The 141439-nt window shown below is 46.0% G+C and overlaps 12 protein-coding genes, 1 non-coding gene and 6 pseudogenes across 13 annotated transcripts; 9 read left to right on the forward strand and 10 right to left on the reverse strand.

Moving 5' to 3' along the window:
- Positions 1 to 7775: 7775 nt before the first annotated feature.
- On the forward strand, positions 7776 to 12312 carry LOC117189350 (SAM50-like protein CG7639). Its single transcript, XM_033394488.1, has 4 exons — positions 7776 to 7937; positions 10386 to 10936; positions 11008 to 11119; positions 11177 to 12312. Exons 2-4 carry the CDS (start codon positions 10422 to 10424, stop codon positions 11903 to 11905), a joined length of 1356 nt encoding a protein of 451 aa, XP_033250379.1. The 5' UTR covers positions 7776 to 7937; positions 10386 to 10421; the 3' UTR covers positions 11906 to 12312.
- Positions 8707 to 10332, reverse strand: LOC117190399 (annotated as a pseudogene).
- A 5789-nt stretch (positions 12313 to 18101) lies between the features above and the next one.
- LOC117190400 (SH3 domain-binding protein 5 homolog) lies at positions 18102 to 23116 on the reverse strand. Its single transcript, XM_033395475.1, has 5 exons — positions 23088 to 23116; positions 21966 to 22011; positions 19851 to 19913; positions 19613 to 19790; positions 18102 to 19543 (listed from the first exon to the last, which is right to left on the reverse strand). The coding sequence occupies exons 1-5, from the start codon at positions 23114 to 23116 to the stop codon at positions 18411 to 18413; spliced, it is 1449 nt and encodes a 482-aa protein (XP_033251366.1). The 3' UTR covers positions 18102 to 18410.
- Positions 19947 to 21666, forward strand: LOC117190071 (SAM50-like protein CG7639). Its single transcript, XM_033395151.1, has 4 exons — positions 19947 to 19960; positions 19995 to 20462; positions 20534 to 20645; positions 20703 to 21666. The coding sequence occupies exons 1-4, from the start codon at positions 19947 to 19949 to the stop codon at positions 21429 to 21431; spliced, it is 1323 nt and encodes a 440-aa protein (XP_033251042.1). The 3' UTR covers positions 21432 to 21666.
- Positions 23117 to 26915: 3799 nt separating the features above from the next.
- On the reverse strand, positions 26916 to 40277 carry LOC117189349 (SH3 domain-binding protein 5 homolog). The gene is made up of 4 exons (XM_033394487.1): positions 39653 to 40277; positions 28665 to 28727; positions 28427 to 28604; positions 26916 to 28357 (listed from the first exon to the last, which is right to left on the reverse strand). The coding sequence occupies exons 1-4, from the start codon at positions 39692 to 39694 to the stop codon at positions 27225 to 27227; spliced, it is 1416 nt and encodes a 471-aa protein (XP_033250378.1). The 5' UTR covers positions 39695 to 40277; the 3' UTR covers positions 26916 to 27224.
- LOC117190073 (SAM50-like protein CG7639) lies at positions 28786 to 30695 on the forward strand (the record flags this gene model as incomplete). The annotated part of the gene is made up of 4 exons (XM_033395154.1): positions 28786 to 29276; positions 29348 to 29459; positions 29517 to 30075; positions 30136 to 30695. Coding segments are annotated over 4 exons (1314 nt in total), but the record flags the coding sequence as incomplete, so codon positions are not given.
- On the forward strand, positions 35764 to 35845 carry Trnal-aag. The gene has a single exon. It is a non-coding gene; the product is annotated as a tRNA-Leu (tRNA).
- Positions 40278 to 40739: 462 nt separating the features above from the next.
- LOC117189351 lies at positions 40740 to 42723 on the forward strand (annotated as a pseudogene).
- LOC117190401 (zinc carboxypeptidase-like) lies at positions 42668 to 50070 on the reverse strand. The gene is made up of 4 exons (XM_033395476.1): positions 50057 to 50070; positions 44548 to 44566; positions 43854 to 44414; positions 42668 to 43785 (listed from the first exon to the last, which is right to left on the reverse strand). The coding sequence occupies exons 1-4, from the start codon at positions 50068 to 50070 to the stop codon at positions 42793 to 42795; spliced, it is 1587 nt and encodes a 528-aa protein (XP_033251367.1). The 3' UTR covers positions 42668 to 42792.
- On the reverse strand, positions 50059 to 51316 carry LOC117191405 (annotated as a pseudogene).
- A 300-nt stretch (positions 51317 to 51616) lies between these two features.
- Positions 51617 to 55160, forward strand: LOC117191863 (RNA-binding protein spenito-like). Its single transcript, XM_033396629.1, has 4 exons — positions 51617 to 51730; positions 51957 to 52595; positions 52665 to 54847; positions 54910 to 55160. The coding sequence occupies exons 2-3, from the start codon at positions 52024 to 52026 to the stop codon at positions 54490 to 54492; spliced, it is 2400 nt and encodes a 799-aa protein (XP_033252520.1). The 5' UTR covers positions 51617 to 51730; positions 51957 to 52023; the 3' UTR covers positions 54493 to 54847; positions 54910 to 55160.
- Positions 55161 to 55529: 369 nt separating this feature from the next.
- Positions 55530 to 57728, reverse strand: LOC117191865 (tctex1 domain-containing protein 2-like). Its single transcript, XM_033396631.1, has 4 exons — positions 57470 to 57728; positions 56824 to 56904; positions 56564 to 56763; positions 55530 to 56499 (listed from the first exon to the last, which is right to left on the reverse strand). The coding sequence occupies exons 1-4, from the start codon at positions 57632 to 57634 to the stop codon at positions 56334 to 56336; spliced, it is 612 nt and encodes a 203-aa protein (XP_033252522.1). The 5' UTR covers positions 57635 to 57728; the 3' UTR covers positions 55530 to 56333.
- A 398-nt stretch (positions 57729 to 58126) lies between these two features.
- Positions 58127 to 62233, reverse strand: LOC117191864 (PX domain-containing protein kinase-like protein). Its single transcript, XM_033396630.1, has 8 exons — positions 61906 to 62233; positions 61484 to 61769; positions 61015 to 61420; positions 60769 to 60950; positions 60130 to 60369; positions 59764 to 60077; positions 59452 to 59650; positions 58127 to 59354 (listed from the first exon to the last, which is right to left on the reverse strand). Exons 1-8 carry the CDS (start codon positions 62005 to 62007, stop codon positions 59101 to 59103), a joined length of 1983 nt encoding a protein of 660 aa, XP_033252521.1. The 5' UTR covers positions 62008 to 62233; the 3' UTR covers positions 58127 to 59100.
- A 92-nt stretch (positions 62234 to 62325) lies between these two features.
- Positions 62326 to 63874, forward strand: LOC108158196 (COP9 signalosome complex subunit 4). Its single transcript, XM_017290415.2, has 2 exons — positions 62326 to 62962; positions 63036 to 63874. The coding sequence occupies exons 1-2, from the start codon at positions 62402 to 62404 to the stop codon at positions 63684 to 63686; spliced, it is 1212 nt and encodes a 403-aa protein (XP_017145904.2). The 5' UTR covers positions 62326 to 62401; the 3' UTR covers positions 63687 to 63874.
- Positions 63823 to 82056, reverse strand: LOC117191862 (acetyl-CoA carboxylase-like). Its single transcript, XM_033396628.1, is given in 14 exon segments — positions 63823 to 64376; positions 64456 to 64590; positions 64658 to 65005; positions 65076 to 65945; positions 66002 to 66430; positions 66495 to 66665; positions 66730 to 67032; positions 67105 to 70838; positions 70901 to 71189; positions 72317 to 72453; positions 72456 to 72682; positions 73983 to 74104; positions 74180 to 74517; positions 82020 to 82056. Coding segments are annotated over 14 exon segments (7260 nt in total). The 5' UTR covers positions 82042 to 82056; the 3' UTR covers positions 63823 to 64241.
- Positions 80575 to 81970, forward strand: LOC108158197 (nucleoporin seh1). Its single transcript, XM_017290416.2, has 4 exons — positions 80575 to 80783; positions 80841 to 81278; positions 81332 to 81540; positions 81604 to 81970. The coding sequence occupies exons 1-4, from the start codon at positions 80673 to 80675 to the stop codon at positions 81908 to 81910; spliced, it is 1065 nt and encodes a 354-aa protein (XP_017145905.2). The 5' UTR covers positions 80575 to 80672; the 3' UTR covers positions 81911 to 81970.
- Positions 82057 to 110480: 28424 nt separating the features above from the next.
- LOC117190897 lies at positions 110481 to 113067 on the reverse strand (annotated as a pseudogene).
- Positions 113068 to 115286: 2219 nt separating this feature from the next.
- Positions 115287 to 116663, reverse strand: LOC117190402 (annotated as a pseudogene).
- A 1722-nt stretch (positions 116664 to 118385) lies between these two features.
- Positions 118386 to 119750, forward strand: LOC117192007 (annotated as a pseudogene).
- Positions 119751 to 141439: the final 21689 nt, after the last annotated feature.

A 141439-nucleotide genomic window follows, 5' to 3' on the forward strand; every position in this document is an offset into this window, starting at 1 on the left:
TCCGTCTGTCCGTCTGTCCGTCCCCTTCAGCGCCTAGTGCTCAAAGACTATAAGAGCTAGAGCAACGATGTTTGGGATCCAGACTTCTGTAATATGTCACTGCTACAAAAATATTTCAAAACTTCGCCCCGCCCACTTCCGCCCCCACAAAGGACGAAAATCTGTGGCATCCACAAATTTGAAGATATGAGAAAACCAAAAACGTTGAATTGTAGAGAATGACCATATCTTCAAGACTGCGGAATCTGAATTGGATCGTATAATTATTATGGCCAGCATCAAGAAAAGAATTTCATTTTTTCTCGCCCTGTCTCTCTCTAACACACACGTAGCATAGGCGGCTTTGCTTAGAGTAAAACATTAGCGCCTAGATCTCAGAGACTACAAAAGCTAGAGCAACCAAATTTGGTATCCACACTCCTAATATATCGGACCGAAACGAGTTTGTTTCAAAATTTCGAAACACACCCCCTTCCGCCCCCGCAAAGGATGAAAATCTGGGGATATTCAAAAATCTCAGAGACTATTAAGGCTAGAGTAACCAAATTTGGTATCCGTACTCCTGTTAGATCTTTCTATAAAACGTGTATCTCAAAATTTCGCCCCACCCCCTTCCGCCCACACAAAGGACGAAAATCTGTTGCATCCACAATATTGCACATTGTGTGTTGCTGCGGACACCGCAACTCTACGGTTATACCCGATACTAAGTCAGTATGGCTCTCCTCCGGCAGACGCCGCTAATATTAAACGACACGACAAAGAGTGCGTGCGAGAGAGACAGAAAATCAGTCTGAGCGTGACGTCGGGCGCTGCGTAGCCACTGCAAATTGATTTGTTCCTATTGGCAATAAAAATGATCTGATCTGATCCAGATTCAGCAATCTGATAGATATGGTCATTATCTATGATTCTGCGTTTTTAGTTTTCTCGAATGTGCAATATTGTGGATTCAACAGATTTTCGTCCTTTGTGTGGGCGGAAGGGGGTGGGGCGAAATTTTGAGATACACGTTTTATAGTAAGATCTAACAGGAGTGCGGATACCAAATTTGGTTACTCTAGCCTTAATAGTCTCTGAGATTTTTAAATATCCCCAGATTTTCGTCCTTTGCGGGGGCGGAAGGGGGTGTGGCGAAATTTTGAAACAAACTCGTCTCGGTCCGATATACTAGGAGTGTGGATACCAAATTTGGTTGCTCTAGCTTTTGTAGTCTCTGAGATCTAGGCGCTAATGTTTTACTCTAAGCAAAGCCGCCTATGCTACGTGTGTGCTAGAGAGAGACAGGGCGAGAAAAAATGAAATTCTTTTCTTGATGCTGGCTATAATAATAATACGATCCAATTCAGATTCCGCAGTCTTAAAGATATGGTCATTCTCTACAATTCTATTCTTTTGGTTTTCTCATATCTTTAAAATTGTGGATGCCACAGATTTTCGTCCTTTGTGGGGGCGGAAGTGGGCGGGGCGAAGTTTTGAAATATTTTTGTAGCAGTGACATATCACAGAAGTCTGGATCCAAAACATCGTTGCTCTAGCTCTTATAGTCTTTGAGCACTAGGCGCTGAAGGGGACGGACAGACGGACGGACGGACAGACGGACAGACTGACAGACTGACAGACAGACATGGCTCAATCGACTCGGCTATTGATGCTGATCAAGAATATATATACTTCATGGGGTCGGAAACGATTCCTTCTGGACGTTACACACATCCACTTTTACCAGGACCATCAGGACCATCATCTTTCTAATGTTCCCGATTCTAATTGCAAACGGACAAAACATCGAAATAAACCCCATCAAAGACACAAACGGATACCTCATATCAAAGACTATACAATACCAAGATGTTGCATGAGGAACAAATGCTTTTTATACCCGATACTCAAAATGAGTATTGGGGTATATTAGATTTGTGGTAAAAGTGGATGTGTGTAACGTCCAGAAGGAATCGTTTCCGACCCCATAAAGTATATATATTCTTGATCGGCATCAGCATCAATAGCCGAGTCGATTGAGCCCTGTCTGTCTGTCCGTCTGTCCGTCTGTCCGTCCGTCCGTCCGTCCGTCCGTCCCCTTCAGCGCCTAGTGCTCAAAGACTATAAGAGCTAGAGCAACGATGTTTTGGATCCAGACATCTGTGATATGTCACTGCTACAAAAATATTTCAAAACTTTGCCCCGCCCACTTCCACCCCCACAAAGGACGAAAATCTGTGGCATCCACATTTTTAAAGATACGATAAAACCAAAAACGCAGAATCGTAGAAGAGGACTATATGTTCTAGAGTGTAAAATCTCAACCAGATCGTATAATTATTATAGCCAGAATCAAGAAAACAATTTCATTCTTTCTCGCTCTGTCTCTCTCTAACACACAGGTTTCATGGTCGGCTTTGCCAATTGCAAAATATGAGTTCAAGGATCTCAGAACCTATAAGAGCCAGAGCAACCAAATTTGGTATCCACACTACTGTGATATCGGACCTTGACCGTTTCGTGCCCAAATTTCGACACACCCCCTTCCGCCCCCGCAAAGAACGAAAATCTGGGGCATCCACAAATCTCCGAGACTATTAAAGCTAGAGTAACCAAATTTGGTATCCGCACTTCTGTTAGATCTCACTATAAAACGTATATCTCAGAATTTCGCCCCACCCCCTTCCGCCCCCACAAAGAACGAAAATCTGTTGCATCCACAATATTGCACATTCGAGAAAACTAAAAACGCAGAATCATAAATAATGACTATATCTATCAGATTGCTGAATCTGGATCAGATCGGATCATTTTTGTAGCCAAAAGCAAGAAATCAATTTGCAGTGGCCACGCAGCGCCCGACGTCACGCTCAGACTGATTTTCTGTCTCTCTCGCACGCACTCTTTGTCGTGTGGTTCAATATTAGCGGCGTCTGCCGCAGGAGAGCCATACTGACTTAGTATCGGGTATACCTGTAGAGTTGCGGTGTACGCAGCAACTCACAACGTTTCCCCTCGTTATACCCGATACTCAAAATGAGTATTGGGGTATATTAGATTTTTGGTAAAAGTGGATGTGTGTAACGTCCAGAAGGAATCGTTTCCGACCCCATAAAGTATATATATTCTTGATCAGCATCAATAGCCGAGTCGATTGAGCCCTGTCTGTCTGTCCGTCTGTCCGTCCGTCCGTCCGTCCGTCCGTCCGTCCCCTTCAGCGCCTAGTGCTCAAAGACTATAAGAGCTAGAGCAACGATGTTTTGGATCCAGACATCTGTGATATGTCACTGCTACAAAAATATTTCAAAACTTTGCCCCGCCCACTTCCGCCCCCACAAAAGACGAAAATCTGTGGCATCCACATTTTTAAAGATACGATAAAACCAAAAACGCAGAATCGTAGAGGATGACTATATGTTCTAGAGTGTAAAGTCTCAACCAGATCGTATAATTATTATAGCCAGAATCAAGAAACAATTTCATTCTTTCTCGCTCTGTCTCTCTCTAACACACAGGTTTCATGGTCGGCTTTGCCAATTGCAAAATATGAGTTCAAGGATCTCAGAACCTATCAGATCCAGAGCAACCAAATTTGGTATCCACACTCCTGTGATATCGGACCTTGACCGTTTCGTGTCCAAATTTCGCCACACCCCCTTCCTCCCCCGCAAAGGACGAAAATCTGGGGCATCCACAAATCTCAGAGACTATTAAGGCTAGAGTAACCAAATTTGGTATCCGCACTTCTGTTAGATCTCACTATAAGACGTATATCTCAGAATTTCGCTCCACCCCCTTCCGCCCCCACAAAGGACGAAAATCTGTTGCATCCACAATATTGCACATTCGAGAAAACTAAAAACGCAGAATCATAGATAATGACTATATCTATCAGATTGCTGAATCTGGATCAGTTCTGATCATTTTTGTAGCCAAAAGAAAGAAATCAATTTGCAGTGGCCACGAAGCGCCCGACGTCACGGTCAGACTGAGAGCCATACTGACTTAGTATCGGGTATAACTGTAGAGTTGCGGTGTACGCAGCAACTCACAACGTTCCCCCTCGTTTTTGTATTGTATTCCCTGACTTTGACTTATCGTTCTCAGGTGGCAAACGGAACTGAATCGTGTCGGCATCTTCTTTCGTCTTGGATTGTATGAGGTGATTATAGAGTATGGGAATCAGTTGTTTATTCTAGTGCGAAACTGATTCTCGATTGTCGAGTGATTCCAGAGTGCGGGAATCAATGTTTTATCCTAATTTAAGCGATTCTTGAATGTGGGGTTATTGTTGATTGGAGTCATTTGCTTTTAAGAGTCGGGGAACGTGTTTCTTATAGTTAGGTGGGAATTATGGATATGTCACTATGTCGCTGGTTATTGGACTGAATGTCGTTTTTAAGCACGCTTTTCCGTTTATTGATTTGCTTGATGGATGATTTTTGGAAATTGATTAATGTTAGCTCTTTGAAAACTTGGCAAAGATTTGAGGCTCCTTCGGTAGTGAATCACATGCGAAGTTTGAAAGAGGAAAGCCTCAAATTTAATAGGTTAATCAAAGACATGACTCAACACAATTTGTGTTCTCCAGAGTCCGGACTCAGCAATCACTTATATCTCCCCCAAAAGGCCTAAGCCAAGTCCCAATACATTAAAAATGTATTACAAACTCAATTCTAAAAGCAGACATATTATTTTAGCGTTATGGTCGTCCATAAACGTATTTTATAAACAGTTTTACGAGGGCCAATAAAAGAGTCGAACCCACAAGAACAAGGAGCTTTGACGCCATAAATCCGAATGTTTCGGGTTTTTACGGGTTGTATGTCGACACCTCCAACGGACAACCAAATTCACACACACAATACGTGACCTGGAGGCGCTTTTAATTAACAATTACGTACAACAAGAGAGGCAAGCGTGTCCCGGACAGTGTTTGTGTGTACGGAAGGGTGGAGCGTATCTGAAATAAAGATAATAACTAGAAAATTACAAAGAACACTCACTGGGGACCCAGAACAACTAAGGCCCCAATCGAAATCAAAAAGTATGGGAACCATTCCGGGGGAACCCCTAGAGCACACCCATCGGGGCTACAAAATCCACAACAGCAACAAACAAGACTTCGGGCGCACCCCTGGCGCATGACGCAGTCTGAAGCCATCTTTTCAAACTGAAAACCAACGACATGCATTTTAATTACGTTGTTTTTTGCACCTTAACGTGTTGAAATACCATAAAAGGCAACACCAATACCAACAAAAACACATATTGGTCAAAAAGGAACAACAGCAGAGGCAGGAAAAGCTTCTCAAAAGCAAACTGAAAACAGGTCACAGGCAGAGGAAAGACCAAAGAAACGTTGATGCCCTTTCAAGAAATTCAAGACTTCTATCGAATTTTCTAGACTCATTTTTGTAGCCTGAAAGTATTCTTAAGTATGGATCGTGATGATCTGGACTGAGTATTCATTGGAGTCCTTTTCGGAAGAAGACTCTCTCGATCACAAGATCACCCCCAGATCGTTCGAAAAATAATTGATATAATTATAGCAAGGGAAACATTCTAATTTAGAGTACACTTTTGGTAGAATTAGTTCAATTATAGTTTTTGCAAGAGCATTCCATGCCGGACTTTGGTAAACTACCCAAAGTCATGTGCAGCAATTAAGAGTAGCAGCTATTCGGCTCAAATTCCTGGGGCTAAAGGTGTGGAAAAGCCAACGCCAGCACCTGCTCCCGTCCCCGTGTGTGTGTGGGTGCGTGTTCATTTTCCCTCTTCTGTTTGTCTAGTTCCGGGTGGCCGCGGTGTTGGGTCAACTTTGGTCAGTGAAATACAGCGAGACGATAATTTGGCGTGGGTGGCAGTAAAGTGAGCATTGACATGCAAATTTCCATTTAGAGGAAAAGCTTTTTGACTGAACGAAGTGCCCAAACAGGGAATGGATGGACTCACATTAGGTAGTTGAAGAACATATGTAGACCAGGCCATGTGAAGGCCAGAGTTCAGTTGTGTGCGCACCTGATGCAGCTGAAGTTTATTCCCAGTTGAAAGCAACTCAATTACATTGTGTTTCGGGGCTTAGGGGCGTTGGCTGGTGGCTCCAGGCCACAGCCCAGCGTGTGGAGTGTCCCTGATGAAACTCCGTGGTGGTAACGTTGGTAATCTGACGTTCCTTCAGGTAGTCCATGATCTTGGCACGCTCGCCTTAACACCCAGCATGCTGGTGAAGATGCTGCAAATGTCAAAGTAAATTAAATTTAAGCCACTTAGCTCTAATCAAGATTGACTCACAGCACGCGGTGCTTGTTATGTTGCGCGGATGCATGGCATACTTGTTCTTTTTATACCCGATACTCAAAATGAGTATTGGGGTATATTAGATTTGTGGTGAAAATGGATGTGTGTAACGTCCAGAAGGAATCGTTTCCGACCCCATAAAGTATATAAATTCTTGATCAGTATCAATAGCCGAGTCGATTGAGCCATGTCTGTCTGTCCGTCCTTCCGTCTGTCCGTCCCCTTCATCGCCTAGTGCTCAAAGACTATAAGAGCTAGAGCAACGATGTTTTGGATCCAGACTTCTGTGATATGTCACTGCTACAAAAATATTTCAAAACTTCGCCACGCCCACTTCCGCCCCCACAAAGGACGAAAATCTGTGGCATCCACAATTTTAAAGATATGAGAAAACCAAAAACGTAGAGTTGTAGAGAATGACCATATCTTTAAGACTGCGGAATCTGAATTGGATCGTATTATTATTATAGCCAGCATCAAGAAAACAATTTCATTTTTTCTCGCCCTGTCTCTCTCTAACACACACGTAGCATAGGCGGCTTTGCTTAGAGTAAAACATTAGCGCCTAGATCTCAGAGACTACAAAAGCTAGAGCAACCAAATTTTGTATCCACACTCCTAATATATCGGACCGAGACGAGTTTGTTTCAAAATTTCGCCACACCCCCTTCCGCCCCCGCAAAGGACGAAAATCTGGGGATATTCAAAAATCTCAGAGACTATTAAGGCTAGAGTAACCAAATTTGGTATCCGCACTCCTGTTAGATCTTACTATAAAACGTGTATCTCAAAATTTCGCCCCACCCCCTTCCGCCCACACAAAGGACGAAAATCTGTTGCATCCACAATATTGCACATTCGAGAAAACTAAAAACGCAGAATCATAGATAATGACCATATCTATCAGATTGTAGCCAAAAGCAAGAAATCAATTTGCAGTGGCCGCGCAGCGCCCGACGTCACGCTCAGACTGATTTTCTGTCTCTCTCGCACGCACTCTTTGTCGTGTCGCTTAATATTAGCGGCGTCTGCCGGAGAGGAGACATACTGACTTAGTATCGGGTATAACTGTAGAGTTGCGGTGTCCGCAGCAACTCACAACGTTCCCCCTCGTTTTGGTTTGTTAATTTGTGAAATGCCGCGAAGTTGAACAGATGATTAGCTCAAAAGTCTGGCAGCGCTCTGCTGGAATCAGTTTCAATTGCTTATCGTACTGATTCGCTCTATCGAATAGATGATTATCGATATCGAACTTGAACCCAAGCCATGCACAATGTTGCGAACAACATTCATTTGTAAACCGTGTTTAAGTCAAAATACAATACATACGAGTACTTAAAAGTAGTTCATCTAGTAGGAAATTTTTTCAATAGGGTAAAATAATGTGGGCAAAGCTGAGAGTATTTTTACGGTATATTTGGAAAATGAGACGGTATATTTTGGTATATTTCTGAGGGTCGGACGGTATATTATATCGTTAAATCCGCATCCCTAGCATTGTTGATTTTTTGCCGAAACACGCTTCAATCGGGAAAAATTACCCTTACGTAGTTTTAATTAATAAATTATAACGATTAATACCTACAACTCCTAATACCAGTCAACGTTAAGTACGATTTCCGCGCGTGCTCATCTACACAGGCAACAACCCACAGGTAAGTTAGCTGATGGATTACATTTGGAGACAATTCGCAATTGGGCCGGAACTTTTGTTTTCTCCCGTTAGAATTCGCATGCAATTGTCACAATGACATCATTGTTCGATTTTTAGAGCCCCTCACACTATGCACACTTGTGAATTTTCGGTTGCACTATTTCGGTTGTCAATTGCATCAGCTTTGGGGGAATGAAATCGTAAATGCCACTGCACCATCGACATGCCAGCAGATTAGTGGGCAGCAGCAGAAACACCGGCCAGAAACACAACAGTTCGCTTTTAAATTAGAATTTATGTTTTATTATTCAGTTTAGGATATCATTATCATGAATCTTACTACACATGTTAGAAATACTTTCATTTGTGGATTAGACGGACTACATCTCTATAGATCTAGATCTCTTCGTTCCCTTTGAGAATTCCACTTACGAGTAATTACCTAATTGAATTGGTTATATTTCGAAAATGGCTTCTATTCCTTTTATTTTTTCTGTGTTATTTTTAGGCAAAACTATTTAGTGCAGGTGCCCCATTCGTTTTAAATTAGTGATTTTTTCCCTTTGTATTCATGTTAAAGTTAACTTAAAGCTGCTTATTGTTTGCAGAGCTCCTGCTCCTCATCTTCTCTGTTTTTTTACGCATTTCAATCACAATCAATCACATCAATCACATTTACATATTCATAGTATTAACAGTGAGAAACAAATACAGAGACATTAGATCAGAATTTGCTCAACATTTATACGAAAATATATACATATCATGTTATCATATCGTTGAGAGTGTACTTAAATGCGGCATTTATCTTTTACAATTATTCATTTAATATAAACAAATCTCCTGTTCCCTGCTGCTTCCCCTCTTCCTCCGCCTTTTCCTTTCCTATTCCACGGAGCGCCTGCGTAGCTGACGACGCACTCCGACAATGGCAGCATTTCTGCGGTCCAGGAGCTCGTTTGAGAGACGCGCCAGCAGCGGCAGCTCCCGCATGGACACATTTACCTAGGGCAAGGGGGCCAGCTGCTGTTGCAGCTTCTTGACGGGCGTCGGCGGCTCCTGCTGGTGATGCTGGGGTGTGACTGGCAAGCTGGTTGTGTTTGTGATCTTCACCACAACATCGCAGTGGCGTTCAAGGGCCTCGGCTCCAAGGGAGTCGAGCCTATGCTCGGTTGATTTCAACCTTTCGGTTTGCTGCCGCTTGGCTGACTACTTGAGCATCATTAGATGATCCAGTTTATCCACCGGGGCCTTCAATTCGTGCTCCCAGACATCGTTCTGCTGCTGACCATCCCCGCCCTCGATGGGGCGCACTGCGAGGATTTTCACCTTCTGACGCAGGGCCTCCAGATCGCCTTCGTCGACCGCGCCTCGAAATTCTCTAGCCCCCGTCTCATCGTAGTCGCAGGCATCCTCCTCGTCCTCAGTTTCCGCTGTGTTGGCTGGCTGTTTTACCGCCAATGACATTTGACTGCCGGCTATAGAGGGATAGTCGCATTTCTCCAGCTCCATGTGAAAGTCCGGCAGCGAAGGCAACGCACTGGACGTGGGCGAGTTCAGCTCGGCACCGACTCCCGGCTCGCGGGGTCCTGGCGGGGTGGGATAATCCCCGCGCTGCCTATGTATATCCTCGCTAATCCTCTCCAGATTACGCAAAGCCGTGGAATAAGTGCTCTTTGCCCCAGCCACCTGCTGTTGCACCTCTTGAATTCGATTCTTTTGGGTCTGGAGTTGATCCTGGCACACTTGCTTCTCCTCGAAGTAGGGTCGCGACTTGTTGATGCTCCTCCTGAAGCGGTCCTCCAGCTGCTGCAACTTCTGCTCGGCAGTGTGGAAGAGACGCGTCCGTCTCTGGTGCTCGGCATGGCAGTCGGCCTTTTGGGTCTCGGCATCCATCACCTTTTGGGTGGCATGGTTCAGCATCTCCTGCCAGGCGTTGTCGAACTGCCATTCGTGTGAGTTGGACATGAAACGTTACTCGGCCAGCGCCACCGTTTCCTTGGCCGCGGCATGAATTTCTTGAATGGGGAAAATCGAGAGTTTATGGGTTACTCGGATAATTCGACGTGTTTTGGCTCCATTGGCTCACCATTGGCTCGTTGGAATTTAAATGCAGCCTGCTGGCATTCGATTTGTGCCTCGCGTGCCTTCTCTAGAGCTTCATGGTAGGGACGGGCCTTCTCGATGCAGCTGCCCAGCTTCTTGGATGAAAGCTTCAGGCGCCGTGTGGACTCGTTCAACAGAACCCGAAAGGTGGAATTGGCCTCCTGTGGGCGGCAAAACATGAGTAAAAGCAGCTTCAAGCCATTTAGCCCGTCTCCACTTACCTCCAACTCGATCTCCAGCTTGTTTATCTCATCCGTAGCACTATTGAGATTCTCCAATTCAATCTGTGGAGAGAACAGAAAATGTACATTTAATGAATGCCTTTTTTTTCGTTAATTTCCAGTAATTGCTAATCTCCTGCCCTTGGACCACCTCAAAGATGCCTCAATCGAAACAACGCGGCGGGGCCGCGTCCTCCAAGGATTCTAAATACGATCTGGGTAAAATTTCCGCTCGCGTTGATCGCGTTCATGTCAGCGGGTTGCTGCGGACCCACAACGACTATGTGATGAGGGCGGCGGACGCACTCTTCAAGGCGGACAACTTCCAGGACGTCATGCTGGAGGCCATGTCGACCAAGGCGTACCTGCACGAGCTGGGCATCTTCAAGGATGTAAGCGTGCACCTCGATGTCAGTCGCGGGGCAGATGCCTCGCGCCAGGGCTATGAGGTCACCTTCAAGGGCAACGAGTACTCCCGCCTGATGGGCTCCGCCGGAACGGAGGTGGGCCAGAACGAGGGCTCCCTACGCACAGAGCTGACCGTCCCGAACATCCTGGGCCGGGGCGAGAGCATCTCCCTGCAGGGCAGCTACAGCAACACCAGGGCCAATGATCTGCAACTCAAGTTCTGGAAGCCCTTCTTTTACACCCGCTTTCGCGAGAATCGACCCGAGTAAGGACCTGACCCGACAAAGTCTCCTCTTGGGCAGTAAATTTACTAAGAAATCCTTTCAATCTTTACAGATTCTCGTTCAGCATATTCAGGCAAACGGATCGCTTCGACATTAGCTCATTTCAATCCACAAATCTGGGCTACTTGATTGACTTCTCGGCCCACAGCAGCCTGGGAGTGGATGTAAGCGCGAAAAGAACTCTCTCGAGTGCCAACTTAACTATCTGTGTATTTCCCTAGCTAACTCACTCGCTGCAGTACGAGAACTCGATCAGAAACGTGGGTTTGCTGAACAAATCCGTGCCATTTAGCATTCGGGAGCATTGTGGGCCCAAACTGGCCTCACTGGTGCGCTACTCCGTGGTCTTTGACAATCGGGATGCCAATGTCTTTGCCACGCGGGGCATTCTACTGAAGTCCACCAACGAGTACTGCGGTCTGGGTGGCAACGTCGCCTACACCAGCAGCACAGCCCACGGAGAGGTGAATGTGCCGCTCTTCTCTGGATTTGTGGCGCAGTTCTGTGGACGCGTGGGCATCGTCAAGGAGACCAAACAGACCACCTTGTTGCCCATTAGCTCGCTCTTCTATTGCGGCGGACCCATGACATTGCGAGGATTCAAATACGGCGGAGCTGGACCCGTGGTAGATGGCACACCGATTGGGGCGCAGACCTACTGGTGCACGGGGGCGCATCTGTGGACGCCGCTGCCTTTTGCCGGCGTCTTCAAGAGCCTGGCCAGCAACTTTAGAATTCATTTCTTCTACAACATTGGAAACACCATTACTTTTAGTCTTTTCACGTCTTCGTTCGCAGAGAATATGCGTAGCGCCTTTGGCATGGGTCTGGCCTTCAAGTTCTCCGATCGGGCACGCATCGAAGTCAACTACTGCATCCCAGTGCGTCGCCAGTCCACCGACAAGGTACTTAATGGCTTCCAGTTTAGCATCGGCTACGAGTTCATCTAGAAAATGTGTGTTCCTTTGACAAATCCATTGACTGAATGTAGTGTCCCCCCCCCCCCCCCCCCCCCGCAACAGCAGAGGGCCCATGAGAATCCCACAAAATGTAGCTTGTCTTGTCTTTCGAGAAGATTTATCCTGTTCTGTATTTTTTGTCAATGCATTTTTCCTCCTAAAACAAATTTATTTGTAGTCCAGCAAACATTTAAGTAGTTCCTAAGGCGCGTGTGTACATACTTAAAAGCGAAACGAGAAACGAAGAATATACAAAACTGTTTCAAGATTTTGGAAAAGCAACAAAATTTTGTGAATGTGGGTTGGTTTGATTTGTCTGTGGAGTGAAGAAGACGCTAGGACTTTGAAGTGAACGCATCTTCTCCGTGGAGTGGAACCGAACTGAGGTAATGCTATAGCCCCATGAGAGAAAATAGAATTGCATTTTGAGCAGACAATTTCCTAAAAAAATCTAGGGGGCAAAAATCCAATCCCTCCCGGCCCAAAGGTCACAAACAACAAAAACACCACTACTGTGTCTGTCCCCTCCTTTCTGTACGAAAAATCACTCTTTTCTTGACGGTTCTGAGCAGGAATTGAACACCGGAGCTCGAAACCACCAAAGCAAGCCCCGAGAGCGACGCTCAACGCTCTTCGCCACGCGAACATCGAAGGAAGGCGCATATAAAAATGGATGATGACGAGAGAGAGAGGGGCAAAGTAATGGAATCAGTGCTGGCAATTTAGCTTATTTTCTCGTAGCTTTTCACAAAAGATTTTAGTCGGATTCAATAACAAATAACTTTTCTCTTAACGAAAATTTGAGTGAGGGGAAAAAGTCATTTAAAAATTCCGATTATTTATAAATAGTGAAGTAAGGAATTCATTTAAACGATATCTTTAAAGATGTATCTGGTTATATTGAATAAAAAATTATGTAGGAAAATGTGCCAATTATCTTTTGAGAGCACTTGAAGACACGAATGTGTATTTTTTAAATGAATTAAGTTCTTGAAATCTAAATTTTTTTTAAAGTAAGTTTTTTGAAAAGTAAGCTTAAATACATATATTTATTAATAGCTTGAAAACATTGTAGATTTATAAGTTAAATGTTTTTCTTATACATTAATAATACTACGAATTTACATATACAGTAAAGTCCGGTTATAACGACTCTGCTTATAGCGTCCGTCCGTTCATAGCGACGAAAATTCGATGACTTGGTTGGTCCCCATACAAACTTACATATATAAAAGGGCCTTCGCTTAGTACGTCTCCGTACGACAAACCGCTTATACCGACGATATTTTTCACAATTCAACCGGCTATTACGACTCGCCGAAAAAAAAATACAGCTAAATAATGCTGTGCTTGTTGCTTGTTATATTATGTAAACGAGTTTTTATGAAAAAAAAACATGTTATTGAATTAAATTTGTTACATTCCCCTCGTTTGAGGGGAACTTTAAGAAATTATGACGTTCATGAAGAGAAAGAACATATCCATTGTTGAAAACATGCGTTGCTTAAGTTTAGTGCACGTTTCACAATTTTACAGAATTCCTAGCTCTTCCATATGGCTAAAATCTACATTCACAGGCAGAGGCAGGGGCAGAGGCAGGGGCAGGGCATGGATGGGGAAGCGGACATGTTCACACACAGCGGACCCACACAAACATTTCGTGGTCGAGAAAACGGGTTTTAATAATAATATTTTTGGTTTGTAGGTTTGCCTCTTTTTACGGCTGCTCTTTGTTGGGCTTGTCCGAGTTTGATTTTAATCGTGTCCGTTGACCATTTCTCCACATCCCGGACATAAACATGAGCCGCTGAGAGGCCAGCGAGAGGGCAGGTCTTCTCAACGAGTCGCTCGAGTTGGCCCTGTCTCGTAATCGTGATTGATTCAAGAGCCGAGACAAGGCGTAGGGTGCCTCCAAACGGGTTTTTGTGCCTGTAAACAAACGAAACCAGTTTGGGGCATCCGATTCGCCGCAGATGAAAGGCAGCTTGAAGCTTGAACTTTCCTGTAATTTCTGGCTTCACCAGAAGCGAGGAGGGACTCACGAGTGAGCCAGCATTTTTGGTCTGGCATATTCCTCGGAAGATGTAGTTTTTGGCTAATTAAAAGTTTACTTTCTCCCATTTCCACATGCAGCAACATGCAATTGAAAATGTTGAGGCAAAGACCTGGAAAACAAAACAAAACAAAACAAAAACCCCACAAAACAAAGCTCAATAATTAATGCTGTCGTATGTAGCGGAGGGAGGAGGCCTAGACCTAAGCGAATACATCCTCTCTGGGGACCTCCTCCACTCCCCCTCTGAAGCCAATGAGGGGTAAAAACATTTATTACGCTGCAAATTCAATTGTAAATTTTACCAGCCAAGGTAGCCCGGCTGTGTATGCATTGTGGCAGAAAGAAATATTTGAGTATCCACAAAAAATACAAAATAAATATTAAATGCTAAAATGACGCTGGAAAAAATGTGTACAAATATTTTCGCAACTTTATCGTCAAACGAGGGGGAACGTTGTGAGTTGCTGCGGACACCGCAACTCTACGGTTATACCCGATACTAAGTCAGTATGGCTCTCCTCCGGCAGACGCCGCTAATATTAAACGACACGACAAAGAGTGCGTGCGAGAGAGACAGAAAATCAGTCTGAGCGTGACGTCGGGCGCTGCGTAGCCACTGCAAATTGATTTGTTCCTATTGGCTATAAAAATGATCTGATCTGATCCAGATTCAGCAATCTGATAGATATGGTCATTATCTATGATTCTGCGTTTTTAGTTTTCTCGAATGTGCAATATTGTGGATGCAACAGATTTTCGTCCTTTGTGTGGGCGGAAGGGGGTGGGGCGAAATTTTGAGATACACGTTTTATAGTAAGATCTAACAGGAGTACGGATACCAAATTTGGTTACTCTAGCCTTAATAGTCTCTGAGATTTTTGAATATCCCCAGATTTTCGTCCTTTGCGGGGGCGGAAGGGGGTGTGGCGAAATTTTGAAACAAACTCGTCTCGGTCCGATATATTAGGAGTGTGGATACCAAATTTGGTTGCTCTAGCTTTTGTAGTCTCTGAGATCTAGGCGCTAATGTTTTACTCTAAGCAAAGCCGCCTATGCTACGTGTGTGTTAGAGAGAGACAGTGCGAAAAAAAATGAAATTGTTTTCTTGATGCTGGCTATAATAATGATACGATCCAATTCAGATTCCGCAGTCTTAAAGATATGGTCATTCTCTACAATTCTACGTTTTTGGTTTTCTCATATCTTTAAAATTTTGGATGCCACAGATTTTCGTCCTTTGTGGGGGCGGAAGTGGGCGGGGCGAAGTTTTGAAATATTTTTGTAGCAGTGACATATCACAGAAGTCTGGATCCAAAACATCGTTGCTCTAGCTCTTATAGTCTTTGAGCACTAGGCGCTGAAGGGGACGAACAGACGGACAGACGGACGGACGGACAGACAGACAGGGCTCAATCGACTCGGCTATTGATGCTGATCAAGAATATATATACTTTATGGGGTCGGAAACGATTCCTTCTGGACGTTACACACATCCACTTTTACCACAAATCTAATATACCCCAATACTCATTTTGAGTATCGGGTATAAAAAGCATTTGTTCCTTATGCAACATCTTGGTATTGTATAGTCTTTGATATGAGGTATCCGTTTGTGTCTTTGATGGGGTTTATTTCGATGTTTTGTCCGTTTGCAATTAGAATCGGGAACATTAACAAGATGATGGTCCTGATTACGTTACGGTTTATTTTCTCGCATCGTTTTCTGCGGGTTCTCTGGAACTATTATATTTGCTAAAGTTAGTCTCTTTCTTTTTTGGTTCAAGTGGAGTTCACTGAGCGAGGATGCTGGTAATGCCATTTTGTTAATTTATTTTTCACTGCTTCGGTTTCCTGTTTTACAGCTTCAGTTTTTCTGTTTTACTTAAGTAAATGGTTTTTTTTATACCCGATACTCAAAATGAGTATTGGGGGATATTAGATTTGTGGTAAAAGTGGATGTGTGTAACGTCCAAAAGGAATCGTTTCAGATCCCATAAAGTATATGTATTCTTGATCAGCATCAATAGCCGAGTCGATTGAGCCATGTCTGTCTGTCCGTCTGTCCGTCCGTCAGTCTGTCCGTCTGTCCGTCCCCTTCAGCGCCTAGTGCTCAAAGACTATAAGAGCGGGAGCAACGATGTTTTGGATCCAGACTTCTGTGATATGTCACTGCTACAAAAATATTTCAAAACTTTGCGCCGCCCACTTCCGCCCCCACAAAGGGCGAAAATCTGTGGCATCCACAATTAAGACGATACGAGAAAACTAAAAACGCAGAATCGTAAAAGATGACTATATCTTCTAGAGTGCAAAATCTGAACCAGATCGTATAATTATTATAGCCAGCATCAAGAAAACAATTTCATTTTTTCTCGCCCTGTCTCTCTCTAACACACACGTAGCATAGGCGGCTTTGCTTAGAGTAAAACATTAGCGCCTAGATCTCAGAGACTACAAAAGCTAGAGCAACCAAATTTGGTATCCACACTCCTAATATATCGGACCGAGACGAGTTTGTTTCAAAATTTCGCCACACCCCCTTCCGACCCCGCAAAGGACGAAAATCTGGGGATATTCAAAAATCTCAGAGACTATTAAGGCTAGAGTAACCAAATTTGGTATCCGCACTCCTGTTAGATCTCACTATAAAACGTGTATCTCAAAATTTCGCCCCACCCCCTTCCGCCCACACAAAGGACGAAAATCTGTTGCATCCACAATATTGCACATTCGAGAAAACTAAAAACGCAGAATCATAGATAATGACCATATCTATCAGATTGCTGAATCTGGATCAGATCGGATCATTTTTGTAGCCAAAAGCAAGAAATCAATTTGCAGTGGCCGCGCGGCGCCCGACGTCACGCTCAGACTGATTTTCTGTCTCTCTCGCACGCACTCTTTGTCGTGTCGCTTAATATTAGCGGCGTCTGCCGGAGAGGAGACATACTGACTTAGTATCGGGTATAACTGTAGAGTTGCGGTGTCCGCAGCAACTCACAACGTTCCCCCTCGTTTTGGTTTGTTAATTTGTGAAATGCCGCGAAGTTGAACAGATGATTAGCTCAAAAGTCTGGCAGCGCTCTGCTGGAATCAGTTTCAATTGCTTATCGTACTGATTCGCTCTATCGAATAGATGATTATCGATATCGAACTTGAACCCAAGCCATGCACAATGTTGCGAACAACATTCATTTGTAAACCGTGTTTAAGTCAAAATACAATACATACGAGTACTTAAAAGTAGTTCATCTAGTAGGAAATTTTTTCAATAGGGTAAAATAATGTGGGCAAAGCTGAGAGTATTTTTACGGTATATTTGGAAAATGAGACGGTATATTTTGGTATATTTCAGAGGGTCGGACGGTATAATATATCGTTAAATCCGCATCCCTAGCATTGTTGATTTTTTGCCGAAACACGCTTCAATCGGGAAAAATTACCCTTACGTAGTTTTAATTAATAAATTATAACGATTAATACCTACAACTCCTAATACCAGTCAACGTTAAGTACGATTTCCGCGCGTGCTCATCTACACAGGCAACAACCCACAGGTAAGTTAGCTGATGGATTACATTTGGAGACAATTCGCTTACATAATTTTGGGCCGGAACTTTTGTTTTCTCCCGTTAGAATTCGCATGCAATTGTCACAATGACATCATTGTTCGATTTTTAGAGCCCCTCACACTATGCACACTTGTGAATTTTCGGTTGCACTATTTCGGTTGTCAATTGCATCAGCTTTGGGGGAATGAAATCGTAAATGCCACTGCACCATCGACATGCCAGCAGATTAGTGGGCAGCAGCAGAAACACCGGCCAGAAACACAACAGTTCGCTTTTAAATTAGAATTTATGTTTTATTATTCAGTTTAGGATATCATTATCATGAATCTTACTACACATGTTAGAAATACTTTCATTTGTGGATTAGACGGACTACATCTCTATAGATCTAGATCTCTTCGTTCCCTTTGAGAATTCCACTTACGAGTAATTACCTAATTGAATTGGTTATATTTCGAAAATGGCTTCCATTCCTTTTATTTTTTTCTGTGTTATTTTTAGGCAAAACTATTTAGTGCAGGTGCCCCATTCGTTTTAAATTAGTGATTTTTTCCCTTTGTATTCATGTTAAAGTTAACTTAAAGCTGCTTATTGTTTGCAGAGCTCCTGCTCCTCATCTTCTCTGTTTTTTTACGCATTTCAATCACAAAACATTTACATATTCATAGTATTAACAGTGAGAAACAAATACAGAGACATTAGATCAGAAATTGCTCAACATTTATACGAAAATATATATCATGTAGGTGTGTAGACTTATCGTTGAGAGTGTACTTAAATGCGGCATTTATCTTTTACAATTATTCATTTAATATAAACAAATCTCCTGTTCCCTGCTGCTTCCCCTCTTCCTCCGCCTTTTCCTTTCCTATTCCACGGAGCGCCTGCGTAGCTGACGACGCACTCCGACAATGGCAGCATTTCTGCGGTCCAGGAGCTCGTTTGAGAGACGCGCCAGCAGCGGCAGCTCCCGCATGGACACATTTACCGAGGGCAAGGGGGCCAGCTGCTGTTGCAGCTTCTTGATGGGCGTCGGCGGCTCCTGCTGGTGATGCTGGGGTGTGACTGGCAAGCTGGTTGTGTTTGTGATCTTCACCACAACATCGCAGTGGCGTTCAAGGGCCTCGGCTCCAAGGGATTCGAGCCTCTGCTCGGTTGATTTCAACCTTTCGGTTTGCTGCCGCTTGGCTGACTCCTTGAGCATCATTAGATGATCCAGTTTATCCACCGTGGCCTTCAATTCGTGCTCCCAGACATCGTTCTGCTGCTGACCATCCCCGCCCTCGATGGGGCGCACTGCGAGGATTTTCACCTTCTGACGCAGGGCCTCCAGATCGCCTTCGTCGACCGCGCCTCGAAATTCTCTAGCCCCCGTCTCATCGTAGTCGCAGGCATCCTCCTCGTCCTCAGTTTCCGCTGTGTTGGTTGGCTGTTTTACCGCCAATGACATTTGACTGCCGGCTATAGAGGGATAGTCGCATTTCTCCAGCTCCATGTGAAAGTCCGGCAGCGAAGGCAACGCACTGGACGTGGGCGAGTTCAGCTCGGCACCGACTCCCGGCTCGCGGGGTCCTGGCGGTGTGGGATAATCCCCGCGCTGCCTATGTATATCCTCGCTAATCCTCTCCAGATTACGCAAAGCCGTGGAATAAGTGCTCTTTGCCCCAGCCACCTGCTGTTGCACCTCTTGAATTCGATTCTTTTGGGTCTGGAGTTGATCCTGGCACACTTGCTTCTCCTCGAAGTAGGGTCGCGACTTGTTGATGCTCCTCCTGAAGCGGTCCTCCAGCTGCTGCAACTTCTGCTCGGCAGTGTGGAAGAGACGCGTCCGTCTCTGGTGCTCGGCATGGCAGTCGGCCTTTTGGGTCTCGGCATCCATCACCTTTTGGGTGGCATGGTTCAGCATCTCCTGCCAGGCGTTGTCGAACTGCCATTCGTGTGAGTTGGACATGAAACGTTGCTCGGCCAGCGCCACCGTTTCCTTGGCCGCGGCATGAATTTCTTGAATGGGGAAAATCGAGTTTATGGGTTACTCGGATAATTCGACGTGTTTTGGCTCCATTGGCTCACCATTGGCTCGTTGGAATTTAACCGCAGCCTGCTGGCATTCGATTTGTGCCTCGCGTGCCTTCTCTAGAGCTTCATGGTAGGGACGGGCCTTCTCGATGCAGCTGCCCAGCTTCTTGGATGAAAGCTTCAGGCGCCGTGTGGACTCGTTCAACAGAATCCGAAAGGTGGAATTGGCCTCCTGTGGGCGGCAAAACATGAGTAAAAGCAGCTTCAAGCCATTTAGCCCGTCTCCACTTACCTCCAACTCGATCTCCAGCTTGTTTATCTCATCCGTAGCACTATTGAGATTCTCCAATTCAATCTGTGGAGAGAACAGAAAATGTACATTTAATGAATGCCTTTTTTTTCGTTAATTTCCAGTAATTGCTAATCTCCTTGCCAGATCCTGCGATCTGGGTAAAATTTCCGCTCGCGTTGATCGCGTTCATTTAAGCGGGTTGCTGCGGACCCACAACGACTATGTGATGAGGGCGGCGGACGGACTCTTCAAGGCGGACAACTTCCAGGACGTCATGCTGGAGGCCATGTCGACCAAGGCGTACCTGCACGAGCTGGGCATCTTCAAGGATGTAAGCGTGCACCTCGATGTCAGTCGCGGGGCAGATGCCTCGCCCCAGGGCTATGAGGTCACCTTCAAGGGCAACGAGTACTCCCGCCTGATGGGCTCCGCCGGAACGGAGGTGGGCCAGAACGAGGGCTCCCTACGCACAGAGCTGACCGTCCCGAACATCCTGGGCCGGGGCGAGAGCATCTCCCTGCAGGGCAGCTACAGCAACACCAGGGCCAATGATCTGCAACTCAAGTTCTGGAAGCCCTTCTTTCACACCCGCTTTCGCGAGAATCGACCCGAGTAAGGACCTGACCCGACAAAGTCTCCTCTTGGGCAGTAAATTTACTAAGAAATCCTTTCAATCTTTACAGATTCTCGTTCAGCATATTCAGGCAAACGGATCGCTTCGACATTAGCTCATTTCAATCCACAAATCTGGGCTACTTGATTGACTTCTCGGCCCACAGCAGCCTGGGAGTGGATGTAAGCGCGAAAAGAACTCTCTCGAGTGCCAACTTAACTATCTGTGTATTTCCCTAGCTAACTCACTCGCTGCAGTACGAGAACTCGATCAGAAACGTGGGTTTGCTGAACAAATCCGTGCCATTTAGCATTCGGGAGCATTGTGGGCCCAAACTGGCCTCACTGGTGCGCTACTCCGTGGTCTTTGACAATCGGGATGCCAATGTCTTTGCCACGCGGGGCATTCTACTGAAGTCCACCAACGAGTACTGCGGTCTGGGTGGCAACGTCGCCTACACCAGCAGCACAGCCCACGGAGAGGTGAATGTGCCGCTCTTCTCTGGATTTGTGGCGCAGTTCTGTGGACGCGTGGGCATCGTCAAGGAGACCAAACAGACCACCTTGTTGCCCATTAGCTCGCTCTTCTATTGCGGCGGACCCATGACATTGCGAGGATTCAAATACGGCGGAGCTGGACCCGTGGTAGATGGCACACCGATTGGGGCGCAGACCTACTGGTGCACGGGGGCGCATCTGTGGGCGCCGCTGCCTTTTGCCGGCGTCTTCAAGAGCCTGGCCAGCAACTTTAGAATTCATTTCTTCTACAACATTGGAAACACCATTACTTTTAGTCTTTTCACGTCTTCGTTCGCAGAGAATATGCGTAGCGCCTTTGGCATGGGTCTGGCCTTCAAGTTCGCCGATCGGGCACGCATCGAAATCAACTACTGCATCCCAGTGCGTCGCCAGTCCACCGACAAGGTACTTAATGGCTTCCAGTTTAGCATCGGCTACGAGTTCATCTAGAAAATGTGTGTTCCTTTGACAAATCCATTGACTGAATGTAGTGTCTCGTAGCTTTTCACAAAAGATTTTAGTCGGATTCAATAACAAATAACTTTTCTCTTAACGAAAATTTGAGTGAGGGGAAAAAGTCATTTAAAAATTCCGATTATTTATAAATAGTGAAGTAAGGAATTCATTTAAACGATATCTTTAAAGATGTATCTGGTTATATTGAATAAAAAATTATGTAGGAAAATGTGCCAATTATCTTTTGAGAGCATTTTAAGACACGAATGTGTATTTTTTAAATGAATTAAGTTCTTGAAATCTAAATTTTTTTTAAAGTAAGTTTTTTGAAAAGTAAGCTTAAATACATATATTTATTAATAGCTTGAAAACATTGTAGATTTATAAGTTAAATGTTTTTCTTATACATTAATAATACTACGAATTTACATATACAGTAAAGTCCGGTTATAACGACTCTGCTTATAGCGTCCGTCCGTTCATAGCGACGAAAATTCGATGACTTGGTTGGTCCCCATACAAACTTACATATATAAAAGGGCCTTCGCTTAGTACGTCTCCGTACGACAAACCGCTTATACCGACGATATTTTTCACAATTCAACCGGCTATTACGACTCGCCGAAAAAAAAATACAGCTAAATAATGCTGTGCTTGTTGCTTGTTATATTATGTATACGAGTTTTTATGAAAAAAAAACATGTTATTGAATTAAATTTGTTACATTCCCCTCGTTTGAGGGGAACTTTAAGAAATTATGACGTTCAGGAAGAGAAAGAACATATCCATTGTTGAAAACATGCGTTGCTTAAGTTTAGTGCACGTTTCACAATTTTACAGAATTCCTAGCTCTTCCATATGGCTAAAATCTACATTCACAGGCAGAGGCAGGGGCAGGGCATGGATGGGGAAGCGGACATGTTCACACACAGCGGACCCACACAAACATTTCGTGGTCGAGAAAACGGGTTTTAATAATAATATTTTTGGTTTGTAGGTTTGCCTCTTTTTACGGCTGCTCTTTGTTGGGCTTGTCCGAGTTTGATTTTAATCGTGTCCGTTGACCATTTCTCCACATCCCGGACATAAACATGAGCCGCTGAGAGGCCAGCGAGAGGGCAGGTCTTCTCAACGAGTCGCTCGAGTTGGCCCTGTCTCGTAATCGTGATTGATTCAAGAGCCGAGACAAGGCGTAGGGTGCCTCCAAACGGGTTTTTGTGCCTGTAAACAAACGAAACCAGTTTGGGGCATCCGATTCGCCGCAGATGAAAGGCAGCTTGAAGCTTGAACTTTCCTGGAATTTCTGGCTTCACCAGAAGCGAGGAGGGACTCACGAGTGAGCCAGCATTTTTGGTCTGGCATTTCCCTCGGAAGATGTAGTTTTTGGCTAATTAAAAGTTTACTTTCTCACATTTCCACATGCAGCAACATGCAATTGAAAATGTTGAGGCAAAGACCTGGAAAACAAAACAAAACAAAACAAAAACCCCACAAAACAAAGCTCAATAATTAATGCTGTCGTATGCAGCGGAGGGAGGAGGCCTAGACCTAAGCGAATACATCCTCTCTGGGGACCTCCTCAACTACCCCTCTGAAGCCAATGAGGGGTAAAAACATTTATTACGCTGCAAATTCAATTGTAAATTTTACCAGCCAAGGTAGCCCGGCTGTGTATGCATTGTGGCAGAAAGAAATATTTGAGTATCCACAAAAAATACAAAATAAATATTAAATGCTAAAATGACGCTGGAAAAAATGTGTACAAATATTTTCGCAACTTTATCGTCAAACGAGGGGGAACGTTGTGAGTTGCTGCGGACACCGCAACTCTACGGTTATACCCGATACTAAGTCAGTATGGCTCTCCTCCGGCAGACGCCGCTAATATTAAACGACACGACAAAGAGTGCGTGCGAGAGAGACAGAAAATCAGTCTGAGCGTGACGTCGGGCGCTGCGTAGCCACTGCAAATTGATTTGTTCCTATTGGCTATAAAAATGATCTGATCTGATCCAGATTCAGCAATCTGATAGATATGGTCATTATCTATGATTCTGCGTTTTTAGTTTTCTCGAATGTGCAATATTGTGGATGCAACAGATTTTCGTCCTTTGTGTGGGCGGAAGGGGGTGGGGCGAAATTTTGAGATACACGTTTTATAGTAAGATCTAACAGGAGTACGGATACCAAATTTGGTTACTCTAGCCTTAATAGTCGCTGAGATTTTCGAATATCCCCAGATTTTCGTCCTTTGCGGGGGCGGAAGGGGGTGTGGCGAAATTTTGAAACAAACTCGTCTCGGTCCGATATATTAGGAGTGTGGATACCAAATTTGGTTGCTCTAGCTTTTGTAGTCTCTGAGATCTAGGCGCTAATGTTTTACTCTAAGCAAAGCCGCCTATGCTACGTGTAAGTTAGAGAGAGACAGTGCGAAAAAAAAAGAAATTGTTTTCTTGATGCTGGCTATAATAATGATACGATCCAATTCAGATTCCGCAGTCTTAAAGATATGGTCATTCTCTACAATTCTACGTTTTTGGTTTTCTCATATCTTTAAAATTTTGGATGCCACAGATTTTCGTCCTTTGTGGGGGCGGAAGTGGGCGGGGCGAAGTTTTGAAATATTTTTGTAGCAGTGACATATCACAGAAGTCTGGATCCAAAACATCGTTGCTCTAGCTCTTATAGTCTTTGAGCACTAGGCGCTGAAGGGGACGAACAGACGGACAGACGGACGGACGGACAGACAGACAGGGCTCAATCGACTCGGCTATTGATGCTGATCAAGAATATATATACTTTATGGGGTCGGAAACGATTCCTTCTGGACGTTACACACATCCACTTTTACCACAAATCTAATATACCCCAATACTCATTTTGAGTATCGGGTATAAAAAGCATTTGTTCCTTATGCAACATCTTGGTATTGTATAGTCTTTGATATGAGGTATCCGTTTGTGTCTTTGATGGGGTTTATTTCGATGTTTTGTCCGTTTGCAATTAGAATCGGGAACATTAGAAAGATGATGGTCCTGATTACGTTACGGTTTATTTTCTCGCATCGTTTTCTGCGGGTTCTCTGGAACTATTATATTTGCTAAAGTTAGTCTCTTTCTTTTTTGGTTCAAGTGGAGTTCACTGAGCGAGGATGCTGGTAATGCCATTTTGTTAATTTATTTTTCACTGCTTCGGTTTCCTGTTTTACAGCTTCAGTTTTTCTGTTTTACTTAAGTAAATGGTTTTTTTTATACCCGATACTCAAAATGAGTATTGGGGTATATTAGATTTGTGGTAAAAGTGGATGTGTGTAACGTCCAAAAGGAATCGTTTCAGATCCCATAAAGTATATGTATTCTTGATCAGCATCAATAGCCGAGTCGATTGAGCCATGTCTGTCTGTCCGTCTGTCCGTCCGTCAGTCTGTCCGTGTGTCCGTCCCCTTCAGCGCCTAGTGCTCAAAGACTATAAGAGCGGGAGCAACGATGTTTTGGATCCAGACTTCTGTGATATGTCACTGCTACAAAAATATTTCAAAACTTTGCGCCGCTCACTTCCGCCCCCACAAAGGGCGAAAATCTGTGGCATCCACAATTAAGACGATACGAGAAAACTAAAAACGCAGAATCGTAAAAGATGACTATATCTTCTAGAGTGCAAAATCTGAACCAGATCGTATAATTATTATAGCCAGCATCAAGAAAACAATTTCATTTTTTCTCGCCCTGTCTCTCTCTAACACACACGTAGCATAGGCGGCTTTGCTTAGAGTAAAACATTAGCGCCTAGATCTCAGAGACTACAAAAGCTAGAGCAACCAAATTTGGTATCCACACTCCTAATATATCGGACCGAGACGAGTTTGTTTCAAAATTTCGCCACCCCCCCTTCCGACCCCGCAAAGGACGAAAATCTGGGGATATTCAAAAATCTCAGAGACTATTAGGGCTAGAGTAACCAAATTTGGTATCCGCACTCCTGTTAGATCTCACTATAAAACTTGTATCTCAAAATTTCGCCCCACCCCCTTCCGCCCACACAAAGGACGAAAATCTGTTGCATCCACAATATTGCACATTCGAGAAAACTAAAAACGCAGAATCATAGATAATGACCATATCTATCAGATTGCTGAATCTGGATCAGATCGGATCATTTTTGTAGCCAAAAGCAAGAAATCAATTTGCAGTGGCCGCGCAGCGCCCGACGTCACGCTCAGACTGATTTTCTGTCTCTCTCGCACGCACTCTTTGTCGTGTCGCTTAATATTAGCGGCGTCTGCCGGAGAGGAGACATACTGACTTAGTATCGGGTATAACTGTAGAGTTGCGGTGTCCGCAGCAACTCACAACGTTCCCCCTCGTTTTGGTTTGTTAATTTGTGAAATGCCGCGAAGTTGAACAGATGATTAGCTCAAAAGTCTGGCAGCGCTCTGCTGGAATCAGTTTCAATTGCTTATCGTACTGATTCGCTCTATCGAATAGATGATTATCGATATCGAACTTGAACCCAAGCCATGCACAATGTTGCGAACAACATTCATTTGTAAACCGTGTTTAAGTCAAAATACAATACATACGAGTACTTAAAAGTAGTTCATCTAGTAGGAAATTTTTTCAATAGGGTAAAATAATGTGGGCAAAGCTGAGAGTATTTTTACGTTATACTTGGACAATGAGACGGTATATTTTGGTATATTTCTGAGGGTCGGACGGTATAATATATCGTTAAATCCGCATCCCTAGCATTGTTGATTTTTTACCGAAACACGCTTCAATCGGGAAAAATTACCCTTACGTAGTTTTAATTAATAAATTATAACGATTAATACCTACAACTCCTAATACCAGTCAACGTTAAGTACGATTTCCGCGCGTGCTCATCTACACAGGCAACAACCCACAGGTAAGTTAGCTGATGGATTACATTTGGAGACAATTCGCTTACATAATTTTGGGCCGGAACTTTTGTTTTCTCCCGTTAGAATTCGCATGCAATTGTCACAATGACATCATTGTTCGATTTTTAGAGCCCCTCACACTATGCACACTTGTGAATTTTCGGTTGCACTATTTCGGTTGTCAATTGCATCAGCTTTGGGGAATGAAATCGTAAATGCCACTGCACCATCGACATGCCAGCAGATTAGTGGGCAGCAGCAGAAACACCGGCCAGAAACACAACAGTTCGCTTTTAAATTAGAATTTATGTTTTATTATTCAGTTTAGGATATCATTATCATGAATCTTACTACACATGTTAGAAATACTTTCATTTGTGGATTAGACGGACTACATCTCTATAGATCTAGATCTCTTCGTTCCCTTTGAGAATTCCACTTACGAGTAATTACCTAATTGAATTGGTTATATTTCGAAAATGGCTTCCATTCCTTTTATTTTTTTCTGTGTTATTTTTAGGCAAAACTATTTAGTGCAGGTGCCCCATTCGTTTTAAATTAGTGATTTTTTCCCTTTGTATTCATGTTAAAGTTAACTTAAAGCTGCTTATTGTTTGCAGAGCTCCTGCTCCTCATCTTCTCTGTTTTTTTACGCATTTCAATCACAAAACATTTACATATTCATAGTATTAACAGTGAGAAACAAATACAGAGACATTAGATCAGAAATTGCTCAACATTTATACGAAAATATATATCATGTAGGTGTGTAGACTTATCGTTGAGAGCGTACTTAAATGCGGCATTTATCTTTTACAATTATTCATTTAATATAAACAAATCTCCTGTTCCCTGCTGCTTCCCCTCTTCCTCCGCCTTTTCCTTTCCTATTCCACGGAGCGCCTGCGTAGCTGACGACGCACTCCGACAATGGCAGCATTTCTGCGGTCCAGGAGCTCGTTTGAGAGACGCGCCAGCAGCGGCAGCTCCCGCATGGACACATTTACCGAGGGCAAGGGGGCCAGCTGCTGTTGCAGCTTCTTGATGGGCGTCGGCGGCTCCTGCTGGTGATGCTGGGGTGTGACTGGCAAGCTGGTTGTGTTTGTGATCTTCACCACAACATCGCAGTGGCGTTCAAGGGCCTCGGCTCCAAGGGATTCGAGCCTCTGCTCGGTTGATTTCAACCTTTCGGTTTGCTGCCGCTTGGCTGACTCCTTGAGCATCATTAGATGATCCAGTTTATCCACCGTGGCCTTCAATTCGTGCTCCCAGACATCGTTCTGCTGCTGACCATCCCCGCCCTCGATGGGGCGCACTGCGAGGATTTTCACCTTCTGACGCAGGGCCTCCAGATCGCCTTCGTCGACCGCGCCTCGAAATTCTCTAGCCCCCGTCTCATCGTAGTCGCAGGCATCCTCCTCGTCCTCAGTTTCCGCTGTGTTGGTTGGCTGTTTTACCGCCAATGACATTTGACTGCCGGCTATAGAGGGATAGTCGCATTTCTCCAGCTCCATGTGAAAGTCCGGCAGCGAAGGCAACGCACTGGACGTGGGCGAGTTCAGCTCGGCACCGACTCCCGGCTCGCGGGGTCCTGGCGGTGTGGGATAATCCCCGCGCTGCCTATGTATATCCTCGCTAATCCTCTCCAGATTACGCAAAGCCGTGGAATAAGTGCTCTTTGCCCCAGCCACCTGCTGTTGCACCTCTTGAATTCGATTCTTTTGGGTCTGGAGTTGATCCTGGCACACTTGCTTCTCCTCGAAGTAGGGTCGCGACTTGTTGATGCTCCTCCTGAAGCGGTCCTCCAGCTGCTGCAACTTCTGCTCGGCAGTGTGGAAGAGACGCGTCCGTCTCTGGTGCTCGGCATGGCAGTCGGCCTTTTGGGTCTCGGCATCCATCACCTTTTGGGTGGCATGGTTCAGCATCTCCTGCCAGGCGTTGTCGAACTGCCATTCGTGTGAGTTGGACATGAAACGTTGCTCGGCCAGCGCCACCGTTTCCTTGGCCGCGGCATGAATTTCTTGAATGGGGAAAATCGAGTTTATGGGTTACTCGGATAATTCGACGTGTTTTGGCTCCATTGGCTCACCATTGGCTCGTTGGAATTTAACCGCAGCCTGCTGGCATTCGATTTGTGCCTCGCGTGCCTTCTCTAGAGCTTCATGGTAGGGACGGGCCTTCTCGATGCAGCTGCCCAGCTTCTTGGATGAAAGCTTCAGGCGCCGTGTGGACTCGTTCAACAGAATCCGAAAGGTGGAATTGGCCTCCTGTGGGCGGCAAAACATGAGTAAAAGCAGCTTCAAGCCATTTAGCCCGTCTCCACTTACCTCCAACTCGATCTCCAGCTTGTTTATCTCATCCGTAGCACTATTGAGATTCTCCAATTCAATCTGTGGAGAGAACAGAAAATGTACATTTAATGAATGCCTTTTTTTTCGTTAATTTCCAGTAATTGCTAATCTCCTTGCCAGATCCTGCGATCTGGGTAAAATTTCCGCTCGCGTTGATCGCGTTCATGTCAGCGGTTTGCTGCGGACCCACAACGACTATGTGATGAGGGCGGCGGACGGACTCTTCAAGGCGGACAACTTCCAGGACGTCATGCTGGAGGCCATGTCGACCAAGGCGTACCTGCACGAGCTGGGCATCTTCAAGGATGTAAGCGTGCACCTCGATGTCAGTCGCGGGGCAGATGCCTCGCCCCAGGGCTATGAGGTCACCTTCAAGGGCAACGAGTACTCCCGCCTGATGGGCTCCGCCGGAACGGAGGTGGGCCAGAACGAGGGCTCCCTACGCACAGAGCTGACCGTCCCGAACATCCTGGGCCGGGGCGAGAGCATCTCCCTGCAGGGCAGCTACAGCAACACCAGGGCCAATGATCTGCAACTCAAGTTCTGGAAGCCCTTCTTTCACACCCGCTTTCGCGAGAATCGACCCGAGTAAGGACCTGACCCGACAAAGTCTCCTCTTGGGCAGTAAATTTACTAAGAAATCCTTTCAATCTTTACAGATTCTCGTTCAGCATATTCAGGCAAACGGATCGCTTCGACATTAGCTCATTTCAATCCACAAATCTGGGCTACTTGATTGACTTCTCGGCCCACAGCAGCCTGGGAGTGGATGTAAGCGCGAAAAGAACTCTCTCGAGTGCCAACTTAACTATCTGTGTATTTCCCTAGCTAACTCACTCGCTGCAGTACGAGAACTCGATCAGAAACGTGGGTTTGCTGAACAAATCCGTGCCATTTAGCATTCGGGAGCATTGTGGGCCCAAACTGGCCTCACTGGTGCGCTACTCCGTGGTCTTTGACAATCGGGATGCCAATGTCTTTGCCACGCGGGGCATTCTACTGAAGTCCACCAACGAGTACTGCGGTCTGGGTGGCAACGTCGCCTACACCAGCAGCACAGCCCACGGAGAGGTGAATGTGCCGCTCTTCTCTGGATTTGTGGCGCAGTTCTGTGGACGCGTGGGCATCGTCAAGGACACCAAACAGACCACCTTGTTGCCCATTAGCTCGCTCTTCTATTGCGGCGGACCCATGACATTGCGAGGATTCAAATACGGCGGAGCTGGACCCGTGGTAGATGGCACACCGATTGGGGCGCAGACCTACTGGTGCACGGGGGCGCATCTGTGGGCGCCGCTGCCTTTTGCCGGCGTCTTCAAGAGCCTGGCCAGCAACTTTAGAATTCATTTCTTCTACAACATTGGAAACACCATTACTTTTAGCATAGGTAAGCAAAGCCAGCCCGGCTGATCCGGTCTCCCATCTTTTCACGTCTTTCCATTCGCAGAGAATATGCGTAGCGCCTTTGGCATGGGTCTGGCCTTCAAGTTCGCCGATCGGGCACGCATCGAAATCAACTACTGCATCCCAGTGCGTCGCCAGTCCACCGACAAGGTACTTAATGGCTTCCAGTTTAGCATCGGCTACGAGTTCATCTAGAAAATGTGTGTTCCTTTGACAAATCCATTGACTGAATGTAGTGTCCCCCCCCCCCCCCCCCCCCCCGCAACAGCAGAGGGCCCATGAGAATCCCACAAAATGTAGCTTGTCTTGTCTTTCGAGAAGATTTATCCTGTTCTGTATTTTTTGTCAATGCATTTTTCCTCCTAAAACAAATTTATTTGTAGTCCAGCAAACATTTAAGTAGTTCCTAAGGCGCGTGTGTACATACTTAAAAGCGAAACGAGAAACGAAGAATATACAAAACTGTTTCAAGATTTTGGAAAAGCAACAAAATTTTGTGAATGTGGGTTGGTTTGATTTGTCTGTGGAGTGAAGAAGACGCTAGGACTTTGAAGTGAACGCATCTTCTCCGTGGAGTGGAACCGAACTGAGGTAATGCTATAGCCCCATGAGAGAAAATAGAATTGCATTTTGAGCAGACAATTTCCTCAACAAATCTAGGGGGCGAAAATCCAATCCCTCCCGGCCCAAAGGTCACAAACAACAAAAACACCACTACTGTGTCTGTCCCCTCCTTTCTGTACGAAAAATCCCTCTTTTCTTGACGGTTCTGAGCAGGAATTGAACACCGGAGCTCGAAACCACCAAAGCAAGCCCCGAGAGCGACGCTCAACGCTCTTCGCCACGCGAACATCGAAGGAAGGCGCATATAAAAATGGATGATGACGAGAGAGAGAGGGGCAAAGTAATGGAATCAGTGCTGGCAATTTAGCTTATTTTCTCGTAGCTATTTACAAAAGCTTTTAGTCGGATTCAATAACAAATAACTTTTCTCTTAACGAAAATTTGAGTGAGGGGAAAAAGTCATTTAAAAATTCCGATTATTTATAAATAGTGAAGTAAGGAATTCATTTAAACGATATCTTTAAAGATGTATCTGGTTATATTGAATAAAAAATTATGTAGGAAAATGTGCCAATTATCTTTTGAGAGCACTTGAAGACACGAATGTGACTTTTTTAAATGAATTAAGTTCTTGAAATCTAAATTTTTTTTAAAGTAAGTTTTTTGAAAAGTAAGCTTAAATACATATATTTATTAATAGCTTGAAAACATTGTAGATTTATAAGTTAAATGTTTTTCTTATACATTAATAATACTACGAATTTACATATACAGTAAAGTCCGGTTATAACGACTCTGCTTATAGCGTCCGTCCGTTCATAGCGACGAAAATTCGATGACTTGGTTGGTCCCCATACAAACTTACATATATAAAAGGGCCTTCGCTTAGTACGTCTCCGTACGACAAACCGCTTATACCGACGATATTTTTCACAATTCAACCGGCTATTACGACTCGCCGAAAAAAAAATACAGCTAAATAATGCTGTGCTTGTTGCTTGTTATATTATGTATACGAGTTTTTATGAAAAAAAAACATGTTATTGAATTAAATTTGTTACATTCCCCTCGTTTGAGGGGAACTTTAAGAAATTATGACGTTCAGGAAGAGAAAGAACATATCCATTGTTGAAAACATGCGTTGCTTAAGTTTAGTGCACGTTTCACAATTTTACAGAATTCCTAGCTCTTCCATATGGCTAAAATCTACATTCACAGGCAGAGGCAGGGGCAGGGCATGGATGGGGAAGCGGACATGTTCACACACAGCGGACCCACACAAACATTTCGTGGTCGAGAAAACGGGTTTTAATAATAATATTTTTGGTTTGTAGGTTTGCCTCTTTTTACGGCTGCTCTTTGTTGGGCTTGTCCGAGTTTGATTTTAATCGTGTCCGTTGACCATTTCTCCACATCCCGGACATAAACATGAGCCGCTGAGAGGCCAGCGAGAGGGCAGGTCTTCTCAACGAGTCGCTCGAGTTGGCCCTGTCTCGTAATCGTGATTGATTCAAGAGCCGAGACAAGGCGTAGGGTGCCTCCAAACGGGTTTTTGTGCCTGTAAACAAACGAAACCAGTTTGGGGCATCCGATTCGCCGCAGATGAAAGGCAGCTTGAAGCTTGAACTTTCCTGGAATTTCTGGCTTCACCAGAAGCGAGGAGGGACTCACGAGTGAGCCAGCATTTTTGGTCTGGCATTTCCCTCGGAAGATGTAGTTTTTGGCTAATTAAAAGTTTACTTTCTCACATTTCCACATGCAGCAACATGCAATTGAAAATGTTGAGGCAAAGACCTGGAAAACAAAACAAAACAAAACAAAAACCCCACAAAACAAAGCTCAATAATTAATGCTGTCGTATGCAGCGGAGGGAGGAGGCCTAGACCTAAGCGAATACATCCTCTCTGGGGACCTCCTCCACTCCCCCTCTGAAGCCAATGAGGGGTAAAAACATTTATTACGCTGCAAATTCAATTGTAAATTTTACCAGCCAAGGTAGCCCGGCTGTGTATGCATTGTGGCAGAAAGAAATATTTGAGTATCCACAAAAAATACAAAATAAATATTAAATGCTAAAATGACGCTGGAAAAAATGTGTACAAATATTTTCGCAACTTTATCGTCAAACGAGGGGGAACGTTGTGAGTTGCTGCGGACACCGCAACTCTACGGTTATACCCGATACTAAGTCAGTATGGCTCTCCTCCGGCAGACGCCGCTAATATTAAACGACACGACAAAGAGTGCGTGCGAGAGAGACAGAAAATCAGTCTGAGCGTGACGTCGGGCGCTGCGTAGCCACTGCAAATTTATTTGTTCCTATTGGCTATAAAAATGATCTGATCTGATCCAGATTCAGCAATCTGATAGATATGGTCATTATCTATGATTCTGCGTTTTTAGTTTTCTCGAATGTGCAATATTGTGGATGCAACAGATTTTCGTCCTTTGTGTGGGCGGAAGGGGGTGGGGCGAAATTTTGAGATACACGTTTTATAGTAAGATCTAACAGGAGTGCGGATACCAAATTTGGTTACTCTAGCCTTAATAGTCTCTGAGATTTTTGAATATCCCCAGATTTTCGTCCTTTGCGGGGCGGAAGGGGGTGTGGCGAAATTTTGAAACAAACTCGTCTCGGTCCGATATATTAGGAGTGTGGATACAAAATTTGGTTGCTCTAGCTTTTGTAGTCTCTGAGATCTAGGCGCTAATGTTTTACTCTAAGCAAAGCCGCCTATGCTACGTGTGTGTTAGAGAGAGACAGGGCGAGAAAAAATGAAATTGTTTTCTTGATGCTGGCTATAATAATAATACGATCCAATTCAGATTCCGCAGTCTTAAAGATATGGTCATTCTCTACAACTCTACGTTTTTGGTTTTCTCATATCTTTAAAATTGTGGATGCCACAGATTTTCGTCCTTTGTGGGGGCGGAAGTGGGCGTGGCGAAGTTTTGAAATATTTTTGTAGCAGTGACATATCACAGAAGTCTGGATCCAAAACATCGTTGCTCTAGCTCTTATAGTCTTTGAGCACTAGGCGCTGAAGGGGACGGACAGACGGACGGACAGACAGACAGGGCTCAATCGACTCGGCTATTGATGCTGATCAAGAATATATATACTTTATGGGGTCGGAAACGATTCCTTCTGGACGTTACACACATCCACTTTTACCACAAATCTAATATACCCCAATACTCATTTTGAGTATCGGGTATAAAAATAAACATCCAAAATGGCAAATGGGGGAACTGGACTCAATAAATATCAATAGTATTTTCAAAAAGCTCAATTCTAGAGCATATGGCAAATATTCCTGGAATATTGCAAGCCCCTGAATACATGTTTCAGAGAATTGTTCTTTAACTATTGATTTGTATCATTTTACACATCTGAAGCAAAACAAAGCCGTAGTCATGTGGAACAAGGTATATTCTGGTCTGGGCCCGAAACATTACCAAATCACGCGATGTGCCGACGTTTTTCTTGCCTTTCGTTGTGCAATCTCGCCGGAGTGGCGTTGCCAAAGGGCAGCCCGAGCCAAAGACCGGCTTGAGTCACAGACTGAAGCGAATCATCAAATGCAAAAGGTTACAGCCAGGTTACAGAGCGCGTCTCTTGGCCAGAATCGGTAGATGACGTGAGTGCGGCTGGTTAGGATCTCAAACAATTTCGTCAGACAAGAAGGCGCCGGCCGCCCCCGCCTCATTGTTTAGACAACAGACAGTCGGCCCTGAGATGAGTGAAGTGTAATGACTATATTTAGGATATTTGCAAGCAGACAGACAGAAAGCAATAAATAAAATGGAAGTGCGGCCACACCCATCTAGGAAATGGATAGGACTTCTCCCTCGAGGACTGTGCAAAAACAGCCTCCCCTATCCCATCCTTTCCCTTCGTTTATTAGCAATATCCTATGCAAACAGCACCCCGGCATATCGTATGATTATTATACATTAGCTTATCCCTTACAGTACCAGTTCCACTTTCCCTTTTCCATTGCCGGCACTCCCCTCCCTGCTCCGCTCGACAGCTGCCTTTTTAGTGGCGTGATGCCGACGTCGGGGCTGACCTGACCTGACCTACATTCATCTGCACTCTCTCTCTCTGTCTCTCTTGCCCTATTGGTGCGACAACATTGCCAAAATGGCAATAGGAGCGTACTGTAATGGAAACCCATAAAAAATTATACATATCTACAATCCATACGACTTGCGCAGGCGACACAAAGGACAATCAACCCGTAGAAAGTACTCGAAACCAAACTGGAACAGCACTTGGCTAAGAAAGTGGCTCTGCAAGACGCGGAGAGGTCAAAGAGTTGGTTATATAAAGAGGTGGGGTGGGGGGCTAACGGCACAGCATTGCGTGAACTCGAAAGCCAAGCCAATTGTTGTGTTTTATATTTAGTTCAAGCTCTAGTACCCCCACCGTTCGCTCTCCAAGCGTTATGTCAACTTTCGTGGGGGAACTTTCAGAACGCTGAAGAGGTTGGGGACTTTGCATGGAACCTAAAATGTTTATACAAATTAATGTCAATTGCCGAAACGATCTGGTCTCTCTTCAAAGTTCAAATGCAATCGGAGTGCAATTGTGAAATATTCATTTATGAGACTTGTTGACTGATAAGATACGCCAGCGGCATGCCCCCATTGCTGATTCGATAACACAGGAAATGGCCATTTGACTGCATAATAATAGTTGTTACATACAAATGGCATTAACAATTCCAATTCAAAGACAACGAGCCACAAACGAAACAAATCAAAATGTAAATGAATTCATTAAGCCTCAAAATCAGAGGAGCCACTCTTTTTCCATCTCTCTCTCTCTCTCAGTTATGCATCATTGATGATAATTATTATGACGATGATGATGAAGGTAAAGGCCACCCCTCAGAGACACTGCACTGCTTTCATTTAAAAGTTCAACAAACAGTGGGCGAGAGGAGAGGGTATAGCATATTTATGCAAGTGCTTTTTTATTTCAATAAACTTCCTACAGTTGTTTCGCTATACAGTTTTTCACACTATAAATAAACCCAAGCGACGATCGTCCCGTTTCGTCCGACGATGAGAACCGACTCTGACCGCTGGCTCTAGCAAGGGTAGCGTGGCCGAGCGGTCTAAGGCGCTGGTTTAAGGCACCAGTCTCCTCGGAGGCGTGGGTTCGAATCCCACCGCTGCCACATAGAGAATGATCTTTATTCTTTCATTTTTTTTCACAGAGAATTCATTTACTTTATGCATTTTCAGTTTTTAGGAGAGTTTAGATTTTATACGAGTACTTTTTCAGTTCTTAAGTTCATTAAGAAGTTTTCTAAGTGAATTATTTCCATCTAAAATTGAGTCGACATAACATTTAATTAAAGCCACGTTAATGACGCATGGTTTAGTGATTCATATTATATAAAATCGTGCTCTCCAAATCGTGAGAAAATCAATTACTAAACTAAAGGTATAGAGGTTTTTATACCCGATACTCAAAATGAGTATTGGGGTATATTAAAATTGTGGTAAAAGTGGATGTGTGTAACGTCCAGAAGGAATCGTTTCCGACCCCATAAAGTATATATATTCTTGATCAGCATCAATAGCCGAGTCGATTGAGCCATGTCTGTCTGTCCGTCTGTCCGTCCCTATTAGCGCCTAGTGCTCAAAGACTATAAGAGCTAGAGCAACGATGTTTTGGATCCAGACTTCTGTGATATGTCACTGCTACAAAAATATTTCAATACTTCGCCCCGCCCACTTCCGCCCCCACAAAGGACGAAAATCTGTGGCATCCACATTTTTAAAGATACGATAAAACCAAAAACGCAGAATCGTAGAGGATGACTATATGTTTTAGAATGTAAGATCTCAACCAGATCGTATAATTATTATAGCCAGAATCAAGAAAACAATTTCATTCTTTCTCGCTCTGTCTCTCTCTAACACACAGGTTTCATGGTCGGTTTTGCCAATTGCAAAATATGAGTTCAAGGATCTCAGAACCTATAAGAGCCAGAGCAACCAAATTTGGTATCCACACTCCTGTGATATCGGACCTTGACCGTTTCGTGTCCAAATTTCGCCACACCCCCTTCCGCCCCGGCAAAGGACGAAAATCTGGGGCATCCACAAATCTCAGAGACTATTAAGGCTAGAGTAACCAAATTTGGTATCCGCACTTCTGTTAGATCTCACTATAAAACGTATATCTCAGAATTTCACCCCACCCCCTTCCGCCCACACAAAGGACGAAAATCTGTTGCATCCACAATATTGCACATTCGAGAAAACTAAAAACGCAGAATCATAGATAACAACCATATCTATCAGATTGCTGAATCTGGACCAGATCAGATAATTTTTATAGCCAAAAGGAACAAATCAATTTGCACTGGCTACGCAGCGCCCGATGTCACGCTCAGACTGATTTTCTGTCTCTCTCGCACGCACTCTTTGTCGCGTCGTTCAATATTAGCGGCGTCTGCCGGAGGAGAGTCACACTGACTTAGTATCGGGTATAACTGTAGAGTTGCGGTGTCCGCTGCAACTCACAACGTTCCCCCTCGTTTAATTAAAGATTGCGTAAATCTTTATGGTATTATGGAGTGGATCGTTTAAGAAAACTACATTTTTGGAGTCCAATTATTAAAGTCTATATATTTCGCCGCTGACTCACTTATCGGACCCGCTTTTCTGATTCATTGTCCCCCCACCTCAGTGGTGTTCTCTAATTCCCTAGCAAAAGCCCCCTAGAAACTTATGTACTCTCACCTTTCTTGCGTAACTGACACCTATCCAAATCCAAGTATTTGTTAGTCATTTAGGCATTGAACTTTATCAGTTTGAGCATTGGAATGGATAAAGTTTCCTTTGCTAATCAAATTACCAGCATTGTCTACTGGGACTAGGCTGTGCGATAATTATTATTTATAATTTTCTTCAAAGTTTTTCCCACCAGTTTTCTCTCCAACATAGAGACAAATAACTCGCCTTCCCTCCCCACCATTTGTCTGTGAAAACAATTATCGTATAATCGATAAGTGCCAGATAATTATACGACCCATGACGAAGAAAGTTTTGGGCAAAGAAAACGAGTAGAAAAACTCCCCCGGCACGCAAATGATAATGCTTTCAAGAGACGTGACGCGTGTGGGATTTTGTACAGAAATAAAAACAAACGCAAATACTCGGTGTTTTGTCAGAAAACACACAAAGAAACAGCTGTCGAGGCGCACGAATTGAAGTTAAATAGACTTTGGGCCATCGCCGCCCTAATCTTTTCCTTGTCTATTCCATTTGTCGTCACCAAGTTTCCTCTGATAAAAGAATCTGCACGCGCAAAGATCTAGCGAACAAAACCCACCTTTTCCATTGATAAATCATTGACAATAGAGAACGGCGAAGAACAGAGAAAGGAAACAACAACATCAACAAAGCTTGTCTAAAGAGGAAGTCGCGCATAAAACATTGAAAAATCGGCTAAATAGAATACATAGCAAAAAGCAAGATGTTTTTGCGTATTTGGTAATATATTTTGTATAGATGAGAGAGCTCACACTAACCGGTTTGGCATTCCATTCGGTATGCCAGAGCAAAACAAATTTTGTTTAGAGTAGAACCTTATCTCTTTCTCTCTTTCTCTGTGTGATTCTCCCATTCGAATTGTATATTTTCGCACACACCATATTTATAGACATTATCGAGTGTTTCAATCAAGTCACATGGCCAGAATCAATGGTAATGTTTTTCCGCCGCGTGTGACGTCTCCCGCTAGGTTTTCGGCTCCAAATATAGACAAACGAAGGTCTAGTGCGGATCCAATTTGATCCAAACGGGGAATATTCTCCGGCACATTCATCGCCTCCTTTAATGCCCATTAATGCCCAGCGACTAGAAATTTGCAAATTATTTCGCGCTGTTGAACAAGTAACAAAAAAAATCTTAAATTATGCAAAATGCGCCGGGGGCGATACGAAGCACCGAACCAGAGACGCGACGCAGACACTTTGTATTGTGTTATGTCGTCTCTTTTCTCGAATTGCCTCACAACGAAATGAACCCGAAACCAGAGATGTTTCGACTGTAAAACACCCAGTAACAACGAATTCATTTGAGCTGTTTGAACGTAGAAGCTGCATTTACAGCTCTCCTACTCGGATGTACCAAACAGAGCTCAAACATCATAGGCCTTTCTTCTTTACGAGCACAGGGTGTACAGTGCTTGCGTGTGCGCTTCGGTATTTCCATTTATTAAATTTTGCATGCAGCCACCAGGCCTCTCCCGAAAATCACCAAGAGCGATATAGAGGGAGCGAGAGGGCAATAACTGCACTTGAATCTGTTTTAGGTACCCCGAACGGAGAGGAAATTTCCGAAATTACGCAGGAAAGAACAAAATATAATCCCATTACCAGGAAGTGAGTGTGAGTCGAAGAGGGAGAAATTAAGGATAAAGAAACAAACACTTGACCCTGGGGCACTTTATGAGTGTGTGTGCGTGTGATGGAGAGTTACAATTCCTGAAGCATTTTTCACAATGAATATTAGTTTTTCGATGGGAAAGGAAACTTGCAATTTGTTAAAGCGCTTGGGAAATTGATTTCTGCTGTGTGAGTGTGGCTTAAAGTCAGCAAAGCGTAAAAAAGGTTGCACGTAATAAAAAGAGCCAACGAAATGGAATGCAAAACATAACGGCGCTTTCCTGTAAAGAGTCTGTCAAAGCCAATTAAAAGAGAGCAGAGAGACACAAAGAAAGAGGGGGAGAGAACTAACAAATAGTAGGAACAACAATTGCAGCAACACACAAAAAAAAAAAACGTGCCAAGGCAGCGTTTTCTATATGTACTTAGGTACATTTGTACATACATATGTACATACATATTACATATGTATATATGAATGTATATTTGAGTGAAACGTCTGACACTGCCTGGTACGGGGCACGTGCATATTTGAGGGCCACAAGGGGTTCGCAGAGAGATGGAAGGGGCTTTACCACTCACCTGAATTTGCGGGTCCAGCTCGCTCTCTTCAGTATTCGACATATCTGCTTTTCTTTGTGCCTGCAGCCGATCCAATCCCAGGAGAATGTCAATTGAGTTAGTTTTCACTTTTTTGTCCGGCACTTTTCAATTTAAATCCAGTTGCATTTGCATTTTCACTTGCATTTCGCTCAACTTGATCTTGTTGTTTGCTCCTCACACTCTCCTTCGTCAAGCAAATTGTTAATTTTCCTCAAAGCGCTCGAGTCTGCATGGGTGTGTGTGTGCTGGTGATTTGTTGTCAATATTATGTAAATAGGCCTGCGGCTGGCTCTATTGCTGTTTAACTCGGCAATTTTGTTATAAGAAAAAAATATTAAAGCATTTTCTCTGCCGTCTTTGACGCCACCAACGAAAAAAGGCACAGGGGACGCGCGGGGCTTCTATCAACTTTTGACTACTTTAAACATGGATAAATTACACGCAAACATAAATCAAACTGCTGGTGCACCGATTGTTTTCCCCGAATATAATATATTTATATAGTTATTTTTAAATACTAATCTACCCTAGTAGGAGGAAGTGAGACGAGACGCGTCCGATTGCGGCGGTACAAATTATAACAATACAATATTTACAAAAACAGCAGAACTACACGGTAACTACACATTGGCTACACAATGGGAGGAAAAAGAGGGTATGGGCAACAGGCAAAACGTCTCGAAAAGCCAACGCTTGCAAGGTAAATTCCACCCCTTTTGCTAAAAATCGAGTTTTTGTCTTCAAGGTATATTTTCTTCACACGCGAGGTGAGGTTCGTACGAACCTTGCAATTTACCTTGGCTGTTTTTGCCTGTTGTCCATACCCCTTATATAGGCTTTTCAAAACTACGACTCATTTTTTCGTTGCATTGTTAACAGTTGTATCGATAGCCGCGATTTTCGATTCTACTTATGGTCGAATGACATTAAACACTATCGACCTATATAAATTAATTTTATTAATTTTTAATGCGATAAAATGATGTTGATTGCGGTGCTTTCTAGGTGAATTGTTGGCCTCCAGCGTTACATGGCCCTCAAAAAATACATGCCTTCTTTCTTTCATACAAAATTTGAATATTTATCTGATTTGATTTGTTAACAAACAACACTGTACCTGGTCACACTGTGGACAACGACCACACAGAAAACCAAACGCTCGCAAATAATAGCATATAAGAAACGCTCGCAATTGGATAGATATATGATACTTGTGTCGTTCAGGTTTTTACAGTGAAAGTATAATATATGATAGCTCGCAAACGGATCTATTGCGAGCCTTGTGCGATATCTTTTGCGAGACTGTTGCTCGCTTGCGAGAGTTTTACGGACTTTTCGCGAAAGTCACGTTTGTTTGTTTGCTGGGTATGTACATCATGCTTTGGTATTAATTCATCACCGGCTCCAAAGACGTTAACAAAACAAAAACTGCGATCCTCTTTGGAGTTGCTGAAACGGTACGAATGGCTTTTGAACTCCTAGGTTATGGTAAGTGAATTGTTTGAGTCCTATTCACTATTAATTGAGTCGCCTCCCGTAGGTCTTTTATGTGGATGACCATTGGAACAAACTGCCGGATAGTTGGCAACATCACCTGGAAAGCATTCCTGTAGAAAGAATTGAAGCGCTGCTCTACATTAGTGACAGTAAAGCTGCTCCCAACACTACGAGCATAGTATGGCCGCTGGAGTTGTTGGCGTTGCGAGGAGCGCTTCGTAATCTCTGCATTGCACGGACAGAAGAGAATCAACCCAAAGTTGGTAAACTCTAGCCCCAGCCTGAAGAGGAAGAGGGTCATGGTTCTAATCGTCTTTTCGCATGCAGGAATCGTTTCCTTGTCCGTTGCTGCATCATCACAAGCTGAAGCACCTGTTCATGAAACGTGTCAAGCCAAAGAAGCAACATGAAATCACCCGAATTGCTGAAATTTGTGCTCTCAGCTGCCGGACGACACCAGTGGATTTCGTTGTTGATTTCGGAGCAGGCGTTGGCCACCTGGCACGCATTCTGGGCTATGGATTTGGCATACAAGTCTGCTGTTTCGAGATGCAGGCCGAGCTAAATCAGCAAGCAGCTGGAATCGATTGCAGCAAAGCTCACAGAGGCCAGCGGCTACAAGCGACCTGTACATCTCACTCAGCGTCTGGAGAGTAACACGCAACCGGCGCAATTCATCGCCGGGATCCGGGATACCTTGCAACTGGCAAGCGATGACTTTCGATTTGGAATAGGCCTGCATCCGTGTGGGAATCTGGGGGCGACCCTGATGCGAATGTTCCTTGGGTGCTCGCAAGGCTATGCGGAGGTGCATGGCTATTCGTTGAGTTCGTTCCTGCAGAGCAAACCGGATACAGATACTCACCTCAGCTACGAGGCCAGGGAGATCTCTTGCCATGCTATGGAGGTGTACCGTGACCGCCTACAGGCTGGTCAATATGACCATCTGAAAATACACTCGTTTAGGGCCGCCGCCGAACGCATTATTGTCCAGCAGTTTCCACATCTGCGGCATGTCGTTCGACGAGTAAGTGTTGCACCACACTCCTTGTTATCCTGATAATTCGATATCCAGATGGTCTCGTCTATAGTTATTTCCAGAAAGCCGTGCAGGGGACTCGATTTGAAATGCTAGAATGACAGGTTCTGAGTATTAGGCAATGCGATGCAGATGTACAGCACTGGAAACGGCTCGTTATCTTCTACACGCTTCGCCTAATGCTTGCGCCGCTTGTGGAAAGCATTATCCTCTACGATCGTGCTCTCTTTCTATTTGAGAATGGTATTCTTCTGATCCTCTTGATTTATATGATATTCCTTTACAAGCAATCCCTTACTTGCAGATTGTCAGGTGGAGGTTCAAGCGATCTTCAATCCCCGCCTATCGCCGAGAAACCACATCACCAGGGCTGTGAAAACCAGACGCTGCCTCAGTAATAATCTGCGTCAGTAATAAACCGCAGACCTCAGACCTCAAGTGGCTTAAGTGGCTCAAGATTTAAAGTTGTTTTTTATACGGGTTTATTAAAACAAAGATAAAGATATTATCATAAGTCAGATACACTAAGTACTTAAAGTCTGTATAGATCGTTGATAGAAGTTGCTCCTCAGGACCTTCCTTCCTAGTCGTAGTAGCCCTTCTCGTCGGCTGCCTCCACAATGGTGCGAATGGCGGTGAAGGCCTCGCTGGCTGTTGGCTGTATCTCCACGGCGGGTAGAATGAAGAGGTCCTGGCTGTCGGGCGGTCCGCGCAGCTCGAATGTGTAAGCACTCGGAATGCCCGCCTCTTCATGGGCCCAGTCCATGCTGCCACCGCTCGAGGGATAGATGGTCTCGTAGAGACTCCCGCTGACATAGTCGCGTCCACTCTCCGCCTTGATGGCGGCAGCCGCCTTCTTGCCAAACTCTTGCAGATCGTCGTAGTTGGACACACGCTCCTTGGTGTATCCGTACGGGAACATGAGCATCTGCGAGTACGAATGCAATGCGATGTATGTTTTGATCTGCTCCTTCTGGACGTTGCTGCGTATGAACTGGAGGAGGCACTGGGTCTCCAGCTCGCTTCCGGCAGAGGGGCCGGCAAAGTCATAGCGCGTCGGGTCACTGCTGGAGCCGGTGGAGTTCCAGTGATCGGGATAGTTTCGGTTCAGGTCTACGCCGCGGCAGGTGCCGAACAATTGACGATTCTTGCGCCACATGCGGTCATGCTCGAAGGTGTACTTGTAACCGTCGGGATTCACGCAGGGAAATATGATCCAATTGAAGTTGTTGGCCAGCTTCTGCACGCCAGCGTCCTGCGAAGTCAGCAGCTCATTGATAATGTACGTCGCTGTGGCCGGCGCAATCCATTCGCGGGCATGTATGCCGCTCGCAATGAAGATGGCCTTGTTGTCCGGTTTGCTGGCCAGCTTGATGCCCTTAATGGCGTGGCCCTGGGTGCTTTTGCCCATGTCGAGCACGGTCCACAGATCGGGGTACATCTTCGCCATTACATCCATCCAACCGTAGATGGTCTTCAGGTGGAAGAAATGCTGCCAGTCGTACTGTGTGGCATCAATGCTCTCGGGCAGCACCTCGCCCATATTGCGATCGATCTTTTCCTGAAAGTTGTACGTCTGCAAAGAGGGCAAATGTTAGAGGTCAAATCAACGTATAATGAAGAGATTCAACCGCATTGCAATACCAGAACACGATGCTTCAGCTTGTAGGTCTTCAGCAGATCGGCAAAGTCTGACACTCGATGAGCCGCCACCAGAATGGACAACTTCTGGCCAATCTCGCGGGCATGGCCGATGAATGTGAGGCTGTCGCTCTGGTCCTCTAGTTTCTGGAACAACTCGATCTGCTCCTGATTGTCAAATTGTACATTGTAGATGCGATAATGGTCGTACCGGGCCTGATCCGGCGGGGGCGGGGACCCAGCGTCAATCAGGCAAATTCCGTCGCCACATTCCAGTTTAATACCACTCGCTGCCATCGTCAGAATCGTAATGACTAACAACCGCGCGCCGACTTGCGATGTTAGCATATTTATAATATTATTTCTGTCCCCGTTCCCCCTTCTCAGGCCGTAGACTAGTTCGCCGAAGAGCGTATGTATATGCAGGCAAGAGCGAGCGAGAGGCTCGAGGCCCAGAGTATTTGTTATCAACACTTTGCAGCGGGCGGGCAGGAAACATATGTACGTATGTTTGCGATTGAGAGGGTGCGGGTGCGGGCAAACCAGATCCGTCACAGCTGTGGACTAATCCGGAAAATCAAGAGAGAAAGAGAGTCTCAGACATGTTTCGCGGGTCTGTTGTTTTATTGTTTCATGGAAAATGTGACATGCTTAATCCTAGGTACTGCAAATGGTTTTACAGTAGTTTTATTCCCACGGCCGTCAGCCGTCGGGTGCTACAGGGGGATAAACGGATGTCGGGTCGGCTCGTCACAACTGTAGACTCGGAACGGGGCACAGGCGCCTCGGGTTCATGGCTTGCCCTGGATCCAAGGCGACTGTGCTCCGCGTCATAGGATACAGGTGGGCACGAGCGAACCGGCATCCGCCGTAACTGTACACACCGGCGGAAGTGCGACTATACTGTCCCCGTGAGGGCGGCTGGAAACAGGTCCTGGTACGGTCATGTCTCTGCCAGGATGCTGGCTAATTGTAGTCGGGCGGAGAGAAGAAAACTCTCAGTGAAATAACCCCAATCCAAGTTGACACTGTCATATGCCGAGGGATGCATGGCCGAGGGGGTGCTCGGTCGCTTATATGCGGACTCTGGATACCTGCCGACCTCCAGTTTTAATAAGGCTTCCCGGGGCACGCGGGCTATGCCCCGGGTGACTAACCCCTTCCCGCCTACTCGTGGGATCAAATATGCCAAATTTAAATCTAAAAACAAAAAACACCGCAAAGGAGCACGGCACTCCTCCTAAAGTGCCGGAGGGAAAAGACCATCCCTCTACAAACGCATCTGGGAAACCAGTGCCCAAAAAGACGGGGAAGGAGACTAAGTCGGTCCACCGTCTCGAGGCAGCAGGCGCTGTGAGGAGAGGACCGAAAAGCCAATCGGGCCAATCCACGTCGGGGGGCCCCAAGGGCGACCCGGTTACCGGGGGGGCGACCATGCAGAGCGATATCGCGGCTGGCGGACCCCTTGGGACCGAGAACCCCTTGACAACCCCGGCAGGCGGCGCCTCTGCCTTGAAAGATAGGCCCAAGTTCCAGGACAAAAGACGTGTGGCCTTCATCCTGGGCAACGACGACCCGGTGTTCCTGGCGTCTGCCCAGGGAATCGAATCGCGGCGATGGGCCAAGACAGTCCTGCCCGACTACCAGCCAGCCAAAGCTGGCAAGGCCACAGCCAAGGCCCCAAGCAAGCGGCAACGCTCGGCGGAGGACACCGCCACACAAGTGCAACAGGCCAAGAGGACGAAGACACTGAGCAACCGCTCGTTTGCCGAGGTGGCGAGGGGAAAAACCCTGATTGGAGTCCTAGACAGGGGCTCTAAAGACGGGCAGATCCCTAGGGACAAGTGGCACCTCGTGGAAAACGAGCTCCAAGACTGTTTCCTCCAGGAGTTGGAGGAGAATGGAGCACCACCGCCCAAGTGTGAGGACGCCGGGTGGCACCAAGGCAGGGTGAAAGCCATCGCCTGCCAAGATGCTCGCTCGGCGGCCCTCTACGCGAAGGCGGTAGCGTCGCTCAAGGAGGTCTACCCAGGAGCCCAGCTGGAGGTCGTGAAGTGGGAGGACATCCCCAGCAAGCCGAGGGCCAGAGCGTGGGTCTCGGCAAAGCCTGCAGAGCCGGATAAGATTCTCCGGATTCTGCAGGTCTGCAACCCCCACCTTCCCACAGCCGATTGGAAGGTGGCCAAGGTAGAGGAGAGCAACGGGCAGAGGTGCCAAATCATCCTCGTCCTGAACGAGGAGTCGGTCAGACTTCTCCACGACACGGAGGGCGCTGTGGACTACGGCTACAAGAAGGTAGTCGTAGTACCGTACAAGTCCGACTCCAAAGGCATGCAACCGACGGTCGAGCCAGACCTGGAGCCCCCGGAGATCCCTAGTATGGAGATCAAGCCTGCGGTGTCAGACGTGGCATCAGTGGTGTCGGATGACATCCTAGATGGTTACGTGTCAGACGTGAGCGATCTCACTAGGGATCTCAAGCACATCGGGGTCGCGGAGGAGCTGGACTCTTCGGAGAGCGACCACGACAGGACAATGGTGGAGGTGAACCTCAGGAATGTCACTGATACTCCTGCAGATAAACCTCCATTGTAAGGCAGCATGCGCTGCTCTCCTGCTCCACCTAGCCAAGGGGGGAGCCGACATAGTCCTCATTCAGGAGCCCTGGATCCTCGGAAACAGGGTCTCTGGTCTGAGGACTCCTGACTATAAGCTATACGTAGCTGACTCCGCAGGTAAAACTCGCAACTGCATCCTTGCAAAAAGAGATTTGCACTTATTTTTGCTCCCAAATTTCAGCAATGAAGACCAAACAGCAGTGAGCCTCGAAGACCAGGGGTGCTCACTGAGAATCTGCTCCACGTACATGGGTCACGACCAACCAGACCCCCCTCCACAGGCACTCAGGGCGCTAATCACAGACTGCGAGGCCAAGGACACCGGCCTAATCGTAGGGTGCGACGCCAATGCACACCACTGCCAGTGGGGAAGCACTGACACCAACGAAAGGGGAGAGTACCTTTTCAACTATTTACTGACCACTCAGATGGTCCTTTTAAATAGGGGGAGTGATCCCACCTTCATTATTAAAAACCGCAAGGAGGTCCTGGACCTCACACTTGCCTCTCATGAGTTACACGGGAACATCGTATCCTGGAGGGTCCTGGAAGAGCACTCCTTCTCGGACCACAGGTACGTGGAAACCGTATTCTCTTTTTCACTACCGAGACCAGCTCAATTTCGGAACCTTAGGCGGACAAACTGGGCTCGGTACTCAGACCACCTCTGTCGTGTTCTCCCTGAGACTCCACCTGAGGAGGAGATCTCCAGGGAAGCCACGACTCATCTTGTTAAACTATTTACCGACGCCTGCAATGAGGCGCTCGATAAATCCTGCCCCTCTAGCAAGAGCAGAGGCCGGAAGAAACCTGAATGGTGGAATCCGAAACTGAGGGAACTCCGGAAAGCCTCCCGAAGACTCTTCAATAAAGCTAAGGCTGAAAACGCTGAGCAGAACTGGGCCGATTACAAGGCCAGTCTGTCAGTTTACGCCTCATGGCGTAAGTTCTGTAGCGACATTGAGAATAACTCGGAAGCCTCGCGCTTGCGCAAAGTTCTCTCGAAGACTACACCCACTCTGGGCTACCTGAAGAACGCCGACCAATCATGGACAACGTCCAGCAATGAGTCGGTAAATCTTCTCCTTAACACCCACTTTCCCGGCTGCGATGAAAACAGACCACACTACATCGCGGCTCCCTCCGTTGCCTCAAGTGTTATCATGAACCTGCTAAGCCAGGAGAACATTTCCTGGGCAATAAAAAGCTTCAAACCATACAAATCCGCGGGACCAGATGGCATCATCCCTGCCCAACTGATTCACGCTGGACAAAAAGCCACTAATTGGCTCAAAAGGATATACGAGGGAATGGGAATCTTCTCCCATGGATATATCCCGGAAACCTGGCAAGCCCTCGCACACTGCCCCCAAAGATTTCAGACCCATAAGTCTATCGTCCTTCCTTCTGAAGACGATGGAACGGCTTTTGGGGATGCATCTCACGGTAAATATTCCGCCTAGTCTATTCTCAGACTCCCAGCATGCCTATCGGAAAGGAAGATCCACCGAAACGGCCCTACACACGATCACATCGATCATAGAAGCGTCCCTCAACTGTAAGGAGTACACCCTGGTAGCCTTCCTCGACATAGAAGGCGCCTTTAATAACATCCTCCCGACGGCCATCACGGGTGCACTGACGGACCTGGGGGTTGACTCCCGGACGGTGAGCCTGATCGATCAGATGCTACAATGCAGGACGGTTGAGGCATCACTGGGGACGTCAACGTCCACCAGATTTGTCTGTAGAGGCACCCCGCAGGGCGGAGTCCTCTCGCCCCTCCTATGGAACGTGGCAGTGAACGAACTGCTGCGGGAGATAGAGGGGGGTGGCTGCCGCGTGGTGGCGTATGCGGACGATGTTGCTATAGCATTCTCGGGTAAATTCCCGCAGACGCTGTGTGAGTGCCTGACAAGCACTCTCATGAAGATGTCAAAATGGGCAGACAAATGCGGTCTAGGCGTCAACCCGTCTAAAACGGAACTGGTGCTCTTCACTAGGAAGTACAAAGTTCCGGCACTGACTCCCCCAAGACTATGTGGGGAAGCGCTAATCTTCAGCAACAACGCCAAGTATCTTGGTCTAATCCTCGATAGAAAGCTCGATTGGAAATTGAGCATAGAGGATAGAGTAAAGAAGGCCACAGTAGCCCTCTATACTTGCAGGAAAGCCATCGGACTAAGATGGGGAATGACCCCCTATATAGTTCGGTGGCTTTACACCACCATCATACGACCGATCATGCTCTATGGAGCGGTAGTATGGTGGCCAGCCTTAGACAAAAGGACATTCCTCAATAAACTCAGCAGAGTTCAACGCATGGCAGAGCTATGCATAACTGGCGGGCTACGCACTACTCCAGGGGAAGCCCTGGATACTGTGCTGGACCCTCCTCCCCATAGATCCCATGGGAAAGAAAGTGGCAACACTTTCCGCACTCAGAATGAGAGAAGCCAGACTGTGGAAAGCGTCCGCGGTTGGGCACTCGGGAATCCTGACGAGACACCCGCAATTACCAGAGAGGACAGATTATTGTGTCCCTAGTGATCCAGGTATCAATCCCACTTAGGGCGAACCAGGACCCGCAAATGCGGTTCACTTCTACACTGATGGCTCAAAGTTAGACGGCCGCGTGGGAGGCGGAGTCTACTGCAGCGAACTGAACATCAGTCATTGCTTCAGGCTCCCGGACCACTGCAGTGTGTTCCAAGCGGAGGTTGTAGCCATCAAGGAGGCCATTTCCATCGTCTCCAAACTACTTCTAGACACGCACTTAGTGTGCGTTTTCTCGGACAGCCAAGCAGCTATTAAAGCTCTAGGCTCAATATCGTCGAACTCAGCGACTGTAAATGACTGCCGCAGGTCTCTGCACGAGATCGCAGATCAGTTAGACCTTTTCCTTATATGGGTCCCAGGCCACAGGGACATCGAGGGGAACGACGCCGCCGACGAGCTAGCAAGGCAGGGTACTACAATTCCTCTCCTTATGGAGAGGGAGCAGGTAGCGATGCCTCTGGCTACGTGCAGGCTCCTCACGCACGAATTGTTCGAGCAAAATGCCAATAGGAGATGGCAGCAAACCGTTTCCTGTAAAATCTCAAGATTGATATGGCCATATCGATCGAAGAAGCGCTCAGCCGAGCTGTATAGGCTCAGCAGAGCACAGTGCTCTGCAGTTACTCGAGCCATTACGGGACACTGGCAGATTGGCACTCATGCCTCTAGACTGTCAATCCCTCATAACGACTTCTGCAGGAGTTGTCGCGACGAGGAAGAGGAGGAATCGGTCCCCCACTTCTTCTGCCACTGCCCGGCCCTTGGAAATCGTCGTCTTCGTATTCTCGGGGCCGCTTTCCTCACAGACATTTCGGACCTGTCCGAAATCAAACCGGCGACCTTGTCCAGATTCATCCAAGCCTCCGGATGGGACTGCCCTTAATTTGCAACAGCCTGTTTCTCCACGGTTTTTTAGGCACTGGGAAGGGGCACACGCCCATGCGGCACCACAACGGACCTTCTACAGGTCCAAGTGAGCTTGGGAGGGTTTCATCACTCCCCCAGGCTACCGCCTGAACCTAACCTAACCTATTCCCCCTCATGTAATGTGACCTACTTCTTCTTTCCGCGGCCCAGGGTCAGCGTCGATAGGTGGCTGCTGCCATTGGAAAACTGGTGCTTGCGGCGCTGCAGTTCTTGGCACTCCTCCTCGAGCAGGCGACGGGTCTCCTCCAGTCTGGCCTTCTCCTCCAGATGCACCCTCTTGAGGCACTCGAATTTGGTGTGCAGCTCCTTCTCGCTTTCCTTGAGCTCGTTCTCCTTCTGCTTAACGCGCTGCACAAACATTTGACGCATTTCCTCCTCCTTGTCCTGCAGACAGGCCAAGTGATTGATGCGCTTCGTCTCGAATGTCTGCTGGAAGGAAACCGGCTTGTTGTTGCAATCCACATCAACAAAGCCCATCTGCTGCAGACGTCGCTGGCGGAAGAGCTCGTAGTGGCGCGTGTGAGTCAGCTCCCGCAGATCCTCCATGTTGGTGCGAATGAGCATCTCGCGAAGCTTCACAAAGTCACAGTGAACTTCGTTCTCGATCTGCACCGTTCCCCAGGGATACTGGCGGGCGCGTACCATCTTGCTGCCGATCTTCACAAACTCTGTGCTGCCGACGACAGCGAAGGGAACATGGCTGTTCATGGACTCGTTCGTCTCGGACACCGTCTCGTCGTCGGTGGGAAACTCATAGATGTTAACTTTGTTCTCGCGTAGCTCGGCGAGAATCCTCGCCTTGAAGCCAGCCAGCTCCGACTTTGATATGGTGTCGGCCTTGGCAATGACCGGTATAATGTTGACCTTGGTGTCCAACTGCTTCATGCACACCAGATCCATCGACTTTAGGCCATGTCCGGTTGGGCAGATGAAGTAGAGACAGACGTGGACGCGCCCGCAGCACGCTCCTCCTGCAAGTAAGACTCAAACTGTGAGTCCACATATTCGACGAGCGCCTTGTACGAGTCCTCCTTATTAACCTGGTCGCCGTAGCCAATCGTGTCGCAAATTGTTAGCTTCAACCGAACGCTCTCCGAACGCTTGTTAGCTCTCCTGCAGTTCGTAGGTGTGGGCCTTCAACTTGACATTGGGCAGGTTGTGGGTGCTGGGCGCCGACCCAGGTTGACTTTCCCAACGCCGTTTCGCCAATACACATGATGTTGAAGCTGAAGCCATTCTGCACGCTTTTATTGACCAATTGGTCGGGGAGAGTGTCGAAGCCCACATGGCCCCCCAGTTGGAGTTGTCGTGGAACCGCCACCGATGCCTTTTCCGTTGCTACATGTACCATTTCGTCTATTCTTCGGAACTGTGAGTCTCAAGATCTTTGCCGGTTTCCTTTTATATGATTAGATAGACAATTTTCAAGAACACCGACACGTCAGACTAGTCATCGGGATTCCCAGCATCTGCTGCGATAATGAGAGTTTAATTACCTAAATACGAAGGCTTCCTTACCTGTTTTCAGTTTACCTGCGTTACTTTGAATTCGTATTTTAAAAGCACAGAGATTTTCCCTCCATAATGGTTATGTCGAGTAGAGTTGCATTGCCGATATCGGGGACATCGATGCTCCGACTCGCTATTCAACGCCGAAAGTCCACCTCTAGCGCATACAGAATTTGCAACGCCGCAGAAAAAACCCGTTTCGTGGTCTATTTTACCGACGAATTGTCTAAAGTTAATATATATTTTAGTTTCGAAGTGAAAAAAGTGGTAAGGACTTAATTGGCAAACCGAATTTCTTTTCATTGGGCTCCCTACATACACTTAAAGAGTTTTTTCTTTGTCAGTGGCGGCCGCCATTTTTTTTCTTCCATGTTCGGTGTCGCCTTTTCTCTTTTTTCACCAAGGGGCACTTTTACGGTGCAACGGTTACGGTTATTCGGGTCGCATTTCATCACTTAGTTTTCAATTCACTCTGTTCTTGGCCATCTTGCAGACATACATAGTCACGAGAAAAGCTTCTCAGGCAGCCCCATAATTGCAAGAGCATAACCCACCCGCTCATGAGTAGTCATAGAGACGGACCCGGACCTGAATTCGATCGCATCACAGTCAAAATCCACAACATGAAGCGAAGCGCCTCGCGCTCCCCAGGCCCTGGTCCAGGCAGAGGACCCTTGCCTCCCAGGAACTCCAGGAGCATAGGACGCGGCTACGACAATGTCAGCGGAGTGCCAGGCGACTCGCCCGAGCGCGTCTCCCCGGAGCGCATGCGACGCCGCTTGGATAGGTCACCGAGTCCACGTGGCCGCTACGGATCGCCGCATAGGGAGCAGTACATGCGTGGGCCGCCGTCTGCGGAACGCCCTACCGCCTACAAGGTTTTGTGTGTGAGTGCACTGCCCCCAAAGGCACCGGACGAGTTCGTCGAGGAGACGCTTTACCGCGAGTACAAGAGATTCGGTGACTTTAGTGTTCGCATCGCGCACGACCTCGACGAGCGGGTGGCTTATGTATGCTTCCGCACACCCGACGATGCTCGAGAGGCGAAGCACCACAAGCCGCGCCTGATCATCTACGACAAAATGGTGATGGTGGAGCCAGTGTACAAATCGATCCCCCGTCCTGACTACAGGTATGATTCGTTAGCTCTGAGCTGTAGTTGTTTCCTACGAGCAATTACCGATACCTGAACTATTCACAGACCTCGCGGGCACTCTATATCGCCGCCGGACTACGAACGTTACCACTACTCGCGCTCGCCCATGGGACCAGGTGGGCCCATCGACCACCGTCGACCTCCGATTGATCCGTACGATCGTTACGGATCGTTACCGCATATGCATCCGCATGCAGTGCATCCACGCGAGTACCGTCCCATGCACCACGAGTATCCTCATCCACCACGTGGTCCCCCGATGCACCGTGGTCATCCGCATCATCTGCACGGAGGTCATCCTCCGCCCTATCAGTATCCCCCCATGAGGCCCATGGCCCCGCGGACACCGCATGTTCCGTATGAAAAGCCCGAGAGCAAAAAGGACAAGTTTCCCAACTATCTGCACCACGTGCAGCCCGAGGATGATCCGCTCGCGACGCGCACTCTCTTCGCCGGCAACCTGGAGGTGACCATAGCCGACGATGAGCTGCGTCGCATATTTAGCAAGTACGGCGTGGTCGACGACATCGATATAAAGCGGCCGTCGCCTGGCACCGGAAACGCATTCGCCTTTGTGCGCTACCAGAATCTTGACATGGCTCATCGGGCCAAAATCGAACTCTCCGGACAGTACATTGGCAAGTTCCAGTGTAAGATTGGCTACGGAAAAGTGACGCCAGCTACACGCATGTGGATCGGCGGACTGGGTGCTTGGACCTCGGTGACACAGCTGGAGCGAGAATTCGACCGCTTTGGGGCCATCAAGAAGATGGAGTATCAAAAGGGAGAGCCCTACGCGTACATACAATACGAGACGGTGGAGGCAGCCACAGCAGCGGTCAAGGAGATGCGAGGCTTCCCCCTGGGCGGTCCGGAGCGAAGACTGCGCACTGATTTTGCAGAGCTGCCGGGAGCCACACCAGCGGCCTCCTCGTTAAAGACCTCCAAGCCGCCGTACGATGAGAGTGCACTGGAGTATCGACGTCCGGAGTACGATCCCTACTACGAAGAGGCACCTGTATATGCCCCCCGGGGCGGCTATTCCCCCTATCCGCCGCGTGGCGGCTACCGCGGTCGCGGACGTGGTCGCGGCATGTATCACTATCACAATGATGTACACAGGCCTTCACACCCTGGGGCGCTGTGCGGAGGGCGCTCTTCGGTGCCGCCACCGGGCGGAGTGGATGATGAGTGGCGTCGGCCACCGGGCGAGTCCTACGATCGGGCAGCGCGTTCCATTTCACGCGAACCTGGCGTTGAGCGTTCCCGTTCTCGTTCGCCCCTCAAGCGCGGCCGTTCTCCAGGCTCCGACTTGGACACCTCGACTCGACGCAACGATGCACTCGGCACGGCCACCACAGTACCAGAAGTGGCGCGCAAGTGCGGCACGGTGTGGACTGGAGCTCTGATCCTCAAGAGCTCCCTCTTCCCAGCCAAGTTCCATTTGACGGACGGTGACACGGACATCGTGGAGTCTCTGATGCGGGACGAGGAGGGCAAGCATAACCTACGCATAACCCAGAGACTGCGCCTAGATCCCCCAAAGCTAGATGATGTGCAGAAGCGCATCGCCTCCTCCTCGGCGCATGCCATCTTCATGGGTCTGGCCGGATCCACGGTGGACACCAATTGCGATGACACAAGCGTTCAGACGCGTCCACTGCGCAACCTTGTGTCCTACCTAAAGCAAAAGGAGGCGGCTGGTGTGATCTCCTTGCTGAACAAGGAGACCGAGGCGACGGGAGTTCTGTATGCCTTCCCCCCCTGTGACTTTTCTACAGAGCTGCTGAAGCGCACGTGCGTCAGCCTCACCGAGGAAGCCCTCAAGGAGGATCATCTCGTCATTGTTGTGGTGCGCGGTGGATCGGCCTAACTTGGGCCGGGGAAGGGGAGTGGCAGTGTTGGGCGGAGGAGAGCTAAAGTGCTGGACAAACTGCGAGGTAAAAAGCTATCCACAGCGCTCGTTGGAAAGCACACTCCCCGCCACAACGTAACTATTAAGTAGAGAACCTAATGTATCTAAGAGTCCCCTATCCAGAGGAGACGTGAAATACACGCAAGGGTCGTGTATATGGTGGACACCAGACATCCAGACATCCTTGACATCCTAGACATCACACATCCCCATACACAAAAACACATTCGATTCACTTAGCCATAGAAATATCTACACACCCATGCACTCCCTTAGAGAAGAGCAGGAGAATCGAGCAGACATCCCATAACCAGTAACAGAACCAGTACTACCCCATAATCCATTGTAATTAATCAATTATTGTTCTTTTTGCAGTTCTTTGAGAGGCAGTCTGATCCTTATGGTTTCTTGAAAGTTCTCCCGATGTGTTAGTGACAGTGTACAGTTGTGCTTAAAAAGTTGTGGAATGAAACCCACAAGAAAAGTTTTTTTTTAATTGCTATCTAAACTACACAAGTATTTTTTTTAATTTGTAATTATATATGATAAAGTGTCCAATTTCCGAATGAAATGCAAGATATCTCCCTTACGAAACAATTCAGAAAACATTCAACGAGTGCAAAAAAGAGTTTTGTGTTATTTTGAAATTTATCCTTATTTCGAGTTGTGTTATTTTCAATACCCTGTTTATGCAAAGTTTTAGTTTAAGACCGTAAAACAGTGCAACAAGTGCACCCCCAGTTTGATTGTCGACATTACATGCGACCAAACACCAGAACTCGTTTCTCAAGCAGATGAGCAGTTAAGCAGTGCCCTCCGAGTTGATTTCGTTGCTTGGTGCTTGACGCTTGGTGCATGGTGCAGTGCAGCAGTTTCCCCCTGTGCAAAAGTGTGTTAACTAAACAATGATTTGAATTGTTCCATTGGTGGCCTGATGATGCCTTCAGCTTCACTCGAATTCCCTCGTGGCTTGGCGCTTGCTGTGGTGAGTGAGGTGTGGTGTGGTGAATCTGTGCTGTATTCGGTCCTTCTGGACCTGGACCCTGTTCTCGATCCGTTGCGATACGTTCACCTTCCATCCGAATAGAGAACGTCGTGTAGCATTCGCTCCAAAATGTTTTCGCTGTTTGAATGGGTTTGGCGATTGTTACATTGGTTCTCTTGTGGTTGCTCTCAACAACAAAGTGGTGTGGTGTTTCGATTATAATTTTACAAATACATATATGATTTTCCGTTTCTGTGTGTTCAAGTGTCCATTCTGGAACAATATCAATACTATATAGCTATAGATGATAATAGCTACCTATCCCAGAAAAGAAAGTGCATGTGTATGTGTATGCGTGCGTTGTCAAATCACAAATATCGAGAGAGATACGTACATATTTATTGAAAATTCGAAAATTCTGTTTAATCGAGCCTAATAGATCCTGAATCTGTACCCTCAGAGATAGTTGTACCGAAAAAAAGTTAAATAATTCAAGTTGAAAGCAAAGCATATATACCTATACCAAAAGGATAAAGATAACCATGAAAATATTCCATGCTATGCTTCAAAAAATATTACAAACAATTGTCTATTATACTGATACTTAAATAAAATATAATCATCAACAATCTATCCCAATTACAATGTCAATGTCAATGTGTTCAAAGTTTCGCTGTGAAAAAAGCGAGTTCTAGTGCCCGTCGTAATGCAGTGCAACGATCCAATCCGATCTCAGATGGAGGAAGGTAAAATAATCCGCGCCATGGATATGTACAACGTAAACACTTATGTTTGATTTAATAGCAATCCAAGTTCAATCGTAATATATATAAAAGGTTGTGCAGATGGCATAATATGAAGGTTGCTCCACCTTATATGTGACGAATCCATCCTTTTCAGCATCCCACAAGAAGTTAACCATCGAATAGAGGCCCTGCATCAGGCACTCGCCCACAGTGACGAGCACTATGTAACGATATCTGCGGGAGAACAGATTATATAGACTGGGGATTAGGTAGAACTCCACATGGGGATGGGGATTACCTATCATAGTTCATTAATTTAATGCGATTTTTGATCTCCTCGCTGATCTGGGCTGCCATGTGCAGCGAGTGCTTTGGATGAAACATGTACTCATCGTTGTAGTGCTTGTTCATAACCGCCTTCATGATTATTTCCACCCGCTCCTTGTTTAAAGGGTTATTGGGTTCCAGGCGATACGTGGGCATAAAGCGCATAGTGGGCTACCACAAAAGGGACAGGTTAGACGGGAAACGGGATTTAAGGGAACTTCCAGAACTTACCTTCGGCTGCGGAGCCATGGCCAAGGGGCTGGTCACCCCCCCAGACTTAGTCAGAGATGTGCGCTGGCTGCCAGTCCCTCTCTGCATGGTGGCGGAACGAAACAACACGTTAGTTCTGGATTAGACATGTCCCCAAACCCAAAACCAGATCCACGGCACTGCACAACACATCCCAATCCCTAAACCCAACCCAAAACTGATGCCTGGCCGGGATATGCGTGACTGTGTCAAATTTCGGGCAGCAAATGCATTCCCATGTTCACATTTCGTTACAAGCATCAATCCATTAAAAAGACATCAAATACCCATGGAATCATGATGGCAAAATCAATCGTGTACCTTCTCACGCTCCTGGCCCAGACACAGGGTAACCAGACCCGACCAGTTCTTGGCTGCAGAGTCGGCCATTTCGGTTGAACGCTTGGCGTGCCGTCAATATTGGAATCGAGTCGAGTACGTCGCGGTTAACCATAAAACCACAAATGATTAGCCATTTCCAGCATGACAAAGTGCCGCATGTCGCCGTGGCAATGTCCCGGGACATTGTTGGATCAATAAATGGCACACATTCTGCCCCCAATCCGATGCCAATGCCGATGGCTGGGATGTGGATGTGTGCCACTTGGCAGCCGACTGCCGAACTTACCTCTCCCTTGCCCGCTTTGCCCTTGCCCTCCTTGTCCTTGTCTTTTCCCTTGCCGGATTTCTCCTTAGAAGAAGCAGCAGGCGCAGCTGCTTTATCCTCCTCCTTGGCAGCGGGAATCGCAGGCCCATCCTCCTTGGTGGGCTGCTCTTCTGGAGTGTCGGACATTATCCGAGTGTTTTTTTCTTATTTTTATTTTAGAGGCAAAAAATACTAGCTCTTCCTGTTGTGACTACAAATAAATATCTAAGATGAGCAGGGACAGAATCCCAGAACTGGGATAGCCTGCTGGGATTCGGCGATATCATAGCTTGGCGTGATGTTAATTTAAAACTTTGAGTCTGAGTCAGTGATGTCTTCATGAAATGTGAGTAGCTCTGAGTAGCCCTGAGCGCTACGATTGTAGGTCAGATTACAACGGCAAGTTACTTTATACTTTATTTGGTTTGCAATAATTGGATGTGGGGAGTAGGTATCGCGTTTCGTTTGCCTTTAAGTATCGTTAGACATTTGTATACACAGTCTGTAGACAATATAACACACATATGTATCAAGTTACGAGTTAATCTTAAGTTTCTGTGCTCTAATGGTGGATGGGTATGTATGCTATGGGCCATACTACAAAACATCGATTACGGTACACGTATATACACACACATATTCAAATAATCTGATACATATAATTCGGATAATTACACACATAATAAATTCTCTATAAAAAGGGGAAAACAATAACAGTGCGAGATTGTGGGCCACCTTTCCTTGTCCATTTTCCATTTTTGGCTACTTTGTTCCTTCCTTTGCGAGTCCACGACTCTGGGGGTATGTCTAGACTTTAACGAACAGTTGAGCGATTTTGAAACACTCGTGGCTCTTCGAAAACTAAAACTCAAGTTAAGATACAAAATACAAAAGTCGTAAAACTACTAAAAATTGTGTTCTTGGTGGAGAGACAGTGTGTGAGAAAGTACAACACCGAGGAACAAGTTCTTAGACATCTAACATCAATGTACTGTACGAAAGTAACCCTTGGGTTATTATAAAAGATAGTTCTCTCTTTGATAGCATCGTCCGTGGTGAAAATTTTGGTGCAGACTTATTTGTATGTAAATATTGGAAAGAATTAGATTCCTCTGTATGTCGTTTGCTCTTCTGTTTTTCTGTTTTTGTTTCCTTTGATATTCATTCGTACCAAAGTCAGTTTCAGTCGTGTAGTGGACACATAAGTAAAGCTTTAGTTGCGATCTGGAGCCTGTTTTGGGATTCGTTAGACCGTTTCGCAACGTGTTGTGACTCGTAACGTGTACATATAGTATAAATAGATCCCTTTAGCTGATTATTTGTACGAGTATGCTATAAATAGTGGACCTGTAATTATATATATGTATAATCAGTGGGTTTCGTAAATACAAGTAGTATTAGGCTGGATTGTTTCTCTGGGTATGCTAAGCTTAGCGATAGATCGATCGATTCTTTCATTCATCTGCCGCCCGGCATGCGTGTCGTTTTTTGTCTCAATATGCATCTAAAAATGGTTTTTATATTGATTTTGATGGCACGGTTATTTCATAACGCCACATTTGGTCTAAATTTTAACGTTTATAAATCTCTTGCCTATTTGCACTCCTGCCGCACTAGTCGTTTGAGCGCACTTTGCGGAGAGAGCCGCGATTGAATTTGCAAATAGACTCGAGCAGTGCGGAACGCGTCAGTTCATCGCCCTCGCCTTCGCCTTCAGCGGCTTCAGGGTCCTCTGCCAGCAAATTTGGTGTGGATGACTGCCTTTCCACCGATCCAGATGCCGATGTGGATGTGCTGCTTGCAGCAGGTAGGTCCCGATCCCGCTGGTAAATCGTGCCAAAATGTGGGGCCGGTGTAAGCGGTGGGGCTGCGAGGAATACGAAACAGCATATCAGTTGGGTAAGTATGAAGAGATACGGAAAGCAAACTATCAATTTTAAGGTGTGGACGACAGAGATAACTACATTTGAAGGCGGCCAGAGTGGGTTCTTCAGGAGTGCTTTCGGAGCGGTTGAAGGAGTCTGCCGCGTTTGGCCCACTAGCAGCCAGGGTGCTGGATGAAGCAGTCGCTGCAGTTTCAGTCGCAGCCGCAAGCGACAAGCGTCCGTTGTTCGTTTGCAGTGAACCTTGCTGCTTTAGCTTGGACTGCTTGTGCTCTAGTTTCTAGACATAAGCGTTTGTTTCAATAAATGAAAAAGATAAATCATCGAGAAATGATCGTTAAATTGCTGTGAGACAAAAGGAGCTACGTGGGATGCTAGAGTTTGATAACTAACTGCTTTCTGCTTGGACTTGCGCTTCTCCTCCTCGGAGCTCATCAGCTCCTGCACCCGCACAATTCGCTTCTGGTTCTTCACCGACTTTTGCTCGTCGCGCAGCCGATTCTCTGTCTTTATGGCTGCCTTCTTGAGCAGTTCTTTGGCGTTTAAGGACAATTTAAAGTGTGGCTTCTCGGTATTAGCCCCGCCAGCAGCAGCTGCCTCACCCGTCGAGGCATATTGTGCGAAGAAGCGGTGGCCAATCAGTTGCTCCAGTGTCGGAAGCCCAGACTTGCAAGCCTCCTTTGAGAGGATGCTCTCCAGCAAACATTCTGCAAATGATATAGCTTAAATAGAGAAGGCACAGCATGGATTGGGACTCACTTAGCGTCTCGGGGCATTCGGTAATTTGTCGCACCACAGATTCTTGAAGGGGATAGCCCATGGTCATTTCGAATAGTACATGGCCGAAGCAGTACACGTCCACGGTCTCCATGGTATGAATCTTGCTGTGCTGCATGAAGAATGGCCGGTAGAAGGCCGGCACGCCCAGCAGTTGATTTTCAATATCCAGCAGCCTGACACAATCGTCCAAAATGACTATGTTACCGGAATGTAGGTGGCCTGCATGAGTGTACACAATTATATTATTTATCAACAATTAAAATTAACGATAAATACAGGAGAGGAAAGAAAGAAAACAGTTTTACGAATTTGCTAAGTTCGGATAATGCTAATTAGGTGCCATAATCTTAAGGGCACAAGTGATGGGTGACCAGGAAATCAAATCGCGGGGAGACAAGACTGTTCCAAAGACAGGTGGAAAAGAGCCTGTTTTTTTTTTTCTTTAGGTAGACCAATTCCTGGAGAACCAGTGAGGCTTGGATGATACAGATACAGTGATTTGCGGAACAAATGTATTAAGGGCGTATACGATTCCATGGAAATTGTGGAATGAGAACACTCAGATGAGAAATCCCTTTTTGACTGACCAGGTAGGGGATCCCTAAGAAATCTACTCACCATAGGCATAGCCCTTGGAATGCAAAAATATGATAGCCTCTAGGATCTGCCTGCCGTAGGTGGCCACTTGCTTCATGGAGAGCGCAGTCCGTCCCTTCGGATTGCCGTACTTGCTCAGGAAGGGGTTCTTTGGGTTCGTGGCCATGCACAATACATCCTTGAGGGTGCCATGCTTATGGAATCTGGAAGAAAAGCAGACAAAAACTCAGACAAATATACGACAATATTCTCATACTCAAATTTTACTTTCTGATGACAAGACATCCGCTTTCCGTGTGGCCGGCCATGATAACTGGCTCGATGTGTTGATGCTGGAGACCCATCAGGCTCTTCAGAATCCCGGTTATCTCCTTCTCTTCGATAAACTTGTCTGGTCCAGCCTCGAGCCATTCGGCCACCATCTCGGCATTGGGGTCATACGATCCGCCATCCATTAAATGTCCGCTGCCATTGCTGCTGCCGGCGGCGAAATGCTTGCTCTGGTGCGACTGGGAGCCGCTCTTCACCAACTTGTTGCTGCTCTTCTCCGGCGGCTTGGGCGTCACCTTAAAGTAGTGCTTGCGTAGACGCCAGCCTATGGCACCCATTGTGCCACCCAGGGCCCACGCCGAATCGTTGCGCAGACAGAGCATTGCATTCTGCACAGCATGGTCTGCAATTGAATTATTGTAACTAATCAATATGCAAATGGGTGGGGTATAGGGTATAGTGTTACCATGAAATGATTGCGAGTAGCTCTCGGGGTCAACGAAGCGCTTCGCTGGCAACGATGATGCCAATATGGGATTCATTAGTACAGCGTTTATGTATACTTGCAGTGCTTGTTTTCGTTCAGCTACGAAGTCCGGGAGCATAATACCGAAGATGCGCTTGCGAGGCAACGGCAGCTCAATGCCCGAGATGCGGAGACATTTGTCCAGCTTGTCGAAGTCATTGTAGCGGCGCAGAATATTCCAGGAGTTTTCTGTGGTCGGCCCCCTCTGCACACGCAGCAAGTACTCCTGCAGGCAGACAGACAGACATGCACATGCACATACATTACAAGATACATACTTATTATCATTCGCATGAAATCATCAACAATTATTGATTTTTCTTGGGGCCCCACGAAAAGATTTCTTCCTGCCTGCCACTCACCGTATGCCCGTCGACTTCCTCAACTGTGGTTATCTCGCAGCTCAGCGGTTGGGTATCATCAATTGGCAATTTTCGTTCATATTTGCTCGCAAAAATTGCCATTGGTTGTATCTGGATACATTTTCTTCCAATCTGCCAGACACTCTACGAAACGATATGTGTGTTTGTGTGTGTATAGCGGAGTGTCGCTCCCCTCTACCGATTGCACGGACACAGCACAAGAATATTACAATAACAAATGGTTAAACTAAAAAATAATTTCACTTAATTTAATTGGAAGCGGGTTTTTCTAAGATTTTCTATTGTTATTTTTCAATTGAACCCGTACCAAATATTTTTTCACTGTTTTCGTTAATCCAGTGCTGTAGAACAGCCAAAACTTTTGCTATCGACTCTTACAGCACTGTCGCGACATCGACAATCGATAGTTTGCATTGTGGTTTTTAGTGCGAAATAATTAGAATATATTAAATTAAACGTAGCTGCATCCTCAAAAATGGGCATTTCGACGGCTATCCTGCGGAACCAGTTGATGAGCCTGATCAACTTCACTGGCACACACAAGGACCAGGCGGACAAGTACCGCCAGCTTCTAAGGACTGTTCTGTCGAATACCGGACAAGAATTGATCGTTGCGCTGAGACTCTTTGTTGAGGCAATTGTCAATGAGCATGTCAGCCTGGTTATCTCGCGTCAGATTCTGAACGATGTGGGCGTGGAGCTGAGCAAGCTGCCCGATGATCTCTCTAAGCAATTGTCGCACTTCACACTGGAAAAGGTCCACCCACGCGTAATTTCGTTTGAGGAACAGGTTGCCGGCATCCGTTTTCATTTGGCGAACATCTACGAACGGAACCAGCAGTGGCGTGCCGCTGCCACAGTGCTAGTTGGCATACCCTTGGAGACTGGTCAAAAGCAATACTCCGTCGAGTGCAAATTGGGCACCTACTTGAAAATAGCCCGGCTCTACCTAGAAGACAATGACTCCGTGCAGGCCGAGCTGTTCATTAATCGCGCCTCGCTGCTGCAGGCTGAGACCAACTCCGAGGAACTCCAGGTGCGTATAAACTTTGGACTAACGTTGCGCCCTTCCCTCACACACACCAAAACCTACGCACTTTTCTTGCCAGGTGCTTTATAAAGTGTGCTATGCTCGGGTGCTCGACTACAGGCGCAAGTTTATCGAGGCTGCCCAACGCTACAACGAGCTCTCCTACCGCAAAATAGTCGACCAAGGCGAACGCATGACGGCGCTGAAGAAGGCGCTCATCTGCACCGTTCTGGCCTCGGCCGGACAGCAGCGCTCTCGCATGTTGGCCACACTCTTCAAGGATGAGCGCTGCCAGCACCTGCCAGCCTACGGCATTCTGGAGAAGATGTACTTGGAGCGCATCATTCGCCGCTCGGAGCTGCAGGAGTTTGAGGCTCTGCTGCAAGAGCACCAGAAGGCAGCGACCCCAGACGGCTCGTCCATTCTGGATCGCGCTGTCTTCGAGCACAACTTGTTGTCGGCCAGCAAGCTGTACAACAACATCACCTTTGAGGAATTGGGTGCCCTGCTGGACATACCTGCTGCCAAGGCGGAGAAAATCGCCTCCCAGATGATCACCGAGGGCCGCATGAACGGGCACATCGACCAGATCTCCGGCATTGTCCATTTCGAGAATCGCGAACTACTGCCACAATGGGATCGACAAATCCAGTCACTCTGCTATCAAGTCAATTCCATCATTGAGAAAATAGGTGTCGCCGAACCCGATTGGCTTGATAAACTGAACTGAATGCTCTCCCCTTCCCAATACCATTTTACTGAAACTCTCCACTTCATCATCTTCAACTCAACGCAGCACCAAGAAGAACTTCCAAACCCAAACGGAACCCATGCAAGCGAAGCATTTCAGAAAAGTTTCACCTGTGTTGCGATAGATTTCATTTTTAATTTACGAAATAAATGAAATTATGTACATTATCGATCCTGTGGACTCGGGTGTGCGATGAAAAACAAAAATACCCAAGTTCTAATTCACACACACAAATATGTACATGATACTACAAATTACTTCAGGGCTATTCATGCAACTTCCAACCCATGCCCCACACAACTCGAGTGGGGCTCTCTATCAAGATACTACATTCTAAATTTAACTAATTACGTTTAAACAAATTCAACTAAACAAAATGCACATCATGCTAGTTTTTCCAGTATTTTACAATAGCCAGGACGCTAGGCTTCACAACAAGATGAAGGAGGGCTCTCTTCCAGGCATCACCTAACCGCTGCGATGGCTTCGAGAGGGGGTGGAGGGGCTTAAAAGAACTTAGAATCTAGCGTACAATCATCCCTGGGTATTGCTAGAGGACTCCTCGTTCAGCTGCATTTGCGCCAGTGTGCGTACGACGACTCCACGATTGACGGGAGTCAGGCCTTGACAGAGGCCAACCACAGCGTCCAGCGCTACATCGGGACAGTCCTAAAAGATCCATCAATTGATCCAGAGAATGTCATTTAATATTCATATTGTTAAATAACCAGATTGCAGCTGATCTTACCTCGAGCATTTTCGAAATGGTTGAGATGATGGCATCCCGTCGCACGGAACTCACATTGCGGGAGACAATAGATTCTGTATTCGTCTGCTCTTCATACCAGGCCACCATTTCTTCATTCTTGTCCCACAGATATGCCTGCAAAACAGAACAAACAGATTGTAAAGCAGTCGAAAAATATATATAGATTTGTGTATCCTTTTACCTCTGTGGCACCCTTTTCTTCGACTAGCCAGCGTCTGAGCATCTGCTTGGCCTGTCCGACAGAGAGATTGTCCTGTGCCCGCAAGATCTTCTTGATGTAGGCATCCTCCAGCAAGAGGCGGCGCAGGCGCCAGTAGAGCCAACGTCGCGAGCCACGCCATGGAACAATCTCGCTGATGCACTCCTTCTCCAGCATGCGCTCGGGCGTGTCGTGTAGGTCGGCAAAGTGCACGGCCACCGTATGATAGACATGCATTAGCTGCGCAAGACGAGCCTTGATCTTCTCATCCACCTGCTCCGCCTTCGTGTTATCACCAGCTGCAGTTGCCTCTTCGAACTCCTTCTTTAGCTGCAGGGAATAAGGAATACAGGGAATTGGTGAAAGAACAGACCAGGTAACCGTGGCAGATGAAACTCACGGCAATTGTGTTCGCATCCAGACGATTTATCGTCTTGATGAGGTCCTTCTCTTTGTATTTGATTTCCACAATACCCTCGGGCTCGAGGACACCACCTCGGGCCTCCGGATCCGCATAGGTTTCCATGTAGCGCGGATTGATCAACGAGTCCAGAACGGCCCAGGCTCCGCCACGCAGCTCGGCATTGGGCGGCAGGTAGATGAGGACCGGCTTCTTGTACTCCCGCAGTCCGTCGACGATGTAGGCCCCAAACTTGACGATCTGCTCATACATGTCCTTCATGCCGCCGGAGAAGCCACGCCAGTTGGCGAACAAAATCAGCGGCAACTCCTCGCGCCCAAAGTCCTTGATGGCCTGCGCCGTCTTGTAGGATGAGTCGGGATACCACACCTGACCCGCCTGCTGCAGTGTCTTGGCTTCCGAATCCAGGTTGGCCGGATCCGCGGGCATTTCCACCTCAACAGTTCGCGTCTCCACGGCAATCACACCAACAGGCACACCGCCCAGTCGAGCACGTCCCGTGACCACGGTCTTGGCCCACGGGGCCATAATCTCGCTCCAGGAATCACGATCAAAGAACCCATTCTCCCACTCATTTGCATTGGTGGGATTCACACGACCGGCCAGCATGCAGCGCGGATCGTACGGCGACTTGGTGGGCATAAAATCGACAGTCCGATCGATGCGATCGCTGGGCAAAACGATGGGCAGGTCGCAGCCAATGTGGGCGGGAATGTACGAGAGCCAGTCGAGGATGGTATACACGCCGTCCAAGTCGATGGCCTCAGTTTTGTGGGTCACGCCATTGTTGAACATGATCTGCGTGCCGCCCAATTGGTTGTTTGAGGCGTATACCTTACGACCGAGCAGCTGCAAGAAGAAGATATTTGAAGATCCGCTGTGTGATTCTGATTTGAAGGACTTACCTTATTCAGGGCCGCATACCCCGTGAGTATAATGTGCGAGTTGTCGATCTGGATGACACGCTGGCCCAGACGCACCACATAGGAGCCGATGCCGATGGTGCGGCAGGGGACCATCGCAATGGTGACAATCTCCACGTACGCCTGCGACGTTTCGCCGGCAATCAGGCCGGCATAGCGCAGATTTTCGACGCCCAGGCCATCGTCCTTGCCGATGATGTCGGTGATTTTGTAGCGCTGCTCGCCCTCATCCTCGATGAGAATGGCACGCACCGAATTCAGATTGGCTACCTGGGCATAGTCCTCGGTGCTCAGATAGAGGTACTTGAAGCCCTTGTCCGGCTCCTCGGGATCCTCCCATGCTATTTTGAACATTGCCTTCACCTCCTCGGCCAGTCCAATGCGGGCACCGCTGTTCACCGATATATAGATCTACAGCAGGGGATTTGCGGATAAGTGAGGGATGAATGGAGCCTGGAATGATCTGGATGCTTACCCTGGGCACTTTCCGTTCGCGCGCCAACTGGGAAGCCTTTGCGAACAGCACATCCTCTTTGATGCCAAAGGAGCCAATCAGGTAGGTCAGATCATTGGCTATCACAATGATCTCGCGCCCATTCGGGTACTCCGGCGTGGCCAGGACAATGCGCCAGGCCACCATGCCGCACTGGAAGATCAGAGGTTAGTCAATAGAGAGGCCGCAATGCCGATGGGAACGCAAGGAAACCTACATTGTTCTCGCCCGGCAGACGCTGCATCTCAATGAGGCTGTCGCCCTCCAGCACCAGCTCCTTGCATTCAATCAGAATCTTGTCGGGTATGCGTATGTCCACGGAGGGCCGGGCATTGGAGAACTCCTTCCAGTGGCGCTCGGTCATCTGGCGGAACATGTCAGGCACATCGTACACGTACGTGGTGCCGCTCGACTGCGCCTGGAAGCGCTTCTGCTGCAGGAAGTCCTTGGTCATGTAGGGCGTCGAAATGGAATGGCCGTGAAGGGAACCCTGCTTCTCTCCATAGGCCTTGAACTTGATCTGAAACGGCAATAAAAGGTGATCTAATGAGAACAGGAGAACAGGGTAGATAGTCGTTTATTTGACACCTACAATTCCCGTCTCCGGCTCCGTCTGCTCCGTGTACATGGAGATGTCCAGGAAGTATCCAGAATCGTTGGCAATACAGAGGCGCACCGCTTGGGTGGGCGACTGCGGCGACTGGCGGATGACCATCTTCAGCTCGGCCTGGAGGACGCGCAGCTTCCACAGGCGGGGGCCATAGCGCATGATCATCTTGGTGACGGACTCCTCGATCTTGGCCGGGTCCATGATAACGGTGGGCACGAAATTGAGAAAGATGTGATTGCAGTCGGTGCGCTTGGCATGCGGGTGGGAGAAGGCCCCCTCCAGCTCGTCCATGGCCTCCAGCAGCACCCGTTCGCCCTCGTTCTGGAGGTACTCGAATGAGGCCTCCTTGGTGATGAGGTCCGAGTGGCGGATGATCGAGCGTATGAAGAAACGATAGTCGGTCACCTCCTGCCCCTTGGACACCTTTGCCCTGCCCAAATACAGATGCATCTTCTGGTTGGCCGTCGGCAGGGCCTCCAGGGTGTAGGTCTTCATGCGGTTCAGCTCCAGATGGAAGGCAGAGGCCGGCTCCAGGTGCCGATAAATGCGATCCTCCTCGAACTTGTCGCGTGCGCGGTATGTAAAGAACTTGGGGAACTGGCGCTTCTTCAAAGAGGCAAACGTTATCCTCCGAATGCGGCGCTGGAAGAGCTCCTCATTGTGCTCCTTGCAGTAGCTCCCGAAGATCTGGGCCATCTGCAAGTCGTCCATATCTCCGGTCTCCCGCACAGCCACACTCACAATGTGAATGGGCTCCATGGACTTGGCCTCCTCGGCGGCATTGGCTCTGGTGACGGGATCCGACAGCGACACGTTGATGGAGGTGCTGTGACGGCCGTCCGAGATGGAGTCGGCTGCCTCCACAGCCTCCAGCACCTTGGCATTGACCATCGCGGGCGAGACAAAGTCCTCGAGTAGGTCCAGTATCTCGTCCGAGTACATCTCAAAGTGCTCGAACGAATCGAAGGCGGCAATCGCTCCGGTGCGGACAAAGGAGCTGCCCATCGATTCGGCGGCCGCCTGGTCCAGCCCCTCCGGCGAGGACATGCGCGAGAACAGACGATTCGGATGGGGCGTGGGCAGCAGGAACTGGAAATGCACCAGCGGCACGCCGCCGGACAGCTCCAAGTGCTGCAGGCAAGTCAGCTCATAGGAGGTGTAGGCGCGCCTCACGTACACCTCGAGGGCGGCGTTCCCCACGGCTCGGTTCGAATGGTAGAAGAAATCGTGGAGAATGTCAAAGATTGAGGTCTCCGAGAGGATCAGGCGCTGCAGATTCTCCGGATGGAAGTCGTGGCCGTACATGTCTACGGCCGACAGGAATATCGACTCCATTTGGTTGTGGCGCAGCTCGTAGGCCGGCTGGTGGGCGGCAATCAGTACTTGGCGAGAGCGCAGAGCCACCCGCGAGTGCTCGGCCCTGTTGAGGGACGTCAGCTCGCTGAGGGTGTTGGCCAGTTCGTCGGTGAGTCCCGGCTCGTTGGCCCACAGATGGTCGATGAGCAGCGTAACGAGCAAGTTCTTCTTGGCCACTTGCGAGTGCGAGAATATCGTGTTCACCACTGTCAGCATGTCGTCCTTGTTGTGCTCCCGCACCAGGCCCACGCACTTGTCGTAGTGGCCGTGCTGGAACTGCGACTCCACGTCGTAGTACTGGCGCAGCAGTTCGTGAACGGCGGCCTTCATGCGGCCGCGAATGCCATTCCGGTAGCGCTGCACCAGCTGCACAATGCTCTGGGTGGTCAGGAAGAAGACGTCGCGATCGGCGCGCTTCTGCAGGGTGGCCGCGTGGCTGTCGATGACGCTGGCGATCTGCTGGGAGGGGAACTGGGCCAACACACTGGTGATATTCCGCTCGTAGAGGGTCATCAGCTTGCGAATCTTCTTCTCCACGGAGATGGGGATGCGACCCGAGATGGAGGCAATCACCTCCTGGAGTTCCAGCAGCGGCAGCGATGGATCTCTCAGACTCTGCATGAACTTCTCGATGATGTCGCGCAGCCGCTGGGCATTGAAGGGCTCTGGCAGGCAGTAGCCGGCCAAGGTGTTCTCCAAAATGCTCTTGTACGTGTTGTGCACGCGGTTCAGCTTCTCGGGAATGGGCGCGTTCTCGGCCTGGTGGAACTGGCTCTTGCAGGGCTGCGCCTTGGTCACCAGCGAGGGATCATCGAGCTCCAGGTGGCCCAGCAGGGAGCCCGGGTCGAGGACGGCGCCTGGACGCCGCACAAAGGTCACCGTGCCTGCCTCCTGCGAGGTGAGGGTCATAACCATCTTCATCACCTCGATCTCGGCAAAGGCCTGGCCCTTGGCTACATGTGCCGCATCCTCCACAATCAGATTGATGAGCTTTCCCGCCGATGGGCTGCGCAGCAGCGAAGGATCGTTCTTCTTCTCGAAGACGCACGTCTGGTTGCCAATAACGATGCGGTAGCGGTCCACCTCCTCCTTCATGTAGGTGGTGTACGAGGCGCCCTCGAGGGAGATCAACAGACCGCCGTCGGTCAGGCGATGCACCTCGATCTCCTTGAAGGAGTTGTTCATCAGCAGGAAGTACGAGTTGGCACCGCTCTTGGCCGCTTGAACCTTGTACCGGATCGCTCCATTGATCAGCTCCACGTCTATCACATTCGTCAGGGTGTTGGCCGCCTGGATCTGGCCCCTCTCCAGCGACGTTTGGAAGCTGGAGAAGGATTCGGTGATCTGGCGATCGGCAATGTGCAGGGCCCCGCACATCACGCCCAGCAGTATGTCCGGCTTCTCGGACTGCACGCGCTCGGCAATCAGAGCATCCAGCCAGGCCGTGTCGATGGTGTTCTCCAGGAAGCGATTCGTCTCGAGCAGCGTGATCAGGTACTCGACGGTGGTGCGGAAATCGCCACGGATCGACAGCTCCTTGAGGGCAATCACGAGATTCTCGCGCGCCTGCTGCCGGTTCTCGCCCCAGGAGAAGCAGTGACCGAACTGCGAGTCGGCAAACTCGTGCAATCCTCCGGAGGCGGCCACACTGAAGTAGCCCCAGACATTCTTGCTGGAGCGGAAGTTGAGCTCCTGAACTGTGCCCGAGCTGGGCTTGAAGCCCTCGTCGGGATTCTCGGAGGTGATGCGCGCAGCGATAACATGGCCCGAGGGCATGGGCTTGTTCGGCGGATTCTCAAAGTCAATGATGGAGGAGCCCCACGGCGACTCGCCGTACAGCAGGCGAATGTCCTTGAGGCGGTATAGGGGTATGCCCATGCCGATCTGCAGCTGGCAGGCCGGCAGATTGACATCGGCCACCATCTCCGTGCAGGGATGCTCCACCTGCAGACGAGGGTTCAGCTCCAGGAAGAAGTACCTGCCCTCCGGATCGTATAGGTACTCCACGGTGCCGGCGCTCACATAGCCCACCATCTTGGCCAAGCGCACGGCCGCCTTTTCCATGTCCTCGAACACCTCCGGCTGGGCCACAATGGCCGGGGCCTCCTCGATGATCTTCTGATGGCGACGCTGGATGGAGCAATCGCGGCCAAAGAGACTGATGGCATTTCCGTACTGATCCGCCAGCAGCTGCACTTCCAAGTGGCGTGCGCCGCGAGCCAGCTTCATCACAAAGATGGGGGAGCCGGGCACCTCGGCCTGCACCTGACGGAACAGGGCGGGGAACTCTTCGGTGGTGTCCACGCGACGAATGCCCTTGCCGCCGCCGCCTTCCGATGCCTTGATCATCACGGGAAAGCCTGCACGTGGGAGACACAGATTAGAATGAGAGCTCCATCGCATGACCTTTGATGGGACTTACCAATCTTGGCGACAGCCGCCAGACCCTGCTCCACATCGGTCACACAGCCGCGGGCAAAAAGGTCGCTGGTGATCTTGATCTTCTTGCCGCTGTACTGGGCTTTCAGGTCGGAGCCGGACCAAGGTAGTGTGGGTATTTCGGCCGTTTGGGCCACAATCGAGGAGGCCACCTTGTCGCCCAGCGCCCACATGGCGCGCTCCGGTGGCCCGAGGAACACCAAACCCTCCTTGTGCAGCAGCTCCGGCAACTTGGGGTTCTCCGAGGCATGACCCCATCCAGCCCAGACGGCCTGCAATCATAACATCATCCATTATCAATAATTGAAACCCCAATATAACACTTTATGACCTCATAGCAAATGATAGCACAACAAAAAATTAGATAATTCACACTGTGCAGCAAGGTGTTGCCACCAAACACACTCCACTAATGGGAATCGTTAATATCTCCACTATCTGTCCGAATTCTCCAAGTGATGGCTTTAGATTAGAACTGAAGAATAACAACCTATGAAAGACATTTGTTCGCTTCGAATTTTGCTAGAAAGAAGGAAGGCGAAAGCAGCTCTAAGCAGAGCCTCTCACATAATGCGAGCAGGACTCGAGACGCACAAACGAATAATATTAAAGAGAATGTGCGAGAACTCTCCTCGAGATTAGCTGACAAGGATTTTGTTGTTATTGCTAAAAATCTAAAGATCACGTAACTAATTGCTACGCCTACAATTGCAAGGGTTGTAGACCGATATTAGCTATTCCCTTGAATCTTAAAAGATCTACAGAAAATCAAGTTTTTTTGTGCAGCGACAAAGTGCAATTTCAGGAAACAGAATTACTATGTACTTAAAAGCAGCAACTGTTTACATCTCAATCAACTTTGTGGTATACATACATATTAAGATCTGATCTACAACAAAGTAAAAGTTAATGTGAACAACAGTTAGATAAATACCTATAGATAGTATTTTAGAAGTGATCTCTTAATACTCTCAATGCAATTATTTAGAGGGACTACAGAAAATAAAAGTTTACGTGATCAGAAAATAGTACTCGTACTTGTACTTATATGAAGGAATTTTTACGGTACACAGAAGCAGGAGAGATTCTACTAGCAGGTAGAGGCACTTTCAGCAAGGTTACAGCACACACTTTTTGTTGCACAGTGTTGCTATCGACACAGACACAGCCACAGCCACAGAATACTGTTTGGTAGAGGGGTGGAGCAGAAGTTTTCGAGCTTTTGCATTGGTATGCGAGATACGTTCGTTCGACTCTTTCAGCCCCTGGAGATCGACAGAACAGAGTGTAAATACGAATCGTACGATGCGGTTAAGGCGCAACCAACCCAAACGGATTGACACTGGGCCACATCTACGGCTGGCCACTGGCCTCCAGACGCTCACTCCAGACTACTCACCTGCACTTGTGTGCGAAGTGCAATGTCCACAATGAGCTCAACATTCGCATAGTTGTTGTTATTGGATCCGCCGGGCACGGGGACATAGTGATCGGCCATCTTGATGTACTCGGCATTCGCCTTCAGGTCCTCGGGGTGACCATCACCACAAATCGGATGGCCCGCTCGTTCTTGAACATCTCGTAGGCCCAACGGCGAATGGAACGCATGCACTTGACAGCCGCAATGCCATTGTTGGCAATGAGGACGCGATTTATGACACGTGTACCGCCGAATCGCTTCACAAACTCCTCGGTGGTGGCTATATGAAAGTTACGATCCTGATGGCGGTCCTGGCCCAGGCCAGTGCCACGTGACATGCTCGGTCTGAAAGATATTGAATGATCGGTAAATATTCGCAAACAATTGATTTGTTGCTCAGTGTAGAGCGGAAGGTGAGAGCGCAATTTAAAGAAGATTTGTCGGAACCGGTTCTGGGGTCTACCTGTCAAATGGAATCGATATTCTAGCAAACAATGAGCGTTATCCCTCCCATATATTCTATATAGTTATTCACTTTTAAAATTTATTTACTTTAGGGTTCCCACGGTGGGCACTCTAAGGAGTCCTGGCGATGGGGTGCTGAGGTTGTTGTTGTCGTTGCTGCTGTCACCGCCGTTGATGGAGATGCTACTGGGGCTGGTGTTGGCGCTGGGACTCATCTCATTGTGGTTGCTGTCGCTCTGTCCACAGTCCACGGCCACAAAGTGTGGAATGACAGGGCCCGATCCAGATGCTCCTGCTGCAGCACCTGCTCCTGCCTGCACCAGCGGCTCCTCGCCAGACTCAACAAGTACAAAACGCTTACTGGTGCGACGCTTCAACATGCTGGCTAGCTCAACGAGGACTAATAGCATTCGGGGGTCAGGGGGAACTCGGCTCGGACGGGCAAGCCCACGCGAATTATGCAATTCTGACTAAGAAACGAAAAACCGAACGGAGAACAAACAAAAAAAAAAACACTGTTTATGCCACACCACACACACCACTTTTTGTCTGCAAGCAACACTTTCTCCCCACCGACAACGATATGACGATGACGAGCCACACGGCAGAAAATCAATGTCGAACGGAATATCTACACACGCGAGAAACCTATTTAGGCAACGAGAAATTCGGCGACTGTCGGAGGCTGCTGCTGTTGGGGTTTTACTTCTCTGACCGACGGAACCGACGACTGCTGTGGAACTGCTGGCGGGTCGGTCTCGAGCGGGCCAAAACAGATAGCCGGCCAACAAATAGTTGGGCCACCGTTTGCTCAGAGGTCGCCTGGAGAGACAGAGAGAGAGAGAGAGAGCGAGGGAGAGTAGCGATTCCGAGTCTCGCAATAAAACAAGTTTTGAGGCAACGCTTTCCGTTATGAATGAAAACAAAATGTGACGGCGTCCGTCCCCAAAGGCGGCTCTCTCGCTCTATCACACAAAATACTTGGCTCTCGCCCTCTCTCAGAGTTCTCAAAAAAGCTTCGCTGCTTCCCTCCTATTCGCACTTAGAGGAAGAGCTTTGCGCGCTGTCTCTTTTTGATAAACTCGCGCGATATCTATGACGCACCTGTTCTTTGTTTTGCTCAGTCACCCCATCCTCCCACTGCGTTTGCTCTATATGGAGGGCTGGGCGTGCCCCTTACCTTAATCGCTTGCGTTTCTCCGATATATCGCCATTCTGCCGGGCCGCGCTCTGCATCTTCTGGGGGAACTCGTCCACAGCCTCGCCGGCTTCGGCTGCCTTTTCGTCAATCTCATCGCCCATCTGTCAGAGTCAGAGAGAAGATTCAGATTTAGATACAGATTCAGATTCAAGAAAGTGCCACTGTCAAAGACCTACCAAGAAACTTGGACGCTCCGCATCCGTGGCTGCCGTTGCATTTGTTTCCTCGCTCATCTCGACTGAGGATTTCTTTTTGATTTCGACAATGCTATTATTGTTGTTCTTGTTCTTGATGACAGTTGTGTTGTTGTTGTGGTTCTGGTGATAGCTCAGATCGGACAAGGCAATATCCACCTCCTTAAGGCTTTCGCTGGAGAACTGAACCTTCTTGATGCTGGCTCCTTTGGGGAATCGCTTCTCGTTCAGCTTTGTTGTGGCTCCTCCCGTTGCGGTCGACGACAAGCTGCTTGTGGCTGTGACTGGTGGTGCTGTAGCTGCAATCACGCTGGAGTTGTCTGGAAATCAATCAACCAATCAGCAAATATTGATTATTATAGAGATTACTAGTGCATCGGTTCGACTATCAGCTAAATGTGCTTTGCGTTTGTGTTTGGGGGCCCTTCAAGTGCTGCTTATGGATTCATAAAGTTTCAGATTCTTACGATTAATCGGTGTTGTAGTTTCTGTTTCACTGGCTGCTCTGGTGGATGGCGCGTGGACTGGTCTTTTCTGGCCCCGGCCAAAGATCAGGGTGAAGAGGAACGCGATATATGCTGCCAGAGTGACTAATAGTGTGATCAACATCGGCTATATCCAAAAAGCTGCTTTAAATCAGTGAATTCAAATTGGATTAGATAATGGATATCTTTCGTTTCCGGCTCTACGGAACGCGAGTATCGGACAAATGCATTTTATGGGCCAGTGAAAGTGGCTGTGCGGATAAAGGAGACCCAAATCTACGTGAATATGATAATAGCAGTAGGTCTCGTCTCGTCACGATTTCACATTTATCAAAGACTTTGCCACAAATTTGTGGGCCACAGAAGCAACGACGAAGCAAAAAAAAACGAGGGGGAACGTTGTGAGTTACTGCGGACACCGCAACTCTACAGTTATACCCGATACTAAGTCAGTATGGCTCTCCTCCGGCAGACGCCGCTAATATTAAACGACACGACAAAGAGTGCGTGCGAGAGAGACAGAAAATCAGTCTGAGCGTGTCGCCGGGCGCTGCGTAGCCACTGCAAATTGATTTGTTCCTTTTGGCTATAAAAATGATCTGATCTGATCCAGATTCAGCAATCTGATAGATATGGTCATTATCTATGATTCTGCGTTTTTAGTTTTCTCGAATCTGCAATATTGTGGATGCAACAGATTATCGTCCTTTGTAAGGGCGGAAGAGCGTGGGGCGAAATTTTGAGATATACGTTTTATAGTGACATCCTAAAGGAGTGTGTGTACCAAATTTGGTTCCTCAAGCCTTAATAGTCTCTGAGATTTGTGGATGCCTCAGATTTTCGTCCTTTGCGGGGGCGGAAGGGGGTGTGGCGAAATTTTGACACAAAATGGTCAAGGTCCGATATCACAGGAGTGTGGATACCAAATTTGGTTGCTCTGGCTTTTATAGGTTCTGAGATCCTTGAACTCATATTTTGCAATTGGCAAAACCGACCATGAAACCTGTGTGTTAGAGAGAGATAGAGCGAGAAAGAATGAAATTGTTTTCTTGATTCTGGCTATAATAATTATACGATCTGATTGAGATTTTGCGTTTTTAGTTTTCTCGTATCGTCGAAATTGTGGATGCCACAGATTTTCGCCCTTTGTGGGGGCGGAAGTGGGCGGGGCAAAGTTTTGAAATATTCTTGTAGCAGTGACATATCACAGAAGTCTGGATCCAAAACATCGTTGCTCTAGCTCTTATAGTCTTTGAGCACTAGGCGCTGAAGGGGAAAATGAGTATTGGGGTATATTAAATTTGTGACAAAAGTGGATGTGTGTAACGTCCAGAAGGAATCGTTTCCGACCCCATATATATTCTTGATCAGCATCAATAGCCGAGTCGATTGAGCCATGTCTGTCTGTCCGTCTGTCCGTCCGTCCGTCTGTCCGTCTGTCCGTCTGTCCGTCCGTCCGTCCGTCCGTCTGTCCGTTCGCTTCAGCGCTTAGTGCTCAAAGACTATAAGAGCTAGAGCAACGATGTTTTGGATCCAGACTTCTGTGATATGTCACTGCTACAAAAATATTTCAAAACTTCGCCCCGCCCACTTCCGCCCCCACAAAGGACGAAAATCTGTGGCATCCACAATTTTAAAGATATGAAAAAACCAAAAACGTAGAATTGTAGAGAATGACCATATCTTTAAGACTGCAGAATCTGAATTGGATCGTATTATTATTATAGCCTGCATCAAGAAAACAATTTCATTTTTTCTCGCCCTGTCTCTCTCTAACACACACGTAGCATAGGCGGCTTTGCTTAGAGTAAAACATTAGCGCCTAGATCTCAGAGACTACAAAAGCTAGAGCAACCAAATTTGGTATCCACACTCCTAATATATCGGACCGAGACGAGTTTGTTTCAAAATTTCGCCACACCCCCTTCCGCCCCCGCAAAGGACGAAAATCTGGGGATATTCAAAAATCTCAGAGACTATTAAGGCTAGAGTAACCAAATTTGTTATCCGCACTCTTGTTAGATCTTACTATAAAACGTGTATCTCAAAATTTCGCCCCACCCCCTTCCGCCCACACAAAGGACGAAAATCTGTTGCTTCCACAATATTGCACATTCGAGAAAACTAAAAACGCAGAATCATAGATAATGACCATATCTATCAGATTGCTGAATCTGGATCAGATCGGATCATTTTTATACCCAAAAGGAACAAATCAATTTGCACTGGCTACGCAGCGCCCGACATCACGCTCGGACTGATTTTCTGTCTCTCTCGCACGCACTCTTTGTCGTGTCGTTCAATATTAGCGGCGTCTGCCGGAGGAGAGCCATACTGACTTATTATCGGGTATAACCGTAGAGTTGCGGTGTCCGCAGCAACTCACAACGTTCCCCCTCGTTCGGTTTCGGTTTCTGTTTTAAATTTAACGAGGGGGAACGTTGTGAGTTGCTGCGGACACCGCAACTCTACAGTTATACCCGATACTAAGTCAGTATGGCTCTCCTCCGGCAGACGCTGCTAATATTAAACGACACGACAAAGAGTGCGCTAGGCGCTAATGTTTTACTCTAAGCAAAGCCGCCTATGCTACGTGTGTGTTAGAGAGAGACAGGGCGAGAAAAAATGAAATTGTTTTCTTGATGCTGGCTATAATAATAATACGATCCAATTCAGATTCTGCAGTCTTAAAGATATGGTCATTCTCTACAATTCTACATTTTTGGTTTTTTCATATCTTTAAAATTGTGGATGCCACAGATTTTCATCCTTTGTGGGGGCGGAAGTGGGCGGGGCGAAGTTTTGAAATATTTTTGTAGCAGTGACATATCACAGAAGTCTGGATCCAAAACAACGTTGCTCTAGCTCTTATAGTCTTTGAGCACTAGGCGCTGAAGGGGACGGACAGACGGACGGACGGACAGACGGACAGACGGACAGACAGACAGACAGACAGGGCTCAATCGACTCGGCTATTGATGCTGATCCAGAATATATATACTTTATGGGGTCGGAAACGGTTCCTTCTGGACGTTACACACATCCACTTTTACCACAAATCTAATATACCCCAATACTCATTTTGAGTATCGGGTATAAAAACCAAAAATGGAAGAGGGGAGAATGAGAAATAACAAAAGCTGAAACAAAAAACAACAAAAAATCAAACAACAAAAAAGCGACTAGAGTAGTAGTATGGTATGTGGAAATGCAAATTGGCTTTGCTTATAGAAGAGGTCAATGATTTTGCCATTACAATATATATGTATAAGTGTGCCAGCCAGCCAGAGCCAGCGCTTTCAAAGGCACAACAAGGTGAATCGATCCACTAAGTAGCACTGGCTTATCAGCTAATTATGTAATAGTAGGCTGCAAATCAGTTTTTCAGCTTTTTGCCAAGACAGGCAATCTCAAGTATTCGAGACGTGGTATACAATAACTGATCGATCCTGATCGAATTCGATCTGTGTGTTTGTGGCCCAGTTCTATAAACAATTCTAATTGGCTTGAGAGTCGTATGTTTTTCTTTCCATCGATCCGATTAGAAATTCTTAGCTGAACTGCTCGACGGGAATCGAAATCTCTGCCGAAAAGATTATTCAATCGTCGAAAGCACACAAACACACAGAAAAACCCAACAAATTCAATGCCAGGGCCAATTATCTTTAGGACCACACTTTTAGACACTTTTTAATGCCTTGACTCGCTGACATATACATACGGAGTATTATATTTGAATTCGAGTTAATGGGAGTTTAACCACTCTGCTTTTATGTTTCTGTTTTTTAACGGGGCAGACTACTGCATTCGTAGCTTTAAACGGGCACAAGTTCCGCACGAGTGGTACTGCAGTGACCGACGCTTAAAATCCAACTGTGGCGCTGTGGGGCCAGGCTCCTCCTCTGGAACCCACTATCGCGAGGGCTGCTGCTGTCCAGCGGCCAGTGCTGCTGGCGTCGCTGTCACTATCGATATCAACTACACTGGTGCGTGCATGGACGGGACGGGTGTGCTGTTGTGTGCGTGTACAGGTTGTTGCGCCTGTATGTTAATCGCGACAGAGGGCCTCAGAGGTCGAGCTGCTGTTGTTGCTGCTGCTGCTGCTGCTAAACAAAAAGAAAAGGTAAAAGAGCAGCCGCGTTTTATTAGCAGTTTATTTTTTCTAGTTGCCATCCATTTTCCATGTTTATTTCCAGTCGATAAGAGTCGATAGCGATCAGCTGTGTTTGGCCGTTGCTTTAAAACGTGTCACTCGCCTCTCGCACTGTGGGAGCTTTCAATGTCAAGGGTGTTGTTGTTGCTGTTGCTGTTGCTATTGTGTAAACTTTAAGCTGACCCTTTCCCGATGACGATAGTGCACTTTACGGGTACGTACGAGAACATTAGCCACAAAATTCTATCAATTTTCTACCGTAAGTAGACAGATTCTGATTACGCATTTGAGTTGAATTAGCGAGGTAATACAAAATTGATTATCTCGATTGATTCGCCTCGGATGCACTTGAAATCGGAATTAATAACGATTTCAGCACGCTGCCACGAGCAGAACACGCGAATCTCTCGGATTCTTGATTGTTTGGGCATCAGCAGAGGTTTTTTTAAAGTCATAAAAGAAATTCCCGTCGACGACGCCTGCTCCCTGTAATCTCCGCGATAAGCTGCAGAGAATCTTCCGATTGTGGCATTGAAAACAGCCGACCGGTATGCTCCGACGAATTATGATTAATAATTGGCGCTGTCGGTTCCCCGCTTTTCCTCCACCACTCAATGCGATCAAGTGGCGGGGCAGGCAGCGCTTATCACAAGCTGGCGGAAATTTACTGTTGTGTTGGGATTTACCGAAATTCGGTCGGATTATTCATGCTTGGCGCGTGGCCAGTGCGTCTGCTGCTGATACCACGGCCAATAATACCCGGAGGAGAAGTGGGGACGCCTATCAGCTGGTGCCGGCTCTCGTTCGGGCTTACATGTGGATGCACTCACACCGATTAGGTAATGAAAGCCGGCTTGTACTAAGACTGGAATGAGGCTGGCTACGCATCCGCCCACACGCCGCAGAATCACACACACATACATATATTTACACTCTCGCCCCCTCGCCTCTCCCCCTACACACATACAGACTCGACCATCGCGCGATGTTCACAGTCCAATGGGAAACAAGGTCAGTAACAGTGATGAGAGCGAAAGAGAGTGGCGAGAGCAAAAGCACAACATATTGGAAGGAAAATATGCTGGCCTGCCTGGCTGGCCTGTACTTTGATTGATGGAACCAAACACAGAATGTGGACTTTATCAAACGAATGCAAATGATAAACAAACGGAATCTTGATTTATGCTGGGTCCCGGCGATTCCCAGACATATACATAATGCCTCTCCCCAAAAGGGTGAATAACCCCCAGGTGCGGCTACTGTTGTTATTTGCATATGCGCATATTATCTGCTACTGCCACTAATCAGATAGTAATTACATGTTTACCGACTAGATTACACCCCTCCACATCGACTTACTTTTCTCCATCGTAATCCGCTGCTTTCCACGTTTCTTTCTGGTAGCAATTTTGTTTTGTGTAACTGTTCTTTTCCGGGTGGGAAGCTCTGGCTGTGTTTGCCACTTAGATTTTTGATTGTGAGCGGAGTATTCCCTGCCTATTCTATCACTTCACTTTCACAGCACGACCGTGTGGCACCGTTGATTACTTCTTCAGGTATGGTCAATGGGCAGATCGTCTGCTTTTTTTTGTTCTTGTATTTTTTCCACTTAATTTTTTTCGTACTTCACGCGTAATTCGGACTGCAGCGCCAATGTGACCGTTTCCCGCCCCAGAATTATAAACAGAACCAGCAGAAGAAAAATACTGCCAAACAGCTGACTGCCGGTCGCTTACCAACACTTCGCTTTCTCAGGGCTGCATTTCGCTGCAGTAGAGGAGATTTTTCCGCGCGTGCATTTTATAAACATTTCACAAACAAATCCAACGACAGAAATATGTTCGAAGTGGAGACCATTACCGCCGACCACAAGGATGTGATACATGACGTGGTGTTTGACTCTTATGGTCGCCGCATGGCCACCTGCTCCAGCGATCAGACAGTTATGGTGAATAGCTTGCCGGCGGGGTAAACAAGAGCATTTTCAAAGAATCTAAGATTGCAGATCTGGGATGAAGATGCGCAGGGCAAGTGGAGTGTGACGAGCAGCTGGAAGGCGCACTCGGGCTCCATCTGGCGCGTGTCGTGGGCCCATCCGGAGTTCGGCCAAGTGGTGGCCACCTGCTCCTTCGATCGCACGGCCTCCGTGTGGGAGGAGGTGATTGGCGAGAAAGTCTCGACCACGAACACGCCTACTCGGAGATGGGTGCGCCGCACCACTCTCGTGGATTCGCGGACCAGCGTCACGGATGTGGAGTTTGCCCCAAAATATCTGGGCTTGCTGCTGGCCACCGCGTCCGCGGATGGCATCATACGCATTTACGAAGCTCCCGACATTATGAACCTCTCCCAGTGGCCGGTGCAGCATGAGATAGCAAACAAGCTGCCGCTGAGCTGTCTGTCCTGGAACACATCCACTTACATGGTCACCCAACTGCTGGCGGTAAGTACGCGACCCAGCACACTTTTTGATCCTGCATCTCCACACTCTTGCAGGCTGGCAGCGACGACTCCGCCACGCCCACGGGTAAAGTGTTCCTCTTTGCCTACAGCGACAACGCCCGCAAATGTGTGAAGATTGACACTGTAAACGACATCACAGACCCCGTCACGGATGTGGCCTTTGCTCCAAATGCAGGACGTACCTTCCACATGCTGGCAGTGGCCAGCAAGGATCTTTATATTGTGAATCTTCGCGGAGTGACGTAAGAACAGGAAAAATTGTTCTCGTAAGGCTGCCCCAACTTAATAATTTCTTATCTGTTTAGAGATTCCACGGGCACCACCAAACTAGACATTCAGACGGTAAAGTTTAGCGACCACAACTGCCCCGTGTGGCGCGTCTGCTGGAACATGCTGGCAACCATGCTGATCTCCACCGGTGATGACGGTTGTGTGCTGCTCTGGCGGATGAACTACAACAAGCAGTGGAGGTGTGCCGCTGTCCTGAAGGCCGAGGGCGGTGGACCCACTTACGAGCCGGCCCCTCCAACCCCCACTCTGGCCGCCACCGCCTCGGCCACAGCGAAGTACTACAAGAAGGGCACCATTGGAAACCAGGTGCCGTGGCACTGATAGATGATGCATGTTGTGGTTTGCATAAATTCACACTTAAATAAAATATCTCAAAACTGATTCCCCTTGGTGGTGATTTGTTTACGGTGTGTGCGATGACCTCACTTACGCCTCACGTGTGGAGCCGCCATTCTGATGCAGCATCCGTTGCAGCAACGGTTAAACAGCGTCCTGGCTAACATTTTTTGGATCTCGCACTCACGGATTACATCACAGAAACGTGTGGATCGCGTGCGGCAGCCGCATGGCTGTGGCATATGCGTGTCGCGGCAAACTGAAACAGTTCGATTATTGATTTTATGAAAAGATTACAATAACAACGAGGGGGAACGTTGTAAGTTGCTGTGGACACCGCAACTCTACGTTTATACCCGATACTAAGTCAGTATGGCTCTCCTCCGGCAGACGCCGCTAATATTAAACGACACGACAAAGAGTGCGTGCGAGAGAGAGCGTGACGTCGGGCGCTGCGTAGCCAGTGCAAATTGATTTGTTCCTTTTGGCTATAAAAATTATTTGATCTGGTCCAGATTCAGCAATCTGATAGATATGGTCGTTATCTATGATTCTGCGTTTTTAGTTTTCTCGAATGTGCAATATTGTGGATGCAACAGATTTTCGTCCTTTGTGGGGGCGGAAGGGGGTGGGGGGAAATTCTGAGATATACGTTTTATAGTGAGATCTAACAGAAGTGCGGATACCAAATTTGGTTACTCTAGCCTTAATAGTCTCTGAGATTTGTGGATGCCCCAGATTTTCGTCCATTGCGGGGGCGAAAGGGGTGTGGCGAAATTTTGAAACAAACTCGTCTCGGTCCGATATATTAGGAGTGTGGATACCAAATTTGGTTGCTCTAGCTCTTATAGTCTCTGAGATCTAGGCGCTAATGTTTTACTCTAAGCAAAGCCTCCTATGCTACGTGTGTGTTAGTGAGAGACAGGGCGAGAAAAAATGAAATTGTTTTCTTGATGCTGGCTATAATAATACTACGATCTTATTCAAATTCTGCACTCTAAAAGATATGGTCATTCTCTACGATTCTGCAAATTTGGTTTTCTCGTATCTTTAAAATTGTGGATGCCACAGATTTTCGTCCTTTGTGGGGGCGGAAGTGGGCGGGGCGAAGTTTTGAAATATTTTTGTAGCAGTGACATATCACAGAAGTCTGGATCCAAAACAACGTTGCTCTAGCTCTTATAGTCTTTGAGCACTAGGCGCTGAAGGGGACGGACAGACGGACGGACGGACAGACGGACAGACGGACAGACAGACAGACAGACAGGGCTATCGACTCGGCTATTGATGCTGATCCAGAATATATATACTTTATGGGGTCGGAAACGATTCCTTCTGGACGTTACACACATCCACTTTTACCACAAATCTAATATACCCCAATACTCATTTTGAGTATCGGGTATAAAAACTCAAAAAATTCACTCGCAAAATAATAATAAACGAAATTCACGCAGCGCAAGAGGCAGATCTGACACAAGGGTATATTCAAGTAAGGTGAGGTCAATCTCTTTTATAAATATTCCTGAAATAAATAAAAATTTTGTCAAAGGAGCAGTGTGACCGTAAAACCTGCCGAAAATAGGTGGTTAAACAAAAGCTTAGGACTTTCAAAATGGAGCCAAATTTTCCGTTTTTGCTGGAAATCCGCACCTTTTGACAAACCGTAAACAAATCTGCGACAACCAGTGAGAACACTCCCGACTACGCCGCTCCTTGTATTATTATGCTTTGGAACTGATGTGCTATTTTTAAAAGCGGTGGGAAAGAAAGACAGGGAAAAAACAACACATTTTTTAAGTTCATTTATTTAATTCAAATTGAGTTGATTTATTGACGCAATGTTTTGGTTCGATTAATCAACCCCACACATGTGAAATGATCTACATAAATACATAATCGCCGATTCCCCAACTCAAATCAATGAACCATTACGCCGCACATGATATCCTTTTCAACTGCACATGTGCATAAATTAAATAAAATAATCCAAACAAGTGGCCAGCTTTTATGGACATTTCCGTCACCTTTAACACGAAAATCCATTCAGAAATATGGCAAAACTATTCCACTTAATTGGCTCGCACCGCAATAAAAACGAAATCATTTGACTATTTATGACATCCATTCACACAATGAAAACTACACCATGCACTCCTCGAGTCCACGCCGCGCCAGTTCCGGTCTTGCTGGTTATATCAGCTCCTGTCCTATGTGTGTTTGTAGCCCGAACGTAATCCAAGAAATGAATGATTGTTAATAGTAGAGAAACCGACCGGCGTGGGAAGTCAAAGCTCAGAGGTCTCTCACTCGGCCGCGCAACCCTGCTGACGCGCAAGTATTGACAACATTTATTTTTATACCCGATACTCAAAATGAGTATATTAGATTTGTGATAAAAGTGGATGTTTGTAACGTCCAGAAGGAATCGTTTCCGACCCCATAAAGTATATATATTCTTGATCAGCATCAATAGCCGAGTCGATTGAGCCCTGTCTGTCTGTCCGTCCGTCCGTCTGTCCGTCTGTCCGTCCCTATTAGCGCCTAGTGCTCAAAGACTATAAGAGCTAGAGCAACGATGTTTTGGATCCAGACTTCTGATATGTCACTGCTACAAAAATATTTCAAAACTTCGCCCCGCCCACTTCCGCTCCCGCAAAGGACGAAAATCTGTGGCATCCACAATTTTAAAGATATGAAAAAACCAAAAACGCAGAATCGTAGAGAATGACCATATCTTTTAGACTGCAGAATCTGAATTGGATCGTATTATTATTATAGCCAGCATCAAGAAAACAATCTCATTTTTTCTCGCCCTGTCTCTCTCTAACACACACGTAGCATAGGAGGCTTTGCTTAGAGTAAAACATTAGCGCCTAGATCTCAGAGACTATAAAAGCTAGAGCAACCAAATTTGGTATCCACACTCCTAATATATCGGACCGAGACGAGTTTGTTTCAAAATTTCGCCACACCCCTTTCGCCCCCGCAATGGACGAAAATCTGGGGATATTCACAAATCTCAGAGACTATTAACGATAGAGTAACCAAATTTGGTATCCGCACTCCTGTTAGATCTCACTATAAAACGTATTTCTCAGAATTTCGCCCCACCCCCTTTCGCCCCACAAAGGACGAAAATCTGTTGCATCCACAATATTGCACATTCGAGAAAACTAAAAACGCAGAATCATAGATAATGACCATATCTATCAGATTGCTGAATCTGGACCAGATCAGATAATTTTTATTCCAAAGGAAACAAATCAATTTGCAGTGGCTACGCAGCGCCCGACGTCACGCTCAGACTGATTTTCTGTCTCTCTCGCACGCACTCTTTGTCGTGTCGTTTAATATTAGCGGCGTCTGCCGGAGGAGAGCCATACTGACTTAGTATCGGGTATAGCTGTAGAGTTGCGGTGTCCGCAGCAACTCACAACGTTCCCCCTCATTTGTTGTTTGACTGTTTCAAAATTTTAAAAGCCTTAGACCGCCCAAGTAAATTGTAGACGACTTAATGTGGGAAGAACTTTAAGAATTTATAAGCATTTTATACAAAATTTTATCGGCCACAGTTCTATTTTTCATGTAGGCGAATCAAAATAATGATTTAGATCGGAATATTCCCATGCAACTGAGAAGTTGCTCGGATACAAATGTAATTTGGACTCAAGTGTTTTTCCAGAATGGAAAAAGGAACGAGGGGGAACGTTGTGAGTTGCAGCGGACACCGCAACTCTACAGTTATACCCGATACTAAGTCAGTATGGCTCTCCTCCGGCAGACGCCGCTAATATTGAACGGCACGACAAAGACCGAAAATCAGTCTGAGCGTGACGTCGGGGGCTGCGTAGCCAGTGCAAATTGATTTGTTTCCTTTGGCTATAAAAATTATCTGATCTGGTCCAGATTCAGCAATCTGATAGATATGGTCATTATCTATGATTCTGCGTTTTTAGTTTTCTCGAATCTGCAATATTGTGGATGCAACAGATTTTCGTCCTTTGTGGGGGCGAAAGGGGGTGGGGCGAAATTCTGAGAAATAAGTTTTATAGTGAGATCTAACAGGAGTGCGGATACCAAATTTGGTTACTCTATCATTAATAGTCTCTGAGATTTGTGAATATCCCCAGATTTTCATCCTTTGCGGTGGCGGAAGGGGGTGGGCGAAATTTTGAAACAAACTCGTCTCGGTCCGATATATTAGGAGTGTGGATACCAAATTTGGTTGCTCTAGCTTTTATAGTCTCTGAGATCTAGGCGCTAATGTTTTACTCTAAGCAAAGCCTCCTATGCTACGTGTGTGTTAGTGAGAGACAGGGCGTGAAAAAATGAAATTGTTTTCTTGATGCTGGCTATAATAATACTACGATCTTATTCAAATTCTGCACTCTAAAAGATATGGTCATTCTCTACGATTCTGCAAATTTGGTTTTCTCGTATCTTTAAAATTGTGGATGCCACAGATTTTCGTCCTTTGTGGGGGCGGAAGTGGGCGGGGCGAAGTTTTGAAATATTTTTGTAGCAGTGACATATCACAGAAGTCTGGATCCAAAACATCGTTGCTCTAGCTCTTATAGTCTTTGAGCACTAGGCGCTAATAGGGATGGACAGACGGACAGACGGACGGACGGACAGACGGACAGACGGACAGACAGACATGGCTCAATCGACTCGGCTATTGATGCTGATCAAGAATATTAACTCTTTATGGGGTCGGAAACGATTCCTTCTGGACGTTACACACATCCACTTTTACCACAAATCTAATATACCCCAATACTCATTTTGAGTATCGGGTATAAAAACTCAAAAAATTCACTCGCAAAATAATAATAAACGAAATTCACGCAGCGCAAGAGGCAGATCTGACACAAGGGTATATTCAAGTAAGGTGAGGTCAATCTCTTGTATAAATATTCCTGAAATAAATAAAAATTTTGTCAAAGGAGCAGTGTGACCGTAAAACCTGCCGAAAATAGGTGGTTAAACAAAAGCTTAGGACTTTTAAAATGGAGCCAAATTTTCCGTTTTTGCTGGAAATCCGCACCTTTTGACAAACCGTAAACAAATCTGCGACAACCAGTGAGAACACTCCCGACTACGCCGCTCCTTGTATTATTATGCCTTGGAACTGATGTGCTATTTTTAAAAGCGGTGGGAAAGAAAGACAGGGAAAAAACAACACATTTTTTAAGTTCATTTATTTAATTCAAATTGAGTTGATTTATTGACGCAATGTTTTGGTTCGATTAATCAACCCCACACATGTGAAATGATCTACATAAATACATAATCGCCGATTCCCCAACTCAAATCAATGAACCATTACGCCGCACATGATATCCTTTTCAACTGCACATGTGCATAAATTAAATAAAATAATCCAAACAAGTGGCCAGCTTTTATGGACATTTCCGTCACCTTTAACACGAAAATCCATTCAGAAATATGGCAAAACTATTCCACTTAATTGACTCGCACTGCAATAAAAACGAAATCATTTGACTATTTATGACATCCATTCACACAATGAAAACTACACTGGACGGTTTTCTAAGGGTTAAACTACAAAGAGAGTGAGAGCGCTCTAACTGCGATTGCCCACTCGGAGAACGGCGTCGTTTCATGCTAGGGCGGCGTAACCTCGTTTCCGATCACCATGAAGAGTCTTCGTTTGCGTTTCGACGAAATCACAACGACAATTAGCAGTTGCAGCCGGCCGCGCTTAAACCCGTATTACCCATTACATACATACATACTCTATACGCGATTAAGATTAAAGTTTAAGTTGATTGAAGTCCAAATGAATAAATCTCGAATTGTCTATATCGTGTAGTACATTATTAAACGCAAAGATTCCCCAGAGCATTTCTGCTCAACATTGAAATCTCGTATCGAAGATTTCACAACATTTTTGGTGGCCCATGAGGGGAACCGCGTTTAATTCGTACTATACGCATATGATTCTACCTCGTTCCGCGTTCAGTTAAATGTACAAATAAAATCATATTTTACCGGCTGCAACTGTAAACGGCAAACACAACGCAAACCAACGGTTTATCCAACAGCCGCTATCTCTCGCACGAAGCAGGGACAAAGAAGACCAGACGATAGCTCTGTGCCTGGACAGTAGCACACAACAACAACACAAGCCGACGGTTAGACAGCAGCCTCTCTCTCGTGCAAAGCAGAGACCAAGAGACCAACGAGCGTTCTGTTGCTGCACATCATCTCTAGACACAAGGCCTCAACTCAACGCTCACAGTAGCACAGCTTCTGCTCTCCGCCCTGACAACACCAACAACAACGACTCGCAAGTTCTCCTAAGCTACGCTTTAAGCAAAGAGAAGCACTCCCGAGTACCAGAGTAAGTGTTTCGTTGTGGGTATTTTGTACAAGGTCAAAGAGAGTGCAACTAAGGGTGAGAAAGGTACATACACATATAACAACAACATGTCAACAGCCGAGTCCCACGACCTCGAAGCCGATCCTCAGGTGGAGATCGACAATCTCAGTGTTATTCAGACAAATCTCATTGCGAGGGTTAATCAAACGGTGCGTAATTTCAGAAAGGATGGCGCAGATCGGAAAACAAAAGCTTATTTTCAAACGTGCTTACAAACTTTGCAACGGTTCTTAGGTGAATTTGAGCAAAATCATCAACGTTTGCTAATACTTCGATGTCCAAGTACGCATAGTTATGTGTCCAGCGAAGTGGCCTTTCGCTTTGATGAAGACTATACAACGGCATTCAGCATCATATCAGAGGCCTACGAAAATGTATGTCCAAGAGCACCACCGGTACAGCAGAATCCGGAGCCAGCAAATCCATCTGTATCATCAGTGCAATTGCCCAAGCTACCAGTACCGACTTTTACAGGCAAGTTTGTGGATTGCATTTGTTCAACTCATCCATAACAACCAGAAACTGTCGGACGTCCAAAGGTTTCATTTCCTGAAGCAAGCTCTTCCCTCGGATCGCGACGAGGATATTCAGCAGATGGCGCTTGCGGGAAATAACTATGCAACAGCTTGGAGTCTCGTCCTCAAGCGATACGACAACAAACGGCTGCAGTTTATGTACCATATGAACGGTTTGTATGACTTGCCACAGTTGACAAAGGAGCAGTCTGCTGATATAAAACATATGCTTAATGTTGCGACGGTTTGTCTCAATGCTTTCAAGAATCTAGATGTTCAGCATTGGATGGCTCATCATCTCACTTCCAGACTGCCAAGCACGACACTGCAAGCTTGGGAGCTCCATCTCGGTAGCTCTGCCGAACTTGCCACCTTTTCTCAGCTACAATCATTTCTCAACGACCGTCTCGTCAGCATCGATGTGTTCGAAAACCGAGGCCACTCCACGACGCGGACACCTGTGCCGCAGCCTGTCAATCAAAGGCACCCGAAGAAGTCAGTTGGCAACGTAACATACAAGGGCAACAGTTTCCACGCCAAGACTGCGGTTGCCGAACACACTCGCTGCCCTCACTGTAGCGACAGTCACAATCTTCGGCATTGCCCGGACCTTTTGTCCAAGGACTGCTTTGCAAGGAAAGCCATCGTCGATCATGCAAAGGCATGCCTCAACTGTCTGAGCCGTTCCCATGCACTTTCAAAATGTACCAGTAAAAGGAACTGCACGCAGTGTGGTCAAAGACACCATACACTGCTGCACTTCCCAACTCCTGCTCAGGTGGCAACACAGCCTCACGCAGCCTCCCATAGCGCTCGTTCCGGTAACTCCTGGCAGTATACAACGAGCGACTCATCTGGCAGGGCTACACCTACGCAACTCTACGCTAGGACCCCACTTCCTACTCAGAGCACTGCACAGCCTCTCCCAGTTGTTCCCAACACTAGTTCCGGTGGTCATCCACAGTCTGCAGCGACCGACTCGTCTGTGAGAACACACTCTGCGCAACTAGTCTCCGCTACGGCAACGCATCACGAACCCAGCACTGTCCTTCTGGCCACTGCCCTGGTCACAATCCACAACCCCCACACTGGCCAATCAGCTGTGGTACGTGCGTTAGTGGATTCAGGCTCGGAAGGAACCCTCATTACAGAGCAAACAGTGCAGGCTCTCAACCTCAAGCGGCATCCAATTTCGGCAGAAATTGCTGGAGTTGGGACCACCTCCAAGAACAGGTGTACCTACACTACAGAATTGGCATTAAGTTCTTGTACTTCGCAGTTTTGTACTACCATTGATACTGCGTTTATACTTAAAACGCTTACATCGCAATTACCTTCAAAATCCATCAAATTGCAGCAATGTCCTCATTTGAACGGAATAGAACTCGCCGATCCCAGGTTCTACAAATCACAACGGATTGATCTTCTGCTGGGAGCGGACGTAATCCCACAGATCCTGCTTTCAGATATCCGCAGAGGAAAGGAGAACCAACCAATTGCACAGCACACCCAGCTGGGCTGGATAGTCTTTGGTCGAGCCACTTCCACACGCTCACACGCTGTCACCATTAGATGTCACCACAACAGGCTAGAGAATCTCGTCCAGAAATTCTTCGAAATGGAGCATCTCGGTTCTGCAAAACAGCTCACACCAGAAGAGCGATGGTGCGAGGAGCATTTTAAACGAACTCACATCCGTCAACGAAACGGCAAGTATTTGGTACGGTTACCACTTAAGCGTTTGTTTGACCCTTCGCAGGTGCTAGGCAAATCACGTCAAATCGCGATTAATCGATTCCAAATGCTTCAACGAAGATTCCAAAGGCAGCCGGAGCTGCAAGCCAAATATTCGGAAGTCATGAAGGAGTACTTTCAACTAGGCCAGGTGACCAAAGTAACAACCAAGGAGCAGCAGCATTGCATCATTAGCAAGGAGAATGGAATCGAGTCCACATGTTGCACCTTGCCTCATCACGCAGTATTTAAAGAGGAAAGTGTCACTACTAAGGTTAGAGTAGTATATGACGCCTCCTGTAAAACGTCAAACGGAAAATCGCTCAATGACGTCCTATGCACCGGACCAGCGCTCCAAAACGATCTAGCCGGCGTGGTCCTGAATTGGCGTTTCCATCGTTTTGTTTTTGCTGCCGACATTCAGAAGATGTATAGATGCATTGACATGAATGCAGAGGATTCGCAATATCAACGCATCTTTTGGCATGACGAACACAACCAAGTAGCTGAGTATTATCTCAACACAGTTACGTTTGGAACCGCTTCAGCTCCTTACACAGCCATTCGCGTCATACATCAACTGGCGCAGGATGAACGAGACCGATACCCACTCGCGGAAAGGGTCCTTCGACACGAAATATACGTGGACGACGTACAAAGCGGAGCTTCCACTCGCGAAGGAGCATTAGAAATTCAAAATCAATTGATCGGAGCCTTACGATCAGCAGGAATGGAGCTTCGAAAGTGGTCTGCGAATGACGCTTCTCTGCTACAAGAAATACCTCCAGACCATTTATCTCATAAGACATTATTAGAGTTTGAGTACCAAGATCCCGTTAAAACCTTAGGCCTCTATTGGCATCCACATCAAGACTATTTTGGGTTCAAGATAAATTTTGAAATCAGTCACGCACATACTAAACGTTCTTTACTTTCCACAGTCGCCCGACTGTACGACCCATTAGGTTTCATCACGCCCTGTGTCATGACCGCGAAGGCGATACTCAAGGACTCATGGATGGCCCGCATCAAACGCAACGATGGCAGCCTAGCACAACTGGACTGGGATGAACCGCTGCCAACCGAACTGCTTGATAGATGGCAGGGATTCATACAGAACTTGCCATATGTCGAGCAAATTCAAGTACCACGATGGCTGCGCTTCAACATCCACGAGCTTGCGTCATTACAGCTACATGTTTTCTGCGATGGATCATCACTGGCGTATGCAGCATGTGCATATATTCGTGCAGAGCTACCAAACGGAATGATTCAAACTCATTTGCTAGCTGCACGCAGTCGAGTCACACCCACGAAACCGATCACAATTCCACGAGTCGAACTTTCGGGTGCGCTGCTGGCAGTTAAACTGGCAAAATGGATCCGGGACCAACTTCGCACTGCAGGACCACCTATGGCAACCTTCTATTGGTCAGATGCTACTATCGTTTTGTTTTGGATAAATGGAGATCCCCACCGATGGCAAACCTTTGTGTCAAATCGCGTTGGACAGATTTTGGAGCATAGTACATCAACTCAGTGGAGACATGTACCTACTGCGGTAAACCCAGCGGACTGCGCAACTCGTGGCTTAACACCACAAGAGTTAGCAGTACATCCATTATGGTGGTCTGGACCATCATGGCTACAGCAGCCGGAAAGCCAATGGCCGGCAAACGGAGTTCCCAGTCAGGACATCGACAGGACTATAATCGAGGAGAAACCATCAGTTTTGTTCCAAAATGCTGTGCAAGTCTCGGAGGCTCCAGAAGCCTTCATCCAAAACTCGTCCTCATACGACAGGTTAATATCAGTCATGGCATATGTTCTACGGTTTATACATAACATTCAAGCCAAAGGGGACAAACTGTCTGGACCACTGAGTGTGCAGGAGCTCGACAACGCTTTAATTCATCTCGTTCGCAGCATTCAACAGGAGGTCTACGCGACAGAGATATTGAGGTTGAAGGGAAACAAGGCACTATCGGGCACACACAAGTTGTGTCAATTATCCCCATTTCTAGATGCCCAACAAATTCTACGAGTCAGAGGTCGACTGCGAAATGCAATGCACCTTCCGATAAGCCAGCGACAACCAATGATCATTCCCAATCATCATCATTTTACCGATCTCGTCGTGCGTAATGCCCACCGTCTTGCACTCCACTCGCACCGAATTAACGCTGGCCACTATTCGACACAAATTCTGGATAGTCAACGGAAAACAAACTGTCAAACGCATTCTTCGACAATGCGTCCGATGTTTTCGTCACCGACCGAAACCAGCAGCACAATTGATGGCCGATCTTCCCCTACATAGAGTCAATCCGCCAACTCGTGCATTCATCGCCACCGGAGTGGACTATACAGGCGCGTTCGAAATTCAAGCATCCAGATTCCGTGGACACACAAACTACAAGGCGTATATCGCAGTTTTCATCTGTTTGGCTACAAAGGCAATTCATCTTGAAGCGGTCACGGGCTTAACCACCGAACACTTTCTCATGGCCCTACAACGTTTCATCGCGCGTCGGGGCTACTGTCAACACATGTATAGCGACTGCGGCACGAACTTCATTGGTGCCGACCGGGCTCTTCAAACCTGGCAAATACACTTAAAACGAGAGCTACCCACAACTGTAATACCTGCTTTAGCGGCCCGAAACGTCCAATGGCATTTTAATCCATCGCATAGTCCTAATTTCGGAGGCCTTTGGGAGGCAAATGTAAAGTCTGTCAAAACACATCTCTATCGAGCCTTTTCAGGATATAAAATGACCTACGAACAACTTGCTACCGTGCTAACACAAATTGAAGCCTGTTTCAATTCCAGGCCATTATGTCCACTAAGCGCGGAGCCGGAGGACCTAGCTGTCCTCACCCCGGCACATTTTCTTATTGGAGATTCATTATTAGCACCGCCGGATGTAACGACAAGGGATGTTCCACTCACAGTCCAATTTCTGGAAGGACAGAAAATGATCCGGCAATTTTGGAAACGTTGGAGTTCGGATTGGCTATCACATCTTCAAGCCCGTCCAAAGTGGCGACATGAAACCGACAATCTACAAGTCAGCGATCTAGTAATTGTCAAGGATGACCGACTGTCACCCAACGAGTGGAAACTGGGAAGGATAATAGAAGTTCACCCTGGAGCTGACAGTTTAGTCAGAGTCGCAACTGTTAAAACAGCATCAGGCGTATACAAACGATCGGTCTCTAAACTATGTCGGCTACCGTTGCCACAGACCTCAGAATAATCCTACCACCGTTGCTAGCTCTATTCGACCATACATGTACCATAACGAACACTTTATTTATTCACAGAGCATTCACATGTGACATCCTTTGGTTTCTAATACTGGTCCCAGTATTGGGGGCGGCATGGACGGATTTCGAAGGGTTAAACTACAAAGAGAGTGAGAGCGCTCTAACTGCGATTGCCCACTCGGAGAACGGCGTCGTTTCATGCTAGGGCGGCGTAACCTCGTTTCCGATCACCATGAAGAGTCTTCGTTTGCGTTTCGACGAAATCACAACGACAATTAGCAGTTGCAGCCGGCCGCGCTTAAACCCGTATTACCCATTACATACATACATACTCTATACGCGATTAAGATTAAAGTTTAAGTTGATTGAAGTCCAAATGAATAAATCTCGAATTGTCTATATCGTGTAGTACATTATTAAACGCAAAGATTCCCCAGAGCATTTCTGCTCAACATTGAAATCCTCGAGTCCACGCCGCGCCAGTTCCGGTCTTGCTGGTTATATCAGCTCCTGTCCTATGTGTGTTTGTAGCCCGAACGTAATCCAAGAAATGAATGATTGTTAATAGTAGAGAAACCGACCGGCGTGGGAAGTCAAAGCTCAGAGGTCTCTCACTCGGCCGCGCAACCCTGCTGACGCGCAAGTATTGACAACATTTATTTTTATACCCGATACTCAAAATGAGTATATTAGATTTGTGATAAAAGTGGATGTTTGTAACGTCCAGAAGGAATCGTTTCCGACCCCATAAAGTATATATATTCTTGATCAGCATCAATAGCCGAGTCGATTGAGCCCTGTCTGTCTGTCCGTCCGTCCGTCTGTCCGTCTGTCCGTCCCTATTAGCGCCTAGTGCTCAAAGACTATAAGAGCTAGAGCAACGATGTTTTGGATCCAGACTTCTGATATGTCACTGCTACAAAAATATTTCAAAACTTCGCCCCGCCCACTTCCGCTCCCACAAAGGACGAAAATCTGTGGCATCCACAATTTTAAAGATATGAAAAAACCAAAAACGCAGAATCGTAGAGAATGACCATATCTTTTAGACTGCAGAATCTGAATTGGATCGTATTATTATTATATCCAGCATCAAGAAAACAATTTCATTTTTTCTCGCCCTGTCTCTCTCTAACACACACGTAGCATAGGAGGCTTTGCTTAGAGTAAAACATTAGCGCCTAGCGCACTCTTTGTCGTGTCGTTTAATATTAGCAGCGTCTGCCGGAGGAGAGCCATACTGACTTAGTATCGGGTATAGCTGTAGAGTTGCGGTGTCCGCAGCAACTCACAACGTTCCCCCTCGTTTGTTGTTTGACTGTTTCAAAATTTTAAAAGCCTTAGACCGCCCAAGTAAATTATAGACGACTTAATGTGGGAAGAACTTTAAGAATTTATAAGCATTTTATAAAAAATTTTATCGGCCACAGTTCTATTTTTCATGTAGGCGAATCAAAATAATGATTTAGATCGGAATATTCCCATGCAACTGAGAAGTTGCTCGGATACAAATGTAATTTGGACTCAATTTGTGAGTTGCAGCGGACACCGCAACTCTACAGTTATACCCGATACTAAGTCAGTATGGCTCTCCTCCGGCAGACGCCGCTAATATTGAACGGCACGACAAAGAATGCGTGCGAGAGAGACCGAAAATCAGTCTGAGCGTGACGTCGGGGGCTGCGTAGCCAGTGCAAATTGATTTGTTTCCTTTGGCTATAAAAATTATCTGATCTGGTCCAGATTCAGCAATCTGATAGATATGGTCATTATCTATGATTCTGCGTTTTTAGTTTTCTCGAATGTGCAATATTGTGGATGCAACAGATTTTCGTCCTTTGTGGGGGCGAAAGGGGGTGGGGCGAAATTCTGAGAAATACGTTTTATAGTGAGATCTAACAGGAGTGCGGATACCAAATTTGGTTACTCTATCATTAATAGTCTCTGAGATTTGTGAATATCCCGAGATTTTCATCCTTTGCGGGGGCGGAAGGGGGTGGGCGAAATTTTGAAACAAACTCGTCTCGGTCCGATATATTAGGAGTGTGGATACCAAATTTGGTTGCTCTAGCTTTTATAGTCTCTGAGATCTAGGCGCTAATGTTTTACTCTAAGAAAATCCGACTATGCTACGTGTGTGTTAGTGAGAGACAGGGCGAGAAAAAATGAAATTGTTTTCTTGATGCTGGCTATAATAATAATACGATCTTATTCAAATTCTGCACTCTAAAAGATATGGTCATTCTCTACGATTCTGCAAATTTGGTTTTCTCGTATCTTTAAAATTGTGGATGCCACAGATTTTCGTCCTTTGTGGGGGCGGAAGTGGGCGGGGCGAAGTTTTGAAATATTTTTGTAGCAGTGATTTATCACAGAAGTCTGGATCCAAAACATCGTTGCTCTAGCTCTTATAGTCTTTGAGCACTAGGCGCTAATAGGGATGGACAGACGGACAGACGGACGGACGGACAGACGGACAGACGGACAGACAGACATGGCTCAATCGACTCGGCTATTGATGCTGATCAAGAATATATACACTTTATGGGGTCGGAAACGATTCCTTCTGGACGTTACACACATCCACTTTTACCACAAATCTAATATACCCCAATACTCATTTTGAGTATCGGGTATAAAAACTCAAAAAATTCACTCGCAAAATAATAATAAACGAAATTCACGCAGCGCAAGAGGCAGATCTGACACAAGGGTATATTCAAGTAAGGTGAGGTCAATCTCTTTTATAAATATTCCTGAAATAAATAAAAATTTTGTTAAAGGAGCAGTGTGACCGTAAAACCTGCCGAAAATAGGTGGTTAAACAAAAGCTTAGGACTTTTAAAATGGAGCCAAATTTTCCGTTTTTGCTGGAAATCCGCACCTTTTGACAAACCGTAAACAAATCTGCGACAACCAGTGAGAACACTCCCGACTACGCCGCTCCTTGTATTATTATGCCTTGGAACTGATGTGCTATTTTTAAAAGCGGTGGGAAAGAAAGACAGGGAAAAAAACAACACATTTTTTAAGTTCATTTATTTAATTCAAATTGAGTTGATTTATTGACGCAATGTTTTGGTTCGATTAATCAACCCCACACATGTGAAATGATCTACATAAATACATAATCGCCGATTCCCCAACTCAAATCAATGAACCATTACGCCGCACATGATATCCTTTTCAACTGCACATGTGCATAAATTAAATAAAATAATCCAAACAAGTGGCCAGCTTTTATGGACATTTCCGTCACCTTTAACACGAAAATCCATTCAGAAATATGGCAAAACTATTCCACTTAATTGACTCGCACCGCAATAAAAACGAAATCATTTGACTATTTATGACATCCATTCACACAATGAAAACTACACCATGCACTCCTCGAGTCCACGCCGCGCCAGTTCCGGTCTTGCTGGTTATATCAGCTCCTGTCCTATGTGTGTTTGTAGCCCGAACGTAATCCAAGAAATGAATGATTGTTAATAGTAGAGAAACCGACCGGCGTGGGAAGTCAAAGCTCAGAGGTCTCTCACTCGGCCGCGCAACCCTGCTGACGCGCAAGTATTGACAACATTTATTTTTATACCCGATACTCAAAATGAGTATATTAGATTTGTGATAAAAGTGGATGTTTGTAACGTCCAGAAGGAATCGTTTCCGACCCCATAAAGTATATATATTCTTGATCAGCATCAATAGCCGAGTCGATTGAGCCCTGTCTGTCTGTCCGTCCGCCCGTCTGTCCGTCTGTCCGTCCCTATTAGCGCCTAGTGCTCAAAGACTATATGAGCTAGAGCAACGATGTTTTGGATCCAGACTTCTGATATGTCACTGCTACAAAAATATTTCAAAACTTCGCCCCGCCCACTTCCGCTCCCACAAAGGACGAAAATCTGTGGCATCCACAATTTTAAAGATACGAAAAAACCAAAAACGCAGAATCGTAGAGAATGACCATATCTTTTAGACTGCAGAATCTGAATTGGATCGTAATATTATTATAGCCAGCATCAAGAAAACAATTTCATTTTTTCTCGCCCTGTCTCTCTCTAACACACACGTAGCATAGGAGGCTTTGCTTAGAGTAAAACATTAGCGCCTAGATCTCAGAGACTATAAGAGCTAGAGCAACCAAATTTGGTATCCACACTCCTAATATATCGGACCGAGACGAGTTTGTTTCAAAATTTCGCCACACCCCCTTTCGCCCCCGCAATGGACGAAAATCTGGGGATATTCACAAATCTCAGAGACTATTAACGATAGAGTAACCAAATTTAGTATCCGCACTCCTGTTAGATCTCACTATAAAACGTATTTCTCAGAATTTCGCCCCACCCCCTTTCGCCCCCACAAAGGACGAAAATCTGTTGCATCCACAATATTGCACATTCGAGAAAACTAAAAACGCAGAATCATAGATAATGACCATATCTATCAGATTGCTGAATCTGGACCAGATCAGATAATTTTTATTCCAAAGGAAACAAATCAATTTGCAGTGGCTACGCAGCGCCCGACGTCACGCTCAGACTGATTTTCTGTCTCTCTCGCACGCACTCTTTGTCGTGTCGTTTAATATTAGCGGCGTCTGCCGGAGGAGAGCCATACTGACTTAGTATCGGGTATAGCTGTAGAGTTGCGGTGTCCGCAGCAACTCACAACGTTCCCCCTCGTTTGTTGTTTGACTGTTTCAAAATTTTAAAAGCCTTAGACCGCCCAAGTAAATTGTAGACGACTTAATGTGGGAAGAACTTTAAGAATTTATAAGCATTTTATACAAAATTTTATCGGCCACAGTTCTATTTTTCATGTAGGCGAATCAAAATAATGATTTAGATCGGAATATTCCCATGCAACTGAGAAGTTGCTCGGATACAAATGTATTTTGGACTCAAGTGTTTTTCCAGAATGGAAAAAGGAACGAGGGGGAACGTTGTGAGTTGCAGCGGACACCGCAACTCTACAGTTATACCCGATACTAAGTCAGTATGGCTCTCCTCCGGCAGACGCCGCTAATATTGAACGGCACGACAAAGAATGCGTGCGAGAGAGACCGAAAATCAGTCTGAGCGTGACGTCGGGGGCTGCGTAGCCAGTGCAAATTGATTTGTTTCCTTTGGCTATAAAAATTATCTGATCTGGTCCAGATTCAGCAATCTGATAGATATGGTCATTATCTATGATTCTGCGTTTTTAGTTTTCTCGAATGTGCAATATTGTAGATGCAACAGATTTTCGTCCTTTGTGGGGGCGAAAGGGGGTGGGGCGAAATTCTGAGAAATATGTTTTATAGTGAGATCTAACAGGAGTGCGGATACCAAATTTGGTTACTCTATCATTAATAGTCTCTGAGATTTGTGAATATCCCCAGATTTTCATCCTTTGCGGGGGCGGAAGGGGGTGGGCGAAATTTTGAAACAAACTCGTCTCGGTCCGATATATTAGGAGTGTGGATACCAAATTTGGTTGCTCTAGCTTTTATAGTCTCTGAGATCTAGGCGCTAATGTTTTACTCTAAGCAAATCCGACTATGCTACGTGTGTTTTAGTGAGAGACAGGGCGAGAAAAAATGAAATTGTTTTCTTGATGCTGGCTATAATAATAATACGATCTTATTCAAATTCTGCACTCTAAAAGATATGGTCATTCTCTACGATTCTGCAAATTTGGTTTTCTCGTATCTTTAAAATTGTGGATGCCACAGATTTTCGTCCTTTGTGGGGGCGGAAGTGGGCGGGGCGAAGTTTTAAAATATTTTTGTAGCAGTGACATATCACAGAAGTCTGGATCCAAAACATCGTTGCTCTAGCTCTTATAGTCTTTGAGCACTAGGCGCTAATAGGGATGGACAGACGGACAGACGGACGGACGGACAGACTGACAGACGGACAGACAGACATGGCTCAATCGACTCGGCTATTGATGCTGATCAAGAATATATACACTTTATGGGGTCGGAAACGATTCCTTCTGGACGTTACACACATCCACTTTTACCACAAATCTAATATACCCCAATACTCATTTTGAGTATCGGGTATAAAAACTCAAAAAATTCACTCGCAAAATAATAATAAACGAAATTTACGCAGCGCAAGAGGCAGATCTGACACAAGGGTATATTCAAGTAAGGTGAGGTCAATCTCTTTTATAAATATTCCTGAAATAAATAAAAATTTTGTCAAAGGAGCAGTGTGACCGTAAAACCTGCCGAAACTAGGTGGTTAAACAAAAGCTTAGGACTTTCAAAATGGAGCCAAATTTTCCGTTTTTGCTGGAAATCCGCACCTTTTGACAAACCGTAAACAAATCTGCGACAACCAGTGAGAACACTCCCGACTACGCCGCTCCTTGTATTATTATGCCTTGGAACTGATGTGCTATTTTTAAAAGCGGTGGGAAAGAAAGACAGGGAAAAAAACAACACATTTTTTAAGTTCATTTATTTAATTCAAATTGAGTTGATTTATTGACGCAATGTTTTGGTTCGATTAATCAACCCCACACATGTGAAATGATCTACATAAATACATAGTCGCCGATTCCCCAACTCAAATCAATGAACCATTACGCCGCACATGATATCCTTTTCAACTGCACATGTGCATAAATTAAATAAAATAATCCAAACAAGTGGCCAGCTTTTATGGACATTTCCGTCACCTTTAACACGAAAATCCATTCAGAAATATGGCAAAACTATTCCACTTAACTGACTCGCACCGCAATAAAAACGAAATCATTTGACTATTTATGACATCCATTCACACAATGAAAACTACACCATGCACTCCTCGAGTCCACGCCGCGCCAGTTCCGGTCTTGCTGGTGTTATCAGCTCCTGTCCTATGTGTGTTTGTAGCCCGAACGTAATCCAAGAAATGAATGATTGTTAATAGTAGAGAAACCGACCGGCGTGGGAAGTCAAAGCTCAGAGGTCTCTCACTCGGCCGCGCAACCCTGCTGACGCGCAAGTATTGACAACATTTATTTTTATACCCGATACTCAAAATGAGTATATTAGATTTGTGATAAAAGTGGATGTTTGTAACGTCCAGAAGGAATCGTTTCCGACCCATAAAGTATATATATTCTTGATCAGCATCAATAGCCGAGTCGATTGAGCCCTGTCTGTCTGTCCGTCCGTCCGTCTGTCCGTCTGTCCGTCCCTATTAGCGCCTAGTGCTCAAAGACTATAAGAGCTAGAGCAACGATGTTTTGGATCCAGACTTCTGATATGTCACTGCTACAAAAATATTTCAAAACTTCGCCCCGCCCACTTCCGCTCCCACAAAGGACGAAAATCTGTGGCATCCACAATTTTAAAGATATGAAAAAACCAAAAACGCAGAATCGTAGAGAATAACCATATCTTTTAGACTGCAGAATCTGAATTGGATCGTATTATTATTATAGCCAGCATCAAGAAAACAATTTCATTTTTTCTCGCCCTGTCTCTCTCTAACACACAAGTAGCATAGGAGGCTTTGCTTAGAGTAAAACATTAGCGCCTAGATCTCAGAGACTATAAAAGCTAGAGCAACCAAATTTGGTATCCACACTCCTAATATATCGGACCGAGACGAGTTTGTTTCAAAATTTCGCCACACCCCTTTCGCCCCCGCAATGGACGAAAATCTGGGGATATTCACAAATCTCAGAGACTATTAACGATAGAGTAACCAAATTTAGTATCCGCACTCCTGTTAGATCTCACTATAAAACGTATTTCTCAGAATTTCGCCCCACCCCCTTTCGCCCCCACAAAGGACGAAAATCTGTTGCATCCACAATATTGCACATTCGAGAAAACTAAAAACGCAGAATCATAGATAATGACCATATCTATCAGATTGCTGAATCTGGACCAGATCAGATAATTTTTATTCCAAAGGAAACAAATCAATTTGCAGTGGCTACGCAGCGCCCGACGTCACGCTCAGACTGATTTTCTGTCTCTCTCGCACGCACTCTTTGTCGTGTCGTTTAATATTAGCGGCGTCTGCCGGAGGAGAGCCATACTGACTTAGTATCGGGTATAGCTGTAGAGTTGCGGTGTCCGCAGCAACTCACAACGTTCCCCCTCGTTTGTTGTTTGACTGTTTCAAAATTTTAAAAGCCTTAGACCGCCCAAGTAAATTGTAGACGACTTAATGTGGGAAGAACTTTAAGAATTTATAAGCATTTTATACAAAATTTTATCGGCCACAGTTCTATTTTTCATGTAGGCGAATCAAAATAATGATTTAGATCGGAATATTCCCATGCAACTGAGAAGTTGCTCGGATACAAATGTAATTTGGACTCAAGTGTTTTTCCAGAATGGAAAAAGGAACGAGGGGGAACGTTGTGAGTTGCAGCGGACACCGCAACTCTACAGTTATACCCGATACTAAGTCAGTATGGCTCTCCTCCGGCAGACGCCGCTAATATTGAACGGCACGACAAAGAATGCGTGCGAGAGAGACCGAAAATCAGTCTGAGCGTGACGTCGGGGGCTGCGTAGCCAGTGCAAATTGATTTGTTTCCTTTGGCTATAAAAATTATCTGATCTGGTCCAGATTCAGCAATCTGATAGATATGGTCATTATCTATGATTCTGCGTTTTTAGTTTTCTCGAATCTGCAATATTGTGGATGCAACAGATTTTCGTCCTTTGTGGGGGCGAAAGGGGGTGGGGCGAAATTCTGAGAAATACGTTTTATAGTGAGATCTAACAGGAGTGCGGATACCAAATTTGGTTACTCTATCATTAATAGTCTCTGAGATTTGTGAATATCCCCAGATTTTCATCCTTTGCGGGGGCGGAAGGGGGTGGGCGAAATTTTGAAACAAACTCGTCTCGGTCCGATATATTAGGAGTGTGGATACCAAATTTGGTTGCTCTAGCAGTGACATATCACAAAAGTCTGGATCCAAAACATCGTTATTCTAGCTCTTATAGTCTTTGAGCACTAGGCGCTGAAGGGGACGGACAGACGGATGGACGGACGGACGGACAGACGGACAGACAGACATGGCTCAATCGACTCGGCTATTGATGCTGATCAAGAATATATATACTTTATGGGGTCGGAAACGATTCCTTCTGGACGTTACACACATCCACTTTTACAAAAATCTAATATACCCCAATACGTTGTGAGTTGCAGCGGAGACCGCAACTCTACAGTTATACCCGATACTAAGTCAGTATGGCTCTCCGCTATTATTGAACGACACGACAAAGAGTGCGTGCGAGAGAGACAGAAAATCAGTCTGAGCGTGACGTCGGGGGCTGCGTAGCCAGTGCAAATTGATTTGTTCTTTTTGGCTATAAAAATGATCTGATCTGATCCAGATTCAGCAATGTGATAGATATGATCATTATCTATGATTCTGCGTTCTTAGTTTTCTCGTATCCTCAATATTGTGGATGCAACAGACTTTCGTCCTTTGTAGGGGCGGAAGGGGGTGGGGCGAAATTTTGAGATATACGTTTTCTAGTGAGATCTGACAGGAGTGCGGATACTAAATTTGGTTACTCTAGCCTTAATAGTCTCTGAGATTTGTGAATATCCCCAGATTTTCGTCCTTTGCGGGGGCGGAAGGGGGTGTGGCGAAATTTTGAAACAAACTCGTCTCGGTCCGATATCTTAGGAGTGTGGTTACCAAATTTGGTTGCTCTAGCTTTTATAGTCTCTGAGATCTAGGCGCTAATGTTTTACTCTAAGCAAAGCCGCCTATGCTACGTGTGTGTTAGAGAGAGACAGGGCGAGAAAAAATGAAATTGTTTTCTTGATGCTGGCTATAATAATAATACGATCCAATTCAGATTCTGCAGTCTAAAAGATATGGTCATTCTCTACGATTCTGCGTTTTTGGTTTTCTCGTATCTTTAAAAATGTGGATGCCACAGATTTTCGTCTTTTGTGGGGGCGGAAGTGGGCGGGGCGAAGTTTTGAAATATTTTTGTAGCAGTGACATATCACAGAAGTCTGGATCCAAAACAACGTTGCTCTAGCTTTTATAGTCTTTGAGCACTAGGCGCTGAAGGGGACGGACAGACGGACGGACGGACAGACAGACAGGGCTCAATCGACTCGGCTATTGATGCTGATCAAGAATATTTATACTTTATGGGGTCGGAAACGATTCCTTCTGGACGTTACACACATCCACTTTTACCACAAATCTAATATACCCCAATACTCATTTTGAGTATCGGGTATAAAAACTCAAAACTTTCACTCGCAAAATAATAATAAACGAAATTCACGCAGCGCAAGAGGCAGATCTGACACAAGGGTGTATTCAAGTAAGGTGAGCTCAATCTCTTTTATAAATATTCCTGAAATAAATAAAAATTTTGTCAAAGGAGCAGTGTGACCGTAAAACCTGCCGAAAATAGGTGGTTAAACAAAAGCTTAGGACTTTCAAAATGGAGCCAAATTTTCCGTTTTTGCTGGAAATCCGCACCTTTTGACAAACCGTAAACAAATCTGCGACAACCAGTGAGAACACTCCCGACTACGCCGCTCCTTGTATTATTATGCCTTGGAACTGATGTGCTATTTTTAAAGAAAGACAGGGATAAAAAACAACACATTTTTTAAGTTCGTTTATTTAATTCAAATTGAGTTGATTTATTGACGCAATGTTTTGGTTCGATTAGTCAACCCCACACATGTGAAATGATCTACATAAATACATAATCGCCGATTCCCCAACTCAAATCAATGAACCATTACGCCGCACATGATATCCTTTTCAACTGCACATGTGCATAAATTAAATAAAATAATCCAAACAAGTGGCCAGCTTTTATGGACATTTCCGTCACCTTTAACACGAAAATCCATTCAGAAATATGGCTAAACTATTCCACTTAATTGACTCGCACCGCAATAAACACGAAATCATTTGACTATTTATGACATCCATTCACACAATGAAAACTACACCATGTACTCCTCGAATCCACGCCGCGCCAGTTCCGGTCTTGCTGGTTATATCAGCTCCTGTCCTATGTGTGTTTGTAGCCCGAACGTAATCCAAGAAATGAATGATTGTTAATAGTAGAGAAACCGACCGGCGTGGGAAGTCAAAGCTCAGAGGTCTCTCACTCGGCCGCGCAACCCTGCTGACGCGCAAGTATTGACAACATTTATTTTTATACCCGATACTCAAAATGAGTATATTAGATTTGTGATAAAAGTGGATGTTTGTAACGTCCAGAAGGAATCGTTTCCGACCCCATAAAATATATATATTCTTGATCAGCATCAATAGCCGAGTCGATTGAGCCCTGTCTGTCTGTCCGTCCGTCCGTCTGTCCGTCTGTCCGTCCCTATTAGCGCCTAGTGCTCAAAGACTATAAGAGCTAGAGCAACGATGTTTTGGATCCAGACTTCTGTGATATGTCACTGCTACAAAAATATTTCAAAACTTCGCCCCGCCCACTTCCGCTCCCACAAAGGACGAAAATCTGTGGCATCCACAATTTTAAAGATATGAAAAAACCAAAAACGCAGAATCGTAGAGAATGACCATATCTTTTAGACTGCAGAATCTGAATTGGATCGTATTATTATTATAGCCAGCATCAAGAAAACAATTTCATTTTTTCTCGCCCTGTCTCTCTCTAACACACACGTAGCATAGGAGGCTTTGCTTAGAGTAAAACATTACCGCCTAGATCTCAGAGACTATAAAAGCTAGAGCAACCAAATTTGGTAACCACACTCCTAAGATATCGGACCGAGACGAGTTTGTTTCAAAATTTCGCCACACCTCCTTTCGCCCCCGCAATGGACGAAAATCTGGGGATATTCACAAATATCAGAGACTATTAACGATAGAGTAACCAAATTTAGTATCCGCACTCCTGTTAGATCTCACTATAAAACGTATTTCTCAGAATTTCGCCCCACCCCCTTTCGCCCCCACAAAGGACGAAAATCTGTTGCATCCACAATATTGCACATTCGAGAAAACTAAAAACGCAGAATCATAGATAATGACCATATCTATCAGATTGCTGAATCTGGACCAGATCAGATAATTTTTATAGCCAAAGGAAACAAATCAATTTGCAGTGGCTACGCAGCGCCCGACGTCACGCTCAGACTGATTTTCTGTCTCTCTCGCACGCACTCTTTGTCGTGCCGTTTAATATTAGCGGCGTCTGCCGGAGGAGAGCCATACTGACTTAGTATCGGGTATAACTGTAGAGTTGCGGTGTCCGCAGCAACTCACAACGTTCCCCCTCGTTTGTTGTTTGACTGTTTCAAAATTTTAATAGCCTTATACCGCCCAAGTAAATTGTAGACGACTTAATGTGGGAAGAACTTTAAGAATTTATAAGCATTTTATACAAAATTTGATCGGCCACAGTTCTATTTTTCATGTAGGCGAATCAAAATAATGATTTAGATCGGAATATTCCCTTGCAACTGAGAAGTTGCTCGGATACAAATGTAATTTGGACTCAAGTGTTTTTCCAGAATGCAAAAAGGAACGAGGGGGAACGTTGTGAGTTGCAGCGGACACCGCAACTCTACAGTTATACCCGATACTAAGTCAGTATGGCTCTCCTCCGGCAGACGCCGCTAATATTGAACGGCACGACAAAGAGTGCGTGCGAGAGAGACAGAAAATCAGTCTGAGCGTGACGTCGGGGGCTGCGTAGCCAGTGCAAATTGATTTGTTCCTTTTGGCTATAAAAATGATCTGATCTGATCCAGATTAAGCAATCTGATAGATATGATCATTATCTATGATTCTGCGTTTTTAGTTTTCTCGTATCCTCAATATTGTGGATGCAACAGACTTTCGTCCTTTGTGGGGGCGGAAGGGGGGGGGGCGAAATTTTGAGATATACGTTTTAAAGTGAGATCTAACAGGAGTGCGGATACCAAATTTGGTTACTCTAGCCTTAATTTTCTCTGAAATTTGTGAATATCACCAGATTTTCATCCTTTGGGGGGGCGGAAGGGGGTGTGGCGAAATTTTGAAACAAACTCGTCTCGGTCCGATATATTAGGAGTGTGGATACCAAATTTGGTTGTTCTAGCTTTTATAGTCTCTGAGATCTAGGCGCTAATGTTTTACTTTAAGCAAATCCGGCTATGCTACGTGTGTGTTAGAGAGAGACAGGGCGAAAAAAAATGAAATTGTTTTCTTGATTCTGGATATAATAATAATACGATCTTATTCAAATTCTGCACTCTAAAAGATATGGTCATTCTCTACGATTCTGCAAATTTGGTTTTTTCATATCTTTAAAATTGTGGATGCCACAGATTTTCGTCCTTTGTGGGAGCGGAAGTGGGCGGGGCGAAGTTTTGAAATATTTTTGTAGCAGTGACATATCACAGAAGTCTGGATCCAAAACATCGTTGCTCTAGCTCTTATAGTCTTTGAGCACTAGGCGCTAATAGGGATGGACAGACGGACAGACGGACGGACGGACAGACGGACAGACAGACATGGCTCAATCGACTCGGCTATTGATGCTGATCAAGAATATATATACTTTATGGGGTCGGAAACGATTCCTTCTGGACGTTACACACATCCACTTTTACCACAAATCTAATATACCCCAATACTCATTTTGATTATCGAGTATAATTAAGGATATATTTCGCATTCCTTTAATTTGAAATTGGATTATATATTGCGCATTAACATTCGAAATTTCATCTCAACATATTTCTCAATTTTTCGAGTTGATATAAATGATATTGAATAAAATTTCAACATAAGTTTATATATAAACGAGGGGGAACGTTGTGAGTTGCTGCGGACACCGCAACTCTACAGTTATACCCGATACTAAGTCAGTATGGCTCTCCTCCGGCGGACGCTGCTAATATTAAACGACACGACAAAGAGTGCGTGCGAGAGAGACAGAAAATCAGTCTGAGCGTGACGTTGGGCGCTTCGTAGCCACTGCAAATTGATTTGTTCCTTTTGGCTATAAAAATTATTTGATCTGGTCCAGATTCAGCAATCTGATAGATATGGTCGTTATCTATGATTCTGCGTTTTTAGTTTTTTCGAATCTGCAATATTGTGGATGCAACAGATTTTCGTCCTTTGTGGGGGCGGAAGGGGGTGGGGCGAAATTCTGAGATAAACGTTTTATAGTGAGATATAACAGAAGTGCGGATACCAAATTTGGTTACTCTAGCCTTAATAGTCTCTGAGATTTGTGGATGCCCCAGATTTTCGTCCTTTGCGGGGGCGGAAGGTGGTGTGGCGAAATTTGGACACGAAACGGTCAAGGTCCGATATCACAGGAGTGTGGATACCAAATTGGGTTGCTCTGGCTCTTATAGGTTCTGAGATCCTTGAACTCATATTTTGCAATTGGCAAAACCGACCATGAAACCTGTGTGTTAGAGAGAGACAGAGCGAGAAAGAATGAAATTGTTTTCTTGATTCTGGCTATAATAATAATACGATCTGGTTGAGATCTTACATTCTAAAACATATAGTCATCCTCTACGATTATGCGTTTTTGGTTTTATCGTATCTTTAAAAATGTGGATGCCACAGATTTTCGTCCTTTGTGGGAGCGAAAGTGGGCGGGGCGAAGTTTTGAAATATTTTTGTAGCAGTGACATATCACAGAAGTCTGGATCCAAAACATCGTTATTCTAGCTCTTATAGTCTTTGAGCACTAGGCGCTGAAGGGGACGGACAGACGGATGGACGGACGGACGGACAGACGGACAGACAGACATGGCTCAATCGACTCGGCTATTGATGCTGATCAAGAATATATATACTTTATGGGGTCGGAAACGATTCCTTCTGGACGTTACACACATCCACTTTTACCACAAATCTAATATACCACAATACTCATTTTGAGTATCGGGTATAATAATAACGAGGGGGAAAGTTGTGAGTTGCTGCGGACACCGCAACTCTACAGTTACACCCAATACTAAGTCAGTATGGCTCTCCTCCGGCAGACGCCGCTAATATTAAACGACACGACAAAGAGTGCGTGCGAGAGAGACAGAAAATCAGTCTGAGCGTGACGTCGGGGGCTGTGTAGCCATTGCAAATTGATTTGTTCCTTTTGGCTATAAAAATGATCTGATCTGATCCAGATTCAGCAATCTGATAGATATGATCATTATCTATGATTCTGCGTTCTTAGTTTTCTCGTATCCTCAATATTGTGGATGCAACAGACTTTCGTCCTTTGTAGGGGCGGAAGGGGGTGGGGCGAAATTTTGAGATATACGTTTTCTAGTGAGATCTGACAGGAGTGCGGATACTAAATTTGGTTACTCTAGCCTTAATAGTCTCTGAGATTTGTGAATATCCCCAGATTTTCGTCCATTGCGGGGGCGAAAGGGGTGTGGCGAAATTTTGAAACAAACTCGTCTCGGTCCGATATATTAGGAGTGTGGATACCAAATTTGGTTGCTCTAGCTTTTATAGTCTCTGAGATCTAGGCGCTAATGTTTTACTCTAAGCAAAGCCGCCTATGCTACGTCTGTGTTAGAGAGAGACAGGGCGAGAAAAAATGAAATTGTTTTCTTGATGCTGGCTATAATAATAATCCTATCCAATTTAGCTTCCGCAGTCTTAAAGATATGGTCATTCTCTACGATTCTGCGTTTTTGGTTTTTTCATATCTTTAAAATTGTGGATGCCACAGATTTTCGTCCTTTGTGGGAGCGGAAGTGGGCGGGGCGAAGTTTTGAAATATTTTTGTAGCAGTGACATATCACAGAAGTCTGGATCCAAAACATCGTTGCTCTAGCTCTTAAAGTCTTTGAGCATTAGGCGCTGAAGGGGACGGACGGACGGACAGACGAACAGACAGACATGGCTCAATCGGTTCGGCTATTGATGCTGATCAAGAATATATATACTTTATGGGGTCGGAAACGATTCCTTCTGGACGTTACACACATCCACTTTTACCACAAATCTAATATACCCCAATACTCATTTTGAGTATCGGGTATAACGAGGGGGAACGTTGTGAGTTGCTGCGGAGACCGCAACTCTACAGTTATACCCGATACTAAGTCAGTATGGCTCTCCTCCGGCAGACGCCGCTATTATTGAACGACACGACAAAGAGTGCGTGCGAGAGAGACCGAAAATCAGTCTGAGCGTGACGTCGGGGGCTGCGTAGCCAGTGCAAATTGATTTGTTCCTTTTGGCTATAAAAATGATCTGATCTGATCCAGATTCAGCAATCTGATAGATATGATCATTATCTATGATTCTGCGTTCTTAGTTTTCTCGTATCCTCAATATTGTGGATGCAACAGACTTTCGTCTTTTGTAGGGGCGGAAGGGGGTGGGGCGAAATTTTGGGATATACGTTTTATAGTGAGATCTGACAGGAGTGCGGATACTAAATTTGGTTACTCTAGCCTTAATAGTCTCTGAGATTTGTGAATATCCCCAGATTTTCGTCCTTTGCGGGGGCGGAAGGGGGTGTGGCGAAATTTTGAGACAAACTCGTCTCGGTCTGATATATTAGGAGTGTGGATACCAAATTTGGTTGCTCTAGCTTTTATAGTCTCTGAGATCTAGGCGCTAATGTTTTACTGTAAGCAAAGCCGCCTATGCTACGTGTGTGTTAGAGAGAGACAGATTACTAGTTAATGTGCCTATTCCTGTATTCAATCTCAACGAGATTTTCTCGTTAGGATCTCCTGGAGGAGGCCAAACTTAAGACTATCACACTGGGCCTGACTAGACTCTGTTTTCTGGTCTTTCCATTTTCGGATACTGTTCCACCTCTTCAATATGCCATCTCGGCTCCCCAGGGTCGATAGGGTTTGGCCCCGTTGGGCGTGGCATATTGCAGGACGCTGGCGTTGCTGTAATCCTGCCCTCCGCTCACCGGATACTGTGGAGCTGTGCTATAGCTGAGGCTTTCCCCGCCGGCTAGAGGTCGGTGGCTGTTGGTCAGATCTATGTAGGTGGGAATCTGTTGCTCCGGATGAACAACAGTGTGATCGTGTGTGTAGTGTTGTTGTTGTTGCTGTTGTTGCTGCTGTTGATGTTGCTGCTGTTGTTGTTGTTGCTGCTGTGGCTGCTGGGCCGGCTGAGGCGTGGTCTGGGTTCGGACATGGGTGGGAGGTTGCTGCTGATGTTGCACCTGTTGTTGCTGTTGTTGTTGCACCTGTTGTTGTTGTTGTTGTTGCTGCTGTTGCCGGCTGCTGGTATCGGAGGGGAGCTCATGAGGTGGCAGAGCCTCACTGACAACACCTGATCCACTCGTCCTGGAGACGCTGGTCCGTCCACCATGCTGCTGCTGCTGCTGCTGTTGCGGTTGCTGCTGCGAGGGCGATGCACTCAACGTTGGATAGCTGTGCAGAGATGAGCTGGAGACATAGGCTGCTCCGGCATTTCCTGCGGAGGCATAGGTCTGGTAGGGAGGGGCTGCACAGCTGCTCGTGGCCTGGTAGCCTGCGGCACTTGGAGCGGCCGAGAGCTCCCGCTGCTGCACGAAGTACTGCAGGTGGGACATGAGGCGCAGGCGCAGCGGATCCTGGATGTCCATGCCCTCGATGGTCACCAGGTAGCGGGCCACCTCGGCGGCGCACTCTCGGAACCCGATGACGTGGTAGTCCATGGCCACGCGCTGCGGGTCGTAGCTGAGCGAGTCCAATGCTGCAACAAGAGGAGAAGGAGGAGGAGGCGAAAGTCAATAAGCTATCTAATCCATCCACATCGACACAGACCAGGGCAAACAATTAAAATAGTTGTTCCCACGCGACTGCCTAAACAACCACCCCCATGTCCTTGTTCGGGATGTGAAGAGTCGGACAGGGGCAGGGGGTGGCACTGCTAATGCTAATGGTTGCTTCCAGGGGTGGAAGCAGTGTTCGCCCGCTTCTGGGTGTAAAAAGCGAGTGGTTCAAAGGCAGTGAGAGGCGTACAATGAGCAGCGTGGGAAGCCCCGAGATTCGAGATTCACTAGGGCGGTGCGCTGTTATTGTCTCTGTGTTCGCGGCAATCATAATTTTCCCATAATGCCAGCCTGCCCCTTACCCTTGTCCTCCCTCCTGTTTTGGGACAACAGGTTAGGACTGTTTACCCAGATTTCAAATAATGTGTGGAACACTTATCCCAGTTTAGTGTTTCAATTGTTAGCCTATCGTATCCTGTGGGATATTGGAGTCGTGCTTTTCATGATTTATCCAAATAATATTGAACTTTAAGACAATGTTTAAGACTATTTGTTAAGATTTTTTCAATACAAATTGATAGTCTATTCCTTTTTCAAGTTTGTTGTTTTGATTATAAATTTCTCAAAAAATCAATAAGATGCATGTTGGATCATATATGATTCATCATTCAATTTTGTAGTATTTCAATGATTTATCCGATCTCAGAAAACCTTTTTGATTATCCTTATCCATAATGTTTAGTGAAAATCGATTATAATGATCTCAAACTGTTATTCTGATCCACGAGAAAAATTCCCTATCGCTGCACTTCCCATAACCTTTAACATATCCCTTACATTCTCTTATTCTGTTTTTCCACAAACGAGAAATTGAAACTTACTTTTCGACTGCAAATTCTTCAGATGCTCCACTGTGAGCTGGAGTATTTCGGCCTTCTCGAGCTTGGCGGATCCCTGCTTCTCGTAGGCCGAGGGCACAAGACGCTTCAGTTCGGTGAGCGAGGAGTTGATGCGATCGCGCCGCTTCTTCTCGATGACCCCGCGACGCTTCTTGCGGCTCATCAGTTGGCAGCTTCCCGGCTCACTGGGAGAGATTCTGTGAGCGGATCAGAAAAAAACAAAATGTTAATAAGAAGATCCCACAGATATTTCGGCAGATTACGCATACGCACTGTTCTTTGGAGGACTCCTCCGAGTAGAGGTCGTCGCAGTCGCTCTCCGAGAGCGACCGCTTCAGACTGTTGTGTCCTTGACTGTGATGACTCTGCGGCGGCTGCACCCAGTGGCTCTGGGGGTGCTGGCGGTCGCTGGCAAGGCCACAGCCGGTCCTGCCCCATAGCCCCAATGATGAAGTGGCGCATTCACGTGAATGTTGTGGTCCATATTTGTCCTTTGCTGATCCTGCGCACTTGACACTTGACTGGAAACACTGGGCGATTGTCTTATCACTTGGGATTCTTTCTCCTGCGGCACTGGCTGGACCTGGACTCGGAACCGAAGAGCGGAGCTGGCTTGAACACGTGACTTATCGTGTGCGCGAACGGCGTTCGACTGATTTTGCAGCACACGACTAGCGGATGACCTGACCGCCGTTGCCGTTGCCGTCGTTGCTGCCGCCGCTCAACCCCTTTCTAACGCCGCCGGCAAACGCCCAATAAGATGCAGCAGCAACCACCCCTTGGCAACGCGTGCCGCCGCTCTCCAGGACTCAGGCGCTGGCTGGGGGTAGGTAATAGTCCACAATGATCGCTATAAGGCCGAAAAACCAACAAATGAACAAGTGCGGACAGTGAGAGAGAAAGGAGAGAAACGGCCTTGGAGTGAGCAGTACGGACTCAGCGTGCGAGAGGAATAGATGGACTGATGCCGGGCAAAAGAGCAATCACTGTGTGGACGGGCGCGATTGCATCCTCCTGTCATCGATGTCGATGGCATCAGCATCGGTATCAGCACCAGCATCACGACATCGCCTTGAATCATCGCCGTGGGCGTCAGTCTGTCTGCCAGTCCGCCGGCTGACTAATGCTGCCACTTGCTCCTGCCGCTGCTGGCCCGTTGAATGGCTGGAACTGGAGCACGCAACCCGAACAGCGGCCGGTCGTGTGGCGTGGCCCTGGCGCCGTGCCCCAACAAGTGCAACGGCCGCCGTTGACCTTTATTTGCATACGAACACACGTCCCGTCCCGTGTTTGGCCCACATTTCTAGGTCAGAGCTGCCTCAAGGTTACGGGAGCCGCATCCACCGCCGCATACCGGGGGCCGAGATAAGACGAATGCGTGGATAGGTGCCCGAAGGCGGTGTGTTGACCTAGTGCCTGAGATGAGATCGATACATTTCCTTTGTGCTGAGGCCATTTCAATTACAAGGCAATCAAGCAGGTAAAGTACATTGAAATTAAGCCTTTTATTATCCATTTTTGGGTAAAATATAGAGCGGAAAATGGTAGAAACAAGAAAAGGATAGTGGAAAATCATTAATGAATGTACTTTTCAATTGATTTAGTTTGGGGCTACACTTCTGTTGGCTCTCTTTACTATTTTAAAGTAAATGATAACTTGTTGCTTGTCCTTAAAGTGTATTTTCTCTGTTTCCCTTTTAAAAAACCTAATAAAATATGGTAGTAAGAGCTACAGCTAGAGAAATATGGCAGAGTAAAAAGAAACGCACCCATATTTTAATTAAATATGCGGTTTTAAGTAAAAAAAATCGTGAAATTAAATAGAATTTACTTTAATACTCTTCATATTTAAGCAAAATATAAAGCAGTTAAACTAAAGAAAATATCATAAATTTATAAGAAATTTATTTTATTTAAATTTGAATATAATATGAAATACTTATATCAAATATTTTGATATTAATAGTAGAACGTAAGTGAGAAACACTTTCTTTTTACAATTTCCACTCTCGGTGCAAATCTATGGGTAAAAATTTATAAATCTCAGTGCCACTATTCAATACTTTTTCTCTGTCTGTAGATATCCAGATCTGCGGATATCAACTGCACCAGCTGTGGAACGAATACTGATGGTGTTTATCTTCTGAAGCTTTTTTCATACCTTGGAAACAAATATTTGTGGATGCGCACTGATATCTCTCATTGTAATTGCTATTAGAAACTCTTCAAAAGAAATTAAAAATGAAGAAATTAATGTAAAAAGTCTGCCCACCCCCTCAGTTTCTATTGCATTCCAAGACCTCGCCCACACAATTCTCATCATCAAACAATTCGCGACTAAAACTGACCCATTCAGATCAGATCCCCCAACACTGTATTCATTTCCGTGGCGTATGCTTGATATTAATGCGCTCTCATATCAATCTCGAAATGAATTGAAAATGGAAAATAATAAAAAACGTGCTTTTAATTTGATTCGGCATGCTGTCGCTCAGATTTCAAATGTAGCAAAAAGTAAAGTGAAAATGTTTAATGGCCAATGCCAGGCCCAGCGTGGGACAATCTCTAAGCGGCGGTAACTATGGAACTGAGAACGGAACCCACCCCTAATCAAGTGGATGGATAGTGCACGACGAGTTGAACTTGCACCACCGACGGACTCGCAATCGAGACCCAAATCGCAGCCGTGGCTCGTGGGAAAGCCAAAGGTCCGGGGATTCTCACGCATGTTCAGCACGTGCAGGTCGTGCGCCGTCCGCTTTGTAGAGAGAGTGAGAGAGAGAGAGAGGACCGGGGAGTTCTTCGGGGTGCTCGTGCTCCCCGGTTCGACAGACAGGAGAGACAAATTGCTTGAAATGCATTCAAGGTATGGAGCCAAAGGAGCGTCGCAAACACTTTATTTTAATGGATTTCTAGCAACAACTTTCTATAATGAAAATTGCGGTCCACCATATAGTACAATACTCGTACACGTTCACATGTATCTACATAAGTAGCGGGGTAAGTATTTCTCACATATCTGGTTACCTCTATAATTATTCGGGCGGTGGTCAAAGTCAAAGGCCACCGAATTCCGAATTTAGAAGCTCTTAAGGCAAAGATTACTGTGTGTTCCTGTCGGTTGTGGGGTCTTCTGCTGCTCATCGACGAAGGGCCCCAGGCTAAGCGGCTCCGCCTCATCGATCCACGTCTCCAGGGTGCAGGAGCTCGACTGGTGGCTCGACCTCTGCGACTGCGACTGGGATCGGTTGTGGGAGTGGGAGAGACCGGTCGCCGCCCTACGCCACCGACTGTCAAAGACATCCCAGTGGGTGGACAGCTGCCAACGATCGAGGCTCTCGTCGTCCATTGAGTTGCCATTGATGTCCCACTTGACGATGGGGTAGTCGTCGTGCGGCGGCTCCATGATCATCACGTTGTGGTAGTTGACCTCGATCTTCGACCCCAGGCTGATGCTGCACGGATGGAATCTGGCTGCAGTCTGCATCTGTTGCAGCTGCTGCGTCTTCTTTTTTGGCTGCGACTGCTGCTTCTGTGACTCCACCGCCTGCCGCAGATCCAAGCTGGAGTTGGACGGGGTGTGGCGCAGATAGCGCACGTTGGCCTTGTAGGGCACGCGCTCAAACTCGATGCCGGAGCCTGGGGCGGGGGTTGACTCGAGCACCTCGTAGTTGCTCGAGCTGAGCAAGTACCTGCTCCTCAGGTCGTGCTTAGCCTCCGGATAGTGCAGGTGCGGCTGCGGGTGCGGCTGCTTCTCCATCTCCTCCTCTGCCTCGCTAGCTTACTCAAAGTGTTGGACGGCTTGTGGTTGCGGTTGAGGCTGAGGTTGGTGTTGGTCAGGCTTGGGACTGCACTCATTCAGCTGAAGCTCCTCGTAGATGGCCTCCGCTGAGTGGCAATTGCTGTTCACATCCTTTTGCTGATACGCCTCCCCATCGGCCGACTCTATCTCCTGCTCCTCGTCGCCATCCTTGAAGTTGATATCCTGCGCAGCAGCTGTAATGAAATTCGTTAAAAATAAATCGTTCAAATGAACAGGCAACGCGGCGTATGAATAATAAACTACACGGAAGGCGGAGGTTCCTTGTTTCCTGTTCCGCGTGTTCGTGAAATGGTTATTTTAGTGCCTTCACGGGCATCGATTTTTTATCGATTGCCCACTCCCTCGGCCACCACCTCCCCACCTCCCACTCACCTTCAGACAGGACTTTTTGCTGTGCCTCAGCAAATGGGACATTCTGCGGCTCTTTCCCTCGGTATTCCTTTGTTTGCTGCCCAAAAATAAGGCAGAAGTGTGCAACCTATATAACTCTTTCTTCGTATATGCTTGTACTACTTTTCAGGACTTAGCTGCAGAAATACGTACCCGGAACATTGTATTACATTGCTTTTTGTCTGCCTTATCAGCTTTTAAGTGTGCTGGAACCAAATCAAAGCTGTTTGAACCCTCGACCCGAGCCTAAATGGTAATGAAATCAAGAACAGACGACTGGTTAATGCCGCACATGATAAAGAATAGAGAAGCAACTGAAACAAAGATCACCTAAGACTTCAGCAAGGAGAAATTTGAATAGAGGAGTGCTAGAGACTGGACCCGGAATCGAAATCGAAATGGATTTAAACTCTTAATCAATTACTATGGGAACCCAAGGGACTGACGCCGGCCCCGTGTGTCCTAATTAATGACATTTGCATGTAAATTTCAAGCAAATTAAGCAAATGATTTACCAACCAGTTTATCCATTCGAGTTCACTTTTAATTTGGATGTCGAACCCATTGCCGTTTGAGAATGGAAACACTTTCGGATAGCACTTTACGTCGATTTGTCACATCACTCAAAGTGAGGGCTGTGCAGCAAGGAGCAGCACACAGGACACAAGACATTGCTGTGGTTTCGGGACTACTTTGAAATCGAATTGAAAACTGAAATAAAATCTAGTGTGAATGATGACACTCGCAGCAAATTGCAATCAAATCGCGATGATTCAGCACTCGCACCGACAGTCACAATCCCATCTTTCTGGCTTTTGAGCGTGACAATATCCCTTTTTGGTCATCGCTCAATATTTTTGACTCTGGCTTTTGACAGTTGTCATTCTGGGCTCTCTTTTGGGCCATTCTTTTTAAAGAGATACTCTTTGGCTGCGGCCTGAATGGGTGCCTTGCAGTGTCCGATCAGAGGCGGAAGATATTGATGAAGTTGCCCAATTAACAGTTGATTGATAGACCCATCTCTGCCAAAGCCGATTGGAAGGCCGTGCAGAGTGCAGAATGAAGAGCGCCGCAATTGCCAATATCGATTACAAAAGTTGGATTTTAATTTTTAATTGCCGTTCGATGTGCCCTCGAGGGGGTTGCGCTCGATTTGTCAGGAGAACAGACCGCAATCCTCCCCTGCCATTCAACTCCTCCTTCCAGGACACGCACTCTGCTATTTGGAATTTGTTAGGGGTGTGTGGAGGGGTTTGACACGGCTCGATTGTGGCATGCCCTGGAGTGGACCGGAGAGTGTCCTCGGGCAAGTGTCAATTATGCACGTCTTGATGATGGTCTCGCCGCAATCGCTATTGAAAACTTACATTTTATTAGTTTTACATGCTCGGCCAGCGGTTCGAGGGCATTAAAATTATTTACGATGCCAAATATTGTTGGTTGTAAATTTCCCATTCTGCCAAATATCAGACACGAGGCAGGATGCAGGAAGGGATGTGAGTTGCGTGGAATGGAATTGTAACGGACGGCACTATCGCTTGACCTTTGCTGCTAATTAGAGCCTCATTGTTCCGTTCCCCGGAGCCAACGACCGCATTCACTTTCCAGCTTAAATGGCTCGCAAGTCTGTTCGGATTCGGACCCTAGTCGTGCTCCGATGACTGATACTATTCTTATCAGCTATAAGTCGGACAAGCCAAGGCACTCGAGGCCCTCAATCGTTCTCGAACAGTCGCATTCTGAGTGGGGAGCCGTGCAAAGATGGCGAGCGGAATCCAGGAAATCACATACTACGAGCACGAGCTCAACATTCGCCGCGTTATCGAGGAGCAGGCCAAACTGCAGAACGTGGACGCGGCCCTCAACATCTGCGATCTGTCCAGTGTAGAGCGGAAATACAATCTCTGGGTAAAGTATCTTCCCCGAATCACACCCTACTATGCTGTTAAATGCAAAGACGATCCTATGATTGTCAAGGTGCTGGCGGAACTCGGCGCCGGCCTCGACTGTGCCTCCAAGAACGAAGTCAAATTGGTGAGAAAAATCCACAAAGATCATTGATGTCAGAGGCGGATTCCAAGTGCCATTTTGTTGCAGGTTCTGGGATTGGATGTAGCGGATTATATTCGCCAATCCCTGCCGTCCCGTCAGCCAACTGGAGTACACCCAGCAGCATCGGGTGGCCAATGGCACGGTGGACAACGAGTTCGAGATCTACAAGCTGCACAAGCATTATCCCCAGTCCAAGTACATAAGTGTTCGATCCGATCTCTCCGACTAAACTCTTATCGTTTGATCTCTCTCGCAGCTTGATTGTGCGCTTCAAGAGCGAGGCAAAGGAGGCCCAGTGTCCGCTTGGCGACAAGTTCGGCTGCGATGCGGACGCGGACGCCACGGCGCTGATGCTGCTGGCCAAGGCGCTTGACCTGAAGGCGACCACAGTTTCCATGTGGGATCCGGCTGCAGCGAGCTGGAGGCCTACGATCGGGCCATCAAGAAGGCCAAGAACATTTTCAAGTTCGGAGAGCTGCTGGGCTATGACATGAATTTCCTGGACATAGGTGGTGGCTTTCCCGGCAGCGATGATGGCAAATTCCAAAAGGTTTACCCGACCCCGAATCACAGAAGCTACGGGTACTAATACAAGTACTTTGCAGATTGCGGAGATTGTCAACACCTCAGTGCAGCGCCACTTCCCAGACGATCGCGTCCAGATCATTGCCGAACCCGGACGCTTCTTCGTGGCGGCCGCCTAAAAGCTGGTCTGCAAGATCCATGCCAAACGTGAGGTGCGCAATGAGGCCGGAAAGCTGGACACTATCATGTACTACCTGAATGACGGAGTCTACGGCTCCTTCAACTGCATTCTCTACGACCATCAGGTGGTGACGCCAGAGCATTATTTGGTAAGTATCACCTGGGAATCCAGGGAATTCCCTGCTCAACCCATGTTTCATATCTTTCTAGGATGAGTCCGAGGCCTTCCCCGAATTCAAATCCTTGATTTGGGGTCCCAGCTGTGATGCCTTGGACAAGGTAGGGGTTCCGTTTCTCCCTCTTTTCAGTTCTCGGAGGACGTGCGGCTGCCCAACCTGATCCGAGGCGATCTGATTGGCTTCCCCAACATGGGGAAGTAGTTATTATATAGGCACTTTGCTATGGGACAGTGTTAGGTACACAAAGGAGGAATATAAATTATAGAGAAAGTAGAAAGGTTCAAGGGCATTGAACCCGTTTTTCAGGAAACACTTAAAAAATACCTCTAAACTATCACATTAGATTCATTGCAAAGGGATGACCTACCTGTTTGAGGGTTGTTTGAATCGCAACACGGGACCAATCGTAAAAACAGGTTCATTGACAGTAAGAGGGAGGAGAGAGAATATAAATGAGCGAAGGATCGATTTGAGAGGATTTTACATGGTTGAGAAGGAGGATTGAGATCGAAGTTAGTTCACATTATTACCGGTAGGTGGCGCCACCAAGTAGTAAGGATAAGGGACGCTCGCATTTTATACTGAATAACCGAATTCGCAACATGTTGCAGCAATATGTGCTTAAGCATGTGCAGCTTGGCAACATGTTGAATGTAAGTGTGCATCATATTGCTATGTTATTACGTGATCATGTTAAATAAATACTTATAAGATATTTTATTAACATTGAATTGGGAAACAATTTCTGCTATGTTATTAACTGGTCAAGTTAAATAAATACTTATAGGATATTTTATAAACATTGAATTGGGAAAACAAATGTGTGAAGTTTCTGAAATTTACATCCTATAGAAAAACATAGGTTGGAAAACTGGGTTTCTAGATGTCCGTATAGAGGGTTGAATGGTAAGAGAACACAAATTAATGGAGATATATACAGGAGCACATAAAGAATAAAATTATAATAGGAAGACATAAAAATTAATTAAAGCTACTTATAGTAAATATACGGCCGTCCCTTATCCTTACTACTTGGTGGCGCCACCTATCGGTGATAATGTGAACTAACTTCGATCTCAATACTTCTTCTCAACCATGTAAAATCCTCTCAAATCGATCCTTCGCTCATTTATATTCTCTCTCCTCCCTCTTACTGTCAATGAACCTGTTTTTACGATTGGTCCCGTGTTGCGATTCAAACAACCCTCAAACAGGTAGGTCATCCCTTTGCAATGAATCTAATGTGATAGTTTAGAGGTATTTTTTAAGTGTTTCCTGAAAAACGGTTTCGATGCCCTTGAACCTTACTACTCTCTCTATAATTTATATTCCTCCTTTGTGTACCTAACACTGTCCCATAGCAAAGTGCCTATATAATAACTACTCACAGCTAACAGCTAGTACATAAACTAGTAATCTTTCAACAACGATGGATGACCTCGAAATCATTTTTATCGATTTCCAACCGGAATCAACCATAAATCTGGACTCTCAGCCGAGCTCCGTAGACCTGTCCTTGATTTTTGGGATTAAGACCCAAACCTATCTCGAGAGCAACTTGACCTGGTTAAGTGACATTAAATGGGATGATGACGGCGATGACCCAAGGAATGCAACGCCTAATAATGATAATCCATCATACATTTTCCCGGATGATGACAACATTTTCGATTTAGTAGATAATCAGGATGATGATAAAAGATCCCAACTCCAGGAACTACTTCGGGATGAAGATGATGATGACTTAATTGATGCGGTAAAATTAGCTGAGGCGAAATTTTAATAATACGAATACATATTTATATAATAAGAATATTTTATGTATTTTTTCTAAAAATAATATATACATATGTATATAATAAATATAACACATTTAACCACTATTTATTTTAAATGTTTGCTGTTTTACTTTTGATTGGTTGAATTTCACTTCCTCTTATTACAAGAGAATCATAGGATTCGTTTGAAACAGGTTTCTTCCAAGTGAGGACTACACAAAAAGAATAAGTGGATTTCAGGTAGAATAGAGGTTGTAACCTTTCCCTCATATTATTAGATTGACCCAGTAGGAATCGTTTGAAACAGGTTTGTGAGCAGGTACTGTTTGTTTTGGATATAAAAGATTAAGAAGGTGTTTGGGGGCCTAAAAAGATACCATTTAAAAAGGAAACCCTTAGTCCTATTTCAATAGTGAAAGTGGTTAGTTCGATAAAAAAAAAAAAAAAAACTTAAAATGGCATCAAAAGTTAAGTGCAACATGTGTGATAAGTCCGTTGACTTTTCAGAGTTTCAATCTCATTATGAGAGATGCTCTGATTCTCGTAATAATGTGGTGTGTGACCTTTGCTCTAAGTCCATCGACTTAATAGAGTTTGATAGTCATTATGAAGCATGCTTGGGACCTAGGAATGCTTTTGAGATTCTTATGAGCAAAGGATCTAATTCAAGTGATCTTCAAGGTCCTTCAACGTCAGGAGCTTCAAAACAGCCTCGATTGGATACTCCGATGGAACTAAGGATTATTGACTGTTCAATTTGCGGTGAAAGTTATCCTTCGTCTAGGAAAAGACGCCATATGATGTCGGACAAACATAAGAATGCAAGAGCAGCTCAACTAGAGGAAAATGAAAACGTTATTTTAATTTCAACGGAGTCGCGATTTACTTTAAAATCATATCGTGTTCACTCAAATAAAAGTGAACAGATTGATTTAAAAGAGTTTTTTCATGATTGCAAAAATGATATTATCTTAATCTTTAACTTTTTGGAGTTCTTGATCATAAAATGAGCCTATGATCATTTCCCCCTTATAGTCCTCCAGTTCATATGTTACAGGATTAGTAGACTTTACTTTTAAAAACTTCGGTTGTCCAGTTTGGATCATAGCCCTTTGTAAAAATACCTTTATATTTACTTATTCTAACACGATCACCAATGGAAAACTTGTGTTTAGGAAATACCTTACAAATATTATAAGCAGTTTTCAAAATAAACTCTTCATTTTGTTTGATTACATCTATAGGCCTCATTTTTATAGTACGGTGATATGAATTATTATAATCTTTTAGTAAGTCATGCAAGGTATAAATCCACGTTTGATTACCCTGCATACTAAAGATTTTCCACATACGATTTTTTAATGTTCTATTAAAACGTTCACAAATAGATGCCTTAAGGTGTGTATATGTATGGTAATGGTTAATGTTATTCTTTTTCATTAAATCTCCGAAGGCTACATTAAAAAACTCCTTTCCTTGATCAGATTGAATATTTTTAGGTTTATGTTTAGATATTTTAAATATTTTCTTCAATGCTGATAAAACATCTAAAGCTGTTTTAGACTTAACGGGAACTGCATATGCATACTTCGAGAACGTGTCAATTACTGTCAGCAAGTACCTATATCCTTTGTTTTCCTTATAAAAGGGTATCATTTCAACTAAATCGATTTGCCACGTGTCATTAATTCCCTTTTGTACGAATTTGCGACGAATGAAATTTCTTCTAGCAGGCTTATGTATTTCATTAACAACTTGTTGCATACTCATTTTTAATATAATTTTTATTTTCTATTGTTATGTTGGGATGATTGCTTATTTAAAAGTGTTTGCTTATACTCAAGAACATCGCATTTTATTTGATCACACTTTTTTTTGGAAATTTCAAAGCATAAACGGGTTAAATCTATTTGCACATTTCTATCATAAGTACCGTCTAAATCAGCTAGTTGAACATCAAATTTTTGTAAGGCTGCACACTTAGGAAGTAGTATTATAGTAGAGGTATATAATTTGTTGCTTAAGTATCGTATTCCAACATAAAAATGTGGTAAAAAAAATGCCTAATCTTAAAAACGATCTCCAGGACTTACTATCAAATTCAATTTTATTTCCAAACTGATTTATTATAAACACATACTGCTTATCTGATTTTCGAAATCTAAAATTGCACTTAATTGTGGGCAATAATGAATGGTCTATAATTGTATCAGGCATCAAAAAATCATACTGATCAAGTTTCAATTGGATATACTCCTTGTATGTAACCAATTGCATCCATTCATCTTTATCTAAACCGACGAAATTGTTTTTGCTTTGCTGCATCCATATAATTGGAGTGAATTTTCTTGTAGTTGAAAAACCGCATTTAAGTTTTAAATTATGTACTACATAATATTCGAGACCGAAAATGACTTCGTGATCCTGCTTCTTTCTAGTGGACCTAATTCTTTTTGATTGAAGCGTGTCCATTTGGGTTGAATGCTTTTGTTAAACTAAGAACTCTTACTGAATTGGGCTGTATATAAAGGAGATAGGCATCAACGACTCATTCAGTTTATTACAAAATCTCAAAGAAACATGAACACCATCGACAGGAATTCAAGCGTTATAGTTGATTTTCAATATCTCTTTGGAAATAATAAACAACTTTTTATTAAGGAATTGGCGTTTATGCAAACCGGAACAGTAACACCAAACTTCTTTCATTTCAAACCACCATATCATCTGAATGAATTGGATAATGAAATGATTAAACAACAAAATATTAATCGTCAAACCATAAATGGATTGGAATGGTCAGATGGTGAAATATCATATTTAAGTTTAGGTGAAATACTTTCACCACTAAATAGATTTAGCACTGTTATTGTACGTGGTGAAATTAAAAAAAAGTTTTTATCTAAGTATTTAACAAATAATATTATTGATATCGATATAGGAAAAAGTCTCACAAAAAATTCCTCTTAGATGTGCTCTAAATAATTTATTTAAGCTATCGGCCGACTAATTATTTCGAATTAAATAAAACTCGGCGCAGAAATAAAATTACGATATGTTCTTTAATGCGTGACATCCAAATTGCAAGTGTGGCTTGCCTGCCCTTTACATTGCCGCTCCGATCGCTAAGCGCAGCTTCGCTCGGCCGACGTCGGTAGGCAGACGCAAATCGGAGATAGCGAAGAGCGAGCTGGCAGAGAGCGTTTAGCAGGGCAAGCAAGCGCAAAGCTTTAACAAACAAATGAGTGACATAGACATAAGTAACAAACAAAATAAGCGGCTGAGGGCCAAGAATTAGGTGCTATTTGGCAAGCAGCTAATCGGCTGGGTTCTGCTCCGAACATTCACCCCCCGTTGGAAGGCAAAGGCTTTCAACAGATCCATCCTGAAGGGGCAGAACCGCTATTTTTCCAACGGCCCTCTTGAAGATGCTTGCTTGGGCGCAGCTGGCGGCTACGCTGGGATGATCGACGAACGCAGCAATCGGCGCTTCTTTACGAAGGCGGCTTGTCGTGATTACGTCTTGATCATCGGGAACCTCTGTAATTGTATAGAATGGCAGGAAATTTGGCAATGTAGAAATTGTTGAAAGTTGAATTTCATTTAGCGTGGTTATGTAGGTTTTTAATATATGGAAAAGTTCGCGCTGCAGTTCCTGATTCTCCGATCGCAGTTTTTCCACTTGCCCCTGTCACTCGAGCAGCTGCTTCCTGCATTGCTGCTTTAAGTTTTGGTACTCCAGCGTTGTTGGTCGAAAATCGTCAATAGAGATGCACGAGGAATTTTCAAAAGCGGCTAAAGCTGCACGCTTATTCTCTGAGCTATCAATGCTTCCTGATACTATCCAACCAAGTTTTGTCTCCTGCAATGTTGGCAATTGGGCTGATAGTCGAATCTGTCCGACGCACATTAAATCGAAGAACAAACCAGAACCTATCAACAGATCGATACGTTGGGGCTTGGAGAAATTAGGATCAGCTAGTTTTAGATTATTGGCCAATCCTTTGCGTCTACGCCGAAGTTAGGCTGCATTTCCGTAATTGAGTTGGTGACAATTGCAGCGAAGGAAGCTCGATAGCTTGCGTCCTGGGATTGTACAACTATATGTACAGACTTGCTCGAAGGTAGAATGGAATCTCCGATTCCAGAGATGTGAACATAAGACGAGCGATGATCCAACTGCAACTGATCAGCAAGTCTAGATGTTACAAAGTTTGCCTGTGATGCAGAATCCAAAATGGCACGACATGGGATAAGTGCTCCATAACGATCTGTTACATGGACGAGGGCAGTAGGTAGCAACACGTTCTGGCTAGGCTGAGATTTCTGGATCGAGGGGGAGGGCTGGAACACCCGCTTGCTAGAAGCACAGTCGCGGCCTCTTGCTGGATCGATTCCTCGGCCGGTGAAGAGGAAGATGAAGCACCAGTTCCCGATGGAATGTGGAGTAGCGTGTGATGTTTGGCCTGACCTGCACCTCTGCAATTCATGGCCTTTGTTGAGGCAGTTCAAACACAAGCGGCTCTTCTTTGCTTCTTTGTATCGTTCAAACGCAGAGAGATTCAGGAATGCCTGACATCTAGATATGTAATGCTCGGAGGAATTGCAATGGTTACATATGGGGTTAGGATGGTCGTTACTGGAGGTGATAAGGGTGACAGGTTTGTCTTCTCCCACCTGTTGACTAGGACTTGTTGCCATGGCTGATCCCAAATTCTCCAGCATCCGACATCTCGCTTCCAGAAATGAGGCCATGCTTGACCACCGAGGCAATCCTGACGTCGGCAAGTTCTCTTCCCATTTCTCCTTTGTTTTGTGGTCCAGTTTCGTGCCTATGATGAAGATCAGCAACCCATCGGATATCTCCTGCGGGTTCGCCAAGGTCTGAAGTGCACGCAAGTGCGAATTGATTTTATCGCTGAGCGCGCGCAAGCCGATAGCCGAGCCCTTCTCCACCCCTTGCAGCCCGAAAATAGCCTTGACGTGTGCCTGAAAATGTAACAGTTTATTATCGAATCGCAACATTAGTAAATTCAACGCCTTGTCGTAATTCTCCTCAGAAAGTTCCAAGGAACGAATCGTATCCAGCGCAGCACCATCTAGACATCCACGAAGATATTGGAATTTTTCGATGATTGGTATACGATGGTCTTTGTGCACCATTGTCGAGAACATCGAGTGGAATTCTGGCCAATCCATGTAGTTCCCACCGAATCGCGGAAGCTGCAACTCGGGCATTCGAGAACGGCCTATACTATTATAGGCGAACAACGACGAATTCCCCTCGAGAGTATGCCGAGCCGTTGAATTGGCAACATTTACCGTGCGAGCAGCCATCAACTCCCGCGACAGCCTGGACCTAACCTTGACATAAACATTCGAAAAGTCCAGCCGGGCATCATGGGCTAACTGCAGGAAATCCAGCCTTTCAAGGCTCGTTTGAGCGGCATCGAAATCCGCATTCATTCGCTCGATTTGCTCTAAGCGAGCTTGAAGTTCTGCCTCATCTAACTCGGCAAGCTCTTCCTTGGTAAGAAAGCGATCCATGGCCTTTAGTTGGCGCGCGATGGACTCGGCCTTGTGCTTGTAGAAATCTACATCACTCGGCATTGCTGCGTTCGCGACATTGGTAGGCTCAGGTGCTGCCATGTTGAGGTTTTAAAAGAGTCTCTCAGCACGACCGAAAAAGACACCCTGTATACGTATAAACGTGGGAACCGAAAGCAAAGGGATTACAGCTAATGCCTTTAGCTGTGCGGCTGTGCGAGCTGTCCGATTCCGCTTTGTACTCCGCTTGTGTGTATTAGTGAGTTCGCTGCACTGCCTACCGCACTGCACTGACCGAATTGTCGCGACAGAGAAATTAATAGCCAGCAATGCGTGTATGTAGGTGTATGTAAGTGTGTTTTAGCACCGAATTGTGCTTAACCGCCGAAAATTTGCTAGGGCTAACGAATGTCGATCGTGAATGATTATTAATTGACACTGCAACTCAGAGATCACGTCGGGGTCACCAAATTTTATGTGGAGATGTTTTTTATCCCCAATCGGCCGACTAATTATTTCGAATTAAATAAAACTCGGCGCAGAAATAAAATTACGATATGTTCTTTAATGCGTGACATCCAAATTGCAAGTGTGGCTTGCCTGCCCTCTACATTGCCGCTCCGATCGCTAAGCGCAGCTTCGCTCGGCCGACGTCGGTAGGCAGACCCAAAGCGGAGATAGCGAAGAGCGAGCTGGCAGAGAGCGTTTAGCAGGGCAAGCAAGCGCAAAGCTTTAACAAACAAATGAGTGACATAGACATAAGTAACAAACAAAATAAGCGGCTGAGGGCCAAGAATTAGGTGCTATTTGGCAAGCAGCTAATCGGCTGGGTTCTGCTCCGAACAGTTATCTTGGAAAATTCTAACTACGCTGTCTACTGTAATAGTGACTCATATGTTTAGATTTTCAGTTTATATTCAGCACTTGTAGTAACTAGTTGTTTAAAATGGATTCATTTAAGCGTTTGTTTGAAAAGGATCCTCACAAAAGCGGATACACACAAGTTGTTTATTGTAATTATTGAGGATCTGATACTCACTTAGAAAAAAACTGCCCCAAAAAGAGCGATCAGGAGACGCGTAATTAGAATATCTTAGATGTTAGAAAACATTTATAAAATATTAATAAATAAAACATAGCCCTAAAATGTTTAAGCAATTTATACATCCTTTTACAATGCTTATTTGCGGACCTTCAGGATCTGGTAAGACAACGTTTTTAGAAAATTTAATAAACAAAAGGAATGATTTGCTGAGCATTTCAATTAATCGTATAATTATGCGTTATGGAGAGGAGCATGCTAAGCCAAATTTTAATACCATCGAATACTATAAAGGAGTTCCCGAAACAATTGAAAATGAAAATCATGAGCCTATTCTTTTAATACTAGATGACTTAATGATGGGTGCATTTAATAAAAATTTCTGTGAGCTATTTACAAAAGGATCACACCACAGGAATTTATCCGTAATAGTGGTTACACAAAATATATTTCATAAATCATCATATACTCGAGATATTTCACTAAACACAAAATACATCGTTGCGTTCAAAAATCCTAGAGATAAGCTACAATTTCAATGCTTAGCAAGACAAATTTATCCTGAAAATTCTCAGGAGCTCTTCAGAATATATAAGGAGGTGACAGATGAACCACATGGTTATTTACTTATTGATCTTACTCAGGGAATAAATGATCTCCTTAGATTTCGTACACATATTTTTAATTCTGAGTATACTGTTCGGGCCAGCCGCTGAAGAATAACCGTAACTTTAACATTATTATTGTATGAGCAGAGAGAGCCGCCTATGTTGTAAGACGTTGACGTTCTGCAGAGCTGCTGCGCTCTTCCGCTAAAGGGGCTCTCTGCCGCCGCCACTTCGGCAACTACTTTGATCTGCTGCCGACACTTCGGCAATCACTTTGATCTAACGCCGTCGTCTATAGTTTAGTTCTATGCTAACCCCTCTGTGCATTGGTTGCATATCGATCTCGCATAAGGTTTATCTGGCAATAGCAAGCAATCGGCTTCCGCTAAGCCACCAAGATTAAATACGAATTATAAAGTTCAACCCGAAATCTCTTTTCATTTTTGAAACACATAGGTGCCAAAAAAGCTTGGCATCTCAAACATTGGTGACCCCCCGACGTGATATAAAACCATTGCTTAATCGCGTTCCGTTAAAACACTTATTATTTATACAATATTTTGTTGTTGGTAGTTTAACTACCAACAAATACATTTGGGTGCACGTTGAAAAACAGTTTAAAGTGCAAATTCAGTGAGAGTGCGGCTGGAATATTTATAGACAAATTCCGGTACTTTAAGCGTCGAATCTCTCATTCTCTGCGCAGCTGCAGCCGCGGTTCTTGACTTTTCGTGTCTTGCATTCTCGCTCTCGCGTCTATACATCGTCGCTTAAGCGGTATTTCATTTTCCGTTGTTGTGTCGAATTGCACAACGGTTAGCATGGACAACGATCCGAATACAGGCGCGGGCGGAAATATTGTGGTGGCTGATTCCAGACTGAGTCTGTATAAGCGTAAAAGTCAGTCATTATATGATCGATTGCACAGGCTTGGCCAATCCTTCGCGGGGAATAAAATCGATAAGTTGACCGCCGCGGAAGTCGAGGTGCGCCTTGATATGTTGGCAGAAATTCGAGAGGAATTTAATAAGGCCCATAATGAGTTGGAGGCTCTCGATCAAAACGAGATTGGGAGTGAGCTGCGCGAAATCTTCGATACTCTTTTCATATCGTTGAAAGCTGAGTTGCTGGCTGCTGTTGAAGTAAGCCAGTCACACGCCGCTGCCCATTCTACGACTCTGCCAAGCCATTCCGGACATAGTGCCATCATCATGGCTCACAAGCAGCGACTTCCTGAGCTGAAGGTGCCTAAATTTTCTGGTGGATACGTCGAGTTCTCGGATTTTATGGCAATGTTCAAATCGGTGATTGAAGCGGATGCGGATGCGGATCTCAGTGACATCGAGAAATTCCAGCACCTTCGCTCTTGCCTCGCTGATGCGGCTTTGGATTCGGTTCGATCGTTAGAGCTCTCCAGTGCCAATTATCGTGCGGCTCTGGATATACTTAATAAACGCTTTAATAACAAAAGACTTGTTTTCCAGGCACACATCAAGAAGATTCTTGGGCTAAAGAGGGTAGACTCGCCTTCTGCTAAAAGGCTTCGGGAGTTTTCGGATGCAGTCAATTTACACATGCGAGCGTTGCAGACATTGGAAACTGCTGAGGAGATTTCAGGATTCATGGTCATCAACATGCTGCTGCAGAAGTTGGATTCGAAGACGCAAACCAAATGGGAGGAGCACACATCGTCGGATGCTATACCTACCGCAGAGGAATTCTTCGAATTCTTGCAGCAACGCTGCCAGAAAATGGAGCGGTTGGAATATGCTACAGCGACACACGCTAGTATCGATCCGGTGGGAAAAAACCATTCCTATACGCAGGTTAAGAAAACGTTTGTAGCTTCCAACTCTTCCGCCGACCCGTCTGTATGCGTCTTTTGCCATTCAGCGGGCCATGGAATATACTCGTGCAAGATATTCGGAAATCTCTCACCGTTGCTGCGCCACAAAGAAGTGAAGAAGCTTTCCCTATGCTTCAATTGCCTAAAGCCGGGGCACCGGACCCGCGCATGCAATAGTGGAAAATGTCGAGTATGCGGCGGTAGGCATCATAGTTTGTTGCACTTCGATAGTATACAGCCCACAACACAAGGCTGCCCAGGTATTACTCCTCCCGATCTGGCCGTTCAACCCTACACTCTTTCCGTTGCTCAAAATTCTGCTAGCAGCTCGTCTCTACCTTCGTCTACCTCTCTTGCTGCCCAAGGTCTTCACTCTGATGTCGTGCTTCTGGCTACAGCCGTGGTTCTCGTAAAGAATCGGTCTGGCGTTTTAGTTCCTTGTCGTGCCATCTTAGATTCAGGATCGCAGCTGCATCTCGACACATCCAGGTTCGCCCAGCAGCTTCAGCTTAGGAGAACTCAATCGTCTGCACTTGTGTCTGGGCTGGGCGATACCAGCGTTTCTACTGAGGGATCCACCATAAGCATTTGTATGCATTCTCGCACCTCTGCTTACACAACTACACTTACTGCTCTCATCGCCCCCACGATTACCGATTCTCAACCAAGTATGACAGTAAATGTATCCGATTGGCGTATTCCATCTAACATTCAGCTCGCTGATCCTGCATTTTTCAATCCTCAACGGGTTGATCTTCTCATTGGTGCGAGCGTTTTTTATAATCTCCTCTGCGTAGGGCAAATCAAACTCACCGATGGACTGCCTCTTCTGCAGAAGACCCGGCTTGGGTGGATCGTATCTGGCGGTGGACAGAAGGTATCAAGCTCGGCGCTTTTGGCCACGCACAATTGTCCAGATTCGATAGCTGAGATGGAAGCAAGGTTGGATAAAACTCTTCGTATGTTTTGGGAAGTCGAGAATTGTGTGGAGGCTGGGTTGAATACCAAAGAAGAAGACGATTGTGAAGCACATTTCGTAAGCCACCTTTCACGGTTGCCATCCGGGGAGTATGCAGTTCGTCTGCCGCTAAATAACAATACTGATCGTTTAGGAGAATCTTATGCTCAGGCTTATCGACGGTTCATCAGTCTGGAGCGAAAACTGGAGCGTAATCCTGCACTCAAGGAGCGGTATTCCGCCTTTATGAGGGAGTACATTGATTTGCATCATATGCACCAAGTCAACCCTGATTCCCGTAGTCTCTGCAAATATTTCTTGCCTTATCACTGTGTCCTAAAGGAGGACAGTACGACGACAAAACTCCGTGTCGTTTTCGACGGATCCGCAGCTACATCAACTGGATATTTTCTAAATGATGTGATGATGACAGGCCCTGTTATTCAGCCTGCATTGTTTAACATATTGATTCGCTTTCGAACATATCCAGTCGCTCTCACTGGGGACATTTGTAAAATGTACCGCTGCGTACGAGTGTCTCCACCCGACAATTTGTATCAGTGCATCCTATGGCGAGATTCCATCGAGTCCGAGGTTCAAGTCTACACATTAGACACCGTCACATACGGGACGAGGGCTGCATCATTTTTAGCGGTCCGCGCAATGCACCAGCTGGCCATCGACGAGGGTGAGTCCTACCCTCTTGGCTCAGCTGCTCTGCGGCAGGAGTTTTACGTGGATGACCTTATTTCGGGCGGTAATTCGGTCGCACAGGTCATGGACAAGATGCACCAAACATCAGCTTTACTGTCCCGTGGTAATTTTAGACTTAGGAAATGGTGCTCCAGTCACCAGGAAGTACTTGAGGGAACCCCTGAAGATGACATAGAGAAGTTCCTAAAGTTTAATGATGGAAGCGACATTGCCAAAACTCTGGGCTTAGCGTGGGACCCTGCTTCGGATCAGCTGCTTTTTGCCTTGTCCGCACTGGACACAAACTCAAAGCCATCAAAGCGGTCGGTTTTATCTACGATTGCGCGGTTCTACGACCCTCTTGGATTGATAAATCCAGTCATTGTCAGGTGCAAAATCTTCCTTCAGCAGCTTTGGAGAGAAAATTTGGATTGGGATGAAAGCCTACCCTCAGCGTTGCATTCAACTTGGATGGACTTGAGAAATAGTTTGGCAAGCATTTCTCGGATCTCATTTCCTCGCTTGGTTCTTCGTTCTAGTGTGGCTACAGAAGTTCACGGATTCTGTGATGCCAGCTTAGAAGCATATGGCGCTTGCGTGTATGTCGTGTCCAGGGAAGCCCAGTCTCGAGCCACGTTTTGTGCTCAAAGTCGCGAGTGGCGCCGCTAAAGACTATATCGATTCCTAAGCTGGAATTAAGTGGAGCCCATTTGCTTGAGAAAATCATGCAGAATGTAAAGGACATGGGAATCTTTACAGGTCGGTTCTATTGCTGGTCGGATTCGTCAACAGCATTATCTTGGATTAGGGACGAGCCAGCTAAATTTAAAGTTTTCGTGGCAAATCGAGTGGCATCAATTCAGGAGTTGACGGCAGCCATGGAATGGCGCTATGTTCCCACATCTTTAAATCCTGCTGATATTCTCTCGAGAGGCTCGCTTCCCAACCATCTTTTCCAGTCAGAGCTATGGTTTCACGGCCCATCCTTTTTGCTAGCCTCCAAGGATAAGTGGCCTGTATCTCCATCTAACAACATAGCAACTTTGGAGCTTCGCAAGAGAGGATTGCTAATCACGTCTCCACATGCCGATCTCACGTCCGGATGCAAATTTGCGAATTCATTCTTTCGCATGCAGCGCACATTCGCCTACATGCATAAATTTATAAATCGTCTTAGGCATCCAGGACTCACCGTTTCTGATATTCAGCAAGGAACGCATCTTCTAATTCGACACATTCAGCTGGCAAATTTGTGGATGGACATAAAGGAGATTCGGCGCAATGGTCAAGTCATGAAATCCAGTTCTATTAGTTCGCTCAACCCGTTCATCGATCATTCTGGACTACTTAGAGTTGGAGGTCGTCTTGGCAACTCATCGCTAGGATTTGACGCTCAGCACCCGCTCATTCTGCCAAAGGGACATTCCATTACCTTTGCGCTGATAAGATATTATCATGAAAGAAACCTCCATGCCGGACCTCGCGCCTTGCTATCCAAAATTCGGCTGGAATATTGGCCCATTGGAGGTGTTAAGGCAGTGTCAAGGGTCGTCAGCAGATGTGTGAGATGCTTCAGGACTAGGCCGCGCATGGTCGAACGCATCATGGGAGACCTACCTAAGGAACGTTTGGAAGGATCTCGAGCTTTTGAAGTCACTGGAGTAGATTACTGTGGACCTTTTTTCTACCGATCAGAAATCCGCACGAGGCCTCCGATCAAGTGCTACATTAGCGTATTCATCTGTTTCACTTCTAAGGCTATACACATGGAGCTCGTAAAGGATTTGACCACCGCATCGTTTCTAGGCGCACTAAAGCGTTTTACTTCCACTCGAGGAAGGCCAAGTCAAATTTGGTCGGACAATGCGACAAACTTCGTTGGGGCCAAGAACGAGCTTCTGGAGCTAAAGAAGCTTTGTCTGAGCGAACCGCATATGAAGGAGGTCCACGAATCCTGCTTGGCTGACTCGATCGACTGGCGTTTCATCCCACCTCGCTCTCCGCATTTTGGCGGGTTGTGGGAAGCGGCCGTGAAGACCGCAAAATAACACCTGTACCGCTCAGTTGGACCATCTGTGCTTAGCTTCGACGAGCTGCGCACTCTGATCTGTCAGATCACTGCAATTGTTAACTCTCGCCCTTTGCTCTCGCTTTCAGAAAATCCTGATGATTTAGACGTTTTGACTCCTGCTCATCTGCTTTTAGGCGGCCCCCATGAGCAAATCCTCGAGCCTGACCTAACGAAGCTGAACTACAATCGTCTGGATAGCAGGCAGCGGGTCACCCAACTACAGCAAATATTTTGGAGCCGTTGGCGCGAAGATTATCTCACTCTTTTGCAAGAGCGCGCGAAGTGGCGTACCCCCGCGCAAAACATCTGCAAGAACGACCTCGTTCTGGTGAAGGACGAAAATCTTCCTCCAATGCGTTGGCCACTGGCTAGAGTGGTCGATGTCGTTTTGGGCAAGGACGGAGTGTGTCGCGTCGCTGACCTGAAGACATCCTCAGGAAACATCAGGAGGGCCGTCACTCGGCTATGTTTGCTGCCCCTTAAGGAATCTGTTGAGAGACTAGCTCCCAACGGGGGGAGTATGTTCGGGCCAGTCGCTGAAGAATAACCGTAACTTTAACATTATTATTGTATGAGCAGAGAGAGCCGCCTATGTTGTAAAACGTTGACGTTCTGCAGAGCTGCAACTACTTTGATCTGCTGCCGCCACTTCGGCAATCACTTTGATCTAACGCCGTCGTCTATAGTTTAGTTCTATGCTAACCCCTCTGCGCATTGGTTGCATATCGATCTCGCATAAGGTTTATCTGGCAATAGCAAGCAATCGGCTTCCGCTAAGCCACCAAGATTAAATACGAATTATAAAGTTCAACCCGAAATCTCTTTTCATTTTTGAAACACATAGGTGCCAAAAAAGCTTGGCATCTCAAACATATACAGTTTGCTTTTCAGATGAAAATGGTTTACAAAAAGAATCTAAATCGACTGAAAGCGAACAAACATTTATTGTATGTGCTCAAAAGGGCTGTCGGGTCAAGCAGCTTAAATATTTTAAATTATTGCCAGTGGTGCGGCCCAAAGGAAATGCATTTTGGTGTTGTCGTTTCCAATGCCCACTGCAAAGACCATTTGCTACCGCATATGCGCATGCAGCGGAATTCTTTCGTCTCCTTAAGTCGCAATCTCTCGGACTCGGCTTAACAGCGTCCCCGAGCAGCTCTAACGCTCTCGGGCTATCATACGCTCTCGCTCGCGTCTAAGCTTGCTGCATAGGGCCCGGCAATTTGGCCCGTCAGCCCTTGCATGGGCAGTCTTGAGCTAATCGTCGCAGCTATTAGACTAACATCCTCGCATCAATCGTTCGCCCCAATCATCCCCATATGTACATACGCGATAAGTTGGTTTACATATGCAAATAAATTGTGAATTATAAACAGCCTCTCGACTTTCATTAACTTCAAATTGCAACAGTTGTTAAAAACGCTTAATAGCTTAACAAGGGCAAATAATAAACTTCGAAATGCAATCATAAGTAATTGTGACATTGAGTTAGTAAAAGCAGTAGTGGAGATAGTGTTGAATACTCTACGAGGAAATCATAAGATATCAAAAAAGCAACTATATGCTCTAAAAAAGTATAAAAATGCATTACGTCTTATTTCATGTCCAAAACGGTCAATAAATTCTAAGAGAAAAGTTCTCATCCAAAAAGGAGGATTTTTACCTGTTTTAATAAGTTCATTGCTTTCGGGGATTTTTGGAAAAATATTGAACAATGCTTAAAAATAAGCATCAATTAACCAAAGTTATTTTAATGCATCCGAATGCATATCAAAAATTGGTAAATAATGCCCAGAAAAACGATTTAATAAATATAACGTTTTTGCCTATTTTAAATGATAAAAAAACTAGTGACTTTAATAAATGGATTAAAATACGTCAAGAATTGTGTTACTATCAAAATAAAAAAATAAATAAGACAATGGATATACGAACTACGCAAAACAAACGACTTTCACCACCTCAAAGCATTGGAATACAAACACAAGACGAGTCAGTTTGGTTAGATGTAAAACCTAACACTTCCATTCTTAACAATACAAATAATGGGTCCTCAAAAAAGGAACTCTCTATCAAAAATGAGTTCTCTGATTTACCTAACGACATCGATGATGATTTTCTGACCGAAAAATCTTTCAACTCTGTAACGTGCAACGGTTCCTGTTCGAAAACGGGCGTTACGATTTGAGAGAGCTGGGCACGCTAATAATTATCCGGCTCTAGCTCGTCGGCTTTGGGGGTGGAGTTGTTGCTCCCTCAGATCAACCCAGACTCGAGGCTTCAATTACCAATAATATTGCCAGAATTTAGCGTGCTCCGACTTGTGCTAGAACGGTAGATTTGACGAGAAGAAGATACGAAGCTAAAGAGGATAGAGAACAGGAAGAGAGAGGGAAGCGAAAGGAAAGAAGGATAAAGAGGAAAGTGAAGTGAGAACCAGGGAAAACGGAGAGACATCGGTGTATATGTCCGCAGATGTTATGCGGAGTCTGAACCCACCCTGCCTTTGGTCATCCTCACGGAATAGCCGTTCTTCGATGACCCCTTTTGACCTTTTACGAAAACGCGCGAGCTAGCATTGAGTCCATTTTGTTCTTTTATCTAAACTTCAACATTATTTCCTTAAAACAAAAATTAAATCCGATATGGCAACATAGTAAATGATCTTAATAACTACTAAAAATAGGTGATTCGTAATGGTTGGGTATATAATGATATTTGATAATGTAATGAGTATATATATAACAAGACTGTAATTCGAGTTAAATCCTAATTAAATTCATAAATTTCGCTTTTCGCATAACATGGGAAAATCATTAAATCTTTTAACTTCCGAATGAGTCGAAAATCAAAGAGGCGGTCTGGCTGACAAAACGTGATCTCCTATGCGGAGTTCAGTCGATGACCGGATGCAGATGGCATCTCTAATTAGCCAACGATCAGATCGCTCAAGGCAAAGCCTCAATAGGCAGGGGTCAGAGGTTTCAAATTCGTGAGGTTGGGCAAGGATCAGTTGGTTTTCAAAACTACGTACATTTCAACTTTTGGAAGGTATGCTTACTCACTCACTGTTCAATTTCCAACGACGAAAGATCGATCTTCCGGCGTAGGCTGAAAACAAGCGTTAATTCGGAAAGGTGGTTTACAGTACGGAGACTCTATCTCTTGCTACAACTCAGAATTCCTAACTTCGACCTACTCCTTGTATGTGGAGCCACAGAACTTTTGGGGGAATTTTCTCCCTGACAATTCAATCCGAACTTAACTGACAACAATAGCTTGTGAATGTTTATAAAGATTGCTTAAGCATGATATGAGTTTAACGAATGTGTAACGAAAATGAATTAAACTAGCGATGTCTTAACAATACTTATAACTGCAACTTCTGAACACATTTCCCGAACTCCCAGTGGGAACTTGAACGTTAATGAGGTTGGCTGATAATTATTCTTCATGAATATACAAATTTTGTGATATTTTTATACTTTAAACATTAGGATGGTAATAGACGAGGCTAGCATCCGTTGAACCCTATGATTTGGTGAGCTGTGCATCCTGAAGCTGCTGGAAGAGGAATCCTGGACAGAGTCGGGGCGAAGAGGACAGCCGAAGGCGGAGAATTCTGCCTCTGTTTGGCCGACGATTGGGCAACCAGGAAGACGATGGCCGCAGTTGGCTTTATCACTGTAGCATGGTCTGCGTTCGGCAACCAAGAAAACGAAGGCCGCAGGTGGCTTTAGCACTGCAGCATGGTCTGCGCTCGGGCAACCAAGAAAACGAAGGCCGCAGGTGGCTTTAGCACTGCAGCATCCCTGATTTGCTCCTGCTTCTTCTTCACGCGCCTTGGCGCGCGCTGCTGTTTAACCCTGTCTAGGGTGCTCCTCGCAGGCGAAGGGTCCCAAGCGGGAAGGCGTTTGCTTATTCCAGCCCCCGGCTGACTGCGCTCTGCGGCTTACTTAGCCGGCGACTGGACGATGGGGTGCCTTTAAATATCGTGGGTCGCTGCCCCACGCAATAAGCGAAAAACCGTCCGGTCTTTGAAGCTGTTGCGTCTTTCCTCCGAGCGGGATCTGTCGCGAGACTCCCGTGCCCCGTCACTCCACTTGTACGAGCAAGGGAATCAGCGGGTGCGTGAGCTGCAGAAAATCAGATGAAAACCTGTTCTGTGGATTTTTCCAATCGCACTCACCCAAAATATCGCGATCAACCGAAAGGTATGTCTTTTCCGTACCGTGTCGAGTTGTTTCACAATGGAATTTTCCTATGATGGCACTTCTTACAAAAGATTCGTTTGCGCGCATACCCGTTCTCGACGAGATCTTTAACCGGAAAAGGAATTTGACATGGCCTGTCAGATGTCCAAAGCATCTCTGCGCGTTAACAGGTCAAAGTAACCCTGCGCCTGTTAACAGGTCAAAGTAACCCTGTGCCAGTCAAAGGGTGGCAGCATGTATCCCTGGCCCAGAGATCGATATCATGGTCTTGACTTTCAATTTTTCTTTCAAATCTTAACCGATTAATCCTTCCCGCCAAACCTATCGACTTCTTCTACGTCGCTTCAGGCCCGCTACAAAGCCCCCCCACCAGATCAGACTAGGGGTGGTTACATCTCCTAGGCTGATACCGCATGAAGCGACTTATCATTGTCGTATGTCCTTTGCGTGGTAGTTCCCCAAAGATCGTCCTTGCAAGTCTTCCAATTCATAATACGCACCGCCAAGCTTTCTTCGAACTCGAGCCTTCACAAACGCTTATCCGAATTTGGCACTGTACCCTGTTTGGAAGCAGCTTTGCTTGAAGTTCCTCCGGAACACTTCCTGACCTACGGCGAAATCTACTTGTCTTGAGCGCAGGTTGTATCGCTTCTCGTTTTGATCGTGCATCTTCTGCATTTGTACACAGGCGCCCTTGCGTATGATTTCAAGCGAGTCGGGTCTGTTGAATACCAAGGATCGATCGTCTAGTATCTTTAATTTCCTGAGTAGCGAATATGTCGACCCGGCCGTGACCATATGCTGGCCAAACACCATGTAGTACGGGGTAGTCCCTATACTAGCATGAGCCGCGGATCTTAGCGCACATGAAATGCGACTTAGGTGCTCGTCCCAATCCTTCTGATCGGTTCGTAGGTACGCCCTGATCCCGCTAATCACTGACCGGTTCACACGCTCAGAGGCGTTCGCTTGCGGTGAATGCACGGCCGTTAAAGTGTGTGTTATTTCAAACCGACTTAAAAGCTTTCGAAACGATTCGGGTCGGAACTGGGATCCATTATCAGATACGATTGTTTCGGGAACACCAAACGTCATGAATAATTCAGTTTCGAGATACTTAACCACCACGTCAGCGCTTATTTTCTTGGAGGGCTTCAGGAAGATGTATTTCGAGAAGTGGTCCAGTACGATAAAAATGCCTATGTTTCCGCCTCTCGACCTGGGATAAGGTCCCAGGAAATCCACGAACAGTCTTTGAAAGAACAGCTGACTCTCCGGCGCTTTCCCTAACGGAGGTCGAAGAACATAATTCGGGGCTTTGGTCGTCTTACACACGAGACAAGCATTGATGTGTGCTTTTACGTCGGATACTAGACCAGGCCAGAAATAATGTCGGCTTATGCGTTCAATAGTCTTGTGGATTCCTCCGTGGGACGCTAACGAATTGTCGTGAGCGCGCGCAAGCACGTCGGGAACCATTATCTTTGGTATCCACAGCTTCCAAGCGTACTCGTCGTGAACTTGTTCTCCGGTCAGATGTTCAGCGCGACGGTACACAAATCCCTTATCCGTTTTTAAGTCAGGCAGCTGGTCCTGGTTAGCCTGGACCTTCTGTACTAAATCCGTATATTCGGACGATAAGAAGTTTTTAGAAGATAAATCGACCAACGACCCATCAGGTGAATCCAAAGCTGCTACTTCAGCTTCGTTGACCCGGGACAAAAAATCGGGTACTACGTTCTGCGCACCTTTACGATGTTCGATCTTGAATCGATAACTCTGCAGAGCAATGGCCCAACGAGCTAACCGGGAACTTAGATCTGTGTTGGACATAAGCCATTTTAACGAGGCGTGAACTCATGACCTTCCACGTATGCTCTGAAGTTCTTCAAAGATACTATTGCCGCCAAGCATTCCTGCTCCGTCACAGTGTAATTACGTTTCGCTCTGTTCAACTTCTTTGAAACGAAGGCAATAGGGCATTCGTCTCCCTCTTTGGACAACTGTACTAATACTCCTCCCACTCCCGTTTTGCTGGCGTCGCAATGAATGTAGAAAGGTTTTGTAAAATCTGGACTTCTCAGTACCGGGGCTTCACAGAGACATTGCTTCAAGGCGTCAAAAGCTTTTACCGCTTCATCCGTCAAAGCGAATTTCCGTTTGGTGGTCATGACGTCCGTTAATGGAGCAGAGAGCGAAGCGAAATTTGGTACGAATTTACGATACCATCCGCATTAACCCATAAAACTTCTCAGTCCCTTTAGAGTTTTGGGTAAGGGATAACTGGTGATCGCCTAGGTAACGCACTCGTCGCATGCAGAAATGACTTTTAGCAATATTGATCGTCAATCCTGCTTGTTTCAGATGCCTAGATATCTCTGACAAACCCTCTAGGTGCTTTTCAAAATTCGAGGAAACAACTAATAAATCGTCTAAATAAACGAATACTTCGTTCCGCAACCGGGCTGGAACTACTTTATCCATTAAGCGAGACATGGTGCTGGTGGCATTACACAATCCAAACGGCATTACCTTGAATTGGTACAGAGGCCTACCCGGAACCGTAAACGCGGTCTTATCACGAGACTTGAGCTGTAACGGTACTTGCCAGTAGGCGTCCTTCAAATCGAGACTCGTGGTCTCGGCAGTCGGCTAAGAATGCCACTAATCTGAGGCAAAGGATAAGCGTCCTTTTCTGTGAAACCGTTTACCTTTCGACAATCTAAGCAGATCCGAACCTTTCCGGGCTTAGTAACCATTACTATCGGTGAGGACCACGGACTGTCCGATTCCTCAATCACACCTAACTGTAACATCCGGTCTATTTCGGTATACATGGCCTTTTCAACGGCTGGCGAAACAGGAATATGCCTTTGTTTTACTGGCTTGGAATTTCCCACGTCGATCACGTGTGTGATTAAGTTCGTTTTACCTAAGCCATTTACAGCGAACGAGGGATAAGCGTCTATGACCTTGGACAGTTGGTCCTTTTGGGTTCTGGTTAACGAGTGTTGTTCCTCACTATCCTTCGTTCGCGGAGCCTCTATTTCTGATACCCGCAACCTACTAGGCAGTAAATCGTATAAATTCCAGAAATCAATTCCGAG

Source organism: Drosophila miranda (genome assembly GCF_003369915.1).
Source record: "Drosophila miranda strain MSH22 chromosome Y unlocalized genomic scaffold, D.miranda_PacBio2.1 Contig_Y1_pilon, whole genome shotgun sequence".
Lineage (NCBI taxonomy): Eukaryota > Metazoa > Arthropoda > Insecta > Diptera > Drosophilidae > Drosophila > Drosophila miranda.

Excerpts from the sequence above, each read along its gene's own strand:
- LOC117189350 (XM_033394488.1), top strand. The coding sequence starts at position 10,422 with ATGCCTCAATCGAAACAACGCGGCGGGGCCGCGTCCTCCAAGGATTCT. Across the intron at positions 10,937-11,007 it reads TTTCGCGAGAATCGACCCGA|ATTCTCGTTCAGCATATTCA; the intron begins GTAAGGACCTGA and ends CAATCTTTACAG. Across the intron at positions 11,120-11,176 it reads ACAGCAGCCTGGGAGTGGAT|CTAACTCACTCGCTGCAGTA; the intron begins GTAAGCGCGAAA and ends GTATTTCCCTAG.
- LOC117190071 (XM_033395151.1), top strand. Across the intron at positions 20,463-20,533 it reads TTTCGCGAGAATCGACCCGA|ATTCTCGTTCAGCATATTCA; the intron begins GTAAGGACCTGA and ends CAATCTTTACAG. Across the intron at positions 20,646-20,702 it reads ACAGCAGCCTGGGAGTGGAT|CTAACTCACTCGCTGCAGTA; the intron begins GTAAGCGCGAAA and ends GTATTTCCCTAG.
- LOC117190400 (XM_033395475.1), bottom strand. The coding sequence starts at position 23,116 with ATGCATACACAGCCGGGCTACCTTGGCTG. Across the intron at positions 19,791-19,850 it reads AGCTGGAGATCGAGTTGGAG|GAGGCCAATTCCACCTTTCG; the intron begins GTAAGTGGAGAC and ends TGCCGCCCACAG. Across the intron at positions 19,544-19,612 it reads TAAATTCCAACGAGCCAATG|AAATTCATGCCGCGGCCAAG; the intron begins GTGAGCCAATGG and ends TCCCCATTCAAG.
- LOC117189349 (XM_033394487.1), bottom strand. The coding sequence starts at position 39,694 with ATGTCGAATACTGAAGAGAGCGAGCTGGACCCGCAAATTCAG. Across the intron at positions 28,728-39,652 it reads AGCTGGACCCGCAAATTCAG|ATTGAATTGGAGAATCTCAA; the intron begins GTGAGTGGTAAA and ends TTCTCTCCACAG. Across the intron at positions 28,605-28,664 it reads AGCTGGAGATCGAGTTGGAG|GAGGCCAATTCCACCTTTCG; the intron begins GTAAGTGGAGAC and ends TGCCGCCCACAG.
- LOC117190401 (XM_033395476.1), bottom strand. Across the intron at positions 43,786-43,853 it reads AGCTGAAGCATCGTGTTCTG|ACGTACAACTTTCAGGAAAA; the intron begins GTATTGCAATGC and ends CCCTCTTTGCAG.
- LOC117191863 (XM_033396629.1), top strand. The coding sequence starts at position 52,024 with ATGAGTAGTCATAGAGACGGACCCGGACCTGAATTCGATCGCATCACA. Across the intron at positions 52,596-52,664 it reads ATCCCCCGTCCTGACTACAG|ACCTCGCGGGCACTCTATAT; the intron begins GTATGATTCGTT and ends AACTATTCACAG.
- LOC117191865 (XM_033396631.1), bottom strand. The coding sequence starts at position 57,634 with ATGTCCGACACTCCAGAAGAGCAGCCCACCAAGGAGGATGGGCCTGCG. Across the intron at positions 56,905-57,469 it reads GCAAAGCGGGCAAGGGAGAG|AGAGGGACTGGCAGCCAGCG; the intron begins GTAAGTTCGGCA and ends GCCACCATGCAG. Across the intron at positions 56,764-56,823 it reads CCATGGCTCCGCAGCCGAAG|CCCACTATGCGCTTTATGCC; the intron begins GTAAGTTCTGGA and ends CTTTTGTGGTAG.
- LOC117191864 (XM_033396630.1), bottom strand. The coding sequence starts at position 62,007 with ATGGCAATTTTTGCGAGCAAATATGAACGAAAATTGCCAATTGATGAT. Across the intron at positions 61,770-61,905 it reads AGGAAGTCGACGGGCATACG|GAGTACTTGCTGCGTGTGCA; the intron begins GTGAGTGGCAGG and ends GTCTGCCTGCAG. Across the intron at positions 59,651-59,763 it reads GCAAGTCCAAGCAGAAAGCA|AAACTAGAGCACAAGCAGTC; the intron begins GTTAGTTATCAA and ends GCTTATGTCTAG.
- LOC108158196 (XM_017290415.2), top strand. The coding sequence starts at position 62,402 with ATGGGCATTTCGACGGCTATCCTGCGGAACCAGTTGATGAGCCTGATC. Across the intron at positions 62,963-63,035 it reads CCAACTCCGAGGAACTCCAG|GTGCTTTATAAAGTGTGCTA; the intron begins GTGCGTATAAAC and ends TTTTCTTGCCAG.
- LOC108158197 (XM_017290416.2), top strand. The coding sequence starts at position 80,673 with ATGTTCGAAGTGGAGACCATTACCGCCGACCACAAGGATGTGATACAT. Across the intron at positions 80,784-80,840 it reads CCAGCGATCAGACAGTTATG|ATCTGGGATGAAGATGCGCA; the intron begins GTGAATAGCTTG and ends CTAAGATTGCAG. Across the intron at positions 81,279-81,331 it reads TGGTCACCCAACTGCTGGCG|GCTGGCAGCGACGACTCCGC; the intron begins GTAAGTACGCGA and ends ACACTCTTGCAG.